General features: G+C 44.0%; 1 protein-coding gene across 2 annotated transcripts; it reads left to right on the top strand.

Annotated features, from left to right (window-relative positions):
- The first annotated feature begins 27,069 nt into the window (after nucleotides 1-27,069).
- Nucleotides 27,070-143,541, top strand: ADCY9 (adenylate cyclase 9). Of its 2 annotated transcripts, none has more exons than XM_057748486.1 (11): nucleotides 27,070-27,723; nucleotides 28,016-29,748; nucleotides 103,603-103,793; nucleotides 116,351-116,455; nucleotides 117,373-117,590; nucleotides 121,642-121,744; nucleotides 124,547-124,755; nucleotides 127,918-128,077; nucleotides 128,996-129,144; nucleotides 133,587-133,628; nucleotides 138,134-143,541. In XM_057748486.1, the coding sequence occupies exons 2-11, from the start codon at nucleotides 28,059-28,061 to the stop codon at nucleotides 139,323-139,325; spliced, it is 4,059 nt and encodes a 1,352-aa protein (XP_057604469.1). In that variant the 5' UTR covers nucleotides 27,070-27,723; nucleotides 28,016-28,058; the 3' UTR covers nucleotides 139,326-143,541. The 2 variants fall into 2 exon arrangements, with proteins under 2 accessions (XP_057604469.1, XP_057604470.1); XM_057748487.1 differs by lacking the exon at nucleotides 27,070-27,723 and adding an exon at nucleotides 27,847-27,885.
- Nucleotides 143,542-144,179: the final 638 nt, after the last annotated feature.

Genomic DNA, 144,179 nt, shown 5'->3' with positions numbered 1-144,179 from the left:
CCTGCTCACCACCTGTCTCTTGAGAGAAACTGGGATGCCCCCAGCTCCTGATGAGCCTCCTCTGTTCTTTCCTGAGCAATAGTGGCCAGTGATCTCTGCAGGGGCCTGGAGAGCTGTGCCCTAGTGAACTGAAAAATGAGGCAGGATCAGCCACACACTTGGTAGAGGACAAGAAAAAAAAAGAGATGGGTGAGAGGAAGCAGAATGTGAGAGGGGAGCTGAATGACTAGTGCAGAGCCCTGGAATAAGGCTCAGAATGCCTACTGCCTGGGGGTCTACCAGGTGGTCTGCTTTCCCAAGCTGCCTTGGATTTCCAATGGCCTTCCAGTTCCAGTGCCTGGCTGGCCTTGCTCTCCTGGAGATTCCTGCTCTTCCCACAAGGCTCAGGTGTTTGAATTTTCCAAGAGTCTGTGGCTGAGGTTTCTCTGTTCCTTATTCTTACAAGTATCCTAATAGTACTGCATGAACTGACTTGAGGGAGTTGCTGCTTCTTGCATCCAAGAGTGACTAATACATAAGATGCTTCCCTTAGGTCTATTGGGTTACCTCCATTTGGAGCCTTTTGCTTTTCCCCTGATTGTGTAAGTGTGTGTATGTGTGTGTGTGTGTTTGTGTGTGTATACGATTAACTGGGATTCTACACTTTGTCTCTGAAGTTCTGTCACACACAGGCGGAGGTCTTATTGCTAATTTGGAGTGGGCCCATTGGAGGCATCCTGGACAGGGGGTACCCTGAAAGTTACACCACAGGAATTGCTGGGAGAACTAGGGTTCTCAGGAGAGGTACGTGGGGGCTTGCAAGACTGCCTTGCAGAAGCACATTTGTTCCCAGTGCTATATGGGGAGGGGAACAAGCTATAGGAAAATATTTTGGCTTAATGTAAAGAACTTTATGTGAACTGTACAACCATGATTATAATTTCCGTATCCCTGGAATATACAAGCAGATGCTATCAGAAATTCCTGCACTGGGCAGGATCATGTGACCTTCAAGATCCATTTGATTCTGTGTCTGCCACTTCACTGGGAGTTGAAGCATGTTCTCCTCCCAAGAAGACTCCTCCTAGGGAAAGGAACCTAAAGAAAGGCATTTTTGAAGGTGAGATCTCAGCAGCAATGACATCAGTGTGGAGAGGTGGACTTGCCATTGCCCCTCAGATTATACCATAGCAGATGTACAAGACCAGCTGTGCTCCATTCTGCCACGAGGAAGGGCCTCCCGTCAGCATCCTTGCCAATCATTTCTTTGGCCAGGGTGAGCTCTCCTGAAGCATTTGGGCTAGGCCTTCTGCTTCTTTGCAGCCTCTGTCTACGAGAAGGTGCCAGAAGGTGTAGCATCAGGGCTGGAGGAGAAAGTGGGGGACGCAGCTGCAGGAGACTCCTACTCAGGCACTTCGCAGAGGGCAACCTTCTCTCAGCATCAGCTTGGAGCCAACTTTTCTTTCTTATGACTCAACCATCATTAATTAGAAAAGTTGCCTGAGCTTCCTTCACTTCAGCCAGCAGCCCTGCACATGCTTAAGCCATCGGTGCTGTAGGCATTTGCTTCTCTCTCATTTAAGGTCTCGTAGGAGATTTGTCCTTTCCAGAGGTCCTCTTTTGGAAGGACCCCCAGCCCCTTTCATGGTCTCTGTTGGGGGAAGGATAACACTCTTTCCTTGGGTCCCACCATTAAAGTGTCTTCCCGTGATGCATGTCTGGAGTCTTAAGTGGGGGAGGGTGTGGGGCGAGAGGTGAGGGACACATTACTCCCCATCATGGGATGAGAGGCATCGTGGGCTAAAGAAGAGAGCTTTGAGTTTGGACAAGCCTGAATTTGCTTGCCCATTCCAATAGCTGTGTGACCTTGGGTAGTTTATCCACTCATCTGAGCCTCAGTTTCTGCATCTATAAACATGAAGTGATGGCATCTCATGTTCTTGGCTGTTGGTGTTGTTCAGTGGGATGCTATGTGTGCTTGCACCTAGTGTGGCACTTGCTTTAAGTAGAAGCTCAGTGAATGCTGCCTCCCTCTCTCTGCTTCCCGCCACTGCCTAGGACTCTGATCTTTACTCCACCCAAGGCCTTCTTACAGCCTCCCAGCAGGCATACTGGTGGTCATGGGTGCTGAAGGAATGGTCTTACTGGATGGGAAGCCTTGGTGCCCTTCAGAACTTGCAGAAAGATCCACAGAATAAGTGGCCACTCTGTGCTGTTCCAGAGCACGACCTGAGGAGTGGGTACCAGGCTCTATCTGTTACTTGTTACTCACCTCCCAGATGTGGCCTGAAATTGCTCCCATTAGTCATTTCCATTTTTAAATTGTCTTCTGGAATCAATAGATTCGCCTGGAGAGATGGTCCATAGTCTATAGGCTGGAGTATAGAAAGCCATTTTCAAGGGTGGAGAGGAAGGCTGGGTATGTTGGCTGTCTCTCCTCCAGTAGCATATAGGACCCTTTAACCATGAGTTTCATTGGCTGACATCTTAGAGCAGAGACTCTGTCATTTACCTTTTTTGATCTGGAGCGTTGAGAATGGGCCCTGACTGCAACAAGAGGTCATTAACATTTTTTTTGATGATCCAGTGAGTGTCTTTTAAAAATTATGTTATTCTGACATGTACTACAACATGGATGAAGCTTGAGGTGATGATGCTAAGTGAAATAAGCCAGATGCAGAAAAACAAATATTGTATGATTCTACTTATATGAGCTACCTAGAATAGTCAGATTCATAGAGACAGAAAGTAGAATGGTGATTGCCAGGGTCTGGGGAGAGAGGATATAGGGAGTTGTTTAATGAATACAGTTTCAGTTTGGGAAAATGAACACGTTCTGGAGATGGATGGTGATGATGGTTGCACAAAAGTGTGAATGTACTTAACACCACTGAGCTGTACACTTAAAAATGATGAAAATAGAGACTTCCCTGGTGGCGCAGTAAAGACTCCATGCTCCCAATGCAGGAGGCCAGGGTTCAGTCCCTGGTCAGGGAACTAGATCCCACAAGCATGCCACAACTAAGAGTTTGCATGCCACATCTGAGGAGCCCGTGTGCCACAACTGAGACCAAGTGCAACCAAATAAATAAATACTTAAAAAAATGATTAAAATGGTATATTTTATTATGTTTATTTTAGCACAGTAAAAAAATATATGTGTGTGCATAATCTAATCAGTGTTGTGAATTTTAAAAATTGTGGTATAATCATAATACTGTGAATTAACATTTGGGAGATGAAAATATTGCTGAATTTGCTCACTTATTCAACTGTTACTCCTTCAGCTGCTGGCTCTACCTGAGCCCTCTAATCTAAGCTTGAGGATTCAAAGATTCAGTCCCAGGCTTGCTCTTCCAGACCCAGATTCTGAGGGTGAAGGTGAATACCTGGCCCACGAACCCCTTATTCCATGAGCGAAACCTGTGCTCTGGCAGAGGAGACTGAGGAAGAACAGACCAGTTCCCCCTGGCACTTGAGGCAGTGGTCTGGCTGGAGCCTGATGTGTAAGGAGGAACTCAGGAGGGCAGGGGTGCTGTGCTGGTGGGGGTCAGCTCTGGACTCAGATGCAGGGTCCTGACATTGTCTGGTGAGTCTGGGATACAGTGGGAAGCCCTGTGAGGCTCAGGTGGGGCTGTCAGTGCCCAGTGAGTCCTCAAATCTGGGCCTCACCTCAGTCTCCTGTCAGCTGGTGACCTCAGCTAAGTTGAAAAAGCCTCTGTAAAGCTCAGTTTCTCACCAATAAAATACTTCTGCCCAGGTCGACAGGATTAAACGAGAAAGTATGTGTTGAGTGTTTACCTGAGCTCTCCCTATGTCGTCTGGGTCTTTACCATCTACAGGTCTCTGTCATCTCTTTCTACACAAATATATGCAATGGATGGGTCAGGGTGGGAGAGCTTGGAGGCCTGGAAACAAACCCTGATTATTTAAAAGTTTCACTTCTGTTTTTCAGACAGGGCGTTTTGGCTCTGGGGAGTGGTGAGCACATCCTGGGTGTGTCTGGAACCCCAGGTTTCCTCAGCCCAGCCTTTGTCAGAGTACAGCTGGGAGTGTGGGACCCAGGGTGGAGGATCTAGGTGGAGCCTGGGGTGTCGGTGAGGGTAGGTGCTGAGGCTGCGAGAGCCTAAGGCTGACTCTTTTGTTGCTTCCTGTGTTGGAGTCCAGGTCAGAAGTCCAGTCCCTTGGAATGAGCCAGTTTGCTTTGTTGCCATGGAGACTGCACTGTTTTAGCCCAGACCCATCTCTCCTACTTCCTGGAGAGAGACAGTTTGAGGGGCAATGGGTCATTTTTGTCAGTGAAAGATGATGTATTGCACACCCACATGGGTAGCAAGTATGGATGACTTCGATGTGATAGAGCCTGAGAACAGATGGTAGATGGAAGGGAAGGGAAGGGACATGAGGGGGCTGCATCAGCCATTGGTAACTCAGCTTGAGTCCGTTTCTCAGATCTTGCGTAGTCGCCTGTTGGAACTGTGGGAAGGCTGAGTAGGGGTAGCCAAATATTGGGACCTTGGAAGGAGGGAGAGGAAGTCTGCATAGAAGGAGTAATGGAGAGCTTTTGAATTCTATCCATATTCACTGGCAGTCCACTAATAATTGTAATAGCTAACCTTTATTGAGCACTTACTGTATGCCAGAAACTGCACAAAGTATTTTATATCCATCTTTATGGGCTTTGTTTTAGATGGGAAAAAATTACATATCTATTTTTATTAGTTCCTAATGGATATGTAGTATTTCCTTCAATTATGAGCATCGACAGCAGACCACAGTATTATCATCAGGGCTGTGCCTTTGTCACAGATGTTGACACAAATCATAGCTATTGAATCAAAGAGGACTGACGCTACAAATCGATGAAAGGGTCTAGGTTGTTTTCTCTACTTTGGTATCGCAAGCTGTGTGAATACAATTGGCATTTTTTTTTTATTGCCTTATGAGCCATGTCAACGTAAGCACTGAGGGAAGATGCCTGGGATACTGCTAAAGAGGAGGCGATATGACAAAATTCTCAAATTATTGTTGGTGGAAATTTCCAGGGAAGTGTCTTTGGGCCAAGAGGTCAATTTATTGGACTTATACGTAAGTTTGATAAAGACTTTGATTAATTAGTCCATTTACTTTTTGGTTTATTTATTTTTTCTCTTCATTCACCCTTTTTGATTGAGATATAATTCACATTCTGTGAAATTTACCCTTGTAAAGTGTATAACTTATTGGTTTTTGGCATATTCACAAAGTTGTAAAACCTATCTCCACTATATAATTCCAGAACATTTTCATCACACCAAAGAGAAACTCCAAATACACCTTAGCATTAACTTGGCTTAGCAACCACTAATCTACTTTCTTTAAAAAAATTTTTGTTTTAAATTGAAGTATAGTTGATTTACAATATTATGTTAGTTTTAGGTGTACAACAATGATTCAGTTTTACATATAATACGTGTGTGTGTGGGTGTGTGTATTTTTTTTCAGATTCTTTGCCACTAATCTACTTTCTGGTTTATAATATTTTGTAATTTCCATGTTACAAGCTTTGTACTTCTTTTGTTATATTCATTTACTTTCAAGGGAAGCATTTGCCAAAGCATCTTTTCCAGTGACAATTTGATAACCTTCATTGTTTTATAACAATAACACTATAATTTTCCTCACCTATGAATGTATGAAGATTCTCAAATTACTCGTAGTTCCCATGATTCACATTTTCATCTAAGTCTCAAACTTTAATTTCACTTCAGCAATTTTGTCCAACACAGTAAAGCCACATGCCCACCATATCTCATAGCTGTGTTCTCTAGGAAACAGAGTTAAGATAGTTTATTACTTTGGAATGCATATAGATGCAAGCAGCAGAAAACCCTACTTTAGATTCTGATGCCAATGAAGAATCGTTTTTTCCTATGTAGCAAAAAGTTCATGGCGAGACAATCCAGGGCTTGTATCAATGATCATCAGGAACCCGGACTCTTTCCATTTTTCTGTTCCTCTATCCCCAGTATAGACCTTCAATTTTAAGCCTCTTGTCTCATGGTTGCAAGATGGCTGCTGCATGTCCGGGCCTCACACATATGTTCCACACAGGAAGAAGAAGAGAGGAAGAGTGCAAGGCTGAAGAGCTTTCCCTTAGCAAGTTCTTACATTCTTATTTTAGAGGAGAGACCCTCCCCGGGGCTTGGGAAAGCCAACCAACAGTGTCTGCTTTAATTATCTTATTTAATTCCTATTTTAGTTATCTGAGGTAGCTCATCTTTTCTCTGGCTAAAAGATGAGGAGACTTACACTTAAAGAACTTATGTAACTTGCCCAAGGTGACACTGTCTGGGGCAGAGCTGAGACTAACAAGAATAACATACTGCATTTTCCCAGACTGTTATCATCATTGTATACAAAGCATTTTCTCATTCATTTTTTCCTTTTGGGTCTCACAAAACTCTGTGAGATGGGCAAGGTGGGGGTTATCCTCATTTTACAGAAGAGGAATTTGAAGTTCAGAAAGGTCGATAAAATGACTTGCCCAAGGGCACATTCGGAAGCTTTCAGAGCTGGGGTTTCATCTCAGGTCTGGTGGAGCCCACTGGCTGGGTGTGGTCAAGGCTGAGGGAAACAGACACACAGAAAGAAGAGGTACAGACAGACTTCATGTGCTTCAGTTTTGCATAGGCCAGCTTTGGGGGGCTATCCTGCCATCTCCCTTGCAAGGGTAGGAGGGTGTGTCTGGGACTCCGAGGCAGTAGTCAACAGCTTGTCTTGGAATAAACTGCACACATGGAGGTGGGCTGCCTGGCTTTTCTCTACCAACTAGTTCTACTCCTTTTGTGTGTGTGTCTTCTAGCCTTCATTCCAGACAGGTACCAGCTGCCTAAACAGGAGTTTTCTAGACCAAAAGGTCAGATTTCTTCTCCTTGAATATAGGTAACAGAGGGGTGGATGCTTTTTGACAACCCAGACTGATTACCTGGTAAAAAGGGAAAGAACTCAGGTCCCAGTGACTTTTGTATTGGCATTGAGAAAATTAAATATATTTTAAACAAAGAAACGAAACCCCCTAGCTCATTTATTTTCTAACAGTTTGTGTGTATCATGAGTGTGGCTCTGAGCTGCAACTTCAGTGCCTGGATCATGAGTCTTTGAGAAAAATCCCTAAGTGATGTATAGCACAGCAGACGTGAAGGCGCCAACCACAGCGAGTAGATGAGCACAATGGACAGCAGTGTTTGGATATAAATATAATCATTTAAATATGGAAGTATGATATTTTGATGTTGTGTTAAATAAGAAAATGTTGATAATCACACAGTGAGCGGATTGGTATCATGATGAATTCTCCATCACCTGCCTTAACTCAGTTCAAAATATCGAGGCACATAGTAGGTGCTCAATAAAACCTTCCCTGACTAACGCTGGGAGTCAAGCTGACTTGATGAATTGCTCACTGGACTTTTGACACCACATTCAGGCAAGGAATTTAAAAGTATTCTGGGTATTCCATGGGTATTCCATGACTGAAAATGGTCTTTCAAAATAAACCACTGTCAATGTAGTGTTGCAAATGGGGGGCGGAAAGCCTGAATTTACATCTGCTTTCACCAAGGAAACCTCATGTGGTAATCACTTCTTTCCCATGTCAGTGGTCTGACATGTGAATGACATTTGCTGCTGAGATAAGTGAACAGGATGCCTTCTGGATGCCAGTCAGCTTCTGATCAATGCAAATCAAGGGGCTGCCTGGGAAGTTCATTACACAGCCGTGATGCAGTGTGGCTGGCAGGTCGCCGCTGGGTGTGAATTGAGATGGAGAGTTTTTCAGTGTTTGTGGCCACTCACTTTTATGGAACAGTGGGAGCAACCAGGGTTGAGCCCCCTTTTCAGGAATGTCTTCTCCATCCTCCCATCACTTCCTCAGGCTGATAAACTTGGAATCATCTTGACTCCTCTTTCTTGCACATTCCATGTCAGATCCATGAGCATGTCCTGTTGGCTCTACTTTAAGAATATATGTAGAATCTCACCACTTTTAATCCATCCATTGGTACTATGCTAGGCTGAGCTAACGTCATTTGACACCTGGGCCATTGAAATAGGCTCCTAGCCTGGCTTCCTGTCTCTGCCTGTACTTTCTTATAATCTATGCCCAGCACAGTGAGTAGAGGGATTCTCATTTAAAAATGTAAGATGAATCACATAACTCCTCTGAATTCTTTTCAAGATTCTCCAGATCCCCATCGGAGTACAGCCTCAAGTCCTTGTGGTGGTTTATAATCCCATGACCCTCTGAGTTCACTTCCTGTGACTCTCCCCCTGGCTTACTCCACTGGGGCCACACAGGCCTCCTTTCTGTTCCTAGAACCCACCAGGTGGGCTCCCATCTCTTAAGCTGTTCCTACCGCCCCGATTCTCCCCTCTGCCTGGGACATTGCTCCCCAGAGAGCCACGTGATTCGCTCCCTCACATCTTTCAAATCTTTGCCCAAATGTTCCTTTCTGTGTGAGACCTACCCTGATCACCCTGTTTAAAAAATGCAGCAATCCCATGATCTCTTGACCAGCACTCCTTCTGTGTAATCTCAGGGTTGCCTTTCCCACAGATTAGGAGGTGAGTGGTGTTCCCTGAGCTTGTCTAACTCATGGCCCTGCTAGCCCACTTCTGGTTTTATTTTTCTCCATAGCACACTTACACAATTTTGTTTATTTATCTTGTTCATTGTCTGACTTTTCCCCACCTGCGATTTGAATATGTGTTCGGTAAGGGTAGGAACTTTGTCTCTTTTTTCCACAACTATGTTGCCAGAGTCTACAACAGTGCCTGGCGCGTAGTAGGTGCTGAATACAGATTTGTGAATGAGTGACTGACAAGCTTATTTCCTCCTTTTCATACCTTTTGTTTTTTCTAATTGTGTTATTTCATCGATGGAACACCCTGAATAACATTGAATAGAAGCAGAGAAAGATGTTATTTTTGTTCTTCCTGATTTTCAAGGGACTACTTTTAACATTTTACCATTATGTTAGGTTTGCTATAGGTTTTTTTGCGTTTTGTTTGTTTGTTTGTTTGTAGGTACTTTTTATTGGGTTAATAAGGAAGTTTCTATTCCTAGTTCGCTGAAAGTTTAAAAAATATATTGAAACTTAAAAGCTTTTTCGCAGCAAAGGAAGCCATAAACAAAACAAAAGACAACCTATGGAATGGGAGAAAATATTTGCAAACAACAACCCAATCAAAAATTGGGCAGAAGACCTAAATCGACATTTCTCCAAAAAAGGCATACAGATGGCCAGTAGGCACATGAAAAGATGTTGAATATCACTAATTATTAGAGAAATGCAAATCAAAACTACAGTGAGGTATCACCTCATACCAGTCAGAATGGCCATTATTAAAAAGTCTACAGGTAATAAATGCTAGAGAGGGTGTGGAGAAAAGGGGCCCTCCGTGCTGTTGGTGGGAATGTAAATTGGTATAGTCACTATGGAGAACAGTGTGGAGGTTCCTTAAGAAACTAAAAACAGAGTTACCATATGATCCTGCAATCCCACTCCTGGGCATATATCAGGAGAAAACTCTAATTTGAAAAGATACATGTATCCCAGTGTTCATAGCAGCACTATTTACAGTAGCCAAGACATGAAAGCAACCTAAGTGTCCATCAACAGATGAATGGATAAAAATGCTGTGGTGTTTATGTATACGTGTGTATATACACACACAAACACACACACATGTATATACACAATGGAATATATACACATGTGTATATACATAATGGAATATTACTCAGCCATAAAAAAGAATGAAATAATGCCATTTGCAGCAACATGGATGCACCTAGAGATTATCATATTATGTGAAGTGAGTCAGACAGAGAAAGACAAATATCATATGATATCACTTATATATGGAATCTAAAAAAATACAAATGAACTTATTTATAAAACAGAAATAGACTCACAGACATAGAAGACAAACTTATGGTTACCAAGGGGGATAGTGGGGGCGGGGTATGGGGAGGAGGTAAATTAGGGGTTTGGACTTAACATATACACACTACTATATCTAAAAGAGATAAAAAACAAGGACCTACTGTGTAGCACAGGGAGCTATACTCAATACCGTTTAATAACCTATAGTGGAAAAGAATCTGAAAAAAAAAATATATCTGAATCACTTTGCTGTACACTTGAAACTAACACAATATTGTAAACTAGCTATACTTCAATTAAAAAACTGGTTGTAAAATTTTTTTTAATTAAAAAAGATATAAAGGCATAATTGTTATGCATTAACAATATATGTGTATATAAGCATTTGAATAAAAAATGTTGATAGTTGTTGAATTTTATTAGATGATTTTTCTTCATCTGTCTGCTGAGATTAGCATCCATCTTCTCCTTTAATATGTTAATGTGGTTAATTACATTAATATATTTTCTAATATTAAACCAACCTTGCATTTCTGGAATACCTAAGCTGGCCATTTGGGGAAATGCAAGCAGAGCATGACAATCTCGCTGAGTTGAGGAGACAAACATTGGCTGAAGCAATTGGAATTTGCAGAGCAGAGTCCCAGAGAGGAAGGTCCTGTGCAGAGAGAGTTCCAAAAATCTGCAGACTGTTACCGAGTACTAAGCTACATATACATAGGGTGAAACTCCATGAGGCTGGTCAAAGGACAACAGGAGAACTGTACATGCAACAATTCCTGGAGTTCACACAGGCCTGGAAAATATTCAAGTTTCAAGCAGCTAGAGTGGAGAATCCTCACTGAATACACAGGACATTCATAGAGATTCTGGAAGGGTCTAATTGGGCTAAACTATTTCTAGAGTAAAGGATATTAAAGACTTGTCCAAACAAAGCTGAAAAACATACCTTGAGAGAACTAACTTAATCTGCAAATAAGCCAACTACCTGTTATAACAAAGTCTAATACTCTTGAAAAGAAGACAGCAAAACCCAGCACTCAATGATGTAGAATTTACAATGTCCAGCATCTGATGAAAAATTACTGGACATGAGAACAGAAGTTAAAAATGTTATCCATAATCTAAAGCAAAATCAGTCAATAGAAATAGACTTAGAAATGACAGAGATGATATGCTTAAAAGACAAGAACTTTAAAACACCTATTGTAGATATGCCAAAAGACTTAAAGGAAATCATGAGAGAAGTGTAAGATATAACAAAATAATCAAATAGATCTTATAGAGCTGGAAAATTCAATATGTGAAACGTAAATTTCACCAGATTGGATTAATAGCAGATTAGACTCTACAGAAGAGCAGATCAGTGAACTTGTTAACATAGTGATGGATACAATCCACAGTAAAGCACAGAAAGAAAAAGGAAAACAACTCCACCAGATCATCTGTGACTTGTGGGACAATATCAAGCAGTATGTGTATGTGTGCTTGTGTGTAATCAGAGTCCCAGAAACAGGAAGGTCAGGAAAGAAATGTATTTGAAGAGATGGTGGCTCAAGTTGTTTTTCACATGTGATGAAAACTATAAATCCACAGATCTAAGACACTCAAAGAATCCCATGAAGAATAAAAATAAAACCAAACCAAAACACATCATAATCAAATTGCTGAAAAACAGTGACGATGAGAAAAATGTTTTAAAACTTCTGAGAAAAAAAGATACATCAAAAATAGAAGAACAAAGGGAATTCTCTGGCGATCCAGTGGTTAGAATTTCATGGGGACCTAAGATCCCACAAGCTACGAGGCATGGCCAAAAAAAAAAAAAAATAAAGAACAAAGGTTAGAATTTTACTATATAGATTTCTTGTCGGAAACGATGCAAGCCAGAAGACACTGGAACAACATCTTTAAAGCACTAAAAGAAAAAACCCTATCAATCTAGAATTCTATATCTAGTGAAAATAGCCTTTGAGAAAAAATTTTCAAATACACAGACGCTGAGAGAATCTGTTCCCTGCAGATGTGTGCTATAAGAAATATTAAGAGAATGTTCTTCGGGCAGAAGGAAATGAAACCAGATGGAAACTTAGATGTACACATAGGAACACAGACCACTGGAGGGGGGGAATAGAAGAGTTTTTCTCATTTAAAAATTTTCTTTGAAAAGTAATTGACTGTTGGGCTTCCTAGGTGGCGCAGTGGTTGAGAATCCGCCTGCCAATGCAGGGGACACGGGTTCGAGCCCTGCTCCAGGAAGATCCCACATGCCATGGAGCAACTAAGCCTGTGCGCCACAACCACTGAGCCTGCGCTTTAGAGCCCGTGAGCCACAACTATTGAGCCCATGTGCTGCAACTACTGAAGTCCACGCACCTAGAGCCCGTGCTCCGCAACAAGAGAAGTCACGGCAATGAGGAGCCCGCGCACCACAACAAAGAATAGCCCCCACTCACCACAACTAAAAAGAAAGCCCGCGCACAGCAAAAAAGACCCAACACAGCCAATAAAATAAGTAAATAAATTTATAAAAAAGAAAAGTAATTGACTGTTGAAAGCAAAATATGGAGAAGAGAAAGCAACAAAATGTTTCCTTGACTCTTTTGCAAGTTGATTGGCCATATCACTGTGTTCAGGCTGATGAAATATGAGCAGAAGTGGTGTGTGCAGTTCTCAGGAGATGCAAGAAAGAAGGTGTGCCTTTCTTCTCTCCTTTCTCCTTCTTCCTGACTGGAGCTCCAGAAACTGTCTTGGACAAAAGGGTGACCTTTGACTATTGGGCAGACTTTTCCTTCCTTGGACAGTGAAAGAGAAACGGACTGGGGGAGCCTGGTTCTCTGACACTGTGGACGGCCAGACCAGCCCTGGACATTTCACAGTGAGAACATGTTAAGTCACTGCTGTTTGGAGGTTTTCTCTAACCTGGAGTAGAACCCAGTTCTAACTAATATGATCAGCTATTTGGAAGAGTAATGCAGTTGGTAAATCTCTGACAAGATGATCCAGAAAAAAAAAAAAGTCTCAATTACATAATATTTAGAAAGGGGACATAACCATAAGCGCAACAGAGATTACAAAGATATTAAGATAAATAATAATGAAAAACTTCATATCCATAATTTTCACACTCAGAAAAAAAATTTCTAGAAAAAAAATCACTAAAACTAAGTCAAGAAAAAGCAGAGACCTGAAATAGATACATGTACATTGGCATTCATAGCAGTATTATTCTTAGTAGTGAAAAGGTGAAAACAGTCCAAATGTACATTGAATTAATGTGGTACATGCATACAATGGAATGTTATTCATCTCTAAAAAGGAATGAAATTCTGACACACACTACAACATGGATGTACCTCGAAGACATAAGTGAAACAAGTCAGACACAAAAGGAAAAATATTGTATGATTCTTCTTAGATGAGGTACCTAGAATAGTCATATTCATGGAGACAGGAAGTAGAATAGAGGTTACCAATAGAGGTTACTCTCCCTGGGGGCAGGGAGGAAATTGGGACTTAGTGATTAATGGGGACAGAGTTTCAGTCTGGGAAGATGAGCAAGTTCTGGAGGTGGATGGTGGTGATGGTTGCACAATAATATGAATGTGCTTAATGTCACCAAACTGTCACTGTCACTGTTACTCTGCTCTGGGAAGATTTCACATGCCCCGGAGCAACTAAGCCATTGTGCCACAACTATTGAGCCCGTGAGCCACAACTACTGAAGCCCATGTGCCTGGAGCCTGTGCTCCTCAACAAGAGAAGCCACTGCAGTGAGGAGCCCGTGCACCACAATGAAGAGTAGCCCCCACTCGCAGCAACTAGAGAAAGCGCGTGTGCAGCAATGAAGACCCAACACAGCCAATAAATAAATTAAATAAATAAATAAATTTACAAAAAACAGAAAAAAAAGTGGTTAAAATGGTAAATTTTATGTCTTTTACTGGAATTAAAAAATTAAAAAAAATTTAAAATTTAAAAAATTTAAAAAATTAAAAAGATATATTTCTTTTTAGGTGTTTTGGTGCAAGAGGATTTTTTGCAGTATAGCTAGGCCTCCATGTAGAAATGGAACACTGGCCCCGATGTTCTTAACCATCGAGCTTGGTGACTTCTGCTCTGCCCTTGTCCTATCTTGGCATTTATACAGTTGGAAGAAAGAATAGGTGCAAATATATGATATAATAGCAATTATTAGAAAGGGCAAGAATAACGTCCGTTCCCAACAGGAAGACTGTTAATAAAGAAGAGAGAAGCCTCTGGAACTGAGTGACTCCACCTTGCCCCTGGGTGTTTTCTCTCGTGAACTGGCATTGAGGTCTGTTCAGCTGCCCTGTGTAACCAAGGTTGGCTTTCAGCGCATTCTGGTGGGGATGACGTCTCTGGTCCTAGGCTGTGAGCAGGGCTCCGAGTAAAACCAGCTACTGCTGCCTGCCTTTTTGAGTCTGTCCCAGGAGGCTGTTCTCTCATGCCAGCCCCTACCTTCAGAATCCCCTGAGCCTCAAAAATGCACAGGAAGTCCCTTCACAGTGGGCACACTCCAGATCCCTGTGTAGGGCGGCCGCACCCAGATTCCAGAGAGAGCCTCGAAGATCGGCCTCCCAAGAGTTTCTGCCTTGTCTCCTCCCCACTTTGAGCCGTGGTGCCCTCAGGCAGGGATGTGTCTGCATCTGTGCATGACATCATCAGTCCCAGATGAGAGGTAGGTTCATTTTTCTTCCCAAGCACGTTTCTGCAGCTACCCTGGTTCCACCTGTGAAAGCTGATAGAAGTGGCAGTGGGGTCTGCCAGTGTGCAGGAACCCCTCTGCCAGGGCAGCTCTGGCACCCACACGCCTCCTCTTGACATGGCCCCACCCTGCCTATCCTGCTTAATTGCCTCACATCCTCTCTGCCCTGTGCCCAGCTGGCCTGCTCAACCTCCCTAGCACAGCCTACCTGCTCTGGCCTCTCTGGGACATCTGTCCTTGTGGCTCCTGGAGACAGGTCCTTCTGCCCCCTCTGTTAAGAGATCCCCAGAGAAACAGAACCAACAGGTGTGTACATAGTATATGGACGAATAGATAGATAATATAAATGGGTGGTTCTAGATCCATCTATAGATATCTACATATTCAGATCTATCCATCTATCAATCCATCTATTTATCCATCCACCCATCCACCCATCCACTCATCCACAGAGAGATTTATTTTAAGGAATTGGCCCACACATTTGTGAGGGCTGACAAATCTGAAGTCAGCAGGGCAGGTGGCAGGCTAGAGACCCAGGGGAGTTTGACATTGAGCCCAGACAGGGCATCTTTAAAACAAATGCAGTCAACCCTTTAAGCAGTGCTGGGCTCACCCTTCCCGTCTGCCTGGCTTGGGTTTCTGTGGTTTCTCTGACCCTCTCTCTGTTCCCCATGCCTCCCACAGCCCTCCACCCCTTGCCTGATGTACTAATTTCTCCTCCCCCATGGGTGCCATTCACTTGATTGATGGGAAAAGCTCTGGGTTTGTGAGTCTGACAGATCCAGGTTCAAGCCCAGCAGCTCTGTTCCGAGTTGGTGACGTTGAACAAGTCCCTTCAGCCCTGAGCCTCGGGTTCCACTGTGAGGTGGAACGTCCACCTCTCGTCCCTGTGAAGCTGCTGGTGGAGCGGGTGCCTCTTTGGCTTGGACTCCTTTTCTCTCCCGTGACTGAGTGCTGCCTCCTCCTTCATGGGGAGCCCCAGCCGTGAACACGGGTTGGAAGACTCAGTGTTGGTGTGTCAGTCAGTGTTTCCTGAGAAACAGCCAATGGGATGTGTGTTTACAGAGGGAGGTTGTGGGGACCAGAAAGTTGGAAATCCACGGGGGAGGCATCAGCTGGAAAGTCAAGTGAGTGGACATAGCAGTCTGAAGGCAGAACTCCTTCCCTCTTAGGGGACCTCAGTCTTTCTCTTAAGGCCTTCAACTGATTGGGTGAGGCCCACCCACATTAGGGAGGGTGATCTGCTTGACTCAGAGGCTGCGGATTTAAATGTTAAGCATGTCTGGAAAACACCCACACAGCTATATCTGCATTGATGTTTGATCACCAACTAGGTGCCATGACCTAGTCAGGTTGCCACATAAAGTTAACCTTCACACCCTCCTGCAAGGCTCACCTCCAGTGCTGCTGGTGTGAACTGGCTGACATACCAGGTATTCTGTGAAGTCTTTCTTTGGCTTGTTTGATTTAATCCTCATAATAACTGTATGAAGTAAGTTCTATTTTGAGTCTCAGTTTATAAAGCAGAGCTCTTAGGTTGAGAGAGATTGAGTTACTAGCCCAAGGTTGCACAGTGAGCTGTGGAGCTGGGGTTTGAAGTCGGGCAGTCCCACTGCAGAGCCCACCACTTTGGCCTCACACAGTCCTGCTGCCTCTTCCAAAATCCCCAAGAGACTCCATCCCCTTCCCTGAGCCCTGCTGGGACTTGCGGGTCCCTTGAGGCATTTCCCTTCCACTGTGCCTGCCTTCTGCCCCTTGCCTGCTTGTTGGGAGCAGGTAGCAGGTTTGTTGAATGTAACCGAAGTCCAGAATTGCCTGTGGCCAGGCATCTGTAACTCTGCCTCGAGCCAGGGAGGACAGAGACCTGCCAGCTCTCTGCTGTGTCCTTGTCCTGGCGGCCAGGGCACTCCTGCATGGCCACCATCCCTGGCTGGGCACTGGTGGGGCCAGAGTCATGCAAATGGCACTGTGACCGCAGGCTCAGCTGATAAGGCTTCAGGTGGAAGACCAGCTCTGGGCCACTGAATCAAGCAGGGTCGGCCCCCTCACCCCTACGGGGCCCCGTGGCCTGGCCAGAGCACAGGGATAACATGACTTCCGCCTTCTCGGGATACTTGAGCAGTCCAGGAATGAGGTTTTACGCTGTCCTGGCTAACACTGCCCTGGGCCTTTGGAGTTAGCATTCTGTCCCCAACCTCCCTGAATCTCAGGAACCACTGATCTCTGTCCTGCCCAGCCCTGCACTGCCCCAGGCACCAGCACACTGGCTCTGTTCCCCGATTCTTGGGTGATGGGTCACCCGGACTCGGTCCTGTTGCCTGCCTGCCAGAGGCCTGGCCCGTCCTAGTGTTATGGCCGGAGCAGCTACCACTGCAAGAACAAGATGACACTGCAGGCCGACCTGCCTCCTTCCTGTAGTGGATTGAATAGCGTCCCCCAGCTCCTGACCCCTGGTTCCTGTGAATGCGACCCTATTTGGAAAAGGGGTCTTTGTAGATAAAATTAACTTGAGATCGTGAGATCCTCTTGGTTTGCTTGGGTGGGCCCTAAATTCAATGACAGATGTACTCTTATAAGGATAAGAGTGAGACAGAGGGAGATTGGAGATCCTGAGACAGAGGGGCCATGTGAGGACGGAGGCAGAGACTGGAACCATGCAACCCCAACCCCAAAGAATGCCGGGAGCCCCCAGAAGCTAGGAGAGACAAGGAAGGGTCCTCCTCCAGAGCTTCCGGAGGGAGCACACCCCTGCTGACACCTTAATCTTGGACTTCATGCCTCTGTAAGGGAATTAAATTTCTATTGCTTTAAGCCACCAAATTTGTGGAAATTTGTTACAGCAGCTCCAGGACACCAGAACCTCCCCCAGTCATGGTGTGGGGCCAGGGAAGCAAGACCAGCCCTGGCCTGGCCTGGGAGCTTGACCCCTGCCAGCCTGCCACCCCGCTGCACAGTATCTGATACGTTCCAGGGACCCAACACAGATGAACAGATCGGGACAGGATGGAACTGGAGTAAACTGAATGCTGCTGATTTAGAAGGTGGCATTTGGGGACTCACGTGAGTTCAGATCCTTCCTGGAGTGTTGGTTGGCTAAAGGTTTTTTTCCCCCAAAAGGGTGGTTGAGGATTGAATGAGGTAATAAATGGAAAATGCCAAGCACAGAGCAAGTGATAGTACTTATTACTATCAGGGTGGAGCAGAGAAAAAGGTGGGCCAGGGATTCTAGATCCCCTTCTACACTGGTATGGCTCTGGGACCTTCAGGACTTGCCCCCATCTCGGTGCCTGTCTCTGTGCCAGGGGCCAGTGTGTCCTGTCCCCCTGCCGCCCAGCACTACCATGAGAATTGAAGGAGTATGGGCACAAGACTCTTGCAAACCACACAGCACTTCATAAACCCAAGATGCATGTATTATGATTTACATGGTGTTTATCTGTGTCCCGATGCATCTATACCCCATATCTTTGAATGTGCCTTCATGTAACTCAAAGAGGGAGGAAAAGGTGGTTTCCAAGCTTTTAATATTTCCAGGATTTAAAATGTGCTTAAAGAAACGACTTTCAAACAGGCAGAATCAAACTGCAGACGCATGGTCCCTGTTCAGCGGCGCTGGGTTTTGCAACCTGGTTCTTTCTCCCCTTCATCCTTTCATGAGCACCGACTGGCTTCCAGCAGCAGGTGCAGGAGAGGGGGATAGTCTGGACAGAAGCCCCCAGGCTCAGCAGCCCAGCTGCCCCAGTACCAGCCCTGCTGCACCAATCTTTGCTTTCCAGATGTTGAGAGCCTTCGAAGAATGAGCCATACACCTAATTTTAAATTGCATTGTGGTAAAGAATAGAAGCAGCCCCAATTGCTAGGGGAACACAGGATCCACCTCTTAGTCCTGGGGAAGCAGATGAAAGTTCCCAGCTTTCCTTGGGGCCATTCCCGTGATGAATCCTATCTCAGGATCTCCACATTCCTGTCCCTCAATATTCTTGGCTGGAGAGATGCAAAAGGGACAGTTGTGCACGGTGGGGGGAAAGAGCCAGAAAAACAACCAGGCAGAGGAAGTGGAAAGTTTTAAATAGGTTTGGTGTTTTTTTCCACTTGAATATTTATAAGCTTATGATATAATTGTTATTATTATTGTAAAATACACATAAACATTTGCTATCTGTATTAGTTTGCTAGGGCTGCCATAACGAAGTACCTCAGACTGGGCAGCTTAAACAACAAAAATTTATTTTCTCAAAGTTCTGGGAGCTAGAAATCTGGGATCAAGATATTGGCGGGATTGGTTTCTTCTGAGGTTGCTCTCCTTGTCTTGTAGATGGCTGTCTTCTTGTGTTTCTTCACATCATCTTCCTCTGTACGTGTAAGTGTCCAAATTTCCTCTTCTTAGAAAGACAAATACCATATGATATCACTTATATGTGGAATCTAAAATATGACACAAATGAACCTATCTATGACACAGAAACAGAATCATGGACATAGAGAACAGGCTGGTGATTGTCAAGGGGGAGGGAGGTGGGGGAAGTATGGAGCGGGAGGTTGGGGTTAGCAGATGTAAACTATTTATAGAATGGATAAATGACAAGGTCCTACTGTATAGCACGGGGAACTATTTTCAATATCCTGTGATAAACCATAATGGAAAATAATTTTTAAAAAATGTACAAATTTCTTCTTCTTATAAGGACACCAGTCACATTGGATCAGGGCCCACCCTAATAACCCCATTTTAATGTAATCACCTCTTTAAAGAACTTATCTCCAAATGCACTCACATTCTAAGGTACTGGGGATTAGGATCTCAACATATGAATCTTTTTGAAAAAGATTTATTATTTATTCATTCATTTATTTATTTTTGGCTGTGTTGGGTCTTCGTTGGGTGCGTGGGCTTCTTATTGCAGTGGTTTCTCTTATTGTGGAGCATGGGACTAGGCGCACGGACTTCCATAGTTGCAGCACATGGGCTCAGTAGTTGTGGCACACAGGCTTAGTTGCTCCAAGGCATGTGGGATCTTCCCAGACCAGGGATTGAACCTGTGTTCCCTGCATTGACAGGTAGATTCATAACCACTGTGCCACCAGGGAAGTCCCTCATCATATGAGTCTTGAGGGGACAGAATTCAGCCTGTAACACTACTGCTGCTAAGAAGATCCATAACTAACCATGACTAAAAGTGGGAGGGTCTGGACAGAAAACAGGGCATCTAGACCCACTGGCTCTGTCTATGGGGCTCATCCTGCCCCATGGTTGTGTCTAGGAGGGAGTGTGGACATGGCTTCAAATGATGACACTATTCCCAACTGTGAGTGTGTAAAGAGTTGGCGGTTAGTCGAGCACACTTTGCAAATATCTCGGAGTCTCACATAGGGCTCTGCTACTCCCTGCACATGAGAGAGCTTGAGTCACTCAGTTCCACTGCATCGCTGGCGTGGTGAGTTCTCATCACAGCTTGTACAAGGACCTTGTCCCGGAGCACTGGAACATGATGAGTAAATGGGAGCAGCAGAGTGGTCTGGAAAACTCTGCTGGTCGTGGGCAGCTTAGAGCTTCTCAGTGTGGATGGTGCTGGAGACTTTCCCCTGGAGGTTTTCTATGTTTGAAAAAAATTATTTACTGGCCATGCAATCATGTTTATCTGGCTCACAAACTTTCTTTCTGAGTAGTGTTAATGATAGTTTGAGACCCTCATGTGCCTAAATATACACGCATCGTCATAACAGGTTTACAGGGTTCTACCACGGTGGGTACGGATGGAAGCAAATTCATCACACAAGTGACTGTCACAGGAGGGCTCCAGGGTGAAAGTCAGTGGCGCGCCAACAGGGTGGAGACCACTATCCTTAGTGGTGTGCTAAGTGAAGATTCGATGCTGAAGGTTGAGATTCCAGCCTTTTCCCTTCTTAGCTGAGGGGCAGCCAGGCTGGGAGAGCCTTCTCTAGAAAACCTGATTCATCTAAGGAAAAACACTTGGAAATACCTGGGAGTGAGTCCCCTACAAAACAACCTGGCCAGAACCTTCTGCAGCAATACATGATCATAAGATTCCCCTGGGGACGTCTGAAATGCCCTCTTGTACCCCTCTCCATTCCCAAACGGTTACATCAGAATTTCTGAGGATGGAGTCAGGTCATTAGTGTCCACAAGCTTCCCAAGGGATTACAGTGTGTGGCCGGGACCGAAAACCATTGTATAAAGGGGAGCCTGTGGTTGACAAGTCCCAGCTTTTTAGCGACCCTTCTGAACTGTGAATGGACAGCCAGGGCTGACCAGACCAGGTAAGAAGAGCCTCTAACTTGAAGAAGGCCAAAACAACCAGAAAAAAACGGAGACGATGCAAAAAGATGTTAAAAAAAAAAATCGATCTTCAGCATTTTCAGAGAGGTGAGAAGTTATTACATTGGTGACATGAGAAAAGGAGGAGATTTAAAAATTCAGAAGATAGAAAAGTCCTTGTATTAAAACATGACAGCAGAATTATTAGTGTTGTGCAAGGTTTTTGAAGAGAAAAACAGGATAGAAAGTAAAATCTCAATAAAAGATGGAAACATAAAGTTGAGGAAGTCTCTCAGAATGCTGAGCAAAAAATGTTAAAGAGAAAAAAGAAGGTCACAGAGATAAAAAATAGAGACTAGAAAATGAGAGGAACCATTCAAGCGTTCCAGCATCCAAGTAATAGATGTTTCAGAAGAGCAGAGGGAAAACAGAAGAGAGAACTCATCAAAGAAACAATTCCAGAAAATTTCCCAGAAATGACAAACGTGAGTCTTTAGATGGAGAGGGATCTGCAAACGCCCAACACAATGGATGAACACAATGGACCACCTCCAAGATCCAGTCCAGGGAAGTTTTGCAGCTACAGAGAGACCTTCCAGGGAGAAAACAAGTTTCATACTGAGGGCCAAGAGTCAGAATGGCATCAACACTGGAAACCGTAAGATGCTTGGCGACTCAACAGCTTGCTGGCAAAGTGCTTTATTTCTCTCGGCTCAAGCTCCTTGTCTGTAAAATGGGCACAATGCTGTGTAACCCAAGCTCCCCCAGGCCTCTCTAGAGCATTTTAAAAACAAAAGTGACCCGATTCCTCCCCTCTCTCAACCGCACTGGTTAGCATTGGTCTGCATCCTCCTTTGGTGTCTCTGGGGGTCTCCAGCAGCTCTTAGCTCTCACTAAAGCTTTGCCTAGGTCCGCTGGGAAGCAGGTGAGAGCCCCTTCTGCCCTTTGCCTTTTGCGTCTACACTGTTGAAGCGTGGTGCTAATTGTGCCCTGACTTGCAGAGTTTGTGATGGAACTGTTTATATGGGTTTTCTGGGGGCTGCCATAACAAATGGCCACAAAATTGGTGGCTTCAACCAACAGAAATGTGTTCTTCTCCCAGAAGTCAGAAATCAAGGTGTGGGCAGAGCCGGGTGCTCTCTGGAGGCTCCAAGGAAGGGTCCTTCCTAACTTGTCCAGCTTCTGGTGGCTCCCGGCCATGCTTGGCCTTCCTTAGCTTGGTGAGGCATCTCTCCAATCTGTCTTTGTTTCCCCACAGCCACCTTCTCCCTGTGTGTCTGTGTCCTCACCTCTTCTTATAAGGACACTGGTCATAGAAATTAGGGCCCACCCTAATCCAGTATGACCTCATCTTAACTGATTACCTCTGCTAACACCCTATTTCCAAATAAGGTCACATTCTGAGGTTCTAGGTAGACATGGATTTTGGGGGTATATTCTTTAGTCCACTACGCAGCTCTTATGCAGTTTTTCTCACACTTGCTCCAAAGCTCCTCACCATTATCCACCATTGTGGGATGGGAGTCACAGTCCAGCAGGAGGTGGGCCAGGTGACAGTTCTGGTGACAGACACCATGCTTTATCCCCCATCCCCTCTCTCAGCCAATCTCTTGCTGGGTCAATCAAAATGTGATTGCACCCAGGACTGGTCCTCCCTGGCCCCATAGGGTCATAAATATGCTCATAACATATTTTAGCTGTGGGTTCAGGCCAGAGCCTCTATTATAAATTTATTGGGTTGGCCAAAAAGTTCGTTTGGGTTTTTCATAACAGCTTACAGAGAAAACCAAATGAACTTTTTGGCCAACTCAATAGATAGAAATAGCTATAAACTCGTAAGCATTCCATTAAAGCGTTACTTATTCTGCTTATTAAAAATAATAGAGAGTTCAACTATTTCACATACATTTAAAAAAATGTTTGGCTGCACCAGATCTTAGTTGCCGCCTGTGGGATCTTTTCATTAGTTGTGGCATACGGGATCTTTGGTTGCAGCATGTGAACTCAGTTGCAGCATGTAGGATCTAGTTCCCTGACCAAGGATCAAACTCGGGCCCCCTGCATTGTGAGCTCAGAGTCTTAGCCACTGGACTGCCAGGGAAGTGCCTCACATACATCTCATCTCTTTTAATTCCCATATGCATTCGTCCAATAGGGTGTTATTGGGCTATGTACCAGGCAAAGCAGGATTTAGAGTCTATATAAACGACGAGATTGATGATTTCTGGATTATAGAGGAGACTGCAAGGGATTTTTCTGGTCTTCTCTAATTGATCTTCTTTTGTTTTGCCCGGACATCTGATCCTCTGCCTGTGTGAAGACAGCTGCCTGAGACTTTTGACCAGCCAACAGGGTGGAGGAAGTCAATGGAGAAAAAAAAACGTGGGTAGATTCCTACAAACTCACTCTCATCAGTTGAAAGAAGAAAGGATTCAAAGCCTGTAATCAAAACTTGGGACATGTGAGCAGATAAGAGAGGGGAATCCTTTCTACCAGTGAGTGATTCTCCAAGAGGGTTGCCCACCTGACAACCAAAAATAATGTGGAGCTCCATCCATCTGGAGCCTGTCATAGTTGTCACCTCGGTGACTTCTAATAGTTCAGAGCCGATGTCCTCACTGATCAGGTGATCAGATGTGTGAGGCTGGTGAGGATGACAGGATGAGGATGGCAAGACATTCTGAAAGCTTTTGTAGAGTTCGTATAGATGCATTCTGATTCACACTGTGTCCGGGTGGAAGTTCTACATACATCACAGGTGGAGAGAAAACCCTGGCAGACCTAGCAGCAACCTGGGTTGGATGGTTGGAGAAAGCATCTTTGCCTGTACCTGCAGGGTATCAGGGCTGGAGAAGAAGGGACCCAGGACCCTCTTGTGACTCCCCTCCAGGTCTGGGGGAGAATGAGAATGTAGCTACCTCCTTTGTAGAACTCTCCCTCACGTGCAATTTGTCACCAAGCCTCATTACTTTCATTGTCTTTTTCTTTCTTTCTTCTTCTTCCCCTCCTCCTCCTTTTTTTTTTTTTACCATTATAACAAAATTTTATTAGTAATCATCTAATACAGTGTTCAGATTGCCCTGGTTCTCTTATAAAATCTTATACAGTTGATTGATTTGAATCAGGATCTTGTTATCTGGGACTTCCTTGGTGGTGCAGTGGTTAAGAATCTGCCTGCCAATGCAGGGGACAGGGGTTTGATCCCTGGTCTGGGAAGATCCCACATGCCGAGGAGCAACTAAGCCTGTGTGCCACAACTACTGAGCCCGTGTACCACAGCTACTGAAGCCCGTGAGCCTAGATCCTGTGCTCCACAAGAGAAGCCACCTCAATGAGAAGCCCACGCACTGCAACAAGAGTAGCCCCACCTTGCCGCAACTAGAGAGAAAGTCCGCCTGCAGCAACGAAGACCCAATGCAGCCAAAAAAAAAAAAAAAAAGAGATCTTGTTATGTCAATAAAAAATAAATCTTAAAAAAAAAAAAAGGAGACATAAGATGTACCTCAACCAATCATAATACATAGGCCTCATTTGGACCTTGATTCCATTTTCTTAACCCATCCCCTTCCCTGGGCATTTTCCCAGATATTATAAGCCTCTTAAAGGCAGAGACGATGTATCACTGTACACCCAGGACCTAACCCACAGTTCCAGGCACATCGTCCTCAATCACAAGGGTTTTTGGAGTGACTCATATCCTCACCTGGAGATTAAGGACACTCTCTGGTAGTTTATAGGTTTCAACACCAGGCAATGCTGCCCAACTACTCTCAGAAGACATATAAAAGAGGAGGGAGGTGGGTATGATCATTCCGTGTGTCTGATAATCTGACATGACTAACTGATTTACAATGTCAAAGTCACCAGCAAAGGTGGGTGGACTGAAATGATTTGTGGAGGGGAGGAAAAGCACAGACAGGCAATCTTTCAGATTATTGAAGGAAATCAGGAATGGGGAGCTCGGGGTAGCATTAAATGGGGGTTAGGTGCATAGTGAGCACTGTCTCCAAGGGCTGCCTGTCCAGCTGGGTTGGTCGACGGAGGAGGCAGCAAGGTGGTAAAAGGGCCACCTGGAAGCTCACAGAGGGTGGTACCTGCAGCTCAGAGCTTTGTGGCTGCAGGAGTCTGATCTGGTTTTGAATCTGAATTTCTTCCCTAGCCCATTGTCTGACTTTGGACATGTCACTATCCAACCCCCCAGTTTCATATCTCTAAAATAGGCACAATAATATCTACCTCAGAGGGTTGTGGTAAGGCCCAAAAAGGTCACAAGTGAAAGCGTCCAGTGGTTTCAGGCACTTACGACACATTTGCTCAGTGTAAGTTTCCTATTCTTATCTCGCTGACTGGCTTGTGCTGTGTACTTTGCTCTTCTGAACCTCAATGCTTCCATCTGCAAAAATGGAATATGTGAGAGTGCCTGGCACATTGTTGAAGCTCAGTAAAGGTTTATTTTTATTTTTAACTTCTTATAACTTTTATTTTGAAATAATTTTAAAGTTGCAAAAAGTACTAGAGTTCCCCTATACCCTACACCCAAGCTTCCCCTAATGTTAACATCCTCCGTAATCATAGTACAATGATCCAAACCAGGAAATTAACACCTCACAACTCAATGCCACTAACTAAACTCCAGACCTTATTCAAGTTTCCCCCAGGCAGCCTTTTCTGTTCCAGGGTCCAAATCAGGATCCTGTTGTATCCTTTAGTTTTCTGTGATTTGTGACAGTTTCTCAGTCTTTTTTTGGTCTCTCATGACCTTGACACTTTGGATGGGTACTGGTCAATAACTTGGAACAAACACTTCTCAATTTCGGTTTGTCTGATGTTTTCCCATGATTAGATGGAGGTTATGCACTTTTTGCAGAAACACCACGGCAAAGATACGGTGTTACTTCTTGTTTTCCTTTTTCCTTTATTGTGGTAAAATACACATAACAAAATTTACCATTTGAAACATTTACAAGTGTACAATTCAGAGCTGTTCAGTACTTTCACAGTGATGTGTGACCACCACCTCCATCTAGTTGGGGAACATTTCTATCACCCTCAAAAGAAGCCCCTCACCCACTAGCACTCCCTCCTTATTCCTATCACCCCCACTCCCTGGCGATCATTAATGTGCTTTTTGTGTCTATGGCTTTGCCTGTTCTGAACATTTCATGTACATGGAATCATACAATATGCAGTCTTTCCTGTCCCCTTTTTTCACTTAGCATGATGTGTTCAAGGTTCTCCCGGGTTGCAGCATGAATCAGCATGTCACTCCTTTTTATGGCTGAATAGTATTCCAAGATGTAGACAAACCACATTTTATTGATACTTTATTTTCTAATTCAACAGTGAAACCTGGCGAGGCAAGGAGGGCACAGACCCGTGTGACTGGCAGGAGGTACTGTGAAGTGTATGGAGGAGAAGGGTCAAGACTGGTGCTGGGGAGCAGAGCACTGTACTTCACGTTGCAGACAATGCTCACGAGGCCACTGTCGCATTGCTGTGGGGGTAGCAGACTCCTTTGAAAACTTCGTTTGTGGAAAAGGAAAAACAGTTGTTCAGGAGGAGGGGGAGACGGCCCAAAAGGGATACTCTCCCCGGGGCTGGAGGAGCCGGTTCTTAGTGGCACCAGCTTTGTAGGGCCAACCATGGGCCCCTGGAGCCTGCGGCTCGGACTGCACTGCGGGGGTCGCCCCCCGAACACGCTCAGGGAGGGGTTAGGGCGGCGGATGACACTTCCTCATTGCTTATGAAGAAAGGCGAGCCTCCCTTTAGGCACATGCAATAGTTGCAAACTTTCATTTATAAACAAGGTGTGCTGAGCGGGAGGGCAAACATTTTCAAGTCCGAACCGTCGCACTCCAGTTGCTCCTTAACTAGCAGATGCCCTTAGGTTTCCCCGAGCGGGTCTGGGGGTCGAGCCGCAGGGAATGGTGGTCTCTCAGCGGTGTCCGCAGCCCCTCAGCCCCGCACCCCCGCAGCCCCCGCGGAGTGTTTGCCGCCCGCTGCTTGGGCGCGGCACAGCCCCGGGCGGCGGACGGATGGCGGAGGGCGGGGCCTCAGCGCGCGGCCCGCCCCCGTCCTGCAGCCCAGCTGTCCGGGCGCGCGCACCGTGCGCGTGCCCGGGGCCCGGCGGCGGCGTGCGCGGGTGGCGCGTGCGCGCTGCAGCGGGGCGAGGGGCAGCGCGGGCGCGAGTCTGTCAGTGACAGCGGGAGGGGGAGGGGGCCGGAGATGGTGGTGGCGGCGGCGGCGGCTCTTCCGACATGAGGCAGCGGCAGCGCGGGGTTCGGCGGCGGCCGCGGCCGCGGCGGCATCTCTAGCTCAGGAGGCCGCCCCAGGCGTGGGCGGGCGGGCAGGCGTCCCGGGTCGGCGTCGCGGGAGCGGGCTCTGCGGCAGCGCCGCGCACGGGCCGCCGGCTGAGGGACCCGCGCCCGCCGCGCCCTGCGCTCGGCGCCCGGCGGCTCCGGGGCGCGGGGCATCCCCGCCCGCTGGGTCGGCCCCGGAGGCCGAGGGGGCGGGCGGTGCAGCCGGGTCAGGCCCCGCCAGACGGGCCGCGCCGACGGGGGTGGCCGCAGCGCCGCGGGCTCCGCAGACTCGCGCTGGGCGCCGGGCCTCGCCGCCCGCCCGCCGCCCGAGGGGGTGCCGAGCGCGAGGGCGCCCGGTGCGGAGCGGGGGCGGGGGTCCGGCCGAGGCGACGCTCTGTGCGCAGCATGAGGGGCCCGCGGCCGCCGCCGGGAGAGCTGTGTTTGCGAGAGCGGCCCGCGCCGTGAGGGGCTCGGCTGGACTTCCCTCCGGAGCCGGCGGCGAAGCAGGCGAGTGCGCGCGGAGGAAACGCACAGCGGGCTCGCGCGGCGCTGGGCAGGCGCGGGGGAGGCCGCCGCCCGGACCCCCGGGTGTTCCAAGTCCGGCCCCGGTGGCTGCGGTCGGCCTCGAGCGGGGACGATGGGGCGGCACTCAGACGTTACCCGCTTGTTGTGAGCAGACGGTCCCTTTCCCAGTAGACCGCCGGGGCCCCCACTTAGGAAGCGGGTAGAGCTCGTGGCCTTCAGGTGTGCGTACCTGAAGGAGCAGGTCCCAGTGTAACTCTGGTTGTCTCGCTGACAGGTCCCGGTGACCCCGGCCGGGAGGGTTCTGAACGCTCGGCAACATGGCTTCCCCGCCCCACCAGCAGCTGCTGCAGCACCACAGCACCGAGGTGAGTTGTGACTCCAGCGGGGACAGCAACAGCGTGAGGGTCAAAATCAACCCCAAGCAGCTGTCCTCCAACAGCCACCCGAAACACTGCAAGTACAGCATCTCCAGCTGTAGCAGCTCCGGCGACTCAGGGGGGGTCCCCCGGAGAATGGGGACCGGAGGCCGCCTGCGCAGGAAGAAGAAGCTGCCTCAGCTGTTCGAGAGGGCCTCCAGTCGGTGGTGGGACCCCAAGTTCGACTCTGTGAACCTGGAGGAGGCTTGCATGGAGCGCTGCTTCCCGCAGACCCAGCGCCGCTTCCGGTATGCGCTCTTTTACATCGGCTTCGCCTGCCTTCTCTGGAGCATCTATTTTGGGGTCCACATGGGATCCAAACTGATTGTCATGGTAGCCCCCGCTCTGTGCTTCCTCGTGGTGTGTGTGGGCTTTTTTCTGTTTACCTTCACCAAGCTGTACGCCCGGCACTACGTGTGGACCTCGCTGGTTCTCACCCTCCTGGTGTTTGCCCTGACCCTTGCTGCCCAGTTTCAGGTTTTGACGCCCCTCTCAGGACGAGTTGACAGCTTCAATCATACTCGGGCAGCCAGGCCCACAGGCACTTGCTTATCTCAAGTGGGGAGCTTTTCCATGTGCATTGAAGTGCTCTTTTTGCTCTACACTGTCATGCACTTACCTTTGTACTTGAGCTTGATTTTGGGAGTGGCCTATTCTGTTCTTTTTGAGACCTTTGGCTATCATTTCCAAGACGAAGCCTGCTTCCCCTCACCTGGAGCAGAGACCCTGCACTGGGAGCTGCTGAGCCGAGCCCTGCTCCATGTCTGCATTCACGCCATCGGGATCCACCTGTTCATCATGTCCCAGGTGCGATCCAGGAGCACCTTCCTCAAGGTGGGCCAGTCGATTATGCACGGAAAGGATCTGGAAGTGGAAAAAGCCCTAAAAGAGAGGATGATTCATTCTGTTATGCCAAGAATCATAGCTGATGACTTGATGAAGCAGGGGGACGAGGAGAGCGAGAATTCTGTCAAAAGGCATGCCACTTCCAGCCCCAAGAACAGGAAGAAAAAGTCTTCCATACAGAAAGCCCCTATCGCGTTCCGCCCATTTAAGATGCAGCAGATCGAAGAAGTCAGTATTTTATTTGCAGATATTGTGGGCTTCACCAAGATGAGTGCCAACAAGTCCGCCCATGCCCTGGTGGGCCTCCTCAATGATCTGTTCGGCCGCTTCGACCAGTTGTGTGAGGAGACCAAGTGTGAGAAAATCAGCACCCTGGGAGACTGCTACTATTGTGTGGCTGGGTGTCCTGAGCCTCGGGCCGACCATGCCTATTGCTGCATCGAAATGGGCTTGGGCATGATAAGAGCCATCGAGCAGTTCTGCCAAGAGAAGAAAGAAATGGTGAACATGCGCGTCGGGGTTCACACAGGGACTGTCTTGTGCGGCATCTTGGGCATGAGGAGGTTTAAATTCGACGTGTGGTCCAATGACGTGAACTTGGCCAATCTCATGGAGCAGCTGGGAGTGGCTGGCAAGGTTCACATTTCTGAGGCCACCGCAAAATACCTAGATGACCGGTACGAAATGGAAGATGGGAAGGTTACTGAACGCCTTGGCCAGAGTGTCGTTGCTGACCAGTTGAAAGGTATGTGCATTTCTTTGCCTCCTTATCTCCCTGCTCAATCCCGTTTGTGTTGGAAAAACAAAACAAAACTATCTCTTTCCAGTGTCAGCATCTGGAGGTAGATCCATTGTCTCAGACACCTTACCATGGGGGCAACCCAGGGCCAGTGGGGCTTTTCACCCAATGAGTCAGATATCACAGATCTGTTCACACCATGACAGTGCTGACCTAAATGACACCGTTAGGAGGAAGGGGAACTTTGAAAACGTGTATCCTGCCAGTCGGCTGTTAATGTTTCTGAGATTCTGGGGCAGGTTTGCTGAGTGTAAGGGGATCAGAGCCCTTCAGCTGTCAGAACTTTGAAGCACATGAAGTTGCCTTTGCGATCCATCTGGTCGCCCTTAGGCCCCATCAAAACATTTTTTTATGCCTTTTCCCAAAAACGTGAAGAATAAAACTTTTCTTCTCTCTAGGCCTCACTTTGCTGGGATAAGGAAGTCGGCTCAGCCCTGTAGGACCCTTGAGAATTAGATGAAATTATGTACCCCTAAGTGCACACTGCCTTTTGCCTAGATCTTTTTTTTTTTAAAATCTTTGCATTTTCAGCTTTCATTTATTTAACGATGCTTTCTTATCATGGTTATTGTCTTACCTTACAGACCACAGCATTTTAGAATGTTGAACTCCTCAAACCACCAGGTGATTTGAAAGTGAGACATGTACCCAGAGCAGTGTTTAGACCCCCTCCCCCAGCCCCTCAGATTTGTCTCTGTCTTAAGCTCCTTCCTGCTATTCTTGGTGTTTTCACTGAGTTTCTCCTATTTTATTTTTCTTATTTTCACTTAGGACAAAAATCTTTGAGGTCTGGAAAGTGATATATAAGTAAGTGGGATCAAAAGAAAGAATTCTAAATAACATCCTCTCCCCTCTTTTGTTAAAACAGTCCTTATATTTTACTAAAGTCTTCTGGATTGAGGGGAACATCTGTTTTGGAAGTATGTAGAGAAAATAACATTGATTTTTAAAAAGCCAACATTTGTAAAGCTGTATTTTGTTTTGTGGTGCCCCCACGTTGCATAATTACACAGTGAAAAGCCCCAGGAAAGGGAATCCTCAGAAGGAGAAGTAACAGCTTAAATCAGAGACAGGAGAAATAATAGTGTAAATCAGCGCCTGTAGGTGGTTGAGTTTGAGGACCTGGTTAGGTCGTCAGCCTTGACACAGTCCTGAGCTCAGTTGTTATTTTCTTTCTCTTGTGATTGGAGTTCCATGTCGTTTACTTATCTGTTATCTGATGAGGGTGCTGTATTCTTATCCTAATTTTTCTTTATTCTGTTAATTTTGCTAGCAGTTGAAGAATTTGTGGGTAAAGTAGAAAAATATTTTCACCTGATAATTCTGTGTGCCTAGAGAGCTTGCAGGGCTACATTGATGAGGTCAGAAACTACACTTTGCAGTTTGCTTAAGAGATTCTGCTGTGACAAGTGTCTTCCTCTGCAGGAGGGTGGCTCCTGCTCTGGAGTCTGGAGCTGCCAGTGGAGTGGGGTGCAGATGTAATCCCTGCTCAACATTTAGGCAACTTTAGGATCTGAGTGTCGCAGGCTCTGTCCTCAGGGATTGTGGGACAGATTCCAGAGAATGGAGCAGCACTGTACTACATTAGATGAAGTATGACAGTGATAACAGTTTTGTAAGTGGTGCTTTGAACAGTGTCTTACTTGAATTTCAAAAATAAAAGCAGATGTAATCATTAAGTATGTCCAGAAATTGCCACGTCTTTGACTCTTTGGCAACACCTGTTTTTGTTAATTTATGTGTAATTTTATTTTCAACTTACAGATCAAAGGTCTCAAAGACACTGACCAAAAAAGAAAAAAAAAATGCTAGAATGAGTTTGTTGATTTAAAAAAAAACTCACATAGTGTAAATTTGGTAAATTTACTTTTTCTTTAAATTTGTGTACACTGTGTATTTATAAGGAAAAGTTTTAGCACTGGATGGGAGGTGGGGAAGGTTAGAAGGCTTAGCTTAAAGGGTGATTTTTTTTTTATATGATATTCTCTCCTTTAACAATTTCCCTGAGACCATGATTTTTGCTTTATTCGGCTCATTTTGAAAAACCTCTGGACGGGACCCCAGTAATAGAGGATGTCTACACAACTTCCTGGCCTTTTTTGAAACGGCACAGTTCAATTTTCCTGACGTACAAATCTGCTCACTTGAGATGATAGCATAATTTGTAGAAGACCCTTTTCATACAGGGGGTTAGGGTTATATACATGAGATTCCTTTTAGCCCATGTTTGGGTTTGTGGTAGCTATTTTTCTCTATGCAATTTTGGGCGTTAGCTTATCCTCTTGTCCCCTTTTCTGATTTTGGGATTAAAAAATACTCAGTAGAGGATTCAGAAGAAATGAACATCCGTTGAGTAAACTGGGAATTCCAGTAGCCTGGCAGCGTGAAAGGAAGCTGCTGCTCTGTAAGTTGATTGAACAGGCTTTGCAGAAAGTGGACTTTCATTATTTTTGCACATTCACTCACCCTGCGAGCATCTTTGCTGTGCTCTCACAGTGCCTGGTGGAGCCAGGTCCACCCATAGACACGCAGGTGGAGTTGTGACAGTTCGTGACCTGGGCGAGCTTGAGGGTATAAACATCATGGAGTCCACAGAGTCAGGAATGTAGTAGAGAGGTGCACGCACCCAAGGTGGGTCTTGAGGTCAAGCAGTGGCTCTACAGGTGGATTTAAAAAAGGACATTCGGTGCAGTGGAGGAAGCATGGGCAAAGGCTTGGGGTTGTGTTTCTTGGTGGACTGGGCAGTTTAAGTAGTTCATCAGGACAGGGAAGGCTCTTATCACCTGGGAAGGAGTTTGGATACCATCTGTAGGTAATGGGGAGCCACCAATAGGCTTTGAGCAGGAAGCTTACGTGATCTGATTTGCAGTTTGAGAAAGTTTACTCTTTCATTTCTAAGGAACTGGGTTGGAGATTCATTAAATCCCAGGCAGAGGCAGTGGTGGCCTGGACCAAGGTAACAACAGTGGTGGTGGAGATGAGGGGACAGATGTGAGCAGTAGTAAGATCAGCTGGATTGGATTTAGAGCCAGATTTAAGAGGATGGCAGGGGCAGGCGAGGGGCTTGATTCTTTGAACCAGAGATGGTTTTTCAAGTTTCTGGAATTGACGTGGGGACAGTTTGGCATCAGGAATGGGTGAGAGCTTGAAGTTTCAGTGGTGTGAATGGAAAATGGAGGGTCAAGTTGTAGAATATGAAACCAGGAACCCCTGCTTGTCCATTCATTCATTCATTCAACAAATTATTTTGTTTTAGGCATGTTTCTAGGTGCTGGGGATTCAGCAATGAACAAAACAGACAAAACTTTCTGCCCTCGTGGTGCTTTTGTAAACAGAAGTAAGACAGTAAACAAGTAAAAGATAAAGTTTGTTTTCTGTTAAGTTCTAAGGAGAAGACATAAAACAGGGAGGAGGATATGGAGTGTGTGTGTGTGTGTGTGTGTGAGAGAGAGAGAGTATGTGTGAGTGTCTGTGTGTGAGAGTGTGTTTGAAAGTGTGTGTATGAGAAAGTGTGTGTATGAGAGTGTGTGAGTGTGTGACTGTGTGTGCGAGAGAGCGCGCGTGTGTGAGAGCGCATGTGTGAGAGTGTGTGAGTGTGAAAGAGTGTGTGTGAAATTTTAGAGAAGGTGGCCAGTCAGAGAGAAGGTTGAAAGAATTTTCAACATAGGACTAGGATTTTGGAAATGATCCAAAAAGTGATGGGCAGTTATTATTAAAGATTAGGGAGAAGTAGTCTGATTTGAGTGATGGTCCTTCTACACCATTTGGGACATACCACCGGGCCCAAGAGGGTACTGACTGTTCTGTTCTGTCTTGAGCCACAAGCAAAAAAGGTGAGGAGTATCATCTAGAATGGTTAGTTTTTCCTTTCATAGGTAGAGAGTCACAAGGAGGTGAAACTGTCAGAAAATAGTCATCTTTTCTCATCTTAAATACTAGGAAGATAAAGATGCATAGTCACTCCAAATCCACACCAACCCTCATGTATTTGTAGGAGGGAATGTCGGGGCTGTCGCATTGTAAGATGCAGAAACAAAACAAGATTTTCCCCCCAAACCAAGCTTTTAGCTCAGGGAAAGATCTGTTGATGTGCATTGGGAGAGATGGTTACCCACTGGGCACCTTGGTGACTGAGCTGTGCACCATGTGCTGATGGGTGGCACTTGGAAGAGTCGCTGTCTAGCCCCTGTTGGGGCCACTCCTCAAACTGACAGTGGACGGAGGCACTTGGCGCTTCTGCTTTTGCCAGCAGCTGTCCCAAACTGGAAGTCTGGGCTCCCCAGTCCCATGCCAACTACAGCTGGGAGCCCTGGCTACATACTAGTTTGGGGTGCATTTTGCTTGCTTGAATGCACCCCTGGCTTCACCTGGTAGTTTAGCTAGCTTGTCCCCAGTGGAGCTTGTAACCCTTGCCACGGCCGTGCTTGCCCACAGCAGACCGCTTGGTGTCCCCTCTTAAGTCATGTTGAAGAGAAACTCCCTGCTTACCTGCATCCTTGAGTGGACTCTCTTGTGCATGTTGAAACAGTCTCTTGAGTAGCAAGGGGCAGAAATAGGATGAAGCAGAAAATTTGGCTTGATATCTGGGATCAGAGACGACAAGCAGCTGTGGAGTTGGTGCTCAGGCAGCCCCTGATGACAATTTATTCAGGCTCCTTCAGATCAAATTGTATGGCTTCCAGAAGGAGCACACAGCCGTTAACTCTGAGGACCAGGTTTTGAGTAGAGTTAGCCTTTGGCAAAGAAAATTAAGGTTATGGTTCGCTGAAGCAGGTGGAATGAAGGGAGAAGGGTCATCTTTTCAGATAGAATAACTAAGAAAGGGAAAAAATTAAAACGAAGCAAAGAGAATAAGTAAAGAAATATCAGAGTTCTCTTCTGTTAGCCAGCCTTCAAATAATAATTGTGTTTCTACCTTCTGGTCAGTGTTGCCTGTGTACTTTGCTGTGGAATAATAATCTTGAAAAGAGGAACACGGTGAATTTTTTATCGTGTGTGTGCAGGTGCCTAAATTTTCCTCTTTCTGTTGATTGGTGACTTCAGTGTTGGTATTTCTGTTTGGATTTCGATATTGTGAGAGTATGGTCATTACACATAATGAGTATTTACCATGTTAGCCATTTTTAAGCCTGTCAACTGGATTTTCTTAATTGCTTTGGCATTCAGTCTGTTGCATTATGTGGAAGAATGTGTGGAAAATCTGGCTCTACAGAGATATATAATTGGAAAGTGGAGGAACATTTTAATAGCCATTTTAGACAATTGTGGATGTTTTTCTTTGATACTGTACAACATCCAAGAAGTGGTATTTTCTTAAGGGTTAGTTGCAATATGGAATCTGAAATCCTACTAATCATTTTTTTTGTTTGCTATCAAAACCCCGCTAGATTTTTTAACAAACCTTTACCAAGGTGTGATTTTGTAACATCATGCATCGGTCGTTTGGAAAACTATAGTTTCTTGAGTTATGCAGATCTTCCAAATGATGACATAAGCAAAGTCTTTAAATATTGGGAAGATGCCAGCTTCACAGTGGCAGATAAAAGCTTTCCAAAATTCTGGTTTTCACTTGAAAGTTTGAGTTTCATCCTTGGCAACAAATACTCTCAGTTGTTTTCCTTGAAGCGACAGACTCATTTCATTCATTTTTCAGGAACAGTCTGCCAGATACTCAAGTCTGAGTGACCATAGTCTGTGGGTCAAATGTAAACGATGTTCTATCCAAAAGACAGCTAGTTCAGCTTGCAGATGCTTTTGGTGACAGCTGATCACGTCAGTGCTCTGGGCGGTGCTGTTCCCATGTCATCCCATAGAACATTAAAGAGACGCATTCAAGATTTAACACAGTTATTCGATTTTAGTGCTTTATCACAGGACATTCTTAAGTGCAGATGACTGATTTTTCCTTCTACAAGTGTGTGGTGGGACAGAGCTCATTGGTGACCGGCACAGTTTGGTGCCACCGCCCTAATTCGTAGTCAGGCACCAGCAGTCTTAACCATGTTTGCTTTTGTACCATCAAGGCCAATGTCAACAGTGAGAAAGGCAAGTAATGTCTTAGTGTTAGTAGGAAAATAGTTTTGATTTCATAGATGCCCTACAGAAGTCTTAGGGACCTGTGGGGGTCTGCACACCGTACTTTGAGAACTACTTCCCGAAGTGGTAAGATAGGAAGAGTGAGGATTTTGTACCTACTCCCCAAACACACGTTCTCACGTAGATGGGACAGCTCACACTGGAATTGGGATAGAGGTGTGACATTTATTATGGAAGTAGCAAGTGACTTCAGTTCATACACATCCTTTCTCTCAAAAAAATCCTTTCTAATTCTGCCAGATCTCTGATGCTGGTGTTGAGGGGTCAGGATGAAGACTGTCAACTTTGTTTTTTGATTTATTTTTGCAGGGCTCCCTCTTTGGCAGAATAGTTAAAGCGGTCCCGTGCATGGGCTTTGGTTTCCCATACATTTGGATTCAGTTCTCACTTCTGAACTGTGGAACCTTGGGCAAGCTAGGAATGACAGCCTCTGTCAGAGGCCTATTGGGAGACTCAAACGAGATGATATTCAAGTAAAGCACTTATTAGCATAGTGACTCAATTGCAACAGGTGGTCCATAAATAATAACCAACTCTTCTGCCTTGGGGAGTCATGTTTTGTACTACCCTCAAGGGTGTTTTTTTTTTTCCTGCACTCTATTTGGTGCACATCTTGCATAATTGGGTACTGAAACCCAGAACACACCAGGGACTGTGATTGTGTCAGTTTCTCAAATGAAAAAGGGCAAGTGTCCAAAATACAGAACACAGATAACTTGCCCTAGTTAAACTGTAGCTGCCAAGTTTGGCAGCTTCTTTACTTAAAACTCTAGGGAGTTTAGGCAGTGTTGTTCTTGGGCTGCTTCTGGTCTCCAGAGCTTAGAGGTACTTAAGATGATGTGACCCTTGATAGTTGAGAAATTATGGGAAAATCTTTAGCTTTGGGACTCTGGAGATATTGGATGAAGTTTGCACCAGAGCAGTTAGTTATGCCGCTCTACTGTATTCTGCTATAAACTCATTTATTTATTCAATAAATATCAAGTGAGTTTGTACTGTATGTGAGGCCTGGACTAGGTTCTGGAGATAGAATGCTGTGCCCTCTTAGACCCTACAACCTGGAAGGGAAAGTAGACATTAATCAAATAATGACCTAAACAAATATGCTCTAGACTTGCTGATCTTATTACAAAAAGGGCTGGAGATAGGGAGATCTATCATCTCCATTTTACAGGTGAGGGAACTGAAGCACTGAGGGGTTAAGTAACTTGTGATGGTCACACAGATAGAAGAAGCTCCTAAGTGGTGGAGCCAGTATTTAATCCAAGAGGACTGTATTAGAAGACATTGGTCACCACTTCATAGAATTGTTGTAAGGATTAAAGGAGAAAATAACGTTAAGCACTTAGAAAAGTACTTGGCACATGATAACTCTTAATAGAGATTAGATTCACTAACTAGTGTTACTGAAAGTGGGGGCAGTTTTCTTAGCAGCAGCAACAACAGAAAAACAACTATACCTTTCTTCATTCAGCTCTTTCCTGTTCACACAGTGTTTTCAGGCATGGTGTTATCTCAACCACTGTGGAATCTTAGGATCTTGGGAACTGCGTATGTTTAGAAGTTTGTGTTGTATTTGATTCTTTCCCGTTATCCACCAGTTTTCAGGCTGAGTTTCTTAACATCCTGTGAAGGTGACCAGTGACTTTTTTCAAGAATCAATGTAAACTCTTGGATTTTAGCTTCTTTGGTGTATTTCACTCCATTATAGATATCTTTTTTTTTTAAGCTCAAATTGTCCTATCTTGGGCCTGTGGGAGCCCTTTCGAGTTGGCCCCTGAGTCCTTTTCATACAGACTGGCAGGATTTGTGCTCATCTAGTAACATTTTTATGAAGTAGAGAAATTATAGGCATTAAAATCTCATTAATTCTGTTTGGTATGTTTGTTTAGTGAGACAGAGCTAAGGTTTACCCTCTCCTTTTTTGAAAAGAAAATTTATAGTATACGCATGTTTATATGAAGAAAGAGCACTGCTGAGCAAATGGTTCGTGCTTTTCCAAGCTCATCGGCAGCTTTAATTGACATTCTCACAACTGACAATTATAGAGCAATGCAGCATATCTGTCTCCGGTATCTTCCCACTAACGCTTGTTGAGGGACAGGTGCCTGTGAATATTGGTAAATAAGGATAAACAACAATAAAATGAAAGAAAACCCTAGACCAAAATGCAGGTTGCCTGTTTGCAGGCTGAAGTGTGCCACTAGCCCTCGAGCCCTGACCCCAGGACAGCTGTGGAAGGTCCCAGGAGGCCCCACCCTAAGAATCCCCTTCACAGGAACCTTGTTCTGAATAGTGATTCCTGGAATGACTACCCTGCCACTCTCCTTTCTGTCTTGAATAACTTATTTATTTTGCTTCTGATCTGTCTCCACCCTACCAGAATGTGTCTTGAGAGCAGGAATGTTTGCATGTTTTATTTACCGCTGTATTCCTAGTGCCAGAAGCATAGCTGGCATATAGCAGATGCTCAGTGTTTGTGACATGAATGAGTGAAGATTGTAACTACTCAAATTCTGTTCTGCATGTGTGTGAAACCACACCCCAGACATTTACACAGAACAAACCAGAAAGGAGAGGGAAGGCAACAACTGGTTTTCCAGGAGTAGTTGAATGGTTGGTTAAGTAGAGGCTATGGGTAAGGTCTTTAAAGAACCTAGGGAAGGAGAGGGGAGAGTGCCTGGGTGTGTGAAATGGGCCCACGGGTGTGGGAGAGTGGGCAGTCCCTGGCTCCCAGGTCTTGCGGGGAAGGCCGCCAGGCAGGAACCCAAGTGTTTATTTAGGGCCCAGGAAATGTGGGGTCAAATGGCTTAGTTTAGGCAATCGTTTTTAAGCTTTTTAAAATGGAGATTTCAGGCAGTATATTTATCTCCAGTAATACTGTAGTTCCTTACAATTCTTATTTGATTATCTTTTTTGCACATGAAAAGCCAGCATACCCTTTTTTTGGCAAAGCTCCAGCATAATCTTTGTGCATAATTTCCAGGATTTTTATGTAATGCTATTAAATTCTGTTCATTTTTTTTCCTCCCAAAGAAAAATGTGCTACTGAAAGCAGCTTTTGGATCGTTTATATTTGTGTTTGAATTGTGTGGGAAATATTAACTTTGGTTTTTTAACATGTAGTTTGTAGAGAGGAAGAAAACCCACATGCAGGTGATTTATTTTCTTGTTTATGGATATCAACATACAATATTCCACTAAGGCTGTGACATTTCAAGTAAAAGAGAGTATTGCACATTGATTTAGTTAGTTTTGCCCTATTAGGTGTTAACATCCTGAGTGTGGATTACACTGCATTCTGTAACTTCATAAATGAGTTCTTTTCCCCATGAGAAATGCTTCTTATGGGCATTAATGTTAATTTTTGTTTTGTGAATGAAATGTCTGAAACCAGGGGAGGGGGATGTTCTGAAAGAAAAGTACTTTTATAGGATTATCTTAATATTTGAAAAAGTAAATTTGTTTAGTAGATTAGCTTTTCATCTTAAGATGTTTTCTTCACTAGTTAAGCACTTTCGGGAAAATAATTCAATCTCTCTGGTTCTCGGTTTCTTCCTGTTTGTAAAATGTGAAGTTTAAACTAGGTGTGCTTTAAATACCTCCCCCTCCCCCCACCTTTTCTAAGAATAGCTGAGCTTCTGTGATTGGAGCATAGTATGCATTCTTCCTATGAAGAACTGGTTTCTTCTTCATCCATTTGTTTGAAGTATGAACCCTTATTTAGATAAATTTAGCATATGGAAACTCAGATTTACCTAACTGCTAAATTGCAGGGCGTGGTAAGATTCTTAATATTCTAAAGGATTCTTTACTACCTTTGAATATAAGTGAATAAAATTGAGTTACAAAAGTATAATTTACACTTTTTTTTTATCACATTTATTTATAAAGCAGGGTATCACTAGAGGAACCCCGTTTGATTTTGAAAATTTGAGAAATACTTTTGAAATGGAGAAAATGTGAAGTGATTGAATTTTAAAAATGTGCTTCAGTTCCTGTTTGAACATTATTTTGGAGAGAGATTGGAAGGTTAGTTGCCAGTAAGATGAATTTCACTTGGGTTGGCAAGTTTGCCACTAGTAGAACACAGCAAATAGTGGATTAATAACGTTCTTACCGATTATTCCATTAATAAAAGACTCACTTGCTCCTGATGGTGGGTTCCTAAGACCCGCTGACTGTACAGCTGTGTAGTTAGTGTACCAGGGTCCTATATATTTACTGTGTAGTTAGTGTGGCTTTAGTAGCCCCCAAATTAGTACACCTGGAAAGTGTCTTTCTTAGGCCTCTTAATTAGAAATTAGAGGTCACCAAATGATAAAAAGAAATGCTTGGATTTAATTATAAAGGATTATGAAAGATTTGAATGGTTTTCTTATCCTTTCTTATAAATAGCAAAGCATAGCAAAGCAGCTCATGGAAAGTAATACAACATTTTCTGATTTGCATGGCTGGTGAAACAAAACAAAAAGGAAAAACACTCTACTTTGTCCTGAAAGACAGTGTTGACACTGGGTACATGTGTCATCCGACCTTAGAATTTCACCTCAACAAAGGCCCAGCTTGTGAAATTGTAGCTTCCCTTAGAGAAACTGTTATTCACAGCCTGTTGGAGTCATATGTTTTCTACCAACTAAGGCAACTGACTCAGTGTGTCAGTAATTGCAGGAGGCTAAAAACTTTTGGAACAACCATGCAAACAAAACATTTCCAAGGACTTTTCTGGTCTCTAACACACATTTCATAGTGACCTTCTCAGCTGGAATAACTTAATTAACTCTGTGTTCTTTCTGGCTCCTGAAAGAAATTGTGATTTATGAACACTTTCAGAGCTGATGATTCTAAGATAACAACTTTGTCCCTCTGCCATTTGAAGTTCAGATGGAAATGTTTGCTTTCATAGCGCTAGTCATGATGTTACTTTATTTAGTAGCTATTAAATTTCCAATTCCATATACTCTGCTGGAGGTGTTCCAGTTTGCACTAAGGTTTCTGTTTCTTTCAGCAACATTGCTTATGGTGTGTGGAACTTTCCTGAACAGGGAATATGAACAAGGTTCTTAGAGTGGATGGTTTAAGCTCTTCTTTTCTTTTCTAAATAACAGCTCTTTTTGACATATAATTTACATACTGTATCATACAATTCACTCATTTAAAGTATGCAATTCAGTGATTTTTAGTGTATTCACAGCTATGTGCAGCCATCACCATAATCAATCTTAGAACATTTTTCTCACTCCCAAATGAACCTCTGTACCCATTAGCAGTCACTCCCGATTCCCCCCTAAACTTCCCAGCCCCTGGCAACCACTAATCTACTTTCTGTCTCTGTGGATTTGCCTGTTCTGGACATTTCATACACGTGAAATCATGCAATATGTAGCCTTTTGTGTCTGACTTCTTTCACTGAGCATATTGTTTTCAGGGTTCACCTGTGTTGTAGCCTGTGTTATTACTTCATCCCTTTATTTGGTTGCATTATATTCCATTGTATGGGTAGACCACATTTTGTTTATCTATTCATCAGTTGATGGAAAAATTATTCTTTTTTTTTTGAAATCAACAAACTGATTGCTTGAAAATAAATTTAAGTGATAAAAAACCTTTTATTATTTAATAATATAACGACTAAAATATAGTAATTTCATTTTCACTAATGTGTAGAAGTTTTCCTGAAAGACATGAATAAATGAGATTTAATAACGAATTGTAGTTTAATGTAAATGTTTCACATAATCAGTTTAGTTTTTTTTTTTTTAAACAGCTATCCTCTTATCTAAGCTGGATCCAGGTTGATTAAATAGTAAATTCTCTGATCCTCTTCCTTTCTCCAAGCCAGTACCTGAATAGACAGCTTTGGAAGTAGCATGTGGTTGACTTTGAAACTAGCCTCATTTGATATGGTTGTTAGATATAAATATCAAATATAGTATTAATAAGTCTTTCCCTTTAGTCAGTCAGACACTTTCCTGTTCTAATGAGTTTCAACATTTGGTTTTATGTTTCTGAAATGTATAAAACACTTTTTTACCTTCATAAACATGAAATATGCCAAATAAAATTTAATTTTCTTGTTGACTCAGTTATTTTTATTGCTTATTTGCCTTTTGTCGATATAGCAATTTGACTATGAAAATAGGAATTTTTGCTTTACTTTAAATAAACCAAGGTTATTCTGCTTTTCCAGTTCTTATGTTTTGAAATACTTTTTCTGCTTGCTCTCTTGCTATCAGCTTATGTAGCTATCCTGTAACAGGTATGCTTTCCTGTAACAGGTTTGCTCCTGGTTTTCACTTTACTCCATAAAAAACCCTCAAATAACCAAGCTTATTAACCCTGCAGATATAGTTTGATTAAAAAGACTGAGTGTTCCATCTCTGTGCAAGTTTTTGGTTGTCAGCTATATTCTGAATAAGTTGCTAGGTACTGAGTTGAGGATGAGTAAGATGTTATGACAGTTATTTTTAGTATATTTTTAGAGGGGAGGAGAAAGGGAAATTTGAATCAAATCTGTGTCTTAGTAAATGGAGCATGTTTTCTACAAGACTGAAGTAGGTTTCTTTTCTGTGTGTAGAGATAGAAAATGGGAGTTATAGATTAGATTCTGTAACTAATAATGAATTAATTAGAATTTATTAACAATTCATTCTATAACTGGTTGTATTATAAAACTAAAACGTGAATGTTAAATTTGGGAAGTATATTGATTGTTGTTGAAATTTACCAGAATTTTGGGAAAGTCCTCTGCAGACTTTTCCAAGAAGCATCTGGTAAGAATAGCTGCTTGTATAGAAAGTGTGTGTGTTGGGCATCCTCTAATACACTGCCAGGGAAGGATAAGCCTTGTTTTAAGCTGAAAGCGTGAATGGCTTTGCATCCCCCAAATTTAGTTGTCCAGCCTTTAGTATGATGCTGGTCGATGGTTGTTGTTTGTTTTAGGAAAGTCTGTTCTTCCAGGTGCCAGGAGCCCAACACAGGCCCAGGCGACTCCAAAGTTACCTGATCTGTGCTCGCTTCTCACGCCGCAGGTTACATTCCTGTGTCTGCCAAGCCTAGGGAGGCTTCGGCCCTCTGGTTTAGTAAGGCTGTTCTCTAAGGTTAAAAATTAAGGTTAGACTCAATTCTTAAGAGGATGGGTTGTCAACGTCCTAACTGTCCAGGTAGTCAACATGTTAATAAATGCCATCTGAGAGTCGAGTTTCTCTTTAGGGAAGTGTGTTGCCTGACCTGAGGGGTTCTGGTTTGGATCAAATCGGATGGTGCATGTAAGGGCGCCTGGTGCGTGGTAGGTGTTTAGCAGATGTTGGTTTTCATCCTGCTCCCCTCCCCCAACCTGTTTCATAAGTGTTGAAACCCATGCAGTCGACAGTACCCCGCAGCCCATGCCCAGCAGCTGTGAGGAAGCGGGGCAGGGTGGGGGGAGCACAGCAGGAGTGGGAGCTCTAATGTCAGGACCCACCCCCAGATTCAAGGAGGGAGGCAGATGCAGGCTTCCTTCCTATCCAGACAACTCACCTTTCATCTTTGGTGCTCACCTGCCCTTTGCATGTGCTTCTCCTCCGCCGTGAGATCCAGGCACAGCGGGATCGGGATGGGGATCGCTCTAAGGGAGATTGTAAAACCAGACACACGAGAAGCTGGACACAGTGTTTCACAGCAATGGGGCTGCGCAGAGAAATAGAGCAGGGTGAGGAAATAGTCACTGTTGTTTGTGATTTTGTGTCTGGTGGGCAGAAGGTACATTCATCTCTCTGAAGAGATGTTAATGGATATTATGGCTGATTTAAGACCGTGGACACAGCACTTGAATTCCCACATCCTCCCTTTTACAGGTAGAGAAAAATGTATTTTTACATGTCAAGTGCTCAGTTCATGCTTCTCCACAGGGCATCCTGAGCTGCTTGCCCAGAGTCTGGGGTCAGGGTCGACATTTCTTATGATAGTCTTTGTAAGACTATCATGAAAAATCATTGGGTAGGGACTTAGGATTTATCTGAACCTGACTGGCTCCCAGTCTAAACTACAAGCCTGGTGGTACTGCCCTGATTGCTTTTATAAACTGATGCTGGGCTTTTCATACCAGATGGAGAACTTTGTAAGGGCTCTGTTCTGCCACCCTCCTCCTTGCCGTAGGTAATCTTACAGTTTCCTGATGTTCTGTTCACTTTTTAAAAAATTGACGTGAAATTCACATTACATAAAAATAACTTTTAAAGTTAACAGTTCATTGGCATTTAGTACATTCACAGCGTTATACAACCTCTAATTTGAGCACATTTTCATTGCCCCAAATGAAAACCCTGTATTTGTTAGCAGTCACTTCCCATTCCTCCCTCTTCCAGCACCTGACAATCACTAATCTACTTCCCATCTCCATGCTTTGCCTGCGCTGGATATTTCATGTGGATGGGTCATATGTGACCTTTTGTGTCTGGCTTCTTTCACTTAGCATAATATCTTCAAGGTTCATCCATGTTGTAGCATGTACTGGAACTTCATTCCTTTATATGGCTGAATAATACTCCATTGTATGGGTGGACCACATTTTATTTATCCATTCGTCTGCTTATGGGCATTTGGGCTATGTCCACCTTTTGACTATTGCAAATAGTGCTGCTGTGAACTTTTTTTTTTTTTTTGAGTACAGGTTTTCAGTTCTTTTGGGTATATGCCTAGGAGTGGAATTGCTGGGTCATAGAGTAACTATGTTTAACTTCTGGACAGACCTCTGCCACTTTTTAAAATGAGAAACTTGTAAGAAGGACCCTATTAAAAGTCACATCTGGCAATCAGATGTTTCAGCAAACATCCTCTCAGTTGAGAGCCAAGCTGGTAATAGGTAGCTATGAATGGTGTATCCTGATTGAAATAATGACTTTGTTCCCTGTAAGTCAGAGTGGTATTGTGATTAGGAAAAGAACTATAATGTTAGAGACCTTCTCTTTTTGATAAACGTATGGGCTTTGGCTGTCCCCTTTGGGCTGGCATTGGATTTGGCAATTTTGGAATTGTGTGTTAGATAAACAGTTGGTATCTAGGGCAAGCTTTAAAAAAGTGCTATTTAAATATTGACCCCCCCCCCCCAAAAAAAAGCCCCAAACAGCTCTAGGAACTTTCTTGTTCAAATGAATCCAAACTGGCTAAGTACAGAGTGGTAAAATTAGGCTTCCCCTCTGGTTTCCGTGGGGTTGAGTGAGCCCTGGTCCTCCTGTGCTGTCTGGACACTCTCAACTGTCCTTCGAGCGCGGGGATGTGGAATACTGTCCACAGCCAGCAGTGTTCCCACAGCAGGGCCTTAATATAGAATGTTTTTCTAAAAAAACATTGGCTACCAGAAGTGCTCAGCTCCCAAACATGGTCATTGGTCCATAGTTCGTTTTTATTTGTTTGTATGTAGTTAAAACAAGAAAGAGTATGTGAACTTGTCAGTGTTACCAAGTGTCAGTACTGTTCAGGGTAGAAGAGGAGAAAAGTGAGTTTCTAATCAGAAAACTCCTCTTCCTTTTTCAGGGCAAAGGAAGATGCAGAGTCCCTCTGTGGTGATGAGGGTGAGGGCAGAGGCCGTTTGCTGAGAAGGTGGGGGTGGGTGGGATGCTCCAGTGCCATCTCAGCCCCCACTCTGGGGAGTGGTGCCGCCCCCCCCCCCCCCAAAGTGTATTTATTGGTCCCCCTGAGAAGTTGCCCTTGTGCACAGCTTGGAAACTCCATAGGGCAGGTGGATTACCATGCACACGAGTGGATGAGCCCCCACTTTGAGGCAGCCCTTGGGCCCACAGGGTCACAGCAGATGTCATTCACCTTCTGTTAGGATGTTCTTCAAGCCTGTAGGTGGGAAGGTAGAACTGCAGGTAAGAGGGGGCAGCTCCTCCAGGGCACAGAGGGAACAGGTAGCCTATGTCAGCATCCTGCCAGGAAGGAACCGTTGAAAGTGCCCTGTTATCCTGCTGTCGGGCTGCATTTTGCTTTCTCTTTTTAAAGCCACGTTTGCTCACACCCATTCATTAAACAAGGTTTTTGAGGATCTACTAGGGATCGAGGATATAAGTGGTCCTTGTCTCAAAACTACCCCAGACCATGCCCATCGTGCTGGCGGGGTGCGAGGTGGAGCCTCTGCCAGGGAGGGTGGCTCCTCAGAAGGTCAAGCACATCAACCAGTTTGCAAGGCAGAAAAAGAGACACAGATGTAGAGAACAAACATATGGACGCCAAGTGGGGAAAGCTGGGGGTGGGGGGGGCTGTTGGGGGGGGCAGTGAATTAAGAGATTGGGATTGCCATATATACATTACTAATAAAAAAATACCAAATCGTACACATTAAATATGTGCAGTTTATTGTATGTCAATTGTATCTCAAAGTTCTTAAAGGAAAAAAAAAGATCAAGCACAGCGTTACCACGTGACCCAGCAGTCCACCCCAGTTGTGCACCCAGAAAACCGGAAAATGGTATTCATAACAGCCCCAAGGTGGAAACAATCCAGATATCCATCTGGTGCTGAACACATAAACAAAATGCAGTCTGTCCATTCGATGGACTACTGTTCAGCTATAAAAAGGAATGAAGCACTGACACACGCTACCATGAGGATGAAGCTTGCAAACATCCTGCTCAGTGAAAAGCCAGACACAAAAGGTCACATATTAAATGGTTTCAAGTGTCCAGAACAGGCAAATCTGTAGAAATGGAAAATAAGTCAGTGGTTGCCTCAGGCTGGGGGAATTGAAGGGAAATGGAGGGTGACTGCTTATGGGCATGGGTTTGTTTTCGAGGCAATGAAAATGTTCTGAAATTGATTGTGGCGATGGTTGTACAGTGCTGTGAGTATACTAAAAATCACTGAATTGTATGCTATAAATGGAAGAATTGTATGGTATGTGAATTGTATCTCAAAAAAGCTGTTATGGAAAACACAGAAACCTCACAGGCTAACCTTAACTAACACTGACAATTAATTGAAATATATTGTAGTACAAGGCAGCGCGATTGGAGACTGAGATTTTGTAGTTCATCTCTGCAGAGCAGAGTGGGATGCAGTGGCTGGTGCTGCTGCAGCTTCTTGGGAGAAAAAGAACTCCTGAGGGGAATCAGTAGACTCCAGGGATCTGGTTCACAATTTCAGACCTGGAACAACTATTCTTTCTGCCTTGGGTCTGCACCCTTACCAGCTGAGTTTTTTCAGAGCAGGGCCTCTTTGCAGTCCTCTCCTCTCCTCAGCCCCCAGAGAGGAAGGACTCCCTCCCCCACCCCGCTCTGCTGGCCCCTTCCAGCAGCTCTTACCTGCTTGCCCCTGCAGGTACAACCACCCCCTCCCCCACTGGACGGGGGCTCACCTCAGGTGCTCTGGGGCTGACCTCGTGGGTGTGAATGAATGAAAGGAAGACATTTAGACTTGATGTGGTGAGAGGTAAAGCACTCTTGAAGGTTTTGAGCGGTGTTGTGTCAAGATGAACTTGGGTTTAATGGGTAAGAGATTTATTCCTTAGTAGTTACCTGCTAAGTGTCTTAGGTTTTACCTCTGTGTCTTTTAAAAAAAACTTTATAACAAACATATTTCTTAAACTTCCCTTGGGAGCTCTGGAAAGTATTGGTTGTCCTGTAGGGCTGATGAGGTGCCTAGAGCAAAGCCAGCTCTCCTGGAGTCAGGGAGCACTCCTAGGGTCCAGGAGCACTCCCGGTCCCAAGGATGGCAGTAGGAGGAGGCGAAGATAGTTTCATCGTGTGCTGTGAGCTGTTTGCAACATTTTCTTTAATGTTAAGTGAATAGCGTTCTCAAATCCTTTATAATTATTGGTTCTAACGCATATTCCATGAGAAAAAAATATGTTAAGTGCCAGTGGCTCCTGGAATATAAACATGCAGCGAAAGTATTTTCTCTTCCTGAGCCTCCTGTCCCTGCCCCGGGCTGTTCCGTCGACATACATTAGCACGCCTGTCTTCCTTTTCCATAAAGCACAGGCCTATAAATATTTCTTAGTTTAAAAATAATGTTTTCCCTACCGTGAGTCAAGGTTCAGTTCTCCTCTACCTAATTTTAGTTCCTTGTTTTTATGAACTTGCAAATGTTTTCCTTAACCAGAAAATAGAAAAAAAAGCACACACAGAGATGAAGGAAACTTCTTGCTACGTTTCCCTGTAGCATAGGCACTTCTGTGTGAGACTTGCTTTTTTGTTGGACAGGTTATAGAAAAGCAAAATTGTGAACTAAGGAGTTTAGAGAAGATGAGGGAAGAGTGCTGTCTGTTGGCTGTTTGTTTCTATATGGAGTGTTTTTAGAGAGTAATGTTAGAGACCCATAGAATGCTAATGTGGTTCTGGAAAGTTTTTTTTTTTTTTTTGCCTCTATTAAACTAATTTTATATGAAAAAGGAATGAAAAGATAAAAACAAAGAATTATATAAAAGCTGTTACCTTAAGTGACCTCTTTATAAGACTATATAACTCCTTCACATCAGGTACAAGCAGTAATTTCTTCTTGGTTGAAATTTGATGTCACCCAATTTTTGTTTTCGGCTTCTGTTGCTATTTTGGATAGATTTCCTGTGCATCTCTTTAATTCACACATTCTTATTTGTAAGGAGGATGTAATGTTCCTTGGAAGGAATGACCATGGTTTGTTTAACCATGTCCTGCCTGAGCTTTTAGATTGTTTCACATTTTTTCTTTCTTCTGTAAATATTGCATCTTTAAGGAATTGTGTAACTTTTGAAGCCTTACGTTAGACAGATGACCAGGTGTGTGGATACCTTATTTTTATGTATTTTTTTTAATAATAAAAGTGGAACGTTTGTGGTCTAACTTTCAGAGAAGACAGATGAGCAAACAAAAGATAAAACATGCTTACCACCTACAGATAGCCACTATGAAAATCTGGATATAAGGCTTTTAGACATTTTCAATGCAGATATATATACCAATAATTATCTTTTAACAAAGTGGTGTCATAGTAAACATGTTGTTTTACAACCTCCTTGTTCACATAGTAGATCATGAATGTCTTTTCACCGTTATTCTGTATATACATCTATATCATCATTTTAAATTACTGTAAACCTTTGCCATAGGGATATACTACAACTTATTCAGGACATCTCTGTCCAGTTTTGTGTTACTATATATCATGGTACCAAGATGTGCATTTTCCAGCCGCCCCTCAAATCAGGATGCATCACAGAATTTCACATGTCATAGTTTAATTGACACTCCTGTCTTTCATTTCACAATAGAACAAAATGTAATGATGCATCTTAAAATCAGCATCTTAGATTTGATGAAATACAGTATCGCAAACTATAATAATGTGACAAACACCTTTATTGGCCATTGTCTTTGTGCATGTGAATTACTAGTGAAGCCAAACCCTTTTTTCATATATGAATTGCTCTCTTGTATTTCCTCTTTTATGAGTTGCCTGTGAATTGAGGTATGTGTCTTTTCCTTATTAATTTGAAAAAAATCTCTTTATATAAGTATCTTAAATTTTTGTCTTCCATATATGTTGTTTATAACTTGCCTTTCAATCATGGTGTTTTTCGACATGTGCAAATTTACGTTTTTATCTAGGCATGCCTGTCATTCTTTTCTTTTATGGTTTCTGCCTTTGGTGACGTAATTAGAAAAGCCTTCCCCACTCCAGGATTGGATCCTAATGCTTTTGTATTTTTTCTTTTTTTATACTGATATCTTTAAACCGTCTAACATTTATTTGAGTGTGGGGCATGGGTGGTCCCAGTGGCTAGGCAGTTATTTTGTACCATTTATTGATGTGTCTGGTTTATGAATTATATAACATATATCGATATGTGCCACTTATGACTGTGTAGAATTCTGATTCATATGTGAGTCTGTTCTTGCAGGTCTTTTTGGCTTTCTGTTTTTGTGCATTTGTTCTTCCAGATCAAAGTTAGGTTTGTTGTTTTCTCACAAACTCCCTTTGGCATTTTGATGAATTCTTTCAGGTTACAGATTAATTTGACATCTTCTCACTGTTGGGTCATCTCATCCAGCCAGCTGGCATCTCTCTCCACAGGGCATCTCTTCATTTATACGAGTCCCTTTTATGTTGCTCAGTATAGTTTTGTAGTTTTTCATGAGCTTTCACATGGTTCTGAAATTTATTCTTAAGTTTTACTATTTTTCATTGCTACTATGGCTGGGGTCTTTTTCCATTATGTTTTCTAGCTAGTTATTGTTGGTGTACAGGGAAGTTGCCCATTTTTATAATGTGCAGAACAATAAAACCTCACCCCTTTTAAGAGTTCAGTTCAAAGAGTTTTCACAAACATTTGCCGTGTGTGGTGCCGTGTGCACCACTAACCCACTTCATGTGGTGCATTTCTATCACCCCTCCAAAGGTCCCTCATGACCGCCCTGCAGTCAGTCCCTCTCCTGTTCCCAGCTCAGGGGGACCACTGATCTATTTTCTCTCACTGTAGTTTTACCTTTTGCAAAATGTTATAGAAATGGAATCACACAGTATGTAGCACTTGGTGACTAGTTTCTTTCACTTAGAATAATGCTTTTAAGATTCATCAGTGTTGTTGCATGAATCAGTAAACTTGTTCCTGTTTATTGCTAAGTAGTATTCCTTGTATGGATGGATCTACCACAATCAAAAACCTCCACTCATCAGCTGATGGATGTTTGGGTTGTTTCCAGTTCTCAACTAGGATGAGTAAAGGTGCTATGAACGTTCACACGTCTTTTGTGGACACATAATTGCATTTCTCTTGGTTAAATACATAGGAGTTGAATTGCTGGGTTGTATGGTGAGTGTGTGTTTAACTTCATATAAAACTATAAAGCTGACAAAGTTATTTTTCTGTGTAACTGGCCACTTAATTGAATGCTTATTCGTTCTGGTGTTTAAAAATCAGATAGTCTTAGATTTTCTTGGTGGAAAGTCATAGAAATTTAAAATCCCTTCCTTTCCAGTCTTTGTATCTCTCGTTTCTTTTTACTGAACTGACATGTACAGGCACCACGTATACATTTTCTCTGCTTAGAGTTACAGTAACATAGGACTCTGGCGGGGGTGGTGTGTGTGTGTGTGTATTCTCTCCCTAAGAAAAGAAAGGGTGATGTAAAGTGCAGGAAATAACCATAATAAAGGAAATGCTGACCTATTTCTTAAGTGCTCATTGCCGCCAAACTGGCCATTTAATTTCTAAAGGACTTTGGGGAAAGGTGCTTGCTCGGCCACAGCCGAAAAGAACTCCTGAGCAGACCAGAAACAAAAACTGCCCTCGTGAGAGCTCTCTCCCCTGTACTCGGGTGGCGCTAGGAATTGTCCTCAGCGCTCTTTTTCTAGAACGGAATGAGGCCACGCTACTCCATCCAGCCATGATAAGGCCATTTGGCCTGTGAGTGAGTTTTTAACAAAACTGTAACTCCTGTGAATAAATCCCTGAATGTGGGCCCCATTTTATACCTCATAATCCAATCAGTCAAAATAGCTTGTCCGTGTGCTAGCCATGGAGAGCACCTACAGAAAGGAGACTGATTCTCATTTACCCTGTCCTTCAGATCTCTTTGGGGCGTTACTAATAGACATCTCCTTAGTTTGTCAGTGCCTCTTATATCAAATGGATGGAGGCCCCTTGGTGACTGTAGCTCCTGGTTGGATGCACTTCTCACTTTCTTGTAACCATTTCAGGTATTTTCTTAAGTCCCCTGTGTGCCTCATCTCTTGCCGGTTATCACAAGAGCCTCTTAGACCACGGAGGTGAAACCTTGCATGTTTCTCATCTGCAGGGGACATCACTCATCCCTCTGTGTGACTTGACAGGTTATGTAAAGCGACGGAACGGGAGGTAGAAAAGCAAAGCTCTTGTCACTTGGACAGAAAAGGCACAAAATCTGAATCTCTTGTTCTGTTGAATTTCTCGATGGAACAGTTTATAGGTTTACCACCATAAATCCTGGGTTTGATTTTGAAATTTCTCCTTTTAGTGCATTAGCTTTTCTATCAGGGACATCATAGATGAACAACCAAGCATAAACCTGAGGGATGGGGCTCTAATGCTTTTCTGCTTTTGATTTGTCATTACTTAGTACTTTTGTGCTTTCCTTTTCTCCTCATTAACTGGGTATCTGTCACTTAAAGAAATAACACTGATACCTTTCAGGATGATAGGCCTGCATCCAATTTTTCCAGGCTTAGAACTGGTCACTTTCTCCAAAAACTCTCTCTGCCTTTCTCCCGAGTAGGCCGGGCTCTCTCATTAGCCAAGTATCTGTGCCTGGCGAGCCAGTGCTCACCTTCTAAGAACCAGCTCTGATGTCTTCTCTGTTGTGAAGAAGGCTTTTCTAAGCCCCAGGCAGAGTGCAGCATTCCTGTCTCTGCCTTCACGGCGGATGAATTCTAAACCTGTATTAAGTTCCTGTTGCTTTGACCAGTTATTAGAGTTGTCCTTTCCCTTCACAGGACTGTGGACTGTTGGGGACACATATTACAATGTTTTTGTATTTCCGGTGTATGGTACATAGCGGGTACTTACATGCTCATGGAGTGCATGCTTTCAGCGAAGCAGATTTCTTGTTAATACATCCAGTTTTCCTTTGTCATTTCTACAATAAGTTAAGAATCCTCTGGGGTTTAAAATATTAATGTAGAGATAAAACAAGCAGTTAAAATCAAGTATTAATAGTATTCAAAATATCATCATTCTTTGTTTTCTTTAAACTGCATAAATAATAATAAAAATAAGTTACTCTGTTGCACGCTTTTCAATGTTGGCAGTGCAGTCTCATGGCTCACTTTGTTGATATTCTGCATAAAGTGGTTTCTTAAAGTTTAATGGTTTTACTTGTGTTTTTGTTAGTTTCAAAATAACCTTTTGGACTTTCCATACAAAGAAATATTTGACTTCTCTTTTCTTCTATCATTTTTAAACTTTCTTCTCTGTGGACAATCTGCTGGTACATTTCCTTCTCACATCCTTGGATAAGAGGGAGGATGCAAGAGGCTGGGACCAGCACCCACTCCTGGTGGGGAGGGTACCTCCCTCTGTGCCTGGGAGACAGTTGTCCAGCAACCAGTGAACATGTGACAGCAGTCACCCACGGGCACCTGCGTTGACTGGTCTGCTCCCAATCTCGTGTCTTATTTGTTCAGCTGACAGCTGGGAACCCCATTAGGTTGACCAGTGCACCAGAAGCGTTGTGTTTGCAAAGTGCAGACACCCCCAATACCAATACTGGGGAAAAGAATCCTATAAGACCTCTGCCCTGTTTTAGCAAGAGCCGGTTTTCTTAAATGCATTTGTGACTCAATTCATAAACTCTTCAAATTCAGAATCCTGTTGGATTTAGTTAAAGGATGGACTTTAGGGTTAGGCGAATCAACTTAAACTGACTCCTAGTTTTACTGTTTATAAGCTGTGTGATGACCAGCAAGGAATACCTGTATTTGCACAGTTCTTGGGAATTTTGCAGTCAGTGAGGCAGCCCAGAACTTTTCAAATATAAAATGATTCTATACAGTTACTGAAATAATAGTCTTATACCTCTGTTGTGGGGCCAAAATTAACTAATTTTTCAAGACAAAGACTCCTTGGTTATTTTTTTTCCTTTCATTAAAAATAAAATTCAGGTTTAGTGAGGCATAATTTACACACACTAAAATTCAGCCTTGTTAGGTGTATAATCAGGCTGTTGGTAACAGGTATTATGCCTGGTCCTGTGTATTCTTTTTTCCTTTTTCCTCTTCTTTCTTTTTGGATGGAGTATTTTTTTCTGTTTCCATTTTTGTCTCCTCTGTTAACTCGTTAGTTGTATCTCTTTTTCTAACCTATTTTAGTGATCGCCTAAAGTTTGCAGTATACATCTTTACTTTATCACAGTCTACCTTCAAATGTTATACTGCTTGATCCATTGCATAAGAATCTTGTAAGAACACAATACTATTATTGTCATAATACTATATTTTATATACCTTGTAAACCCCATAATAGTCTTATTTTTGCTTTTGACAGTAAATTACCTTTTAGAGCAGTGTTTTCCAACTGAACTTTCTGCAATAACAGAAATATTTACATTTGTAATATACAGTATGGTAGCCACCAGCCACATGTGACTCCTGAATACTTGAGAAGTGGTTAGTTGTGATTGATGAACTGGATTCTAAATTTTATTTTAATTTATTTTGTTATGATTTACTTCTTTTTAAACCAGTTCAGGAACTCTTGGTTTCTTGTGTAGATCTAGTTTTCTTTCTCTTCTTTTCTTCATCTTCTGACTGAAGAACTTCCTTTAACATTTCTTATGGTTCAGGTCTTCTGGAAATGAATACTCTCAGCTTTTGTTTGTCTGAAAGTGTTCATTTCACTTTAATTTTTTAAAAATTTTATTGAAGTATAGTTGATTTACAATGTTGTGTTTGATTTCTGCTGTACAGCAGAGTGAGTTACACATATGTATGTTCTCTTTCATATTCTCTTCCATTATGGTTAATCACAGGCCATTGAATATAGTTCCCTGTGCTATACAGTAGGACCTTGTTGTTTATCTATTCTATATATAATAGTTTACATCTGCTAATCCCCAAATCTCTCCCTGTCACATTAATTTTTAAAATATATTTTTTCAGGGTATAGGATTTTGTGTTGAGTCTTTTTCTTTCAGTACTTCAAAGTACTTGTCTTCTAGCTTGCATTGTTTTCATTTTTTGTTTTAATTTAATTTTTATTTTATATTGGAATATAGTTGATTTACAATGTTGTGTTAGTTTCAGGTATACAGCAAAGTGATTCAATTATACATATACATATATATTCATTCTTTTTCAGATTCTTTTCCCATATAGGTTACTATAGAATATTGAGTAGAGTTCCCTGTGCTATACAGTAGGTCCTTGTTGGTTATCTATTTTCTATATAGTAGTGTGTATATGTTAATCCCAGTCTCCTAATTTATCCCTCTCCCACACCTTTCTCCTTTGGTAACCGTTAAGTTTGTTTTCGAAGTCTATGAGTCTGTTAGTTTGCATTGTTTTTGAAGAGAAGTCTGCTGTATTTCTTCTCCTTTGTTCCTTTGAATGTAGTGAGTCTCCCCACTCCCTACCCCAGCCTTGGCAGCTTTTAAGATTTTCTCCTTATTTTTAGTTGTCAGCAATTTGGATGTGATGTGATTTTGGTATTTATCTTGCTTGGAGTCCTCTATGCTTCTGGGATCTGTGGTTTGATGCCTTTTATTGTGTTTGACAAATTTTTGGCTATTATTTCTTCAGATATTTCCTTCCATTCTTTCTTTCCTCTGGGATTCTGTTGACCTGTTCTCAGCTTCACTGATTCTTACCTCAGCTGTGGTGAGTCTGTCTCTGGTACTATCTCTGATGCTGTTCTTTTTATTTCTGTCATTTCCACTTGATTCTTCCTCATCCTTTCCACCTCTCTGCTTTAATTTTCATGCTGGTCGTGCATATTGTCCATCTGTCCCACTAGATCCCATGTGTATGTCAGGCATGCCTTTCTCTTGGGCTCTGCCACTATTGGAACAATCCACCTGGCCTTCCTCTCCATGTGTGAGAGGGATCTAGGACTTTATTTGGTTGCCTTGTGGCCTTACCTCTTTGCTGGATTCAAGAAAAGTTGTGATTTTGTAACTTATCTTGGTGTTAATTTTTATTACTGTGGGATGACACTCTTTCCAGCTTTCAAAAAAAATGCTTCTTGGTAATTTTTAGAAATTAAGTTCAGCTCAGAAATTATGTAAGATAATGTTATTTAAAATTTTAATTTGTCTTTTTTACTGGTAGAGAAAAGTCACATATAGGAAATATGAATGTGTGTGTGGTTATAAATTGATGATATGCAATTTTCCAGTTACTACTTTTAAAAGAAGGATTTTTTGGGTCATAATTTGGAGAAACATATATACATGAAAGTTATAACTAATAAAAGCTTATTTTCCAAATTATGAGTAATGAACAGTATGAAAAATGTGTATCCTTATTAGCAATTTAAAGAGTACAGATAAGAATGCTTTGAAACACCATTATTTACTTCTTAAATCAGAAAAAAAAATCATAAAACCTGATGGGTGGCATATTGTTGCTAGTTCACTTTTTCTAAAGAATAGAAGCAAGAACTATAATACTCTTTAAATCTTGTGAGAATAGCCTTAAAAAATGATTCTAAGAAAACAAAAGAGCAGTTTATTCAAAGATAGTAGTGCTGTGTTTGTGAGTGAACAGCACTCAAATTCCCAGCACTGGTGACCGTTGGGATAACTGGTGAGTCTACCTGATAGACTATGATATTTATTCATTGTTCAACAATGTCGTTTAATTCCTACTGTGTGTAAGGCTCCGTGCTAAGTGTTCTAGATGCCTTTGCTCATTAAATCTTCACAGTTCCCCGAGAAGATAGACATTAGTCTTATTCTCATTTTACAAAGAGGGAAACAAAGGCATGGAGAGTTTGATTACCTGCCAAAGTCACATAGCTGCTAACGTGGAAGATTAAATGCACAACCTCCCTGATAATCAAAAGAGCATATTGAAATGAGCATGATAAAAAACATTTAATCTCTTTCATTTGCAAGGATTTTAAAGATTGGTTAAGTTGGTGGTGAGGGGGCAGGGAGACCAGGTGCTCTGAAACACTATTGGTGTTTGGGAGTACAAAGTGAGAAAAACTATTTGGAGGGCATGAGGGCATGTGGCAATATCTTCCAAATTTTACCATTTGATCATGCCACTCTACTTTTAGGATTTTACCATATGGAAATACTAGTGTGCAAAGATGAATTTAAGAGGATCTAGGTTACTATCTTACTTGTAATAACAGAAAAATAGAAATCACTTTAGTTGTTTTTTTTTTTTTTTTGGCCATGCCATGTGGCATTTTAGTTCCCTGACCAGGGATCAAACCTGCACCCCCTGCAGTGGAAGTGCGGGGTCCTAACTAACAACTGGACCACCAGGGAATTCCCTGGAAATCACTTGAGTTTCTATGAAGTGTAAATTACAGTCAGTTTATCCATATAGTGGAATACTTGTCAATATCTGTGTGAAACTGGTAGATTTCTGTGTGCCAACATGGGCAAAATAGCCGTCATCAATTGTGCATAGAAAAAAAAGCAAATGAGTGTACCGTGTGTGAAACATGATTTCATTTTCCATAAAATGATGTATTTGAGAGTATGTGTACACAGAGATGATATGCATTAAAGGATGTATCTAAATCTATAAATAGTGGTTGTCATTAGGGCAGGATTAGAGGAACTTCTGATTTTATATTTTACACTTTTCATTCTTTTCCTACAATGGACATGTATTACTTTTGTTAGCAAAAAAAAAAGCTATTAAAATTTTTAAAGATTATATGAGTTATCCTAACTGGCAGAAATGCACGCTGAAGGCGTAGGTGAGGAAAAGTGAATTCAGAATAAACCCTGGCTCGACACTGGGTGTGGATCAAATGTGTCCTGGTGTGAAAGTATCACATTCTCTATACATTCTTTATTTCTTAAGCTTCTTGAATTATAAATCATAATATCCAAAGACTTTGTTTTCCCCACAAATAGAAAAATTTTTATTTAAACACCTTCAATTTCAAAAGTGAAAGAGGAAAAACTTCCTGCTACCTTTTTTCCTTCTAGCCTATCAATGAAAGAAGGAATCAGTTTTTCACCAAAGGTGTAACTGTAGAGTTAGTTAAGTCACCGAGAACAGATTCAGAGATTTGATTCTGCTCACTTAGTGAAGATGTACAAACTCACAAAGTAAATATTTGCATACGTTAGCTCACAAGGGAGAGTGTGTCTAGGGAGGAGACATCTCACTGCTGGTGGTGGAGAGTCCGTCCTCTGGGTCAGCTTGGGCCCTGACTTAACCGGCTACGAGGATCACCTGGAGGCTGTGTTGGTTTTGGAACCCCTCTGGGGGTCTGATTATGTTAGAACAGACTCTAAGTACAGCCCTCTGGGATGCGCAGTTACCCCGAGAGCAGGCGTTTAGCCTTGAAATTGACTCAGCTGCCTGTGCAGGATGACTCAGTTGAGCCAGAACTATCTTAATTTGATAACTTTCCTAAGTTGAACCGTAAGTCTTGGGTTTGACCCAGAAGCATCTTGGTCTGCAGTGGAATTGTGGTGTGTATAATGCTGTCAGATTATGTTCATTGTTAGAAGCCTGTGGAGAGGAAGTGACTTGCTTGGCCAACACAAAAATAGCCATGGTACAAGAAGAAGGATTTAAGAAATTAGCATTTTACTCTGCTTGTGAAGTAGTGGTGGTTATAAATATTGTTTTAATCTGTTTCATAAATCCAGTTTAAAAAAACCCTGCACTTAAGAGCAAGAGTTCACATTTATAACTTTGGGTGCATTTTTTCTCATCCCCTCCCCTCTCACCCATTATTCTAATTAAAAAAAAAAGTTGTCAGTTCTTTATTTTTATTTTTTATTTTATTCTTAGCTGCGTCTGATCTTAGTTGCAGCATGCGGGATCTTTCTTTGCAGCATGCGGGCTCTCTAGGTGCAACTCTTGTGCTTAGTAGTTGCAGTGTGTGAGCTTAGTTGCCCTGCGGCATATGGGATCTAGTTCCCTGATCCGGGATTGAACCCGAGTCCCCTGCATTTATAACTACCGGACCACCAGAGTGGTCCTAAGTTGTCAGTGCTTAAAACTCTTTTTCGTAAGAGCTAGGCATCAGCAGCAGTTTTCTCTAATTCTGTCTCAGGTGATGATTTTCAGTTTAATTGTATAACATAAGGAAATCGAATAGTAAAGTTACATTTGCTTTGATGTAATAAAGACTTTCCTGTGTCTAGAGAAAGTGGAAATTTATGGAAAAGCAAATTCTTTCTTTGAATTGTATATGAATGAGAAAGTTGGGATGGACAAGATTATGTTTACCTGGGCATTTTTGAAATTGCTCCTATTTGAAGCTAAGTTTTTTGATATGAATTATTTGTTATTCTAAAGAGTGATATTCACCCTCTCCATGGGTTTCATGGAAGTGTTATCAGACATATGATCTCTGTCATTAAAAAGTAAAACTATTGCTGTAGCCTAAGGAGAGGAAATTAAAATATAGTCAGGGAGTAGAGAGAAGTTTGTAGTAGTAGATCAAGAGGAGAAAACCAAGTGTGTTTTTTCCAAACAAAAGATTTATGGGGCATTATGTATTAGAACTATTTAATACTTTTTAAAACTTGAGAATTGTATATTTTTATAAATTTGGGGGGGGGGGGAATTCCATGATGAGATGTAGATGGAACTTCCCAATTGCCCGTCACAGATACTCAGGCAAATTCTTACCCATCCCTAGGAAAGGCCCCCTTATCTGTTACTAGGAAGTGCCCCCATGCCTTGGGAGGCAGCAGCAGGAAGTGGAAAATACGTCTCACTTGTTGAAGTTGTGGGCCTGGACGGGAGGCTGGGTGCTGCTATGTGACATTGGACTTCACCATTATTTCAGATTTAATACCCTCCCTATCTGTGTTGTGGTCGTGTTGTAAGGATCTTAAGAGGAGGTGAATAATGCGTAACAAATGTAAAGTATTATTCCATTAGGGAAGAAAGAAAGAAAATTGGAAAGCACCAAATATTTGGAAGGAAACTAAAACACAGCTTACTTTCCCTTTTGGCCAGGGCTTTATAATGTGCACTTGGGAATAGAAAGTGAAAGGAATGTGCAGGTGTTCCAGACAGGATGGGGTGGGGCGGGGCAGTGAAGATGACAATGTTAAAGCCCTGGATGCTTTGATCTTAGAGCACCACTAATTTGTACTTAGCTCAGATCCAAGTAAATTACTGTGCAATTGACATAACAATAGAGGGGTATTTTGTAGCAGACTCTGGTAGCTTCCAGTCTGGCATGTGGGTCATTACAGATTGACACGTGGGGTTGTGGAGTGGCTGTAAGCTGCCAAGCCTGGTGACGGACTGGACTACAGGAACAGCTGCAGCTAATGCTTCTGATCTTTCACTTATTCTTCCTTTATCACTCTGTGTATTTGTCTTCTTTGTTTTCCCCACCCACCCATCCACTAGCCATGTATACTAAGTGTGGACTCGGAACAAGGATCAACCTGTAGGTGAGTGATGTAAGCAGAGGGTGAAGAGTAAGGAGTATTAAGGCAGCCCCTGAATTAGTTGTTAATTTTTTTTTTTAATTTTAAAAATCTCATTGGTTTTGTTCAGTGATTGATGAATTGGGCAGCATCCCATCTAGCAAGAATAAAGGAGCTCTGTTAATTTTTTTTTAACAAAAGCAAAAAACACTGTATTATGGATAATTTCAAGCATACAAAGGTGAAGACAATAGTACAATGAACTCAGGTACCCATAACTCAGCTTCAAACAGTTATCTACTTGTGGCCATTCTTGTCAATTTCCATGGAAAACTTGCTGGATTGTGTTGATTCTGTAGCTCTACATGGGGAGAAATGCTGTTTTAACAGTATTGAGTCCTCCAATCTAAGAACACAGTATCTGTCTCCGACTTATGCAGATGTTATTTAATATCTCAACAGTAATGTATATTTTTCAGTGTACAACAATTTTGTACTTTAATTAAATTTATCCGTAAATACTTATTAATTTTAATGCTGTTTTAATGTAAGTGGAATTGTTTCTAAATTTCATTTTTGGATTCTTCATTGCTGGTATATAGAACTATAGTTGATTTTCAGATATTGATCTTACATCTTGTGAACTTGCTAAAACACATATTCTAGTAGGTTTATTTTGTAGATGTCTTAGGATTTTCTGTATACAGGATCATGGATCATGTCATATGTGAATAAGGACAGTTTAACTTCTTCCTTTCCAATCTGTATATTTAAAATTCTCTTTTCTTGCCATATTGTGCAGCCTGGACCCTCCAGTACAATGTTGACTAGAAGTGGTGAGAATGGACACCCTTGCCTTGTTCCTGATCATAGAATGAACTTCTCCTTTCTTTTTTGTCTTTTTTTTTTTTTTTTTTGGCCCTGTTGCTGTGGTATGTGGGATCTTAGTTCCCTGACCAGGGATTGAACCTGTGCCCTCTGCAATGGAAGCATAGAGTCTTAACCACTGGCCCACCAGGGAATTCCCTCTATTTTTTTTTTTTCCAATTCATTGATTTCTACTCTAATATTTACTTATGCCTTCCTCTGCTTCTTTTGGGTTTAATTGTTCTTCTTTTTCTGGTTTCTTAGGGTGGCAGCTCAGGTTATTGACTTGAAACTTTCTTTTTCCCTACAGGCTTTTTGTAAAAGTTATGAATTTCCCTCTCAGTATTTTCCATAGCCGTATCCCATAATTCTGATCTGCTGTGTTTTTATTTTCAATCAGTTTGGAGTGATTTCTTCTTTGACTCTTGAATTATTAAGATATTTTCTAATTTCCAAATATGAGGCTCCCCCAGATTTCTTTCTGTTCTTAATTTCCAGTTTAATTACACTGTGGTAGACAATATACTTTACATGATTTTAATCCTTTAAAATGTATTGACACTTGTTTTTTGGCCTGGCCTGTTGTCTGCCCTGGAGAATGTTACATGTGCACTTGAAAAGAATGTGTATTCCACTGTTGTTACTTGAAGTGTTCTATAGATGTCAGGTCAAGTTTGTTGTTCAAGCCTTGTATGTCTTTGCTGATTTTCTGTTTAGTTGTTATATTGATTAAAATATCATTTTGAGTTGTCTGTTTCTCCCTTCAGTTCTGTCGGTTTTGCCCCACATATTTTGGGGTTCTTAGTGTTTATGTGTATGTGTGTTACATTTTCCTAGTGAGTTGATCCTTTTATCATTATAAAATTTTTCTCTTTTTGTCTAACAACACTTTTTGCCCTAAAGTCAATTTGTCTAATATTAGTATAGCTACTGCAGTCTTCTTAAGATTTTGTTTGCATACTGTTTTTTCCCATCCTTTTATTTTGACCTATTTATGTCTCTTGTGGCCAATGTATGTTTGGATTTTGTTTTTATTTTTGCTTTTTTAAATTTGAAAAAATTTTATTTTTTATTGAAGTATTTTCAGTTTACAATGTTGTATTAGTTTCAGGTATACAGCATAGCAATTAATTTTTTTCCCCCACAGATTCTATTCCACCATAGATTATTACAAGATATTGGATATAATTCTCTGTGCTATACAGTAAATCCTTCTTGCTTTTTAAAAAAATTTTATCCAGTCTGACAGTCTTTGCCTCTTACTGGAGTGTTTAACCCATTAAAATTTAGTGTATTTATTGACAGTTGGATTACGTCTACCATTTGCTGTTTTTCTCTGTCTCATGTCTTTTTTTGTTCCTCCGTTGCTCCTTACTTTCTTCTGTTGTGTTAAATAGATATTCTCTAGGGTTCTATTTTAATTCATTTGTTGAGTTTTAAAAAAATATTTATTTATTTATTTTTGGTTGCTTTGGGTCTTTCTTCATTGTGGCACACAGGATCTTTGTTGTGGCATGTAGGATCTTTCATTGCTGTGTGCGGGTTCTTGGTTGGCAGCACATGGGGTCCAGAGTGCACGGGCTCTGTAGTTGCAGCATACAGGCTTTCTAGTTGTAGCTCGTGTGCTCAGTAGTTGTCACACATGGGCTTAGTTGCCCCGCAGCATGTGGAATCTTATTTCCCCCAACCAGGGATTGATCCACATCCCCTGCATTAGAAGGCGGATTCTTAACCACTGGACCACCAGGGAAGTCCCATTTGTTGAGTTTTCAGTAAAACTTTTTTCTTGAGTTATATATTTAGTGGTTAGAGATTATAATATGTATCTCATCATGGTCTACTTTAAGTTAATACTAATTTCCAATGAGATATAGAAGCTTTGCTTCATTAAATCTCTGTGTCCTCCTCCCTCCTTTGTGTCCCTCCTTTGTGGTGGTGTTGTCATATATATATTACATCTTTATGTCACTGGGTTATGAGCCCTGTAGTAAACGTCTATAGTTACTGTTTTATGTACATGTCTTTTAAATCAGTTACCTGTAAAAAAGACAAGAAAATATTTATAACTCTCTTTTATATTTACCTATGTAATTACCATTGCTAGTGCTTTATATTTCTTTGTGTAGATTCCAGTTACCATCTGGTGTTGACTTTTGGGTTGAAGGGCTTCCTTTAGTATTTCTAGTAAGGCAGGTCTGCTAGCAGCAAATTCTCTCAGTGTCTGTTTATCTAGGGATGTCTTTATTTCAGCTTAATTTTCGATGTATAGTTTTGTTGGATATGGAATTCTTGGTTAACAGTTTTTTTTTTTCTTTTAGTATTTTGAATGTCATGTCACTGCTTTCTGGTTTCTATCATTTCTAATGTGAAGTCAGCTATTAATCTTTTTGTGGGTCCACCTTATAAGATGACTTTTTTCTCTTGATGCACTCGAGATTTTTCTCTTTGTGTTTGGCTTTTGACAATTTGACTATACTGAGTCCAGTGGATCTCTTTGTGTTTACCTTTCTTGGAGTTTATTGAACTTATTTTGAGTTTGTTGAATGTGAAGATCAATTTTTTTTTTTTTTGAAGATCAATTTTTAAAAAATCAAATGTGGAGAGATTTGGCCTTTAGTTTTTCAGATATTTTTTCTGTGCTTTTCTGTATTCTCCTTTCGAAACTTCCTTTACATGTACTGTGATATTCTGGATGATATCCATCATGTCTCTGAGGCTCTGTGCATTTTCTTCATTCTTTCTTATTCCTTCATCAGATTGGATAATTTCAGCTTTGCTGCTCTTTTTCTTCTGCCATCTCAAGTCTGCCATTGAGCCTCTCTAGTGAATTTTCCACTACATTTATTGTACTTTTGAGCTCCAAAATTTCCATTTGGTTTATTTTTATAATTTCCACCTCTTTTTTGATCTTCTCTATTTGATAAGTCATTGTGTTCATACTTTCCTTTTTTCTTTGAACACAGATCCTTCATTTCTTTGACCATATTTATTATAGCTTCTTTGAATTTTGCTAATTAAGTTCAACATCTGGGCCCCTTTAGAGTTTCTATTGATGGCTCTTTTTCCTAGGGATAGTTTCTTGAGTATAGTTCATGATACTTTTATGTTCTTTGCCAGTCTCATATTTTATTTTTTAAACTGGATATTTTAGGTCACATAATATAGCAACTCTAGATTCTGATCACTTTTGACAGTATTCAGTTTTGTTGTTGTTGCTTTTTGTTTTTGACTTGCCTGGATTAATTTTGTAGAGTCTTTCTTCTTAGAAGTATGCAGCAGCTGCTAATCCTGTTCAGTTTTTTTATTTTCTTGCTTTTATATTTAAGCCCAGCTTCCTAAGGGTTACCCCTGGGTCAGCACAGGTCAGTGGTCAGCCAGTGATTGTTCAGAGTTGGGTTTAAACACCTTAAGTTGGCAAAGCTTCATCATTTTGCAGTGGATCTGTATGTGCATTGAGGAGTACACTCAAATTTCAGGCCATTTACAGGTCTGCCTTGGTTTACTTTCTGCCAGCCTTCCTCTGCCTCCTCTGTGCATGTGCAGCGCCTCCCTTCAGGCAGGGATGAGTAGATAACTCAGGCCCTCTCTGGTCTCTCCTGTGTGTATGGACCCTTTGAGGACATCAGAGACATGTGGGAGCTTATCCTTGCCCACCATGGCTCTCTTGTTTTTTGCATCTAGCCAATGTATTTTTGGCTAGTCTGCTGGTCCGTTGCTTACCCTGATTAGTATTGCGACGTGAGGCTCGCTGAGATGTTGGCCTTGTATAATTTTCCATGATCACTGTTGTTTATGATAGTGCCCTTGGGCATGTGCTCTACTCCAATCAGTCATCCCCTCCAGCAGCAGAGCCACCACTTTTCACAGCTTGTCCTGTCCTGGTGGATCCAACACAGTGATGGAGCTGGGGTGAGGGGTGGGAGCACCTCAGGCTAAAATGCCACAGATCCCACTCTCTAATGCAAGGTTCTGTAGTTATTTTTGAGTGAATATGTCTCAATTTGTTGTGTGTCTTCGGTTGATTTCCATTCCTGAAATGGTTGCTTTTGACTAATTTGTCCAGTTTTTTCATTGCTTTTGGAAAAGTTTTGCCAAGCTTCTCACTCATTATTTCAGAAGTTTTGTCCCTTCCCCGCAAGCTGCCTTTTTATATCTACCCCCTCTAACTCCCTAAGAGGTATAAGTTTGTTATAAAAACATGGCATATGAAATGTATAAAATGGAAATGAAAAGCTTTCACTGTTCCCATCCCTTAAAGATAGGTATTGCTGATAGGTTAGTGAACTGCTTTCCAGACCAAAGCCTTACTTTAGTCGTATTTTTGGTTGTATCCCCTTACCACACAAGTCCCTTACCCTTTGCCACAGCGGTTTTTAGTTCAGGGCCTTCTTTTAGCTTCTTGATTCAAGAGATAAACTTAATTAGCAATAATTAGCTTGACTAAAAGGAGACTAGGGGCCCTCTCCTGGCAAGGAGAAGTGCAATTTATGTATTTTAAGTAATGCTAGGTCTGCCTGCACTTCTCACAGCGCTTGCCTGTCTAGTCCCCTCTCTTTAGTACACCTCCCCCGCCCCCCGGCCCTGCCCTTTATCCCAGTGAGAGTGCATCTCTTCCTAGGCTCTCCAGGGAAGTGCCCATCAGTCATTTCCCCTGTGATGTCACTCTGGCATGACTGCATTTTAGAGAGTTCTCTGAAGGAAGAGGCAGCATGGTGCAAGGTTACGAGCCTGAACTGACATTACGCTGCTCAGAGTTCAAATTTCAGCTTTCCGTCTTCTAAGCTTTTGTGACCTTGGTTTTCCTGGGCCTCAGTTTTCCTGTCTCTGCAGTCAGGCTGGTAGTGGTCCATGCTGTACTGGGCTGTGAGAAGGATGTAGTGGGATTCTCTGTGTAACATGCTTTGGAACAATGCCTGGTACTTTGGAGCACACACAGCAGACGCTTCCCTGTCCCTCCTCCCGTTGTCCTTGTTGTCATCATCTTTTTTAAATTTTTTATTGTCTTAATTATTAACAAGGAATCACCCCTTAACAGTGACATTTCAGACAGGAGAAGATATCATAAGCGGGGCCTCTTACGTGCTCGCAGCAGCTTTGGAATTAGATAACCCTCTGAGTGGAGTCGAGACTTCCCTACAGGGCAGGGCATGGAAGTGCTATTGCTGGGGGACAGGGGGTTGAGGAGTGGGGCTGGTGCTAGGAAAGTGGAAGAGGCCAGTGGCCTGGCAGATACTGAGGAGCATGTGCTGCTGGAGGGCGCAGGGTGTGTCCTTAGTACGACAGAAACCTTCTCCATGGACCATTCCCGTGGTCACACAACTCTGTGAATACACTGAAAATCACTGACTTCTATACTTTAAACAGGTACATTGTATGGTATGTGAATTTTATCTCAGTGAAGCTATTATTTTAAAATGGTGGAAGGGAAGTAAGGAAGTTAAGAGTGATTGATCTCTCCGGTCGGAGTTGCTGATCATCTTTATTTTTTCATTACCCTATACTTTTTGCATTTTTAGGTATTTCCAGTGGGAGGTAGGGGGATGGGGAATTATTGCCTTTAAAATGAGAAAACAAACATCAGTTTAAAAAATATTTTATCTGCCCAAACCTATGATAGACATAAAGTAGTAGCAGAAAAAGATTGGGGTGGGTTTCATCTGTGCACGTGACCTGGAAGAACTGAGGTCTTAAGCAGAGCTCTGCTGGAACCAGCCCCGTGTTGTCATCAGCCAGGACTCTCGAAGCAGGGCTTCCTCAGCTGGTGTTCATCTCATCCCAGGCCTGAAGCAGGCGGGCGTCACTGTGGTGAGGCAGCTTCAGAAATCGCAGGGGTAGGGACTGGGCAAGGGCGTTGTGGACTGCTTGTCAGCTTGTGGGAGCTGATAATAAAAATAAACATGCAAAGCTCTGCATGTCTGACCTTCGTCATGCTCAAATGTAACAATGAAGCATGTTTCTTGGGGACCACTACGTGCAGGAGTGGCATTGAATGCCGTGGATGCACAGATGAATTGGGCCGTCTGTTGGTCTGGTCCTTGTGGATCATATACTGCCTCCCAGTGTTCCCAGGAGACCAGTTTTGAGGTCAGAATTCTGCTTTTTTTACAGCAAGGGCTTGTTCTGACTCCTGGGAGGACTAACCCTCCTTTTAAATTTGCTTTGGAGCCACAGAATTTTTGTGCAGGTGGGAAAACAGCTGTGCATGAGGCAGGTGTTCTATAGATGTTTTGAGCTCTGATGTTGAGGAAATTATTCAAGAATCCAGGATGTCACAGAGTTTTTTGAAGATGACCTCTGGGGGGAAAAGAAGAGTCTGTGGGGGAACTTGACCTGCTGTCTCTTAGTTGTCGACTTTCATATTCCCAAGCCCTGAATGAGAGCTCTCTGCCTGTGTGTTTCAAACACTGCTCACCAGTGAGGGTTAAGAACTGGCTTCAAAGCCATTTTGTCGGAGGTCCTCAGTAAACCAGTCATCTTGCCCTCGTACCTGCAGGGGCTTTATCACTCCTCAGGCATCTTTGATTAAGTTACTCACATTTAGGAAGTCACACCTTTATTCTGCTAGTGAATTTTTCTCCAAAAAAGCATTTCTAAGCATTTCTAAAGGCTTCCTCATCTGTGAATTTGCTGAGTGGAACCAGCTTTCTGATTCTGGCCGCGCCTGTACAGCATGGAAGGAAGGCTCGGCAGAATCCCCCAGGTTGCTCCCACCATGTCCCCACTTGCTTTCCTCCTCCCTCTGCCCTGTGCCCCTGCCCTTCCACTGGAGCCGTGATCTCTGCCTCTTCCTGAAGTTTCTGAGTGGTGAGTTGAGTTTTATTTATCTAAAAATCATTAGGTTTTCATGATATACTGAGGTAAAACCCTGAAAAAGACTCAGATCTCAAGAATCGTTTGTTGTACACAGTACAGTGTCCTTTTGCATAACTTGATGCTTTTAATACTTGTTGAATTAGGGCCACACTTTTTATTAGCACTGGTGCTTCCCGAGTCTAACACCTCCAGCAAGAAGCTTTGCCAGATGGACAAGCAGTGATCTTGAGAGTTTCAGAGGTACAATTTGAATGTACATGACTTCAGAATCAAGCCCTGTGAGGTCTTTGCATCCTGCCACAGTTTGAGGAAATCAAGTATTTTATGAAGTCCATTTCTGTTTTTGCATGCTGTGAATATATGAACAAAACCCAAATCTTTGTGGTGGGGAGAGAATTCTGTACTCAAACACTGGTCCTCAAGATTCCCACTTGCTTCATGAAACCACTGTCTCTGCTACTTAAATTAAGTGACTCTACGCGTATGCACTTGGTAAATATTATGCGCCAGGCCCAAGTCTTTTTTCCTGTAGATCCATCATTGAAAACAGACATGCTGCCCTGTCCCTGCTTTTGTGGACCATGTGTGTAGAATGGGGGAGTGGACATACATGGACACGCATCTTAGAGAAATACGTGGTATGTCAGTGGTAAGCACTTGGAGAAAATGCGGCCGGGACGGCCGGGGTTTGGGGGAGCTGTGGGGTGAGGAAGAGGCCTGGAGGGGGTGGTCACTACGGGAAATGAGGCCGCCAGGGAAATCCTCGTCCCCTTGGGTCTTCCCTGTTGGGGAGACCCTCTGCAGATGTGTCAGATGCACTTGCATTACCAGGAAGGGGTAGTCTGTGAGCGCTCCCAGGCAAATAACTTTCGAAGTTGGCGTTGGCGGGATGTTGTGCAGTCGGGCTCACTGGCTGTGTCCCAGGCCGCTGATCTGAAGGGCCCACGACTGTGCACTCGTTCCCGTGCCATCCAAAAATATTTCGTGACCTTGCTGGTTGGCAGTTTTTAAAATGTTATTTTAAATCTCCAAAAAAGGGAAACATCAAAGTGCAGGCTGTCCACGGCTGCCCTTCTTGATACACACAAACAGCTGCACAATACAATCGCCTATTGTGGTGCCCTGTGCCAGCCGTTATAAATAGACCCGTGGCTCCACGTGAAATGCTCCGGGGGAAGGGTAAGTGCTCTCTTGATGAATGTGGGCTGCTGTTCCCATCGAAAGCCCTTCTCAGACATCAATGTTATTTTATGTCTCACTGACTAAACTGAAAAAAACAGCAACTGTGTTTTCTGCAGAAGCTCTGCGTGGTTTAACTATTTCCAGTCCTCTAATCCAAATGTGTGTCCTGTCTCTATCCTGAATCACAGAGAGATCTTGCGCTTATTTAATAATGATGGCCTGATGGCCCACTTCACTATATTTTAAGTTTTCACATGGCCCCATTCTATATGATAGGTTTACATATCACTGTGCTGTGTGTGTGGTTGATTCATGGCTGGAAGTGCACTCCTATTAAAATATTGCATTCATTCCCACATTTTAACCCCTATACAAGGAATTTTTTATTGTGGTTTATTTGTAACGTGTCAAAACTTCTAAAACGGTGCCATTCATATAGTAGGCTGCTAGTAATTTAGAAATCAATTTGTCTCTTAAGGAGAAAAAATACAGCGTGGACCTCTCACAGCCTCCATTCTTCCTAGGGCAGGTTAAGAGCCACTCGGTCTCATAAAGAAATGATGCTTATGTGGTGTGTGGTGTAAGATGGTACGCCAAATTCACTTAGCTGAGATACAAATACGTTAAAGTGATTTACCTTAATTAACATGTTAAGTGAGATTTTAGTATTGTTGACAAAGCCATTTTAACATATTCTTTGAGTAATATATTCATTTCCCAGGGCTGCTGTAATAAAGTACCACACACTGGGTGGCTTCAAACAACAGGAATTTATTCTCTCATAGTTCTGGAGGCCAGAAGTCCAAAATCAAGGTGTGGGCAGTGTTGGTTCCTTCTGGAGGCTCGGGAGAGGTGTGGGCAGTGTTGGTTCCTTCTGGAGGCTCAGGAGAACCCGTCCCAGGCCTCTTTCCCAGCTCCTGGGGCCGCTGGCCATCTGGGTGTTCCCTGGTTGCAGATTCAGCGTTCTGATCTTGCCTCCATGTTCACATGGCTTTCTCTGTGCCTCCGCGTGTCCTCTTCTGTCGCTTGTAAGGACATTCATTGGAGTTAGGGCCCACCCTAATCCAGTGTGATTTCATCATGAATCTTGACTAATCACACCTGAAAACACCGTATTTCCAAATAAGACCACATTCTGAGGCTCTGGTCACATGAATCTGGGGAGACACCATTCAGCCCACAGAAGGAGCTTGCATTCAGCACATACTGGTTGAGCACCCACTATTTGAGCATTTACAAGACCCAAATGTGCCATGGGGGTGGGGTTCAGAGATAAACGACAGAGCCTTCCCCTTAGGAGTTTGTGGTGTCCTAGTCTCCGCTCTTGGTGTTGATGATCAAGTATCACTTAACATTTGAGGTCAGAGAGGCACCACTGACATGCCTTTCTGTCCAGTCATCCAGTCCAAGTGGATTGTCTTAAGATCTGCCCCCGGTGGGTGTGACCAGAACTGTGTGGTTGGGGTGTCTGGGGTCCCTAGCAATCCTGTGCCAACCCTTCACCAGATTCCCTAAATAGTGTTCTATGACATTTCTCTTTCTCTACACGCCACACACACACAGTCTTTTTTTTCTGACCTATTTGGGAACAGATTACAAAGTGTCCCTAAATACTTCCCTGTGTATTTCTTAAAAATAAGGACACATTCCTGTGTAGTCACCGTACACCCACCCAAGTCATAAAATGAACGTTGTCACCATACACCTCCCAATCCACAGACCCCCTTCACATTTTGCCACATGTCCCAGTAAAGTCCTTTGTAGGCCCAGGAGCCAACCCAAGCTCGCCCATTGCCTTGCTTGTCATGACTCGTCAGTCGCCTTCAATCTGGAACAGTTCCTTGTCCTTGTGTTCCATGACCTTGACATTTTTGGAGAGAACAGGCCAGTTACTTTTGTAGAATGTCCCTCAGTTTGGGTTTGTCTGATGTTCCCTTGCGGTTAGATTTAGGTTATGCATTTTTGGCAGGACTGCACAAGTGGGGCTGCATCCTTCCAGGTATATGGTAATAGGAGGGCACACGATTTTGATTTGTTCCACTTCCAGAGATGTTAGTTAGCAGTTGCCATTGGTTGAGAAAGTGTCTGCCAGGTTTCTTCACTGCAAAATTAATTAGCATTTTGTAATTATTAGGTAACTATTTTGTGGGAAATATTTTGAGGCTATGTAAGGCTATGAGGCTATTTTCCATTAAACTTTTACCCCCTAGCTTCAGCATTGTTTGATGAGTTTTACCTGAATCAATTAGTATGATGGTTGCCAAAGGGCAGTTTTCTAATCACATCATTTATTTTGCATCTATTGGTTGGTGTCCCACTGCAAGGTAGAGCTTTCTTTCTTCTTTGCTCCCTCCCCCCCCACCCCCAGTAGCAGACTCATAGATCTTGCTTTATTCATTGGGTTATAATCCACTACTGTCATTGTCTACTCTGATGCCGAGATTGTCCCAGATTTGGCCAATGGAAGCCATTGTATACTTTTGACATGTCTACATCATCCTTACTTTTTTGGAACACGTGTTCAGGCTTATCCTTTTTTAAAAAAATGTAACTATATTTTTATTTTTTGGCTGCGCCACACAGCATGTGGGATCTTAATTCCCTGACCAGGAATCAAACTCACACTCCCTGCAGTGGAAGCACGGAGTCCTAACCACTGGACCACCAGGGGAAGTCCCCATTCAGGCATATCTTGATCTTTTTCTTTCTTAGCCCTGAAATCCATCATTTCTCCAGTGAGCTCTGGTTCCTTAGAAACCAAGTTCTGAGCGCTATGTGTGTCCATTGCTACTGGGACATTATGGCAACTAAGCCTTTTCAATGGATATAGTTAGGAAACTCATATATGTGTATACTCTCCTCCACACATGTGTATGAGTATGTACATATACACATGTGTGCACACATACATATAGTTCTCTATCTACCGAGCTAGCTATAAAAGCTATGATGTATCCAATTACAGTTCAGATCACATGGTTCATTTTTGATTTCCCCCTTTCCCTGGTCCTACCTCTCTCATCGCATTATCTGTGATACATTTATTTGATCAGTCCTCTCGCATGTACTGGTCTTCTCACAGACAGGTCATCTAGGCCTTGGCACTTACTCCCCAGCCTAGGAGTGTCCCTTGCCCCTACCTGCGCCTCCAGTGCTGGGCAGACTCCCTCAGCCTGCCCCAGCGAGCAATACATGTACTTTTTTTTTTTTTTTTAATTTTCTTTCTTTATTATTTTTGGGGGGGTACACCAAGTTCAATCATCTGTTTTTATACACATATCCCCGTATTCCCTCCCTCCCTTGACTCCCCCCCGCCTCGAGTCCCCCCCACCCTCCCCGTCCCAGTCCTCTAAGGCATCTTCCATCCTCGAGTTAAACTCCCTTTGTTATACAACAACTTCCCACTGGCTATCTGTTTTACAGTTGGTAGTATATATATATGTCTGTGCTACTGTCTCACTTCGTCTCAGCTTCCCCTTCACCCCCCGCCCCCTCCCAAACCTCGAGTTCTCCAGTCCATTCTCTGCACCTGCGTCCTTGTTCTTGTCACTGAGTTCATCAGTACCATTAATACATGTACTTTTAAGTCTAACTCTTGCCTCAAAAAGGCATTCCGTTAGTCTAGGGGTGCTCTTTATAGCGGTGGCCTGAACAGGAGAATGTATCCAAAATAAGCTCAGAAAAAGGTCGTCTTTGTTGGTTTTTAAGTCGAACCCAAAGATATTGACACTTGGAAGAATCAGCTGGTGCTGTTGGTGAGGGGGCCCCGTGGAGATGACAGCACCCTGGCAGAGCTGGATTGACGCGTGGGCTGGGTTTACTGGCATGTCAGAAGAAAATTCTTAAGTACTCAGTTTAAGCTCAGAAGTCGCTTAGAGGGTTACTGCAGAGATTCCAGTGACTGCTTTTGAGGACAATCTGGCAGAAAGTGTTCAGTGTTTTGTTAGCTGATATCCTTGAGCTTTGCTTGGGTCTAATGGGGTCAAGAATGCCTGAGGGTGGTGTTCAGCATCAGCGGGGCGCCTGGGCCTGGCTGGGTGGCCAGCTAGGTGCTTGCCCTTCCAGATTGTGCCCTCATGGCAGGGAAAGCCTAGCGCTGTACTTCCCTGGTCCTCTGCTGTAGCCCCAGGTTAGGTTCTGCTTAGCTGTGGGAGGCGGGGGAGAAGTTGCTGGGCTGTCCGTGGTGTTCGAAGCAGACACATGGCAGGTGGCACACCGGGAGTGGCTTTCCTGGGAGCTCCCGTTGTAACACCTCGTGGTGAGTGCTGTGATCTCCCGACCTTTGCTCCCCCAGAGCTTCTGTGTATTTAAAATCTTTCTGATCTGGGATAACTGTTTCCTTATTGGAGTCATAACCGATATAGGGCCGTTGGTCATTTCAAGTCCTCATGGCCCTAGGAAGTTTCTGGTCACTTGCTTGGGCTTTGAGTCATGATCTGGAGACCAGGGGTTTCAGTCGATGGGGACATTGTTGGGTCTTATCTAGTGAGTGACCAGCGGCCCTGCCCAGGTGGCTCCTTGAGAGCCCCAGCGTTATGAGTGATCTGGGGGCTGGAGTGGCCCTGCTGGAGGACGGTCAGTGGAAACACCTGGTAATGGTGGGAAACCAGCATCACCAAACACTTGCTCCGTGCTGGACACTGAGTCACACTCTGAAGAAGAGAGAGTGGTGAATAATGACACATGTTCCTAACTTCAGGGAATCTCTACTTTATCTCTAAAGGGTAGAAATGGGTCCTAGGAAGGCAGGGAGTGGGCAGTGGCCATGGCCATGCTCCCCGCCACTCCCATTTTGGTCTTTCTCTGGAGGATTGGGGTGAGGTGTCAGCCTGAGCCATTTTTGAAGGTGCTGATGTTTCTTTCACCTCCTTTTCAAATCACAGAATTGTAGTGTTATGTTATTCTTAGGTAGGTTTTAGTGGATCCATTTTCATAACAAATTCCATCTTGGCATTGTACTGCCATTTGTTGAACAAAGAGAAGTTATATAAACTACAGAAGGGCGAGAATGTGACAGAGGGATGAACCGCCGTTTCTCAGTAAGTGTGTGTAACTAATTGAGGATGGTTTTTCAGTGTCAAACAAAGAAGTAATTGAAATTTGAACAATATGTAGTCACTTTCCTTTAACAGAGACTTCATTCTCACGCTATTAATGTCATCTTCTTTTAAAATGGCAGTGAAAATACAACTTTAAAGGAATATTTATGATTAATTAAATCTCTTTTACGTCTTCCTGACAATTTCTGATTGTTGGGTGTTTCCTTTTCCCTGAAAAATGACAGGGAACAGAAACCAATGAAAAGATCTCTGCTTGCTGCCCTTCCAAGCTCAGACCTGTTTCTGTCCAGGAGAACTGGGTCCTCCCGTGGGGCTGTGGGGGGGATGGCATTACAAGTCCAAGTGGGTCAGGGTGGGGCTGGGGAGAACAGAAGTGCAGCTTGAGAGCCGCTGCCACCAAGAGGCTTCCTGCTGCCTGGTGAGAGGTCCAGGGGCAAGTTAGGGGAGATCTGCAGTTTAAACAACGGCAAACACTCCAGGGGATGTGAGTTCATCCCAAAACAAAGGTCCATTTCTCTTGTGTCCTCGGAACACACTCTGTGGTTTTCAGACACTGTCAGCAAAGTCTGTGGGTAGCCTTGGACCCGTCTCGCACCCTGCTGTTCAGGAAAACGGGCTGCCTGCCTGTCCTGGGACCTGCGTGTGTGCAGTGTTGGAAGCAAAGAATGAAAGATGTCCAAAATGCTATTTATGCTTAAAGAGGTGTGTGTTGGAGGGAGTAGGACTGTGGTCACCTGGCTGCTCTTGCAGGAAAATGCTTCAACCCAGAGCAGCTTCTCAGTTTCCCACAAGCAAAGCTTTAAAGACTGCCATTGTAGACACCCATGTCATGTCACTTTCCATCCTGAATGAACACCAGTATGTGTCTCGGGGTCCACACAGAAGTGAGTTGCTTGCAAAGGAAGCCTTTTTGTCAATCCAGTTGCCCCACCCACCCCTGTCAAAAAAAAAAAAAAGAATTTAAGATTTTTTTACATAGTGACTTTGTAACAGTTATAGAAATCCCCTTGTCCTTAACTGGAGAGAAATATTACCTTGATAAGGGAGATTAGTAAAGAATCTTGGTCTAAGATTATCTACATTGATGACTTGCCTAGAATTTTTAGAGGCTCTTATTTTCTTTAGAGCTCTATTAGAGAGGCACACCTCCTAGATTTAAATGAAAGGTAACTAGAACAGTTAACCTCAACCCTTTTCTGTGAAGTATACACATTAACCGTGGCCTTGGAAATAACCACTAGCCTATTCATTTAGAATTGATTCCTTCTGGATGAGTAGAAACATTGTTGGTTTCTTCATTTGTATCTTTAGTGCTTAAAATACACATGCACTGTGCACACACAAGCAGCAAAGTTGCCTGGCTGATAACAATTTTGTCCTTATTTACAAAGCTAATATGAAAAATGTAGCTGTGCTCACATATGAATCTGTGCAAAGTATATTGATTAACATAAATGTGGGAAATACAGGAAAATGCATGTGCTATGGTTCAGGCTGAGCCCTGCCACTTACTACTTAGGTGACCTTGGACGGTTACTTAAAGCTTAGCTTCAGTTTCCTCATTCACAGGAATTGCAAATTCATAAGGATTTTCAAAGCTAGTTACTATCTGAGGTCTGTTTTCCTCTCTTACACGAATCAAGAACATTGGGAAGCAAAATTGTTTGGCTCCTCCTTAATTAAAGCAGAGCTCAAACTTCTTATTCTTACCTAGGCTTTGATTTTTTTCTCAGTAACCATTCTATTTTGGTCTTATTTTTGTCCTCAGCTTCCCCTTAAATATAGCCAAAGGATCTAAAAAAAAACAGAACTGGTCTCTTCAATTCAGGGCTTTGTCTGGAGTTACTTATAATGATTTTGTAATCTGTATTTATGCCCATAAATTAAGATTATATTAACTTATACAAGTTTATTTTAACAAATGTTTATTGTGTGCTTGCTTCACGAACAATGCAGAGCCAGCACAGTCTCAGAGAATTTATCGTCGGTTAGGGGACCCAGGAACCAATCACTGTAATGCTGGGGAGAGGAATGGATTGTGCTGGGGGTGACAGAAGCAGGACGGAGAGTCCATCCGCCTGACCACAGGGCTGGAGTGGCCTCTGAGCGAGCTCTTGGAGAATTGGTGGGACTTCGGGGCAGGCTCCCCATCTAGAGACAGTATTTAAAAGTATTAAGGTTTGGAAGTGATACTCTCGTGCTGTGTTTCTCTTCAAACAGATCAGCCTTCCAAACTGGAATTTGTGAATATCCAGAAACAAAGCTGATTTCCATGAAAAACAGCTGCATGCGTCTGTTTATAGGATTAAATGCAATAAGTTTGTTGATGTTGAGCTGTGCTGTCACTGGTGGCTAGATTGTCAACAGTTTGATTCCATAGGTTTATGATAGAGAAGTCCAAGTCTCTAAAATAGGTCTTACTATTCAGAAGCTCTTTTTTAGATTTCCTTTGCCAGGTGTTGCTAAACGTCTTGGACAAAAATGGCTCCATCAAATCGTAGAATTTTATTAATTTTATGAATCCTTTTTTAAAAGAATGAATAAAAGGCATTTTGTAGTTTAGATGATTCTAGTTAACCTATCTTATTTTTTTAAAAGGGAGAACCTGAGTTCCATGGAAATTCTGTGCGCTGCCCAAAGTCAAAAGGTTTTTAGCACACTGTTAATGTGCTCCTTCTCGCGATGAACAGAAGCTCGAGGTGAAGAATCAAAGATTCCAAATTATTAGAAAATAAGGGAATCAGATTTCTATTTTCTTCTGTTGGTGTGTTCCTTTGCTTATAATGATGCTTGTATCTGTATATAAGATTATAAAATAATCAAATAATAATGGGGTCATATATTTTTTCCTTTTTTTTTAACATGAATTCAGATAAATAAAAACAAAAAGAAACTTTAAACTCATGAATCATCAGCTTTTTCTTTACATATTTTCTTTTTTTTGGTACTAGCACAGCAGTAAAATGATAGAATATGAAGATGGATTTTGCTGATACTTTATTTGTGATTTCAGAGTTATATGCTATTGCAGTCAAGTGTTCCTTGAGTTTGGCAATAAATCTAAAAATTTAGAAAAGAGTCTAGCTTTAGAAGGAAAAAATAAGGATAGAAACACAGAGAATTATGAGTGGGGGCAGCTCCCTTCTTACTGAAAGTGACTCCTATCCAACCTTGTTCTAGAACCCAGTGTTCCTCGGGAAGTGTTATGACACTTTTGGTCTTTAATATTCCGTATGTGATTTTTCTCTCGGAGCTTTTATTTTCTGCCTTTTCTTTTTTTTTCTTTTTTTTTTTTTTCTCTGCTCTTATCCCAATTCTTTTCTGCCTTTTCTTATGTGGTCTTTTCCATCTTGACGTTTCCAACTTAAACCTGACCCCTGCGTTTAAGTACTGCCCCCACCACTTCAACCGTACCCCTCTCTGTTGGAGGCAGGATTATTTCACCTATCGCGTTGGAAAATCAAATGAGGTAATGGAAATGAAAAGTACTACACAAGTACAGTTATTAAAGACAATTCAATCAGCAGGTAAGAGGCTTGTTTTAATACTTTATTTAACCTGCAATCAATATCTTGCACTCAGTAGATACTCCTTAAATGTTTGCTTAATTGAATGTCCTTTTAATGAGTAATGCCTTTTTAAGGAAGGAAGAAACCAGGAATATGATAGCACCTAGCAGCTCCACCAAGTGTTTGTCTTCAAAGCAGAGTGAAAAAGAGCTCCGGAGAGTATTACTTTGTAACTTCCCTGCTGCTACATAGACTTTCTTGGTTAAGAAAGAATGAACAAAGAGAAAATCTCAACAACAAGACAACAAACCGCCATAGTTTGAGCTACTTGCATTGCTTAATGTCCTAAACCTAGATTCTCTTTTGTAGAGAGGGTGAGCATGGTTTTGGCTGTAAGAGGGATGGTTGCATTACATCAGGTGGAAGCCTGATTTTACCACTGACTTCATTTGGAAGTTAATTATGGTTAAAAAAAAGTGTATGTGTATATGTGGGTGCCAAGTTGACTGGGGTAGACTCTAGTGGATTCACATGTCAACCTGGCCAACTTGGATCTCTGTATGCAGCTCGGGTCACAAGAGACAATTTGCACAAGATCTGGAAGGAAGAAGTGAAGTAGCAGCCACATTCTTCTCACATTCAGAAAGTCAGTGCAGGGTCGTCGAGCTACAGGTCCTGACCTGTGGGCTTCCCTTGTTGGCAGGGGCAGCAGCTCTGATACCCACACATCTTCGGTTGGTCCTCCCATCCGCATTCGTGATAAACAGCTTTTCTGTATCTTCATCCAGGCTATCTACCACATGATAATATATCTTTCAGACAGGTCAGAATCGGGTAGACAGCACCACATACTGTCTGGGGTGGCAGACTGCAGTTATCCTGGTATAAGAGTAGAGGAAGCAAACATTTCCTGAGTGTATACTACATGCCAGGCATTTTCCATACATTATTTAATTCTCACAACAATTCTATAAGCTTGGAACTTTTATTGCTCCAGTTTTACAAACGAGTAAACTGGGGCACACGAGAGCGTTAAGTAACAGATAGTTTTAAGGTGGTAAAGCCACCTTAAAGGTACGTAAAGCCAGACAGCCTGATGCTAACCCTGATGCTAACTCTCAGATTTCAGAGTAGTGTGTACGCCTCCAGAGCCCGTTCCCTCACGTTGTCTGTGATCCTGTAGGCCACATTCTCTGGGTATGGTTGTTCAGCCACTTCCTTCCTTTATGTGACTCTCAACTTTGAACAGACCCTTCTAAAATGCCTGTATGTGCCAGGCGTGATTCTAAGCACAAAGTATTTATTTGCTTGTGTAATCCTCAGGACAACCCTGTCAAATAGGTGGTGTTATCGTGTCCTTTCAGATTAAGACACTGAGGCACAAAGAGGTTAAGTCATTGGCTTAAGACTCCAGAGGCTGCACATAGAGGATTTGGGATCTGAACCCAAGCAGCTTGGCGCTGGAGTCTGTGAGATGAAATGGAACTCAGATGCCATTGTTGCTTTTCAAGAATGACTTCGATGAGAAGCTGTTGAGGCTTCCTCCATCTTGTGAGTGGAGAGGATTTGTCCTCAACATGGAATCTTGCAGATTTAGCTCTGCAGTAAATGACTCTATTGACCAATTCATTGGGATTTAAATTCTAAGCAGCTGTAAACAATAAATATTTTGTTTCCAGCTATCTTTGTGGCAATATCAGAAGAGAATTAAACCAAAACCTATGGGAGTTTTAAGTATTTTTTGCTAAGCTTCTATTTGTGATTATGGGAAAAGGTCTTCCTGGGAAACAATTTTGTTTCATTAAAAAAAAACAAAACACCATCTTGCAACACCTTTAATAAGTCAGTCTTCAATGTAAGTTAGGTGTGTTTTCATAGCTGCCAAATGTTTCATGAGAACGTTTGGCAGCTAAGAGGCAGTAATGCTGTTATGATCATGTTGCCATGCCAGAAGCTGCCACGCAGAAGCAGCTACATGGTGGGGACTGCAAAGTGCCAGAACCCATGGCAGCTGGAGCTGAGTGGCTGAGCTGCTCTCTCTTCCTTCAGCTCAATTATAACTGCTTCTCTCATGCTGCACACATAGGTCTACTCTGTTCAGTCTCTTTGTTCTTTTGTAAAAGCACAGTTTTGTAAAAATCATGAAACGACATAGCTACAGAAGACTGTATAAAATAAGCATACAGCCTGATTAAAGTGTATACCCTTGTATCTATTGATCAGGTTAAAAAAGAGAACATTGCCACTGCCCAGACACCCCTGTCCTGTCCCCTCCAGGCCAAAGGTGACCATGGTCTTGCCTACTGGGGGCCACTTCTTCTCTTCTCTTTTTTTTTTTTTTAACTTTTTATTTTTTATTTTTTACAATAAACTGCATATATTTAGAGTGTACAATTTGGTATCCCAGTCTCCCAATTTATTCCCCCCCCACAACCCTCCCCGCTTTCCCCACTTGGTGTCCATATGTTTGTTCTCTACATCTGGGTCTCTATTTCTGCCTTGCAAACGGGTTCATTTGTACCATTTTTCTATAGTCCACATATATGTGTTAATATACAATATCTGTTTTTCTCTTTCTGACTCACTTCACTCTGTATGACAGTCTCTAGGTCCATCCGTGCCTCTAAAAACGTCCCACTTTCATTGCTTTTTACAGCTGAGTAATATTCCATTTTATATATGTACCACATCTTCTTTATCTATTCATCTGTTGATGGACATTTAGGTTGCTTCCATGTCCTGGCTATTGTAAATAGTGCTGCAATGAACATTGGAGAGCATGTGTCTTTTTGAATTATGCTGTTCTCTGGGTATATGCCCAGGAGTGGGATTGCTGGGTCATATGGTAGTTCTATTTTTAGTTTTGCAAGGAACCTCCATACTGTTCTCCATACTGGCTGTATCAATTTACATTCCCACCAGCAATGCAAAAGCGTTCCTTTTTCTCCACATCCTCTCCAGCATTTACTGTTTGTCGATTTTCTGATGATGCCCATTCTAACCGGTGTGAGGTGATACCTCATTGTAGTTTTGATTTGCATTTCTCTAAGAATTAGTGATGTTGAGCAGCTTTTCATGTGCCTCTTGGCCATCCGTATGTCTTCTGTGGAGAAATGCCTATTTAGGTCTTCTGCCCATTTTTGGATTGGGTTGTTTATTTTTTTGTTATTGAGCTGCATGAACTGTTTATATATCTTGGAGATTAATCCTTTGTCTGTTGATTCATTTGCAAATATTTTCTCCCATTCCGAGGGTTGTCTTTTCGTCTTGCTCATAGTTTCCTTTGCTGTGCAGAAGCTTTGAAGTTTCATTAGGTCCCACTTCTTTATTTTTGTTTTTATTTCCATTACTCTAGGGGGTGGATCAAAGAAGATCTTGCTGTGATTTACATCGAAGAGTGTTCTTCCTATGTTTTCCTCTAGGAGTTTTATAGTGTCTGGCCTTACATTTAGGTCTTTTATCCATTTTGAGTTTATTTTTGTGTATGGTGTTAGGGAGTGTTCTAATTTCATTCTTTTCCATGTAGCTGTCCAGTTTTCCCAGCACCACTTATTGAAGAGGCTGCCTTTTCTCCATTGTATATCCTTGCCTCCTTTGTCATAGATGAGTTGACCGTAGTTTATCTCTGGGCTTTCTGTCCTGTTCCATTGATCTATATTTCTGTTTTTGTGCCAGTACCATACTGTCTTGATCACTGTAGCCTTGTAGTATAGCTTGAAGTCAGGAAGCCTGATTCCACCAACTCCATCTTTCCTTCTCAAGATTGCTTTGGCTATTTGGGGTCTTTTGTGTTTCCATACAAGTCATAAAATTTCTTGTTCTAGTTCTGTGAAAAGTGCCATTGGTAATTTGATGGGGATTGCATTGAATCTGTAAATTGCTTTCGGTAGTATAGTCATTTTCACAATGTTGGTTCTTCCAATCCAAGAACATGGTATGTCCCTCCATCTTTTTGTGTCGTCTTTGATTTCTTTCATGAGTGTCTTATAGTTTTCTGAGTACAGGTCTTTTACCTCCTTGGTTAGGTTTATTCCTAGGTATTTTATTCTTTTTGTTGCAGTGGTGAATGGGATTGTTTCCTTAATTTTTCTTTCTGATCTTTCATTATTGGTGTATAAAAATGCAAGAGATTTCTGTGTGTTAATTTTGTATCCTGCAGCTTTACTAAATTCATTGATGAGCTTGAGTAGTTTTCTGGTGGCATCTTTAGGATTTTCTATGTATAGTATCATGTCATCTTTAAACAGTGACAGTTTTACTCCTTTTCCAATATGGATTCCTTTTATTTCTTTTTCTTCTCTGATTGTTGTGGCAAGGACTTCCAAAACTATGTTGAATAGTAGTGGCGAGAGTGGACATCCTTGTCTTCTTGCTGATCTTAGAGGGAATGCTTTCAATTTTTCACCATTGAGAATGATGTTTGCTGTGGGTTTGTCATATATGGCCTTTACTATGTTGAGGTAGGATCCCTCTGTGCTCACCTTTTGGAGAGTTTTTATCATAAATGGGTGTTGAATTTTGTCAAAAGCTTTTTCTGCATCTATTGAGATGATCATGTGGTTTTTATCCTTCAGTTTGTTAATGTGGTGTATCACATTGATTTGCGTATATTGAAGAATCCTTGCATTCCAGGGATAAACCCCACTTGATCATGGTATATGATCCTTTTAATGTGTTGTTGGATTCTGTTGGCTAGTATTTTGTTGAGGATTTTTGCATCTAAATTCATCAGTGATATTGGTCTGTAGTTTTCTTTTTTTGTAGTATCTTTGTTTGCTTTTGGTATCAGGGTGATGGTGGCCTCATAAAATGAGTTTGGGATTGTTCCTTCCTCTGCAATTTTTCGGAAGAGCTTGAGAAGGATGGGTGTTAGCTCTTCTGTAAATGTTTGATAAAATTCACCTGTGAATCCATCTGGTCCTGGACTTTTGTTTGTTGGGAGATTTTTAATCACAGTTTCAATTTCATTACTTATGATTGGTCTGTTCATATTTTCTATGTCTTCCTGATTCAGTCTTGGTAGGTTATACTTTTCTAAGAATCTGTCCATTTCATCCAGGTTGTCCATTTTATTGGCATATAGTTGCTTGTAGTAGTCTCTTATGGTGCTTTTTACTTCAGTGGTGTCCGTTGTAACTTCTCCTGTTTCCTTTCCAATTTTATTGATTTGAGTCCTCTCCCTCTTTTTCTTGATGAGTCTTGCTAGAGGTTTATCAATTTTATTTATCTTCTCAAAGAACCAGCTTTTAGTTTTATTGATTTGTGCTATTGTTTTCTTTGTTTCTATTTCATTAATTTCTGCTCTGACCTTTATGATTTCTCTCCATTTACTTACTTTGGGTTTTGTTTGCTCTTCTTTCTCTAGTTTCTTTAGGTGTAAGGTTAGATTGTTTATTTGGGGTTTTTCTTGTTTCTTGAGGTAGGATTGTATCGCTATAAACTTCCCTCTTAGAACTGCCTTTGCTGCATCGCATAGGTTTTGGATCATTGTGTTTTCATTGTCATTTGTCTCTAGGTATTTTTTGATTTCCTCTTTGATTTCTTCAGTGATCTCTTGGTTATTTAGTAGCATATTGTTTAGCCTCCATGTGTTTGTGTTTTCTACAGTTTTTTTCCTGTAATTGGTTTCTAATCTCATCGCATTGTGGTCAGAAAAGATGCTTGATACAATTTCAATTTTCTTGAATTTACCAAGGCTTGATTTATGACGCAAAATGTGATCTATCCTGGAGAATGTCCCATGTGCACTTGAGAAGAATGTGTAATCTGCTGTTTTTGGATGTAATGTCCTATAGATATCTATTAAATCCAGCTGATTTATTGTGTCAGGTAAAGCTTGTGTTTCCTTATGAATTTTCTGTGTGGATGATCTGTCCATTGGTGTAAGTGGGGTGTTAAAGTCCCCCACTATGACTGTGTTCCTGTCGATTTCCTCTTTCATAGTTGTTAGCATTTGCCTTATGTATTGAGGTGCTCCTATATTACGTGCATATGTATTTATAATTGTTATCTCTTCTTCTTGGATTGATCCCTCAATCTTTATGTAGTGTCCTTTCTTGTCTCTTGTAACATTTTTTATTTTAAAGTCTATTTTACCTGATATGAGTATTGCTACTCCAGCTTTCTTTTGATTTCCATTTGCATGGAATATCTTTTTCCATCCCCTCACTTTCCGTCTGTATGTGTCCCTAGGTCTCAAGTGGGTCTCTTGTAGACAGCATATATGTGGGTCTTGTTTTTGTATCCATTCAGTCAGTCTGTGTCTTTTGGGTGGTGCATTTAGTCCATTTACATTCAAGGTAATTATTAATGTGTATGTTCCTATTACCATTTTCTTAATTGTTTTGTTTTTGTTTTTGTAGATCCTTCTCTTCTCTTATGTTTCCCACTTAGAGAAGTTCCTTTAGCATTTGTTGTAAGGCTGGTTTGGTGGTGCTGAATGCTCTTAGCTGTTGCTTGTCTGTAAAGCTTTTCATTTCTCCGTCGAATCTGCATGAGATCCTTGCTGGGTAGTGTATTCTTGGTTGTAGGTTCTTCTCGGTCATCACTTTAAATATATTGTGCCACTCCCTTCTGGCTTGTAGAGTTTCTGCTGAGAAATCAGCTGTTAACCTGATGGGAGTTCCCTTGTATGTTATTTGTCATTTTTCCCTTGTTGCTTTTGATAACTTTTCTCTGTCTTTAATTTTTGTCAATTTGACTACTCCATGTCTTGGCGTGTTTCTTCTTAGGTTTATCCTACCTGGGACTCTCTGCGCTTCCTGGACTTGGGTAGCTGTTTCCTTTCCCATGTTAGGGAAGTTTTCAACTATAATCTCTTCCAGTGTTTTCTCAGGTCCTTTCTCTCTCTCTCTTCTCCTTCTGGGACCCCTATAATGTGAGTGTTGGTGCGTTTAACATTGTCCCAGAGGTCTCTTAGGCTGTCTTCAGTTCTTTTCATTCTTTTTTCTTTATTCTTTTCTGCATCAGTGATTATCACCATTCTGTCTTCCAGCTCACTTATTCGTCCTTCTGCCTCAGTTAATCTGCTATTGGTTCCTTCTAGTGTATTTTTCATTTCAGTTATTGTGTTGCATATCTCTGTTTGTTTGTTCTTTAATTCTTCTAGGTCTTTGGTAAACTTATCTTGCAACTTTTTGATCTTTGCATCCAGTCTTTTTTCAAAGTCCTGGATCATCTTCACCATCATTATTCTGAATTCTTTTTCTGGAAGAGTGCCTATCTCCTCTTCATTTAGTTGTCTTTCTGGGGTTTTATCTTGTCCCTTCATCTGGTACAAAGTGTTTTGCCTTTTCATTTTCTCTGTCTTTCTGTGGCTGTGGTTTTCAGTTCCACAAGATGAAATACTGCTGATACTGCTTGATAGTGCTGTCTGCCCTCTTGTGGAGGAAGCTGTCTAGGAGGCTTGTGGGTGCTTCCTGATGGGAGGGACTGATGGTAGGTTGGGCTGGGTGGGTGGAGCTCAGTAAAACTTTAATCCAATTTGGTGGGTGGAGCTCAGTGACACTTTAATCTGCTTGTCTGCTAATGAGTGGGGCTGTATTCCCACCCTGGTGGTCATTTGGCCTGAGGCGACCCAGCACTGGAGCTTACAGGCCTTTGGTGGAGCTAATGGTGGACTCTGGAAAGGCTCACGCCAATGAGCACTTCTCAGAACCCCTGCTGCCAGTGCCCCTGTCTCCTCGGTGAGCCACAGCTGCCCCCCACCTCTGCAGGCAACCCTCCAACCCCAGCAGGTAGGTCTGGTTCAGTCTCCTTATGGGGTCACTGCTCCTTCCCCCTGGGTCCTGGTGAGCACACTTTTTTGTGTGCCCTCCAAGAGTGGAGTCTCCATTTCCCCCAGTCCTGTGGAGGTCCCGCAATCAAATCCCACTGGCTTTCAAAGTCTGATTCTCTGGGGATTCCTCCTCCTGTTGCTGGGCCACCAGGTTAGGAAGCCTGACGTGGGGCTCAGAACCCTCAGGACTTCTGCGATATAACTGTTCTCCAGCTTGTGAGTCACCCACCCAGCATTTATGGGATTTGATTTTAATGTGATTGCGCCCCTCCTGCCATCTCATTGCAGCTTATCCATTGTCTCTGGATGTGGGGTGGTTTTTTTTGGTGAGTTCCAGTGTCTTTCTGTCGGTGGTTGTTGAGCAGTTAGTTGTAATTCCGGTGCTCTTGCAAGAAGGAGTGAGCGCATGTCCTCCTACTCCACCATCTTGATTGCACTTCTCTTCTTTGTGGTTTTCTTACCCAAGTGTGCCTCCTTAAACACTTGGCTTAGGTTGTTTGGTTTTGCCAGATTTGGGGGTCGCTTTTGCTTTTTTCCCAATTTTTTATTTTGAAAAGTTTCAGACCTACAGAAGAGTTGAAAGAATAGTGTAATGAACACTAACATTCCCTTCCCCTGGATTCACCAACTGTTAACATTTTACCGAATCTGTTTTCTTTTTCTCTCTATAAATGTATATATATATGTTTATACACACATATACGTATATGTGTATGCCTTTATATATGTGTGTATACATATACATGCTCTTTATATGTATATATGTGTGCATGTTTACATATATGTGTATATCTCCTCTTTTTATTTTCCTGGGCCACTGAACCATTTGAAAGTAAGTTGCGAGCATTATGGCCCTGCCCCCTTAAATTCCTTAGCATGTATCTCCTAAGGACGAGGACATTCTCCTGCATAGACAGAATTATTGCATCAAGAAATGTGACATTAACACAATACTCTTAGCAGATGTGTTGTTCATCGTCAGATGTCCCCAGTTGTCCTGTGGTATCTTTTAGAGCTTTTCTTACTTTCATCCAGGGTCCAGTCAGGGATCGGATTGTTTGTTGCATTAGTTACCACATCTGTGTGGTCTCCTTTAATCTAGAACTAACTGTTCCGCAGCTTTTTTTGTCTCTAATGATATTGGCATTTTTGAAGACTTTGAATGCTTCTTTTTTAAAACAAACTTCTGTGTTGGCATATAATATGCATAAACAAAAATGTACAAATCGTAAGTGTACATTTGAAGGATTATCACAAAATGGACACATCTACAAAACCAGCACCCAGGCGAAATGGAACACTGCTAGCATCCCAGAACCCTCTCGTGCACCCCTCAGTGCCACTCACTCCCTTCTCCTGTGGGAACCACATGCTGACTTCTGGCCCCATCATTTGGTTTTGCCTGTGTTTGGATGTCATATAAATGGAATCTGCAATATGTACTCTTTTGGGGGCTGCTCCCATCACTCAGTATTATGCTGTGGGATTCATCCCTGTTGCTTATGGTTGTAGCTTGTTCATTTTCACTGCTGTAAGGTGCTGTGTCTGTACCGCTGTCTCTGTTGATGGACGTGTGGCAGGTTCCCTTCTTGGCTCCTACGGAATGACTGTGAACACATCTGTGCCGTATCCTGGTGACGCTTGCATGCACTTCTGTTGGGTAAACAACCCTCCAGGAGTGGGAGTCTTGGGTCATAGAGTATGAGTATCTTCAACTTTCATAGACAGATAATACCAAACAGTTTGCAAATTTACCGACTTCTCCTCCCACCAGCAGCTCCTTGTTGCCCCGCATCCTCACGGGTACTGTCAGCCTGTCTGATTTTAGCCACTCTGGTTGGTGTGTGGGGTTTCTGTTGGTAGCTTTAATTTGTGATTGCCTGATTTGGTTTGCATTTCCCTGGTCAAGTGCCTTTCCTTACGTCAGCGGGCCATCTGGTTTTGTTCTTTTGTCAAGTGTCTGTTTGAGTTTCTTGCCCATTTTCCATGGACTGGTCTGGTTTTGTTTGGTTTGGTTTTCTTATTGATTTTTAGGAGCTCTTTATATTCAGGCTACCGGCCCTTTGTCAAGCAAGTGCCTTCTCCCAGTGTGGTCTTGCCTTTTTACTATGAAATTGCCATCTTTAGAAATCAGAATAATCACATATTGGCAATTTCATGTCGTTCAACCTAGTATGAATTTTATCAGTCTTTTCCTTTGTTAGGTTAATGCTTTTTGTGTCCTGTTTAGGAACCCTTCCTCTACCTCTGAGGTCATGAAATTATTCTTCTCTGTTGTTTCCTAAATACTTTAATGTTTAGCTTTTCAAATTTATGTCTATAATCCACATGGAATTAATTTTTTGTGTGTATTCTGTGAGTTAGGGGCCAAGTTTTCATGAAAAAACATGGAAATCTAATTGAGCACAATTTTATTAAGGCATAATTTACACACCATAAAAAGTCACCTCTCAAAGCATACATCTGACTTATTTTTAGAAAATTTGCAGCATTGTCTAAGCATCACCAAAAGCTGATCTTAGAGCATTTATATCACCCCTCAGGCCCGTCATGCTCATTTGCAGGCAGACCTGCTCCCAAACCCAGCACCTGGGAATTCACTTTCTGTCTTTGGAGATTTGCCTTTCTAGACATTTCATGTAGTTTGAGTCATACAATATGTGTTTTTTTGCACCAGCTTCTTTCACTAAGTGTCCTGTTTTTGAGGTTCACTCATGTTGTAGTGTGGATCAGTATTCTATTCCTTTTTATTGCTGGGTCAAGTTCTGTTGGAGAGACCACAGTTTGTCCACTCACCTGCTGATGCACATGTGAGTTATTTCCACAGCTCAGCTGTAACAGATAAAACTGCTCTCAGCACCTGGGTTCAGGTCTGAGTGTGGATACATGTTTTTATTTCTCGTGAGTAGAGATTTGAATTGGGATTACAATGTTGTGTGGCAATTCCTTGTTGTATAATATTATTTTTAAAATCATTTGTAAATTGATATTTTAATTTTGGGGTACAGTTCTATGAATTTTAAACACATGTATAGATTTTGTAGCCACCAGTACAACCATAATATAGAACAGATTCACCTCCACCCCCCTCAGACCTTTTCCTTGTGTTGACCCTTTATAGACCCACCTCCTGCCCCCACCCTGCCCCTGGAAGCAGCTAATCTCTTATCTATCCCTGTAGTTTGCCTTTGGGGGCATGTCATTAAAATGGAACCATACAGTATATACGCTTTGAAAACTGATTTCTTTCACTTAGTATAAGTTGTTGCACCTGAGTTGTTGCATGCATCTGTGGTTCATTGCTTGTGATGCCAAACGGTATTCCTTCCTGTGGATGCACCACTGTGTATTTATCCATTCACCCACTGAGGGACATTTAGGTTGTTTCCAGGTTTTGGCAATTACAAATAGAGTGTCTGTAAACAGCAACTCTGTGAACATAGGTTTAATTTCTCTGGGGTAAATATCCAGGATTGGAATTGCTGGGGCACATGGTCAGTGTATGTTTAGCTTTATAAGTAACTGCTGCAGGTTTTCCCAGAGAGATTGTACCATTTTGTGTTGCCACCAGCAATGTATGAGCATTCCCATTGCTCCTCATCCTCATCAGCACTTGATGCTGTTAGTGTTTTCCATTTCAGTTATATTAATAGGCATATAGTGATATCTCATGGTTTTAATGTGCGTTTCTTAAGTGGTTGATATCTTTTACCAGCCCAGGACGTTGGGGGTGGCTGTAAAGGAAGCAACAGATATCCACTCTGAGCTGAGCACTCTTCTTGAAAAGGCCATCCTTTTCCCGTGCTCTGTAGGGTCACTTTTGTCATAAATTGTGTCCGTATATGTGAGCGTCTATTTCTGAACACTTGCCCTTTTCATCTATTTGTCTGCCCTTGTGTGGTTACTCCACTGTCTTAACCGCTGTAGCTTTATAAGACCTGTTGGATTCCTGTAAAACAAGCCTTTCCCCTTGTTTTCCTGTAGGACATGTCATAGAAAATGGAATCATACAATGCGTGATCTTTTGTGACTTGTCTTCTTTCATTTAGCATGAGATTAAAGATTGATCCATGGTAGAGCATGGATCAAAACTCCATTCCTTTTTATGGCTGAATAATATTTTGTTGTATGGGCCTTTGGGTTGTCTCCACTTTGGGGGTGTTATAAATAATGCTGCTATGATATTAGTATACAAGTTTTTTTTGTGGATGTATGTTTTCATTTCTCTTGGGCGTATACCTAGGGGTAGAATCACTGGGAACTCATATGGTAATTGTATGTTTAGCATTTTGAAGAGTTTCTGGAGTGTTTTCCACAGCAGCTGCCTCATTTTACTTTCCCACCAGCAGTGTATAAAGATTACAATTGCTTTTCATCCCTGTCAACACTTGTTATTGTAATTATAGCCATCCTAATGGGTGTGATGTGATATCTCATTGTGGTTTTGATTTGTGTTTCCCTGACGGCTAATGATGTTGAGCATCTTTTCATGTGCTTTATTGGTCATTTGTATCTTTGGAGAAATGTCTATTCAGACCTTTTGCCTTTTAAAAAAAATTGGGTTATTTGTTGTTTCATTGTTCACTGTGAGAGCTCTTTGCACACTTTATCTCCAAGCATCCACAGCACATCACACTATTCCTCTCTCCTGTCTTCTCTCACTCTCCCTTCAAAATGAGCTTCAATTTGTGAGTTGATTAATTAGCACATCAACTTGTCTATTCATTTATTCATTTTAAAAACATTTATTTATTTGTTTATTTATTTATTTATTGGCTGCATTGAGTCTTCGTTGCTGCATGTAGGCTTTCTCTAGTTGTGGAGAGCTGGAGCTACTCTGCATGTGGTGCTCGGGCTTCTCAGTGCAGTGGCTTCTCTTGTTGCAGAACACGGGCTCTTGGTGCACAAGCTTCAGTAGTTGCAGCATGTAGTTGTGACGCCTGGGCTCAGTTGTTGTGGCGCGTGGGCTTAGTTGCTCCATGGCATGTGGGATCTTCCCAGACCAAAGCTTGAACCCGTGTCCCCTGCATTGGTAGGTGGATTCTTAACCACTGAGACACCAAGGAAGTCCCCATTCATTCATTTATATATTTATTCATCAGATACTTAAGTGCCTCACTTGTGCCTTTGCTTTCTTTGCCTTCGAATGCTGTTCTGAAAGAGCCACCTCCCATTACCGTTTGTCTGGCTGGTAGCACTGTCACCTTGATGACTCTGATACTGTCCCTCGAGAGCATCTATCCCAGCCCCAACCTCACATCCTGACATAACATCCTCTCAGCCACAACCAAACCTCGAATCCTGCCCCGACTCCCACCAAACCAAATACACCCCCTTCCCAAAAAGCCTGCACATGGTAATATCTATTTTTTTCTTCTTTCTTTTACAGAAGAAATTTGCCTCCTTCTGATAATGCCCAGTCCCTTCACTTGAGTTATGGATTCTATCTTCTCTCCGTTTTTCAGCAACGTTATTCCTTTAGCTGCCTTCCTTTTCCTGTACCTTTAATCTCTCTGGACCACTCCCTCAGCCCACAAGATTCTCTAGCATCTCAACTCTGCACAAATCCCCCCAGGATGCCACATCACCCCATTTCTCAGCCACACTTCATGAGCAGTCTTTGAAGGATTAACACTTGCTTTCTCACTCCCCATTGAACCCGCCGAGTCTGGCCACTTAGGTGCATCCCCACGTGGCATGGCACTTGTCAGACCCAGCATCACTCCTCAGCAGCGCTCAACACAGTGGCCCACTCCTTCTTCAGATACTCTCCTCCCTTGGCGTCCTCAGAATCCTGTTCGTCTGACTGTCTTCCTTGGACTTCTTTGCTGGGTCTCCCTCCCCCACCATTTTGTGATATTGGGGGTCCTCGGGCTTACTTCCTGGCCCCCACCGCCGTCACCCTCTCCATGGGTGTAGTAGCAACATCCCTTCTCTCCTTCTCTAGTCTGGATCTCCCCTCTGATTGGGATAGTGTGGCTGCCCCCTGGACGTCTTCACGAGGGGATTTCACAGGCATTTTATAACTAAAGGGTCCAAAACTGAGCTTCTACTCTTGCCCCCCAAACCTTTACCAGCCCCAGTCCTTCTCAGCCAGTGAGTAAGGCAGAACCTGGGGAATCGGCCTTCTTCCCCTTTCTCACCCCCACATGCAGCCTGTTGGCACATCCTGTCAGTTCTGCATGGACATTGTATCGGGAATCTGCCTGCTTCTACCCCGCAGTCACTCTAGGCCGGGCCGCTCTTACCCTCTGCCTGGGTCACAGCAACAACCTCAGGACGAGTCCTGCTGCTGCTCTCGACACCTCCCAGCCACCCACCACCCCCAGTCAGCCAGGATCTGAGTAGGATCTTGGAATAGAAATCAGAGCAAAAATTGGTGACATTTGAATCAAGTCTGTCGTCTGGTTAACAGTATTGTATCAGCATTAATTTCCTTTTCTTGATTGTTGTCCTGTGTTTGACATAGCACAGAGGACAGTAACATCAGGATAGGTGGTAGAGGAATAGAAGGGAACTCCTTTGTACTTTATTTGTAACTTTTCTGTATGTCTAAAATTACTTCAAATTTAAAAGTTTTTTAAAAATTAAAATGCAAAAAAAGAGAGAAAATTGGATTGTGTTCACCCATGCTTAAAACTCTGTTGAGGCCTTCCACGGGCCCAGCTCTAAGTCAGGCTGCTCCTGACGGGCCCAGCTCTAAGTCAGGCTGCTCCTGACGGGCCCAGCCTTGCCCGCTGCTCCAGCCTCACCTGTGCCACACTCCTCCCCAACTTTGCTTCAGTGAGGTGCAGTTTATTGTTTATTTTCCTACTTCTAGTTTCACAGGGACAATTGTCTGTCACACTCACAGTTTTGTTGTTAATGTTCGCCTGACATATAGTGGGTGCTCAGATAGAATCAGTAGACAAGTAACTTTTTGTTCCTGTTGTGTAAGGAACATTTACTGTATAGTTCGAGAAGGTACAGTACTTTCAGTACTTTGTTCTGCCCTCGCTTGATTTTCATGCTATACAGATAGACCACTGCTGTAGGAGTGTGGTCAGTTCTTGACACGTCTGAATGTCCTGTGTGCTAGCCTTCAGCTGGGTGCTGTCAGTACTCAGGTGAGTAAGACAGAGGGAATGTATGGTATTAAGAACATTTATAATGGGCCTAGCCTCATTCCTGGCAGATTTCAGGAGCTCATTATTTGCTGAAAGAATGAATAGGATATGTTCAGAAATCTTTTCCTTTTAAAACTGCTGCAGGTACACACACACTCATATATTATGTCTACAATTTCGTAATAGATGCACATACAGCATTGTGGAATTTTCAGTCTTTTATCCTTCCAGCTGTTTCTCTCTCGGCAGGGAAAGGTGTGGGAAGAGAACTATGGAACTTCTGACTTGGCTTGTAGGGGAAGAGGACCTGCCACAGCCCAGCACCCACTTTCCCAAGCTCCCCTCATTGTGTCCCATGGCAGCTTGATGCAAGGCCACGCAGCAGCAGGAGACTGGTAGAAGTGTTTTTGATGGTCTCGGTGACAAAGGGTTACCTATGGTCCATGAATTTAATTTTATTCAGGAAGGTAAAGAGGACATTGCAAATGAAGTATGTAATAAAAATGGGGTGACACGGGGCCATTGGCTTTGATCTGGTTGAGAACCTGTGGTTCACCATCTGGTCTCCAGAAGATGTCATCATGGGTCCTCGAGAAATTTAAAGTATTTCAGAGAATCCAGTAGGAATGCCATGCTTCCTGATGGTCCCAGATGAGGCACAGCTTTGCTCTGGGACCAAATTCCTGTCAGGAAGGCACAATATGCAGGTCAGTCAGCTGCAGCAGGGAGTTCCTTGACCACCGCTGGTGGCTCGTGGGCAGGGGGCAGGGGTTAGTCCCTGGGGCTCCCTCCTCTCTCTCATCCTGGTTGATATCACAGCGCCCAAAGGCTCTCGATCACATGGATGCTGGTGGACATTCAGACAGCAGGTGGCATGGAGGGGGGTACCTGGGAGGAGCAGAAAGAGAGGGGAGGTTGGCTGAGGCGACCAGAGCCAGTTTACCTGCTTCACAGCTCTGCCTGGGACTGGGTCTCAGCAGAAGGGCTGGTACAGTGCTACCGCTCGTGAGATGCCTTCTCTGGCCTGGCCCCAGCGGTTTGTGCCAAATCCATTAGCATCATGGCTGCGTGCCTAGTTCAACATTCAGGTTAGTGGAGTTAGAGAACCCCCACGAAATGGTAATTTGTTCAGTGGTGTGTTTTACTACATGCGTTGCTTTTAATGGGTGTGAAAGATCAGAGAGCTCAGTGTTCATTTTACAAACTGCTTTTAGGAATCGTGCAGTAAAATTTAAAGTGTATATAAAGTGGAACATACAGCATATCTTATAAATATTCATATTAAAACATTTTTAGGAATAATATATGTCAAGCAAGGTTGAACTACATACAGATGGGCTCTGAATTAGATTTTTGAATCAAATTTCCAAACCATTTTAAGGTTTTTTTGGAAAATGTTCAGTCTTTCCTAGCTCTCTTGTTTTCTAATTCTTAGAGATTGTCTGCCATTTTGTTTGGTAGAGTACCTATTTCTATCCTATTTTCCAATTGGTATTCCTGCTCTTAGTGTACAGGGTTATTTGCTCCTTGTCTTCACTACTAAATGTCATCTATAATAAATAAAAAGTTCATGCTTATTGGTTTCACATTTAGTTTTCCTCTTTGCCCCACCCATTCTTTTTTTTAATAGTTCTTATACTTCTTCTCTAGTTAATAAAGAAGGAGCTTTCTGTTGCCAATTCACTCCTGTTCTTCAATAAGGAAGAATCTAGATCTGCACTCTTCAGCGTGGTAGCAGTGAGCCACGTGTAGCTATTTAAAATTTAAGTTATGATGAGAAAACATTAGGAATTTAGTTTTTCACTCATACGAGCCACATTTCGAGTGCTAGGTGGCCAGTGGCTGCTGAACTGACAGCTGTAGGACATTTCTGTCATCAAAGACAGTTTTCTTGGAACTGTCCCAGTAGTCTCTTGGAAGTGCCCTGGTAGTCCACTACCTGTATTAGCTCATCAACCACCCCACCCCCCATCCCGCCCCTGTCAAAGCCTCTTCAGTTTTCTGGAACCTTCTCCTCCAGTTCCTCCCAGCCCCACTGTGTATGGCTGCAAAGTCAGGCCCTTGACCTGATTGGGTCGAGTCAGCCTGGTGTGAATTTCTTTCCTGGGACCCTCTGTCCATTTCTTCATTTGGGAAGGTGGCAGGCATGTGACCTAACTCTGCGGCAGACCTGAGGGTTCTCTTAACCAGGGTAATGGAGTTGTGCCCTCTCAACCTCCTTAATTCACAATTTGAGGAGCTCTGTGTTCCTCTCCTCTCCCTATTTTGTTTTTTCCATTTCAGTGTGAACTTTGTGTTGCCTGCTTCGCTGAGTTTGATTTCTTTGACTTTTTTTCGGCAACTTTTCTTCCATACATGAGCTCCTCTCCTAATTTTTTTGTTTTTTTACTAGTCTTCACGAGTTCCGTTTCATTCCTAAATGTATATTTATGATGTATTCTTTAAATCAGTGGTGTTTTTGCGTGTAGCATGTCTTTATTGATATTTCTTATTTGTAACAGAACAGAGTTTATCGTTGGTGTTAATTAATATAATACTTGGAGGCTTTCTTTTTGAATCATGGTGTATTTATGCAGTGGGACACCTCATAGTGTCAAAAATAAATGAATGTGGGTCATGTGTCAGTATGGATGAGTCTCATACATATTGTTGGACCAAAAAAACAACTTTCAAAAGAATACTTACAATATTTATGTAAAGGTTAAAAAACATATTAATGCTGCGTATTGTTTAGCATTACATATGTATATAGTGAAAACTTAAACTTGGGGACGAGCCCGTGGCCAAGAGCCTGTGGCCATGGCCTTGGGGATAGTTCCGCTCTTTGCAGGGGAGGAGAGGTGTAGTGGGGAAGGCCTACAGGGGACCTGGATGGTCAGGGATCTTGTGTTCCTTGGACTGGAGGGACTCCGAGTCTTCAGCCTACTTTTCATTATTTGTTTCTATGTCTAAAATATTTTGTAATAAATTCAAAACTTCATCCTTATTTTAAACATAAAGTAAATAAGAAAAAAATCAGTATAGAAAGTGAATTTTCATAATCCTGTTGTTCTGTTAATATTTTGGTGTATTTCTATGTTTTTTTTTCCCTGAAATTTTTTCAGTTTTCTTGAGGTTATAATTGACAAATAAAAGTGTAAGAGATTTAAAGTGTAGATTGTGATTTGATATATGTATACATTGTGAAAGGATTCCCACGTCTAGTTAATTAACACATCCATCATGTCGCGTATTTATCATTTTCTTTTCTTGGTGAGAACATTTGAGTTCTATTCACTTAGTAGATTTCAATTATATAATACAGTGTTATCAAGTATTGTCATCGCATTTTACATTAGCTCCTCAAACTGTATTTCTGTGTTTTTAAGGTGGTCTGGTGTTATTCGGAATAATGCTTCGCTTCTTTCCCGTGATACTAACTGCTCTTCATGCCTCCTCCTCTCCAAGTACTCAGCTGTGTGATTTGGGGCCAGCACCTCTGCGGGGCAGGGACCTGCTTGCTGGAGTGTCTGCCCCTCCTTCCCAGGGAGTCTGAACCCCTGGCTTTCTGCCCGAGTCTGCCTCTCCTTTAGAATCTGCCCCACTCTCTGCCCTTAGACAAGGGGACTCCTCGAGACTCAACCACCCCCTTCTCGTGAATGAGGGGCTGTTGACTGCAGCTCCAGGTCATGTTTTTATATAAGTCACGTCTCTGCATGTCGATGTGCCCCCGGACCGTCCCTCGACCTCTTCTCAGATGTGGGCACTCTACTCACTGCCTTGGTTTCACTTTCAGTTTTGCTCCTGCAAGAGTCTACAACATAGCTGTGATTTTCTTGAGGCAGGAATTAGTGTGAGGCTAGCTTGGGAGAGAGAACTCCCCGGCCAGTGGTGACCCCTGAGCGGAGGGATGGGCTGTCGACTTCTCGTCTGATGCCCAGCAACACTTTCTGGGTTATTAAGAACGTACCAGACAAACACAGCTCTGATTCTACTGAAAAAGGTCTAAAAAAGAAAGACCACCTCTAGTGCTGAAATGACATTAGAGAAACTGGAGGTGTCTAAGAAGATATTGCTTCTTGATCAGAAAGTAGAGGTTTGGGTTTCCCGGTTCTATGGCTCAAGCAAGCCTGCCTCTGGTGAGAAAATGCTGTTTAGGAAACTTTCTGGCGTTGTTCCAGCCAGTATGCAAAACTCCCATCAAAAGAGAGAAAACTTTGATGTGACCTGAAAACTGGTTGACTTGGGAAGTGAGGAAATTTGCGGCAAGCATGTGACTGTGCTGGAAATGTGATTTGGGAGCCAGCCAGAGCTTGAATAAACATTCCCTTGAAGGAACAGGTGGTGAAGGCCCTGGCGCGTTACTCCCAGGAAAGGCTAGTCAGGAATGGTAAGAATTGTGGTTTTTGTTTTTGGTTTTGTTTTTTTTGCATAATATGAAGTTTCCAGGTGAGGCAGGGTGAGGTTGTCAAGGTTGCCTTTCTTCCCAGCTAAGGATGCTTCCATGAAGTATCTCGGGTGGTGGTGCCCCTGCCCTTTGCAGATGAAAGTCCTGGTGGGTGAGAAGGGAGCAGCAGTGCTGGGGCACCTGGGAGAGCCCCGCCATCCTCTGTGTTGTGGGGAGGCTGCAGCCCCGGTGCTCTGGCAGCCTTGCCGTGTAGCACAGTGAGCGCTCCTCATCTTCTGGGGAGGGAGGGGGAGGAATCAGGTTGGTGATCTAGGAAGACAGCCTGGGTGTCAGCGCAATTCTTCTGGACTAGACTGCAGCAGTGAGTGTTGCAAATTTGATGATTCTTGGAGATATCTCGTGAAGGTCAAACTTTTGTTTTGTTTTGTTTAATCTCTCCCAGACTTCTGAACTCTTGCCATGTTGAATTTTTAGTTCTTCAAGGTTATTTAGCTTTATTTCTTATTTATATGTTTTTACATCCTAGCTCTACTACGTTATCTATTTCCAAGACTTTACTTGTAACATTTTTCTTTTACCTGCCAATGCCCACTCCTTTACCTTGAATTCCCAAGGATAATGTATTTCTTACTGGCTTTTTTTTCACTTTTCCTCTGAATCTCAGGACTGTTGGCATCTTGACGTTTGCATAGTTTTGTTTTGTTTTTTAAAAACAGCTTTATTGAGGTATAATTAACATACTGTACAGCTCACGCTTCCAAAGTATACAAGTCAGTGGATTTTAGAGTATTCACAGCTGTGCAACCATCATCACAATCTAATTTTAGAATATTTTCATCACCCCCAAAAGGAACCCTGTACCATTAACAGTTGCTCCCCATCCCTCAACCCCCAAACCTCTGGCAACCACTGGGCTACTTTCTGTGTCTATGAATTTGCCTATTCTGGACATTTCATATCAATGGAATTATGTAGTATGTGGCCTTTTGTGACTGGCTTCTTTCACTTAGCATGCTATAGCTTTATTTCTATTTTCAATGTATTCCCTTTTTTTGGTTTTACTTTTCAGTTATTTAGCTGCCACCTATTCCCAGATTTTAAATTGTCTTTCATTTATCTTCTTTCTAGAATCTGTTTCCCATTGTCTATGTCCTATACGTAAATCTGCAACTCTTAAAATTAGTTATTAATTCTAAACTGTTAGTTTAAAATTAGTTTAAAATTAGTCTGTGGCTCCTCCTGTAACTGCTCCAGGTGTGACCTGACGTGCTGTCTTGTGTCTGTTGGCCACTGTGGGTTACCGTTAGGTGAATAATAGTTCATTAGTTGTTAGTCTGTCTCAGTTCCTGACACCCTCCCTTCTAGCTGTCTTGGTTCGAAGTCGCTTCTGATTATTTCACCTCTGTTGTATGCAGTGTTCTGAGATAGTTATTGTAGACCTTTATGTTCCTTTTGTTTCCTAAAACTCACTGTAAAAACTCCTTTTGTCACTTGCGAACACCCTGCCAGCACACAGACTTCACTTCATGTGATTCTCTCTTCTTGTCGATGTGTGCATCACTCACTCATTGTTCACACCTTCACTACCAGCCTTCCATCCTCCCATTTAATTCTTTATGAGCTTTACCTCAGGCCCTTCCTCAGTCTACTCCAGGTTACTCCCGAGTGTTCCTGAAGACGCTCTAAGGAAAAGCATTAACTCATTTAATCCTTGCAGCAGCCCTGTGGAGTGGGGTCTTCATTAGGTAACCACACTTTCCACTTTAGGCCATGGTTTTCACCTGCACTGTTGCTGACACTGGAGCAGTCCTTTTTCCTACCCATTTCTGCCAACGCTCAGCTCAGGTCCTCACGCTCAGTAGACACTCACTGAATGTTGGCAAGTGAGTGTGTGAATGAGCCAATGAATGAATGATTGGTTAGTACCCAGCCGACTGTTTGCATAAACAGCCAAATGCTACCTTTCAAAGAACTCATTTTGTAGCTTTTGAAGGCCTAACTCTGGAGATTTTTAGAGGTGGGAGGAGTGGGTCTTTGAAGGTGATTACATTGGACTTTCCCAGTGTTAGTTCTCAGCATTGAGCACGGTAGCACTTATTCATGCCAAGTAGGAAAGTTCAGAAGAAGACAGCTCACAGGAACGTGGTCACCAAGTAGCTGCCCCGTCAGTTACCTTTGGCTGTGACATGTACCCATTCCTGCAAAGAGATGGAGGCTGGTGCAGAGGGTGCCCACCACAGGAGCACGTGTGGGTGTGTGCATGCACCTGTGTATTCTTGTGTTTGTTAGGCTTCAGGTGTAGTCAAGATCAAGGTACACAGGCATGGTGCCCACCTTTTGTTTCTTTCACCTGCTTGGGTAAATCTGTCTCGTATTTTACTATTTGCGACTTCACTTTTTTAAGAAGAAGTTAAGTTTCACCCAGAGCCACTTGCTGTCGGAACTTGTGATTTATTGTCAAGTGTTGGGACAGCCAGGACCAGGATCACCTCCTTGTGATTAATTGTTTCCCATAGGAGTAGAGAGGACTTAGGCCCATCCAGAGTGTTTTGATGTTTACAAGGTGAAAAACTTTTGGTCTTCTTAAGCAGAAGCAATAGATAATTACGAAATATCTATAGATTTGTAGGCACTGATATTTGGTAGATTAAGATTGAGCATTTTTAATCTTTATTTTCCATATTAACTGACTACAGTTTAGTTTAAATAATCCTCATTCTACTCAGCCATTACAGACCTCATTAGGAGGAAAAATTCATTGCAAAGTGAAGTAAGTTTTTAGGCCGTTTGGTTTGTGATCGAGCCCAAACTGGTTGCCTCCCTTATGTTGATTGTTTCAAATCATCACTGATGCAAGCTCCCAGGCGTTTGCTGTGTCAGGCTACTAACTCCCAAGGTCACGCCTCCACACATTCTTTCCTTCCTGACTATTCTCTTCTTTCTGTTGGGTTGACACTCGGGCCCTGGGTTCTTGGATTGAGGATATCGCCCTCCAAAGCGAGAGTCCTGCAGAAAAAGACCGTGATAAAGCAGCCAGAATAATCTTTCTTTTCCAAAATGGACTTTGCATTCACTCAAATTACACTCAGCTCATGAAAACTAAACACGAGTTGTGTGCAAGGCTCAGTTTTTCTCCTTAAAGAAGTGATGCTATAGTTAAGATTGTCAGCCATGTCGACGGCTCCTGGGCACACGCAGCCGCAGACAACACCTCTGCCAGACAGGAGCTCATGGAAACCATCTCCCCCATTTCTCCAGCTGCTGTGAAGTTAAGCGGATGAAAGGCATCCGTGCTGGTGAGGTTTAAAAGTTATCAGGAAAGAATATAAGAAACCTTATTAATTGTTCTCCTGTTTACACTAAACAAAATAAATAATCAGGCTGCCTTATTTTGACCTTCTGCTCTAAAAGAGCCATTCTAACGAACTTGGACCCCAGGGTCCATGTGTGTGGTTACTCATTAAATCCTTATGTCTTTTGACCTCGCCTGACTGCAGCCCAGTCACCCGGCCCTGGTACATTCCCTGGAACCTTTCACATCTGGCCTGACTTTATCATACTGATATCACTCTAGTTTTGGCAGAACGTTTCACTTTAAATCTAACTTTCCATATTGAGGCATAAATTAAAAGTTGCTTAATTTGTTCACCATTTTTGCTTGGCATGGACACATCAATGCGTTTCCCCTTTAAAACACTAACATTGCTGTGTTACTGATACAGGTTGGTCATTAGGGGCTCCCCAAAGAAAAATTCAAGTTAGGAACAAATTTGGAGCAGTTATTGATTTAACAATCCTGCAGATGCTTTTGTACATAGAAGGAACATAAAAAAGACTCCCAGTGATAAGCAGGTCAAACACCCATATTGATAATAATAGCTAAGGTTACTGAGTTTTTACTGTGTGCCAGGCACTGTTGTGAAGGCTTCATGTGTGTTAATCATTTAATCCTTGAGTCAGCCCTGTGGGGTGAGTGCTCTTCTTAGTGAGATGTGGAGCAATGAAGTATCTCACTCTAACACACATTTAGGAGGGGCGGAGTGTGAATCCCAGGGCTTCTCCCCGGAAGCCGCATGCCCTTACCCGGCATACTCATGCCTGCCATGAAAGCATCACCTGTCGCCCCTGCACTTCGGTGGGAGTAGGTTTCTGTCCCCACAATTGTTTCCCACCTCCCTTGTCCCTTGACTCCCTCACCACCCACTTGTGGCTGCTTTTCCAGGGCTCCCTGGCCTTTCCTCAGCCTTGTGCCTGCTCGTTACTCCTCCCCACCCCTGTTGCCCCCAACATATTCTCTTTTCCAGCCATATGCCACTCACCTCCACCCCTCCATTCTGCCTGCTAAAGGCTCCCTTTCTGGAGGCCAGTTCCCTGAATGTTCTGGTGACACGCATGGCTGGACCATGGCTGCCCCAGCCCCTGGTCTTGGAGGCTTTCACTGGGCTGTCCTCTCTTCATCTTGTAGCCCTCAGCATGGAGGGGACTTCACCCAGGAGGCCTTCCCGAACCCCTGAGTCTTTGCGAGACACACCCTCCTGTGCTTTCTGGTCCTGGACTGGGTAGGCGCACCCACCTGCTGCCGAGATCCCCCTGCAGGAGCTGCCCCTACAGGGAGGGTCACGGCTACCGTGTTCATGCTCGTCCCCTCGGTACCCAGCATAGTGCATGGTAAACAGAGACACTTAATAAAGGTTTGAGCAATGAGTGGCAACTCGGTAGCCCCAATTCAAAACAGCAATGACAAACCTCAGGGGTGTGAACCCCAGGGCAGGCCCTGTGCACTGTGTCCCCGGGTGGAGGCTGCGCTACCGCTTGGAGGACTGGCTGCAGCACCACTGAGTACTGGTGGCTCAGCCCTTTCTCTGCTGTAGTTGTCACGCCTCCAGGAAAGGCTTCCTTCACCTACTCTTGCCCGAGGGGCCACACCGGGAGGGGACAAGCGGTTCCCTGACCGAGGACCTCTCCTAGGTATGAGAAAGTTGACTGGGAGCAGAGCCTTGGGCAGGGGATCCCTGAGCTGCTGGCCTCGTGTGGGGAACGAGGTTCTGGGGTTGGGGCCAGCCACAGACATGACAGAAAAACTTCCCCTTCAGTATAGCTCCTCCTGCCCCCAAGGCAGACCCTGCAGCGGTTGCAGGTGCTCACTGGGCCGCTCTCCCCACCTGCTGCCGCTGGTGGGTGACTTATCCGCCACACCCGGCAGTCAGAAAGAGACTGTTACAGCAGCTCCAGGGACCAGGCCTCTCCATGCCCTGGTTGGGTGAAGCCGGGAATGAGATGCCACAGCAGGTCAGAAATAGGGCTTCTCTCTTCTCAGCCCACAGAGCTTGTGTTTTATGACCCTCCCAAGGCAAAATGACAAAATCGGTTTGGTGTCATCTCTAACAGAGTCTGAGAAATTCATGCAAAGGTGCTGTTATCCTTCTGTTGTATTCTAGTTCATATTTCCCTTTCAAGTTTATACACGTAGTTAGTCAGAACTATGATTGATCCTATATATCATTTGGGATGTAATTCTTGTTGGAAAAAAATGCATGGAAGTTCAGGACCATAGTTAAGTGTGAGCATTTAACAATCTCCTTTGGAGTCAGTTAACATCTACAATGATTGATCTCAGTCTTTGGATCCCACCTGTGATTCGGCCGCACTCCTGAATGTCTCTAGGTGTCCCAGGACTCTCGCCAAGTTCTCAGAATGGTTGCCCTAAAAATGTACACTACTGTATTTTATAAATAGGGAGGGAGAGGAAGAAAGATAAAGTGATGAAATAGTGGTTTAATTATAAAATGATTAAGGATTATTGATTAAGTAGTCCCAGATTTAATGGATTAATTAATTCTAGAGTATTTATTAAAATGTACTGAGTGCGAGGAACCGAATGAGTTCAGCAGTGTAGACACATATCACCTCTTGATTGAGTGGTCTCCATGATGGCTTTTCTTTACCACTCTCTGCTGCAGCTTAAACTCTTTAAGACAGGAATCCTTCTTTGTTCTGATTTTATTCCCTGTGTACAGCATATACCAGGCCTAAAATAAATGGTTATTGAATAAATCACGTTGTCACTCCCTTTCATAAATTCACAGTCTGGTTAAATTCCAGGAAGGAGTAACAATGGATTTCTTTAAATAAGGCTTGCTTCTTTTTCAGAAAGCCCTTGAGTTCCATCTGGAAAAGCTGCTCTTTGTTACTTTCCCAGCAGATGTACACCCAGAGCAGGGCCCAGCCCGCCTGTTACAACGCCTTAACACTGTAGCATATATTGCTGCTTCCGCCTTTGATGGGGATTGTAAAGTTGTAGCTTAATGGTACATTTAACCACCTTGTTTTACAATGGGGATTTTGTGAGAGAATAAAATTCTGTCATGCAACTTGACAAAAGCTGATGTTCCAGCTGTGAATGTTTGGATCCCACAGAAAGTAGATACTTGATAAGTCTGAATCGAGGGAGGGCTTAGTTTCCTGTTGGTGCACATTCTGCTCTCCATTTTCGTGGTGGTTGCCAGTCCCTGACGTAGGTGATATGGTCTGTAATCACCCTCACGTCTAGACTGACTGTTAAGAATGTCGGCCACTGGTATTTACAGGTAGAAACACATCCAAGAAGTGTATAGAGTCCACCATCAGTGGGCTCTACTGCTGTCAGGAAGAGGCCACATGACCCTTCCAAGAAGGGACTTTTTAACCCTCGTTTCAGCCCCAGAAGATGAAGCATGCAGTCATTCAGAGAAAACATTCAGAGAAAACATTGAGCCATTGAGAGAAAACATAGCGTGAATACATGGTGTGTCTTGGAGGCAGACATTCTCCCTGAGGCTGCGTGTCTCTGGAAAGGTCATAGGAGTAGCAGTAAAATATGACCTATTCTCATTTTCACTTTACTCTCAACTTTCCAGGAGCATGTCCTGCGTAGAGAGCAAGACGGAGCTGCATTTCAACCAACACTGGTGTCCACCTGTGCTGACTGTAATTTTTATCCGTAGGTTTGAAGACATACCTGATAGCGGGTCAGAGAGCGAAGGAGTCTCATTGCAGCTGTTCAGAGGCCTTGCTTTCTGGCTTTGAGGTCATTGACGGCTCACGGGTGTCCTCAGGCCCTAGGGGACAGGGGACAGCATCGCCAGGGAGTGTCAGTGACTTGGCGCAGACTGTCAAAACCTTTGATAACCTTAAGGTTAGTTTTTTTTTTTTTTCTACTTCTAAAACTTGATACTAATTCTGCAGTAGAACATGTGAAATAATAAACAGGCTTTGGATCTGTGGCAGACGACTTGGAATGCCCTTCCATTTGGTTTTTACGATTTTTAAATTTAGTGTAAAGTTAGCATCATTTTGCATTTTTAATACCTTTGCTTTTTTGACATATTATGCACCTCCATTTTCTTTCTACACTGCATAGAGTTGCTTCTCACTTGAGTTATTATTTTCTTTTTCTGCAATCTATGAGGTCTTTTGGGATTTCTGAAAGCTAATGATAAATGATAATAGTAAAGGTGATTCTCCCAGCATCTTGCTTGGAGGGCTAGTCTGTCTCATTTCAGAGACTACTTTCTCAAGTGCTCCTACATCTCTTGAAATTCAGTGTTTTATGATTACTTTAAATTTTGTTGTTGTGGGTGAATCTTGTGCTGTAGCTCATTGGAAGAGTGCAGGCTTGCCACTAACATCATATTTCATCGTTGGGACAGAGATCTCCTGGGGGCTGCATAGCTGCACCCATTTCTGTCCCAATAAACTACCAGGGAATTAACACAACGGACCCTGGGCTTATGAGATCACTCTAGTATATGAGTCGTTCCTCAGTTTTCACATTTGATTTAGTTCTCCCACTGGTACCTCTTGTTAATTTTCACAGTTTAAATATTTGCTGTTTCCTTTTTTTTTCTTTTTTTAAAGAGACAGACAGTTAAAATAGTTCCACGTCACTGTTTTGTGCTCTCGAATAACACAGTGATGTTTGGTCAGGATGGTGGCCTGTTGGTATGGGTGTAATCCCATACGTTCCTGCCTGTCCACACCATTAGCAGAATTGAAAGCTTGTGATCTTGGTCCTCAGCTGAAGCATCATAATGTAGCACTCAGCTGCAGCGTCCAGATTATTTCAGTGTCGGACTCCGCGGTGCCTCTCATGCAGGTGCTGTGTGCATTTCCTGCATTCAGGTTTGTGGACAGCACACACGTATCGTTTTCATCGTGTGCTTTGTCTACTTAGTGCAGGGTTTCTCAGCCCCAACACCATCAACATGTTGGGCTGGAGAACTCTCTGGGGGTGGCGGGGGGGAATCCTGTGCACAGTGGGATGTTGAGCAGCATCCCTGGCCTCCACCCACTAGATGCCAGTAGCAGCCCCTCCTCCCAGTGTGACAACCAAGGTCTCCAGACACAGCCCGATGTCCCCTAGCCGGGGAGGGTAAAGCCACACCTCTGGAGGATAGGCTATGAGACCCTGTCCTTGCCCGTGCTCTCTGGCACATGTGTGACAGCAGATGTAGCTGAGGTTTCCTTAATGCCTGCACACTTTGAAGCCAGCCTCTTTGCCCAGGCTGCTGTCTTGCAGGAGTCAGAAAGAGGAGCCACCGAACAGGGGCTGGGAAGAGCTGGGTGGGGAGGGGAACGAAAACGTGCCTACCAAATACAGCCTTATTGTTTGGGGAGGAATTGTTTCCTCAGGCTTCCAAATGAGCTGTAGTCAAGCAGAGAAATAGAGCTCAAAGCCAGAAAAAAATGCTTTGCTGCGTTTGTCTGCCACCTTAGATGGTGTGTGCGCGCGCGTGTGTTTCTATCCATGAGGGTGTGTGCCCTTGCAGACCTCACTGTATCACACACCTGCAGTGTTAGTGACAGCTGCTCTGCACTAAATCACCTTAAAAAGATTTTCTCTCACCCCAGCAGAACATTTCTTGCTCTAGTTATAAATCTATTTATGTATTTATATGTTTTTGATCTGGTTGGGCGAAAACTATTTAGCATACTCTATTGCCATGTATAAATTTTCCAAATAATCTTGTGATCTATGAAGTTCACTGTGTTTACCAAAAGCAATTTGAGAAAAAACAAAACAAAAAGAAGGATCTTTGTGCCCCTTCCAGGAGGGAAAGATGAGTGGATATGAAGTATAATTTGGGGGGTGTTTTGATGGTGTTTGGGGGTAATAGAATATCTAAGACGAGAGATGCCCCTGAAGGGCAGGGTTCCTAGGATTCACGGTTGGAGTGGAAGGAGCTTGAGGAGATAGGAGGCCCCGTCTCCATCCCAGACTTTGCCACTTGGGGTCCCTCCTCACAACCCTGCTCTGGGCCCTGGTTCCCGGGTGTGGGTCGGGCCAGGGCAGGCAGCTGAGAGGCATAAACACTGGGGAACTGAGTGAATCGCCGCTATGAACTGTCATCCTAGACTTGAAAGGCAGAAAACTGAGGTCTGCTTTAAAGATTATATAGATTATAATCTGACATACAAGGTCTTCCCTCAAGTAAGTTTTTAAACAATACGAAAGTGAAATTGCAGTCGCTCGCTCCAGGTCCTTTGGGTGAATTTATCCCACGAGCGTGTCGGTACCTCACGTGTGCTATGGGTTTGTCACTGCATGTTGTCTGCACCATGGTGAGCTGTTCTGATCCACTGGACACGAATTCCTTCTCGTCCTTTCCCAGGGATCTGTTGACTCCTTCTGTCAACAGACTTCTTTCCTTTTGTTGTTGTTGCCGCCCCAGCCAGCAAAAGTTGACTCCCATGGGGATTTCTGGCTCCCCATGTCCCCCTCCTCCCCCTGCCCATTACGGGAAGCCCTGCCCATTGAGCTTTAAGGAGGATTTCCCCAAGTAGGTTCCCTTGAACAGTAGTTTCTCAGGATGGAAGTGGGCGTCAAGTCCGGAAAAATTGTTTGATGGTCAAATCTATATGGGTTAAACGACACCGAAAGCATTTCTTCACTGCAGGCCTTCTCAGAGCCTTTGGCACGCTAACATACATGGATAGGTCTCCAGAGAGGGAAGTGGTATGAAGCATTCTCTGGCCTCTTGACCACAGATTTCTTCTTTCAAGCTGCACCTTTTGGGGATGCGCTTGTCTCGTGGAAGGAGTTTTGTAACCAAGCAAAAGAGCTCTGGTGCCCACAGTGTGGAAAGCCGAACTCTGACAGCAGGTGTCTGCAGCAGAGTCAGGGTTTTTGCAGGGCACAAGCCTCAGATCCACTCCAACTTGGTCTTTGAGTTAAAGGGGGAAGAACAATGAAGCTGGGGTTCATCATCGTGTGGTGACATTTCTGTGACATTTCTTAATCGTAGTTCTGGGAGGCAGGGTGTCTCTGGTTTACAATTCTCAGGCCAGGTGGTCCATGGATGGGGGTCCGTGAGCTCATCTTGCCCTGGAGAAACATCCTGAGTTTGTACCTTAACAGTGATATTGACAACAGCAGTTTGGTGCGTTAGCAATGTTATTGACAACAGCTGTCCTAGTCATCTGACTCTGGCCGAGGCGTGTTCAGTTAGCCCAGGATTGGGGTTAGAGGGGACAAGAAAGGGAATAAAGTTTGGGACAGAGAGATTAATCATAAACTCGGCAGGGGAACTTGGTTTAGAGGGCCGCAGTTTCAGTTTCATGAAAGAACCAAGGAATTAGAGGAAAGGTGTTGTGTAAATTCTCACTGAGTGAATCCACGGAGGTTTGGTCCTGTTGCTCTTGCCTGCAGTGCGATCACTTCCCTTCCCCATAAATCCCCTCTTCCTCTCACTGTGCAGCTTCTTTAGTTTCCTGGGACACCTCTAGCTAGTGATACTACCTCCCCATCTCTGAAGCCTTAGTTCAGTTAGTCTGTACCACTTGGTCATAATATACACAACCTGAAATACTTATGTTTCTTACGCCCCTTCCTGTGAGCGCTTTGATTGCAGGGCCCATTTGTTACATAACTTAAGTTTTTCCCAAGTGTCCAGCACTGTGCCTGGCATGTAGTAGATAATTACAACTTCCTTATGGCTTATGTTTTTAGTTTTTTAATGACACACAGAGACACATAGCTGTGCAGAGCTAGACTGAGGGCTGAACTGGAAGCCTGGGCAGAACTAAACAGAACCAAAGTGATGCCCGTGAAGCACTCGTTCTCTGCTCCTGACACACATACCCGTGTGTCTGTAAGTTATCTCCCAGTTCACAGCTGGACAGTCGCCACCAGGTATTTCATAAATAGTCTGAGTACTTTGATGACCTGCTAAGAAACAGTAGTGATGGCAGAGGTCAAGGGCTTTGGCCTTGAGGTCATAGGTCAGAGGGAACCCTTCACACCCAAGCGTTGGCTTCTTGAGTAGCTGGCTGTGAGAGCTGCTCCTCAGGAAGGCCCTGGAGTCACACACTTGGGGGAGAGGGGGTCCCACCAGAATGGTGGCAGTCAGCTGTCTGAGCTGAACTGCAGAGGTACCCGAGGGTTTGGGATGAGGAGGCAAGAAGGGGGCCAGGGAAGGAGACAAGGACTCACCACGTTAGTGTCACGGAAGGTGGCTTTGGTGCCTCAGAAAGGGCCAGAACCTGAAGTCAGGGATCCATCTCAAAGCCTTGGCTTTGGGATTGAACAGGTCACCTTGTGTCTCTAAGCCGCAAGGAAATGGCGATCTCTCAGGGCTGTTGTGAAGATTAACTGAAGTCACACCCACTGGGGTTGGAGAAGCTCAGCTGACCCTGGAGTGCATGTTCACTCAGTCCACACGAAGTAGTGGATGTTGACTACAGAAGGAGCAGGGGGCAGAGGCACTGTTTGATTTGCCCACAAGGAGTCACTGAGTCTCACGGGAAGGTCGCTGTTTGCTTTGAGCTGAAGGGGGTCCTTCAGTTGCAGCTGATTGTTGCTGTGGGGGGATGTAGCCAAGGCACGTGTGCGACCTGTTTTGTGTGGCCCTGTCCCTGCCCTGGTGTCTGCTGCTTGTTTATCATGAACCGTGTGAGTGATGGCCGGAGGGAGACTGCACAGGCCAGTAAAAATAGCCAGGCTGACATCATTGCGAAGAACAAAGAAGTGCAAACCAAAGATGTGGATAGTGTTTTATCACACCCGTCCTAATCAGTGAGCCATGTGAGCTGTGAGAGCATCTTATGTCAGCCCTGAAAGACCTCCCCAGGATGCACCTGCTTGGCTGGTCTTCGTGAGTTTGCCTTAATCCCTTACTCAGAACCTAGGGCATGTGCTTGCTGGGCATTTCTCCCTGTTTACAGTTGGTAATGAGGCTGATGATGTGGATTCGCCCACATGGGGGGATTCAGAGAGGGCCTGTCCTATCTCACAAGAGTCATCTTTCCCTTTGAGGTCACTAGCCCTGGGAACACCCTTCTGTGACAGTCACTATGGCTTTTTAAATGAGTGTAAGAAAATGATCCCTTCTCTTATCTCCTTGTTATTTGTGTGTAAAAGCAGTATGAATAGGCTTGGTCAGTTCATTTTAAGTAAGGAGAGTTTACATCATTATAGATGGAAAAAGTAATAGACATCTCTTTCTCTCTCTTCCTGTGTGTGTGTGTGTGTGTGTGTGTGTGTGTATAGTTTAGTCTTAAGTATTTATTGTAAATAGTGGCCTGAGTTGATAGTGGTGATGGTTGCACAATTCTGTGACTATACTAAAAACTATTGAATTTTACACTTAAAATGGTGAATTGCATGGTATGTGACTTATATCTCCATAAAGCTGCTATACAAGTAATTAAATAGTAATCTGAATGCTGGCTCCGAAATGTGGATGTAAAGTACGTTTTCTTAAGAAGAACTTCTCAAGTTGTGTCTGTATTTTTAGTCATGTGTATGTTTCCTTCAATTAGGAGGAAGCCTATCACATATAAATTGACAACTCTTCTTATAGAAGAATTCCAGCTAAAATAGATTGTAGAAGGAGTGAGGGCAGGAAAATCACCATTAGAACATCACAGTAATAATTGCTATAGGTAAGGTCCATCAGTGAATTCTGAAATCAGTGGGTAAAGGTTTAAGGAGAAACAGGACATTTGCATAGCCTCCAAGCATCTCCCCCTCAGACAGTTACTCATTTTAAAGGGAAGAATATTTAGGGAGTTCCCTGGTGGTTAGGATTCCAGGCCTACACTGCCATGGCCCGGATTCATTTCCTAGTCGGGGAACTGAGATCCCGCCAGCCACGCGGTGCAGTCAAAAAATAAATAAAGGGGAGAATAGTAACTCGACAGGGGAAAACCTAGCAGGGCCCACCGGCATCAAATGATGGTGGTTAGCATCCCACTAAGAGAACCAGCAGTATTGTGTACCGCCCCCCTGCCCCATGCTGTGTGCGGAGAAGGGCACATCACCTCTGTGGGATTCTTCCCTCAAATCCTAAACCTTAGTCAATTCATGAGAAAACATTAGACAAATCCAAATTCAAGGACAGTTTACAAAATACCTGACCAGGACACTTCGAAAGTGTTCCAGACTGGAGGAGACTAAATGTGCGTGGGATCCCGAACAGGACAAGGACATCTAAGTAGAATCAGCAGCGTGGTTAATAGTACCCTTGCCAGTGTTAATCTCTTTAGTTTTGGTCACTGGACCATGGTTCCTGTAAGATGCTAAGCAATGTTAGGGGAAGCTGGGGTGGCTATATGGGGACTCTCTAAACTGTCTTTCCCACTCTGTTTAAGTCTGAAATTGTTTCACAATAAAATATAATAATACACATGTATAAAATATTGTGTTTATATGATTTTTATGTAATATAAATATGCTTGTTATTGTTATATATAACATGTGAATTGAAATGTAAAACTTAGTCCAGCTCATTTAATCGGCATCATCAGGTAGTAAAGTATTACACATGAGAGAAATTTCCCCAAATACCAGATATTTTCTTCCTTTGACTTTCTGATGGAACTTTACTGAAGCACAGTGACACTCTTCTTGCCTTATCAGCCTCGGTTATTAATCTCGGTGGTCGTTTAGGGCTCAGGAATCTGAGCAGATTTCTGTGGCTCCACACTCTGTGGATTGGAGATTTTGTGCCTGGTTTTTACAGGTGTGTGTTTCATTTGTTGTTTTGCCTCCAGTATTTGCAGGCTGTCTGCTTTCTGTTCTTATCGCTTCTGGATGCCTTTCTCTTTCTATGATAATTACTGCTTCTGTTTTCTCTAATATTTGGCTTCTGCTTTCCTCTAGGATTTTGTTAGCACAAGCCGTCTATTTGGGAGTGTGCATGCCTGTGCCATCCACTAGCTCGGGGAGGGTGCCTGGTCTGCCGTGACAGGTTGCTGCCTCTGCCCGCACGGCAGGTGGTCCCTGTTCACCCGGAGATATCACGTGGTGTGGTTGGGGTCTGGATCACTGTCCCTCCGCCATTTTCTAACTGTGACTCTAGGCCGGTCCCTTCTCTCTCTGCTTGAGTTCCCTCGTATGTAAAATGGGCTAATCACAGTGTCTGTTTTCTGGGTGCTTGTGAGGACTAAACAAACTAATACAGGAGAGCTTAGAACTCAGAACGGGCCTCAGTAGGTTGTGTGTGCTTTTGCTACATGCTCTTATCTACCACGTTCAACCTGGGTTTCAAGTTTGGGAAGCAAGGGATGCTTCTCCTGGTCCAAGGACAGCTTGCGAAGTAGTCACGTTCAGCACACTGAACAGGCAAAGCTGCTCTTTTCTGATGTTGTTTCCTCTCATTTCTCAGAAAAGAGGTTTCCCTGCTCCCTCCCTTGACAGTTATGAAAAAGGACAGCTGTTGGCTGAGAAACGATTTATCTTGTGAAAAGAAATAGCCTTGACGAAAAAACTATTTTATAGCTCAGTGCCATATATTCTGAAGAGAGTGTAGGGTGTGTGTGTTGAAATGTGTTAAAAACAAATGCAAAGGCACCCAAGTGTGTTAGAGAAAGAGCTACAGTCTTCCTCCAGAGCCCACGTCTGTGATGGGGACAGGCGTGGGTAATCTGGGAATATGAAAGCTTTGCTCCTGGCTGTTCTCCAGGGGATCTCGGGTTTCCCAGGCAACAGCCAGCACACCCCTTGGTGCAGAGAGTCCTCTGTCCTGGGGACCTTAGCTGGTCTTGGTGAAGCTTCCCTTGGTGCCGGTGTCCAGTGGTGCCACTTAAAGAAACCAGGAGGTGGTCATAACTGCTTGGGTCACTTCAGGGGAACAAGGCAGAGGAGATCACAGCGCCAGGATTATTCCTGGGTCCTCTTTGTGCCGGGAAAGGAAGCCAGAGAGAGGCTGTGTGGTGGTCAGGGGCCAGGAGCCCTGTGGTCTGCCCCACCGTGTTGTCAGTCACTTTTGCCTTGCTGCGTTGATATGAGGATTAACAGAGATCAGGCACATGAGACCACGGGTGTCACCTGAATGAGGACCTGACAGTGTTCCTTGTCACGTCCTAGGCACTGAGGTGTTTCCACATTGTGGCCGCCACTATCATTAGGACAGTGGCTTTGACCCACTGTGCCTGCAGAGGGGCTGCCCTGCAAGTCAGTTGCTCAGTTCGAGCTTGCCCCCCAGAGCCCCCAGAATCTGAACCCTTCTTCCAACTGAGGGCTTCTCGGGGTCTGCAGGGGGAGAGATGGGCCTTTCATGGGTTGGCAAACAATTCACAGAGGTATCTGTGTACTTGGCAAAAACTGATATGTGAGATGTTTTAACTCAGTTAAAACAAAGCTGGAAAATAGTTAAAGGAAAGTTGTGGGGGGTGGGGAGGGTGGCGAGAAACCCACCCATCATCTCACCATTGCTTGGCGGGACCCCTGTGGAACACAGGAGGCTCCCCCTACAAATCGAGGGAATGGCAAGATATGAGAACGTTTCCATCAGGGCAGACGGATTTCTCTAAGATTTCTGTTTCATTTGTTTTTAAGTTAGAATCATTGCAGTTTCCCCCAGAAAAGGAAATTAGCTGAGGAAGAAACAGAATGACAAAGAGCCACATCTTCACAATACGGTGAAATGATCTGCTGTGGGGTCTCTGTGCTGCAGGATGCCCCACCACAGGAGGGCCTGAGTCCACAGCTGGTATCCCCCCAACCCACAGGGTCCCCACTCCCTGGACGAGGCTGCTGAGAGTGTGTGGAGTGAGCACCGTTCAGACCGTCATGAGTCCCGATCATGGTCCTGCTCTACACTTGACGTGTGACCCCGACTCCCTGAGCTCAGTCTCCTAGATCGTTGTGAGCATCTGGGCTCCAACAACGTACGTCTGTGCCTTTGCTCCCTGAGGTTCCTTTGTGGGCAGCTCTGCGAGATCTGAATTAGAACATTTTCTCCCCACAGGGTACAGGCCCTGCAGCCTGTTTGCCAAAAGGGTGTAGCCTTGAGCTGCCCATCTGTGAAGAGCCCTGGCCCCATCCCCCTGAGATCAGCCTCCACGGACAGTCACAGTCCCCACTGGCCGTTCCACCCCTTCCTTCACAGCTGAGATCTTGAGAGAGGAGGTGCAGTGTCTGACTGGGGTGGCCTTGACTCCTGTCCAGGAACTCATTTGCAGGGGGTGTGTTTGTGTGCCCTCTGGTGTCCGATAGGTTTGAGAATCACTTTTGCATTATTTGTGGCTCTAAATGCATGAAACATTGTCCATATGCAAAGCCAGCGCTCCGTGAGGAATTCCTGGGAAGCAGATGGCCTGTTCTTCAAGTGTATCATGTGTGCTTGAGAAGAGGAGAATACTTAGGAGCAAGCTGATGCCAAGAGGTACCTGAAAACACATGGCTGGGCAAGAGCGGACGCCTGTGGCCGTCCAGTCTGTGATCAAGGACTTTAAATGACTGGATATACTGTCTTCAGAACCAGAGAGAACAGTGACCAGATGTTTCAGTGTTAAGGACTAGTGTTTACTGAGCACTTGCCAACACTGCAGGCGTGTATGGAGCCAAGTGTGGTCACTGCACACACACTCACACACACCAGCCCTCACCCATAGTGGACATCACCAGTCCCCATGGGTTCCCCTCCCCAGGCCAGGATGTGGCCTCATCATCTTTCTCAGTTTAGCATTCTAGGAGGTCAGTGCCATGGGATTAGAGCTGATCTAAAATACTTCTCACTGGCCTTCATGTGTCTCCTCGTTCTGCCCTTATAATACAACCCCGTTTAACAAAGGAGGAGACTGAGGCTCAGAGAGATTCCCGTACTATTAAGTGGTAGAACCAGGATTCTGTCTGTGACAGTCTGATTTCAAAGCCAGTGCCTTTCATCACTGTGTTATACTTTTTCTCTAGACTTAATGTTTGAAAAGTGGTCAGAGAATCTGTTTGCTATTACATCCTGTCTTTACGAGATTGGTGACAGTCCCTGGAGCCTAAGGGTTTGGCTCAGAGGGTCTCAACCACCCCCCTCCCCCCACCCCTCTGCTCCAGGCTGTATCCATCTCACCCCTGGGCCACCAGTTGGCCCCTGAAAAGGCTGTGTTCCCCTAGAGAAGCAAGCTTGCCATCACTGTCCCCACCAAAGCCATTTACACACGCACACCTGCTAGGAAGGACCCTAGAACTTTTGCTGGTCTGTCATATGAACGCACGCACTTTTCTCTGCGGGTGGGTGGGAGGGTCACTTCATGTCCTTGATATTGGATTTTTTTTCCATTTGAGAAGATCATTGGCCCCATGTTTTGAGTTTAACTCAGTTAATACCAAGAGGTGCTTTAAAATAATTTTGCTGTGTGTTATTGACAATTAGAGCATCTTGCCTCTGTTAATAATGCCAGTTTTTTTCTGAGCTACAAGCAGGTTTTACCTAGGTACTGCTGTTTGCTCAGACACGATACTCCCTGATTTAGCCAGCTCTTTTGGCATGTATGTTTTTACTCTTTGAATGAATATTAACATTCAGATTTAACTTATGCATTGCATCAGATTACCAAATCACACAGCTCTTGAGAATCTTTCTTTCTTGTATTTAATACAGTTCAGCCTGGAATCTAACTTAGGACGTGATCTGTGTTATATCCTTGCCCTAAGGCACTAAGTGACACTTATTTAACATTTCTGAAATAATATTTAGCCTCCTGCCATGTATTCCAATGCTTAACGATTCTATTTTTTTCTTTTTTAGAATGGAAACTCTTTTTTTAATAACTTTTTAAGGTTTATTTATTTATTTCTTTTTGGCTGCATTGGGTCTTCGCTGCTGCATGCGGGCTTTCTCCTGTTGCCACGAGTGGGAGCTACTCTTAGTTGCGGTGCACGGGCCTCTCATTGCGGTGGCTTCTCTTTGTTGTGGAGCACGGGCTCTAGGTGCGTAGGCTTCAGTAGTTGTGGCAGATGGGCTCCCTGGTTGTGGCTCGTGGGCTCTAGAGCACAGGCTCAGTAGTTGTGGTGCATGGGGCTTAGCTGCTCCGTGGCACGTGGAATCTTCCTAGACCAGGGCTTGAACCATGTCCCCTGCACTGGCAGGCAGATTCTTAATTATTGCGCCACCAGGGAAGTCCTGCTTAATGATTCTTACGCTAGGAAATTGTTCTTGAGGCCTAATAAGTAAGTCTTCTCCCCTGGATTCTATCCATTGCTGTCTCAGTGGTGGTTCCTAGATTACCAGACCATATTAATAGTAAGAGTACATTTTTTAAGGATACACTGAGCGCCAGGAGAGATGCTAGGCTTTCTGCATGAGTATTCGTAAATCCTTACAATGTGTCTTCAGGAAAAGTGTTTTCACCCTCATTTCACACAGGAGGGAACTGAGGTGAGGGATTTGAACAGGGGTCTCCAAACCAGTAAGGAATCGAGGTGGGACTTGAATCCTGGTTTGTGAGAAACAAAAGCCTTGCCCTTTCTACTATCCCTGGTGGTACTTTTTTTTTTTTTTAATTGAAGTATAGTTACTGTACACTATTATATAAGTTACAGGCATACAGTACAGTGATGGACAGTTTTTAAAGGTTATACTCCATTTGTAGTTCTTGTAAACTACTGTCTATATTCCCTGTGTTGTACTATACCTGGCAGTGTTGCGTCTTGCCTTGTCTTTTCTGGGTCAGCTAATTCCTGCAAACGTGTGAGAAGGGCTAGGTCTGTAAGCTCGTCCCTCCGATTGTCCTGCTTTGTAAGAACAGCTCCCCTTCACAGAGAGCTGGAGAACCTCTGCTGAGTGTTCGAGTGTGGGTTACCGGCTAGTTTAACAACAGCTGTATTGAGATATAATTCACCCTTTTAGAGTGTATAATTCGCTGGGTTTTAGTATGTTTACAACGTTGTACAACCATGACCGTGGTCAATTTTAGAACATTTTCATCACCCCAAAAAGAAACCCCACACACCTGTTAGAGTCACTCCCCACCCCCTTGTGTCCCTCACCCTGGGCAACCACTAATCTCTTTTCCATCTCTGTGGATTTGCTTTTTCTGGACACTGTATGCAGATGGAATCCTACCATATGTGGCCTTTGGTGTCTGGCTTCTTTCACTGAGCAAGTTTTCAAGGCTCATCCGTGTTGTCGTGTATGTCAGTGCTGCATCCCTTTGGATAGCTGAGTAATGTTTTGTTCCATGGATATACCCCAATTTGTTGATCCATTCACCCGCTGATGGACATTTGAGTTGTTTCTACTAAACAGGAGAAGCTGTTAGAGCACATTCACATACAGGTCTTCGTGTGAATGTGTTTCAGTTTTCACACTGCCGGTTCGGTATTTTTAACTCATCCTGAGTGGTTCAGTAAGCCTTCCATTTGGTTGCACCATTCTGTGTGGGAGCAAATTGCAACAGCAGTGGACTTGTTTGAATCATGTTGTGATGTCGTGTTGCCTGAGTGAGTTCCTACAGTTTGTGTTTTTCTCATAGACTTGCCCATCATGCGGAATCACATTTGCTCCCAAATCGGAAGCTGGCGCCGAAGGCGGAGCGGTCCAGAATGGCTGTCAAGAGGAGCCCAAGAACAGCACCAAGGTAACCAGCTCTGGGCTGTGGTCCCTGTCAGTGCCTCTTCTGGTGCACCCACCTGAGGGGACACCTTCTCAGTTCTGAGGGTGACTCCTCTTGGGTGATGACATTGCATACCTTCGAGTCCTCTGGGTTTTGAACAGGCAGATAAAGAGCAGGATGGGTGCTGACCTGGATAGGAGTCCCTGATGGGCAGTGAGACCTGAGGATGTGTGGCTGAGAGGAGTTAGGGAAGGTTTGCAAGGCTGGAAGCTGGACTTAATGGCTGGTAGAATGTGGATGTGGAAGGAGAAGGGGGGATCCCTCAGGGTGAGAGGTGGGGCATGAGGAGGGCTTCAGTTAGGCCGGCAGCAAGTGCAATGCAGAAAAGTCTCACCTGGAGACCAGACCCAGGAGCCTCTGAGCAAGCTTCTGAATCAGGTGACTCTCCAGGGAGGCCCCAAGTCTGTCACCCTCACCCTCAAATCTGCCCTTGGACCTGCACGATGCTGGGTCATTCCGTGTCACTCACGGCCAGTTACCCCTTCTCAAGCTGCAGCCCTTCCGGCTCTGGGTTTCCTTTCCCCGGATCCACCCCTGCGCTTCCCTGGAGCCCTTCAGGCCTCTGGAACGCTGGTTCTGTGGTCAGGAAACTCCGGGAGCCTCACAGCGCCTGCCTCAGCCTGCCCCCCACCTCCTTACTGGCTTTCCCACGACACCACCGTCCTGGTCGCCAGGACACCTGGAGGTGCGTGTGGAGGAATCGAGGGAGAAGCACACGGGCAAAGAGTCCGAGCGCTCGGATCAGAGCAGGGATCTGAAGGTACAGGTTGAGGTGTGCAGGGCGCAGTCCGGTGGGGCGCCAGCGTGGCCGTGTTGGTGCGGACAGCGCTGCTGCAGCCCATGCCTCAGCCCCTGTGTCTGCCCCACCTGTCCTAACGCAGGCTTCTGGAGGACCCAGTTCCAAAACGCAAAACGGACTGCTGAGTCCTCCCCCGGAGGAGAAGCTCACCAACAGTCAGACCTCCCTGTGCGAGATCTTACAGGAGAAGGGGAGGTGGGCAGGCGTGAGCTTGGACCAGTCAGCCCTCCTTCCACTGAGGTTCAAAAACATCCGGGAGAAAACGGACGCCCATTTTGTGGATGTTATCAAGGAAGACAGGTAAGATGCAGCCATGTGCATCGAAGCAAAAGTTTGCAGGTAGCAGCACCCTCTTTTCTGAGTCACCTCATCCCCACACGTTTGCCCTCCATTTTCAGTGTATTTTGAAGTAATTTGAAACTTACAGAAATGTTGCATGAATAATACAAAGGATTCATTTTACCCAGTTTACCAGCTTTTAACATTTTACTCTGCTTGTTTTATCCTCCTCTCTCTCCCTGAGAAATTTATTTTTTTTCTGAACCATTTGACCGTAAGTTGGCTACATCGTGCTCTCTACCACTTAAACTGTATTGCCTGAAAGCAAGGGTGTTCTTGTATATGATCATAGTTACCCAATTCGGGAGATTTAACACTCATGAGGTGTTTCACGCAGTCCTATTTCAAGAACTGTTTCAAGCAGTTCCTATTCTGCTTTTGTCGGGTGGCCCGATATGCCCCTGATAGCACGTCCTGTCCCTGTGGCCAAGGACCTGGTCCAGGATCATGTGCTGCACTATGCGGTTGTCAGGCCTCTTCAGTCTTTAAATCTGGGGCAGTTCCTCAGCCGTTCTTGATCTTCTACAACACTGACATTTTTTGAAATATGCAGGCCTGGCTCTTTTATAGAATATTCCTGAAGTTGGATTTGTGTGACGTCTGCTCATGATTCCGTCCAGGCTGCGTGTGTGTCCAGATCCCACGGAGGTGACTTGTTTTCTCAGGCACCAGATCCAGAGGCTCGTGGTGCCCCTTTGACCTCCATCGGCGTAGTGATGTTGATCAGCTGGGCGAGTGTTGCTGACTTCTCCAGCCTGTACTCGCTGATTTCTCCCTGTGGGAAGTTGCTTTCAGATCATGTAAAGAGCCCACTCCTCATCACACTTCCCTAGACTTAATCTCTGTTGATTGTTCTTGCTTGAAACAGTCTTTACTATGTTTGTCAAAATGGCGATTTTCCTGCTTCAGCACTGACTGTGCATTTATAATTTGAGGCTTGGCATTCTGCAGTAAAGAGGAGCTCCTCCCCACTTACTACTTAATCTATCCATCTATGGATTTATAAATCCATATAAACCCTCATGGAGTCCTGTTTTACTTAATAGGGTATCATCTGTCGCTGTCGTAGTTAAAGTTTGATGCTCTAGTTGTCCTGAATATGGCCATTGGGAGCCCCCCCTTCCAGCTGGTTCCTGTGTTTTGTTTTGTTTTTTTAATTTTATTTATTTATTTAGTATTTTTTTGGGGGTACACCAAGTTCAATCATCTGTTTTTATACACATATCCCCGTATTCCCTCCCTCCCTCGACTCCCCCCTCACCCTCCCTCGAGTCTCCCCCACCCTCCCCGTCCTTTTGACACAGCTCCTTCATTTGGCTTGAGCGATTTCTTACTTTCCAGCACAACAGGCTCGTTTTATATCTTCCCTCCCCCAGCTCAAGAATCAGCCGTTTCTCTAAAGAGCCCTGGCTCCTTTTAGTGAAAAACTGTGTTCAATTTAATGTCATTGTAGTCAAAGGCATCACTGTGTGACTTCATTCCTTTTACATTTATTGAAACTTGTGCTATGGTCTCACATGTGGTCTGTTTCGGTAAACATACCATGTGCACTTGAAAAGAATGCATATTCTGCATTCTCAGGATGTTGTGATCCATAAACCTCAATTAGGTCCAGGTGGTTGGCAGTAATGTTCAGATCAGCTGTCTCTTTACTGACTTTTTTTGTCTATTGTTCCATCAGATTTGAGATAGAGATGTTAAAATCTCCAGCTGTGGTTGTGGAATTGTCTTTGTCTCTCTGACAATTTTTGTTTCAGGTATTTTGTAGTTAGGTATATACACATTTATGAGTGTTATATATTCCTGGTAATTAATCATTTTATCTTTTTGAAGTGTCCCTCTTTGTGCCTAGTAATACTCTGTCTTGAAGACTGCTTTATCTGATATTAAGTGTCACTCTAGCCTTCTTATTCTTACTGTTTGCCTGCTACATCATTTTCCATTTTAAAAAATTCTAACCTGGGTCTTTATATTTGAAATACATCTCTTGTGGGTCTTGCTTTTTAGGTAATTCTGATAGTCTCTGCTTTTTTTTTTTATTATATTTTAATTTATTTATTTACTTTTTAGCCATACCTCTTTGTATTATTTTTCTTTTAGTGGTTGCTCTAGGAACTCTAATATTTCTATAGTCTTCTTATAGTTAATATTGTATCATTTCACTTTAAATGTAGAAATCTTATAACTGTCTAGATACATTACTCTCTTCTAATTCCTTATGTTATAGTTTTCACATGTGTTATATCTACATACATTATAACCCCCAACCTCCAATTCCAACCTCTTGGTAATCTCAGGTTGGTCTCTGTTGGTTGGTTTTTTGTTGAGGATGGATCATGTTTTCCTGTTTCCTTGTTTGTCTAGTGTTTTTGGATTGTGTTGTGCACATTGTGTACAGTGTTTAGAAATGCTGGATTCTGTTACATTCCTTTGAAGAGTATCAACTTTTTGTTTGTTTAGCAGACAGTTAACTCATCTGAACTCAAATACCAAACTGTGTTTCCCCTGAGGTGGGCAGCAGCTGTTCTTCAGTTTTAATTATGCTGCTTGGAGTCTGCCATGCACATGTGTATTTCAAGGGTCAGCCAGAGATCCGAGCAGAGCCTATATGCAGAATTGAGGCTCCCCCTTCTCTCTCTCTGGGATATTCAACTTCATTTTCCATCTGTGGGTATGCCAAACTCTATCTTCTAGCTTTTCTATCTGAGTTTTAGCCATCCTACATATGGTGCTAATGACTCTCTTCAGGCAAAAACAAAACAAACAAACAAAAAACCAACCCAAAACAAGAAATTCAGTTTCTTCCAAGTGTAGGGCTCTCCTCCATTTTCTTACTGCTTTGGCCAGTCGCCAGTGCCTTCCAGGAGTTGTTTTTATATTTTGTTCAGGGTTTTTAGTTGTTAACTGAGAGAGGATCTAATAGGAGCTAATCTACATTCCCAGAAGTGGAACCTCCTAATATTAATCTCAGTAGATCTTACAGTGTGGATCCTGCCACTTGACTGCAAAAATGAAGCCATTACAGCTGCCTGGCTATTTTCCCCTCTGTCCACACTTGCCATGTGGAGGGGAGCATAGGGGCTCAACATGAGGGGGTAGAATTTCCTCTCTTTTGAGTCTGAATACCCAATAAGGTATTGCACACTTACCGCTAAAAGAGAGTCCACTCTGCTTCAGGAAAATGAGTAAGTACAGTGAACCTACTGTGTGTCAGGCACATGATAGGCACTTTACATATTTCATCTGATTTAATTCTAGTAGTTATTGTGTGAGGGAGAGAGACACTCCACAGCTGTATTTGCCTTCTGAAATTATGTTAACATTCCCTTAAATTTATAGTAATTTTCTGCAGGATAAAAAGGATACGACTATTTGCTAGCAGTCCGTAGAAGAATGAGAGTCACATAAAACAGGCTTGATTTCTCTGCTATTAAAATCATTGAGCATTATCATTTTTCAGGTTTCACGTGCAATCTGCATATGTGACAATAGCACCAAAATTACGCTAACTATAAACACAATTTTGCGATAACAACCTGTTGGCAGTGACAGTGGTAATTACTGTCAGTACTCTGAGTGACGGGACAGCCGGTTCTGAATTATGTTTGCAAGGAATCCTCCAAATCATCATAAGTACGCTCAGTACAGGGATCTGCTGGTCCTCCAGAAGGGAGTGTGTTATAAAAAGCTGCCACCTCTTTCTAATTCTGGTTGTTAGGAAGATGTTTTCAAAAGCACGATTCTAATGATGTGTGTTATATTAATGGTGAACGGGCATTCTTTCCTGGAGGTGAAACCTGAAATGGGATCATGTTTAGAAGCATGAAGGACCCTTCCAGAGACTTGTTCTAAAAGGGGCGGTTGAGCAGTGTCTATTGTATGGTAACTTTTAGGTACAGCTTTTGTGACATGCTTCACAAATGGCGTTTTGGTAGCTGACCTTGATCTTCTGATAAAGTAAATCTAACAGCTGTGCTGCACGCTGACTGATTACATCTGTCCTCTCTTCCAGCCTCATGAAAGATTATTTTTTTAAGCCACCCATTAATCAGTTCAGCTTGAACTTCTTGGATCAGGAGCTAGAGCGAGCCTACAGGACCAGCTATCAGGAAGAGGTACGTGGCTCCTTATGATTTTACTAAAGACATGCGTCGTTTTCACTGGATGGTTCACAATTAGTCTTGTGCTTTGGCAGCCCTTTTTGTGTCCCTGAGTGACAGGAAATTGACGGCTTGTATTGATTTCCCATAATCGGAAGCCCTAAATTTCATCTGTATGTGAATTTATCTCCACAAGGGAGAAAACCCCAAATCTCGCTACAACACCCCAGGCTTGTCATCTGCTGGTCACCTTCATCTGCAGCTGGTGCATCCCCAGGCTCTCCCTAGCTGTGCTCCAGCCCCTAGAGGCCTAGTACGGGGGTGTAGAGGGCTGGTGTGGGAAGCTCGAGCCCCACCTGTTCTCTCTTCTGGAGCAGGACCTCTTCCCCAGTTCCCTGTCTGCTTTCTTCCCACTGAAATGACACAAGAGCTGAGAGGCCTTTCACCTTGCTCAGCTTTCCCACCTGCTTTGGGGCTGAGTCCTCCCACATTGACCCTCCTCCACCTTAACTCCTGCTGTCCTGCAACTCTCAGCCCAAACATCACTTCCTCCAAGAAACTTTCCCTGACCCCAGACTGGATTCCCCCCACCCACCCCCTGTTATACTGTTCCTCCGCAGCTTGCATCCTGGTTTGTAATCTCTTCTTGCGGGACTGTGGAATCATATGCCTCCCTCCCTGGACTCTCCGTTCTGGCAGGCAGGACCCCGTCTCTTATTCTCCACTCTACACAGCATCCAGTCCCCACACCCGCAAGTGCTCAGTAGGGCTTGGTGGAAACGATGAATAAGTATGAGAACCTAGAGCCTGGTTTGAATTCCAAGCAGCCAGCACCCTGCATTCTTCCCAAATCTAACCCAGCATAGTGTTCCAAGCTCAAAAACCTTAACCCTCTCAACCCCAGAACCAAAAGGATTTCTCATTCAACTCCATTTGTTCATCCAGCAGATCATCCCTCAGTGTCCGTTACGTCCAGGCCCTGACCAGGCCCAAGAGTCCTGGTGAACCCACAGGGCAGTTCATGCCTGTGGGGTTGAACCCCCTGGGCAGTGAACACCTGTTAACACCCCAGGTGAGCCTCCTCTGTGGACTTGCGAGTTGGTTGGTTGGTTGGTGCCTTTAAGGCAAAACATCATCTCGCTTAGTCCTCGCAACAACGCTTCAAGGAAGTTTATGATTATCCCCATTTTACCAAAAGAAAGCTGAGGCCAGAAAAGGCCAAGTGGCCGAGATCCCATCGCTAGGGTTGGGCACCCACCTGATTCAGGGCCAGGTGTTCCCACCCACTCCTGTTGTTGAGCGCAGAGCCTCCCCAGTGGTGGGCACGGTCACCAGATGCTCACTGAGTGTCTGCACTGCCGGGTCCTGCTTCTGGGGTTGGGGTATGGAGACGACAGATCCCTGGGGAAGCAGTAACCTGGCAGAAACGAGAATCCAGACCTGGGGCCTGTAAGGCTGGCAGAGCACACCCATTCCAGGGCAAGGGCCCAGAGGGGGCCAGTGGTGGTGTGAGGACTAGCAGTTAACCAAATGAAGGAACATTCCAGAGAGGGGCCAGCACCAGCAAACCTAACCTTGGAGATCAGACAAAGCCTGGTGTATCCAGGGAGCTGCAGGTGCTTCTGTCTGTAGATGGGGTGGAAGTGGCAGGTGGGCAGGGGCCTGATGACAGCTTCCCACACTGTGGACATTGTGCCACAGCCCGGGGATCTGTGGAAGGGTCTGCAACAGGATGTGGTAGCATCAGACTGTGTTGTAGAAATGTCAAGTGGCTGAGTCGTAGGTAACAGGAATGGATAAGCACAGAGGCCTGGAGTGCAGGTGGGACGCAGTCCCTGAACCACAGGGCGGAGTGGCGAGGGACGCAGGAATGGTGGGAGGCTCTAAGCCGCCCTGACGTTAGGCCCCCACCGCACTCAGTGGTTTCCCATCTAAGCATCACCACTGCCCATATAAGGTGTGGGTACTGATTTTATCCCTATTTCCAGATAAGGAAACAGAGGCACAGGGAAGGTAGGCGATATGATCAAGAAGCCACAGCCGTGGTGGAGCTTCTCCTTGGCTGTGTGACCTCGCCTCAGCCTTCCAACCTGTGCCCTGAGATCAGGAGCATTTCTTCCTCGAGGGCTGTGTGAGCGTTGACTGAGGTCGTGCCCCCAGAGGGAACCAGTCTCTCTCGGACTCTTTGGTGTTGTCATCATTTTCTCCCTCCTCCTCGCAGTTCCCTGACATCACATGCATGTTGCTTTGTTACACTGACCACACCACGCATCTCAGACGCCTGTCTGTCCACCATTAGGTCATGAGCCTCCAAGGGCGTCGTTTCATGCCTGCCCCAAGCCCTGTGTGGTGCCAGGCCCAGAGTAGGCTCTTGCTGTAACTGTTATGATTGTCCTCCTACTTCTGTATGAAACCAGCTTTCACACACCCTGAGCCAGGGACCCTGAGCCTGGAAGCTTCTATCTAGCACATGGTTTTCCTGCTACTGCCTCTATAGTCACAGAATCTCTGACTTTGCCTGTCAGTAACTCATCTTTCAGGCTCAGGGTGTCACGTGCCTGTGAGAGCTTACTGGTTTGTAATCAGTTGCTGTGTGACCTTGGACAAGTTTCTTCACTTCTCTGTGCCTCAGTTTCTTCACTGTTAGGTGGGATAATGGGGGACGGCCTGTCTGAAGCACTTGCCCTTTTCCTTGCTGAGCAGGAGGCGAGTGCTCAGCAAGCATCCGCTGTTTTTTCTGCCTGGATTATACTCCTCTGGGAGGATTCATCCAGCAGCATCTGTTCACGCCCCCGCACCCCCTTCCCTCCCAAACAGGTTATAAAGAATTCTCCCGTGAAGACTTTTGCCAGTGCCACCTTCAGCTCCCTCCTGGATGTGTTTCTGTCAACAACAGTGTTTCTGATTCTCTCCATCACTTGCTTCCTGAAGTATGGGGCCACCTCCACGCCGCCCCCACCGGCCACCCTAGGGGTCTTTGGTGCAGCCCTGCTGCTGGAGGTCCTGTCCCTCGGGGTCTCCATCAGGTAAAGGCCCACCTGCAGGGTGGTTCCCCAGCTGTTAGCCTTTAGCTCCCCCTGCTGGCAGAACAGCCAGCTGGCTCCATAAGCACATTTCAGGATGGTCCTCTTTTCTTCCCTCCCCCAGCCCTGCTTCACAGGCTCCTCCCTCGCGGACCCAGGCCCTCAGCACAGGTGGGCACTCTCCCTAGCAGCGGGTTAGTGTCCTCTGCAGCCCCTAGCCACTAGCTAGTCCCTGGATCTCCCAAATCAGACACTTAGAAAGTGGGAAGATGGGGAATAAGAAAGCAGGGCAGAGAAAGAAAAGAGGTAGGTGTACAGGATGCAGCTGGTAGGGGGCTGCTGGCTCATGAGCAGGCACCTCTCCTGGATGTAAGAGTGAAACCATAAATCCCTAGAGGAAAGCACAGGCCCAAGTCTTCATGAGCTCGGATCAGGCAGCGGTTTCTTAGATGTGACACAGAAAGCACAAGCAACCAAAGAAAAAATATTTAAGTTGGACTTCATCAAAGTTCAGAACTTTCATGTTTCAAAGAATGCCATCGTCACTTTTCACCCAAAACTGAAAGAACCTACAAGATGGAAGAGAGTATTTGCAAATAGTATCCATGACAAGGGTCTAATGTCTAGAATGTTAGCTCACTAATAAAAAAACAATGTATTTAAAAATGGGCAGAGTGTCTGAAGAGACAGCAGGGTCCCTCAGAGAGGCTGGGTCCTCAGGGCCAGCTCAGCCTGCCTTCAGGTTCAGCCCAGCCCCCAGGAAGCTCACAGTGTTTCTACTTGACATGAACAGGACTCACTCATGCTGGGTCCTTGTACCAGCTCTCAGCAGGACCCGCTCTCAGCAGGAAAACCCCACACTGGGATCAGAGAGGGGTGAGGAGAAGGGCCTGACCTTGAGTTTCTGCTCCTCCCCAACGTCCCAGGACAGGAAACCATAGCTTTGGGTCTGGCTCTGAAGCTTCCAAATGCAAAAACCCTTCCTTTGAGGTGAACGAGTTAGACACCTGCCCCCTCTCTTCCGTGCTCACTCCCCCCACCAGCGTCCTCCTGAGGCCCCTTCAACCCTTTGCCAAGGACTTTCTCTGGCTGTCCGAGGCTCCGCCCTCCCCTCTCCCTCCTTCGGGTGGAGAGAACTCTAAGGTGCGTCCTCACCATCTCCCCAGACTCCCCAGCAGCGTGCAGCTGCATTGCCCACAGCAGGTGACTCATCCCCAGCACAGCCCTCCCCTGGGCCTCCCTCTGCATCTCAGCTCCGTGCCCCTCACCAAGCTGCATGGAACCCCCTCCCAAACCAACTGCGCCTTCTGTGGGCCTGCCCTGGGCCTGAGGGCACCTGAAGGGACCCAAACAAGGCATACTCAGGCCCCTAGCCTGTTTTTCTTCTTAAAACAAGCTTTATTGTGATATAACTCACATGCAGTAAATTCACTCATAAGTGTACAGTTTACAGATTTTTTTTTAGTAAACTTACAGAATTGTGCAAACATCACCTCCATGTGATTTTAGAACATTTCTGTCACCCCAAAGAAAAGCCAGTACTTACTTGCAGTCACTCCCCTCCCTGTCCTGGGTTTCTGTCTGACGTGGGGCCCACAAGTGCAGAAGGCCCTTGACCCTCTGAGGCAAGCGTTGTCTCCATACCTTTTCCAATGAACCCTTTACATGATGGTTCCCTGTCCTTCGGACCCAATTTGAAAGAATCTGGGCTAAGCCAGGTTAGGGACTTTGGATGACTGTGGGCCATGAGGACGCCAGTCCTGGCTGTGCCCAGAGCACCTGCGTCTCTGCAGGGCCACTGTGCTCCTGCTTGAGCCTCTGGTGTGATGCCAGCGCTTGGGAGAGGGTGGGGCCTGGGGGATTTCCTCTGGGCCCGCTAATTTGGGACCATAGGTCGATAAGGACCTACACTGTGGAACTGAAAGCGTGGATGCCTGGGTGGATGCAAGAGGCCCTTGACAGGCTTTGTGCCTTTGAAGGCGAGGACAGCGGGCCTGTCCCAGCTGTATCCTCACCGAGGTGGCTTCAGAGAAGGACTGTGTGTGTGGGTCTCCCTCCTGAGGTGGACCCCCAGTGCCCTTTCCTCCACCTCCCGCTGCTGGTGACCCAGGGATTCTTCCTACAGAGCAGTGGTTCTTGTCCCCACGCCCTCAGTTCCCCATTCTCCATGAAAAACATTTTATGCTGCCACGTCCCTACCTGTATGCACAACTTCAGAAGCAGTCAGTGAAGTGCCATCAGTCCAAAGTGAAGGAGAAATGACAAGAAAGCCATTTAAAATAGTATACCTGTAGTGCTTCACCTCGAATATACCAGGGCGTCACCACCTGGGCAGCCATGCTGAAGTCGTCAGCTGTTTGCCCTCGTGCACTGAGAATGTGACAGCTCCCAGTGCAGGCTGTTATGGGTGTGTGGGTTTGGTGGCACGAGCCCCAGGAGGCTGTGACGTGTTTTCTGAGATGCTGATGACTCTTGGTGATGTCCCAAACAGAACCATGGGTAATCTTGTTTGGTTTACTCAGGAGTTGCACTCCTGGAAAAATTGGTGTCCGTGTTACTGCCACACAAAAACGATTTTCTGTTTGTAAACAAAATGCATTTAGGCTCTAGGCTGAGGTCATCGTCTGCAGGTTTTCTCTGCCCAGGGGGTGTGCAGCAGTCATGTGAGGCTCAGAGCAGAGCCTCAGTGTACATCACAGGGCCTCGCCCATCCCCAGCTCCTGCCTACTAGGTGCCAGGAGCACTTGCAGCCATCGAGGCAACAAAAAAGGCCCCACACAGTTCCAAACACCTCCTGAACCTCCCACTTGAGACCTCCCACCCTAGCACAGGCAGTAGCGGGTGACAGGTGACCTTTCTTGGGGTCTGTTTGTATTTGCCTGCCTGGTTCTTATGTGCTGCATTTAGACTCACAGAGGCCTATGCTTGTCTTTTACAAGCACATCTTATCCGAATGCAGCAAGTGACCTCTTTTAAGGTCATTGAGTCCATTTTACTTGCCGTTGACCAAAAATGAGGGAGGTGGGGGCTCTGCCTGCTGTCCATGCCAGCGGCCACAGCATAGGCCAGGGTTGGGAGCAGCACTGGCTGGAGGTCCCCCACCCACATCCCTGGTGGGCCGACTAACCCACAGACACCGTTTCTCCTTTCTCCCTCCTCGACCAGGATGGTGTTCTTCCTGGAGGATGTGATGGCTTGTACCAAGCGCCTGCTAGAGTGGATAGCTGGGTGGCTCCCGCGCCATTTCATCGGGGCCATCCTGGTGTCCCTTCCCGCCCTCGCGGTCTATTCACATGTCACCTCTGAATTTGAGACAAACATACACGTAAGTAAAGTGTTGGTGGTTTTGTGTCCATGCTCTTCTAGACTCCCTGATCACTTTTTTTTTTTTAAATAAGCTTGATGGCTTGGGACAGCAATCTAAATATAGGCCCTTAAAGAGGCACAAACTGTTTGTCAGTCCTTTGAGCTTGTCTTTTTTAAAAGACTTATCTGCAACAGAAAAGCGGGCCGGGAGGTTGGCCCTAGGCCTGCCCTGGTGAGAGTCCCCGGTGGACCTGTGTCCTCTCCAACCCCTCTTGGTGTCGCCAAGTCCCAAATCAGTTATTTTCTCACACGTTTTACAATGAAGCGTCTGTCCTACGTTTCTAGATGACATAAGGTAATATGCCATAGTACCTTAACTGTACTTCAATTTAAAAGAAAAAAAAGAAAGATAATGTTAGTCTGCAGAACTGGCACAAACAATTGACTGGCACCTGGATCAGCTGCTGTTGATGAGGGAAGGAGCTTTCAAATTAAACCCCATAAAGGGTGAATTTATGCTGACGTGGAAGATTATATTTTTGGTGCCAGAGAGTGTAGCATGAAGTATTGGGTGGGCTGGCTGCATTTGATACTTAAACACCAAATTACATTTCCGCTGACACACAGGAGGGTGCCTGGAGGACAGGCTTTGGGAGGTAACTGATTACACAGTGGTAGCTCTCAACTGCGGCAGCCTACCTTTCCTCTCCCTCAAGGTGACGTGTGCGATTTCCACACATCGGGAGAGGAATTTTAGTGCCAGTGAGACTTGTAACTGAAAGCTCTGGGTACTTAATGATTTATGATCTGTTCCTGAAACTGCCAGATATTTTGTTAAACAGAAGGACAGGTAAGTGAGCATGTCGTTTGCTCTCGGGGTGCCTGGGTGGAGGGGAGGGGGACTGGGGTCCTCACCGAGCCTGCCCCCCCGTTGCAGTCCACCGTGCTCACGGGCTCGGCCGTGCTGGTCTCCGCGGTACACTACTGTAACTTCTGCCAGCTCAGCTCCTGGATGAGGTCCTCCTTGGCCACCGTCGTCGGGGCCGGGCCCCTGCTGCTGCTCTACGTCTCCCTGTGCCCAGACAGGTACGTGCACCATGCCCTCCATGGCAGGACTGCCTTTCTTCTTCTCCTTCACACTTTTTATTTTAATTGAGATATAATTGACGTAGAACATATTAGTTTTAGGTGCACTATGTAATGATTTAGTATTTGTGTATATTGTGATATGATCACCACAGTAAGTCTAGTTAACATCTATCACAAATTTTTTTTCTCGTGATTAGAACTTTTAAGAGTTAGCCTCGGGAATTCCCTGCCAGTCCAGTGGTTAGAACTCTGAGATTTCAACGCCAAGGGCCTGAGTTCAGTCCCTGGCTGGGGAACTAAGATCATACAAGCCATGTGGTGCGGCAAAAAAAAAAAAAAAAAAAGAGTTACTCTCTCAGCAACTTTCAAATATACAGTACAGTATTACTAACTGTAGGCACCATGCTATACTTTACTTCTCCAGGACTTATTTAAATATTTTATAACTAAATTTGTACCTTTTGACCACCTTCCCCCATTTCACCCACCTCCCACCCCTGCCTCTGGCAACCACCAGTCTGTTCTCTGTATCTATGAGTTCATGGGGTTTTTTGTTTTTAAGATTCTACATAGAAATGAGCTCATACGGTATTTGTCAGACTTCCTTAACATAATGCCTTCAGGGTCTGTTCATGTTGTCACAAATGGCAGGATTTATATTTATGAATAATATTCCATTGTGTATATACAGCATCTTCTTTATCCATTCATCCATTGATGGACACTTAAGTCGCTTCCCGTCTTGGCTATTGTGAATAGTGCTATAATGAACATTGGGGTGCAGATGTCTTTTCAAGTTACTGTTTTGTTTCCTTGAGATGTAGTCCCAAAAGTAGAATTGCTAGGTCATATGATAGTTCTCTTTTTATTTTTGGGGGGAGACTTCATAATGTTTTCCATAGTGGCTGCACCAATTTACATTCCCACCAACAGTACACGAGGGTTCTGTTTTCTCCACATCTTCAACACTTGTTATTTCTTGTTCTTTTTTATAATACCTGTTCTAACAGGTGTGAGGTGATGTTTTATTGGCGGGTTTTTTTTTTTTTTTTCGGATCTTTATTGGAGTATAATAGCTTTACACTGTTGTGCCCGTTTCCGCTGTACAACAAAGTGAATCAGCTGTGTTTATACATATATCCCCATATCCCCTTATTGTGGTTTTGATTTGCGTTTCCCTGACGATTAGGGATGTTGAGCAGCTTTTCATGTACCCGTTGGCCATCTCTATGTCTGCTTTGGAAAAATGTCTATTTAGATCCTCAGCCCATTTTTTAATTGGATTGCTGGGTTTTGCTGTTGAGTTGTGTCTGTCACTTGCACTTTCTCATCAGCACTAATGCCCTCTACCCTAACAGACACTTACTGTCACAACATGAAATAGCTTTCAGCACACAAAAAGTCAACAATTTGATGAAATGCCCAAAGACTAATATGCAAAGGAAAGAAAAAGAAAATAATTTTTAATAACATAATATGTATTTACCTGTAGACATCCTGGGATGACCACCCCCAGCAGACATCATGCAGTAGTAACGTGCTTCAACTCACGGTTGTCCCTCAGTATCTGCAGGGGACTGGTTCCCGGACACCCCCTCAGATACCAAAATTCAAGGATGCTCAAGGTCCTCCTGTAAATGGCGAGGTATTTGCATATAACCTACGCATGCCTTCCTGTATACTTTAAATCATCTCTAGATTGCTTATAATACCTAATACAACATAAGTGCTATGTAGATAGCACGTGGCAAATTTAAGTTTTGCTTTTTTGGAACTTTCTGGAAATTTTTTTTGTAATATTTTTGATCTGAGATTGGTTGAATCCACAGATGCAGAACCTGTTAATACAGAGGGCCAATCGTACTTATGATGAAGAAGTTTGAATTTAAGAAAGTAGGACCAGAGGCTGTTTCATACAAGACTATCAAGAAAATGAAGTAATAGAGATATAGGTGACACAAAAATGAAAAGAGGAAGCTGGTTCTGACCTTTTGTAGTATGGCCAATGTGCCAAGACAGGTTGCAGATTGTTGAAGTGGAGGAAATGAAGAAGTATGATGATCTTGCGAGTGACCTGGCCTTGTTCATAAATATGATGTCGTAATTCTCCACTTTATGACATGAAACGTTAGGATAGTGACAAATCACTGGAAATATAATCTTGAAATCCTTCCACATATTGAAGAATACATTCCATCCTTGGTACTCAAATGGCCTTCAAAGCCCTGTCATGGATGATGGGAGGAAAAGAAACAGGAGCTTTGTGAAGACCCCTGGGGACAGGATCTGTTCTTACTTCTGTGCTACAAAAAATTTTAAAATTAAAATATATAGGATGGCAATGGTAGGTGCTATGTTTAAAACATCCTTTGTTAATGAAATCCAGTAAGACCCCGCCTTTCATGTGTTCTACTAATTAAATCATGTTTGGTTCTTAGTTGTTGAAATGAGTCTGAAATTATCTGTTGCACATTTGCAACTGGTTTTGTGACTTTTAACCTTTTTAAAGGAAATACGATGATACCTTGGATAGCAGAGTGCACACAGTGAGTAATTTATTCAGGAATTTCGGGGGAATGTCTCAAAGCCATTAGCTTGTTTCTCTAACAGACTTCTCCTAAATGTTGGACTTTTATGTAACTGCTTATAAAAAATATTTTATGTTAACACATTAAAGAACCATTTATTTAAAATTACAGTGGGTTTAGGTTAGCAGGATATTTCGAAGTTACATGGGACATTTCTCCATTGTGCTTTGCAGGACATCTTAATGTTCCTGGCTCCCCAAATTATTATGACAACCAGAGGGACCCCCATTGTTTCCAAAATGCCCCCTAGGAATGGTATTATTATTGCCGGGAACCATTGCTTTAGTAGGAAATGGTCCAGTTTGTCTCAATATCAGATAAATTGCCATAGTGCATTTTTGGTATTACCAAAGCAGTGGTCAGTAATGGAGAGAGTGAGTGTCCTTCCTCAATTTACTTAATAAAATAATAACCACATGAAAGATATTCAGGTTCTCTGCAAATTAAGATCAAAAAGGAAATAGAAATGTCATTCAGCATTTGAAAGGAAACTTAAATGAATAGTTAAATTACTTTAAGCAAAACAAAGTGTCCTTTTTCCTTTCTGAAAGTGCGGCCTTCTGGAATTATGGTCGTTATAAAGCTCTTTCCCAAGAGCATAAAATTCAGCAATCCGCCTTTTAACCTTTTAGATCCAACACAAATACCCTATGAGCCCCTTTCACAGTGTCATTCAGTCACTGACGTGGGCCTTTTCCACTTGGGTCTAGAGAGCTGTAGCGATGCGGAGCCCATCCATCGCCTTTTTGCCCAGAAACCAAATAGCGGATCTTGAGGCAGGACTGGTGGTTGAATCTCTGCTGAACCCAGCACACCCCCATTCACACAGAATCCTTTCAACCCGTCCACCCCATCACCACCGAGCCAAACCAGGGTAGGGAACATGCGAGGAGGACAAAACATAAACTCAACTCCTATGAAGTGCGGGTGGGAGGTACTCTTCCAGCTTTGGGGGGACACAGACACAGACGTGGTTTACGGCAGTCACAGTCACCTCTGGACAGGGTGAGAAGAGGACATAAAGTCTTAGGATTTGCATTTTGTGTGTAGCTCTTGCTTTTCTTTCCTTTTCTGTGAAGTCATCTAATACCTCCTCTAATCATAAAAGCTGCTCTGAGCCCTCACTGGCCTTTGCTGCCCAGGACAGCTGCTCACAGGCACTCTCTAACGTCCCCTTTGTAGGGAGCAAGGCTGGGGGGCCTGGAGGATGAAGCATCATGGCACCTGCCCCGAGTGGAGAGGTTTGGGTGATGTGTGGGCCTGAGTGGACGCTGGGTAGTGTGACTCCAGAGGAAGCCATGCAACGTGTGGAGAGGATGGGGCTGCGTGTCTTGGGAACCTTCCCCAGCAGCAAGAGAGAGGTCTTTAGTCACATGTGGTTTTGGTGCCTTAAAATTGGGGTTTGATTGCTTTGGGCACCACCAATAGCAAAGTCTGGCTTCTCCAGTAAGTAATCTGCCACAGCCTCCAGCAGGGCCTTTTGAAATTGATCCTTTGTCAGAAGACTTGGCTATTTGAACATGATTGAAGTTTCTAGCCTGTAGGACACTACGGATAAGTCCTTAACAGCAAAATGAAGGCCTTAGAGACTCTTCCTTGATTTTGCTCTCTGGTGGTTGTGCCTACTTTCCACAGCTGGGATACAGGCTTTAATATCATTGTCTTTTCATTTTGTTATTCTTCATTAACACACAGCATCAAATTATAATTAAAATTTACTATCCTTAACCATCCACCATGGTCTCCACCTTAAAAATAGGAATGGTGTTTTTATTTAAACTCTTCTCAGGTTGCTTTGTATAATGCCTTCTTTGCTTTTTATAATAATAGTTTTCTGCATTTTAATTTCAGTTCCATAGTAATTTCGCATGTGGATGCAGTACAGAATTTCAGGTAAGCTTTTAACATTGTGCCTATATCTGAATAAATAAAAGTAACCATATTATTGCTGGTTATTTCTAAGCTTCCTGAAAACAGTTGTGTCTTGAATTAAAAAGAACAACATATGCATTCTTAAAAGAGTAAGTGGAAAATACGCATTTGTTAAAGTATCAGATAATACTTATAAATATCTTATTGGGAAAATGAGTGATTGTTAAGACGTAGGCAGGTTTCTCCTGCTCTCTGAAAGTAGGGCGTTCCTGTGAAACCTTTCCTAAGCCAAAAAGCGAAGAAGCAGTTACGTTGGGACACAGCTTGCTAACAGAGGCACAGAGTAAGTCAAGGTAAAGCGCAGATGCTCATGGACACAGTTCACAGTGGCGGCTGATGCTGCTGTGCTAAGTATAGTTCCCCAGAAGGAGCTCAGGAGGGAAAAAACCCTGGCCTCCCTCACTACCAGGCCGTGCTTTTTCTGCCATGCCTTATTGCTTTTCAGAATGGTATGATAGTTTTGGAAAATAATTTGACAGTCTACAAAAAATAGTCATAAGAATGTTCATCACCTTTAACCTAAGAATTCTGGTTTTGCTTATCTGCTGAGGAAATAATTCAACATTTGGTAAAGGCTGCATCCCCCAAAACATTGATCATAGTGATTGATAATATTGAAAGTTCATCCACAACTTTGGTTGTCAGTAGAAAAGAAATTAATTAAATTATGATATATATACAAATATTATAACTGTTAAAAATGCAGCAATATGGAAAGCATTTGTGGTTTTCATCTTTCATTTATTATGTGAAATTGCATATGTTTTATAGCTACGGCCAGGTATTTCATCATGTATGAAAAAAAGTAAGATATGTAATACTTATGACCTGATGATGAGTGATGATTTTTTTCTGTGTTTCTACAATTAAAAAATTAAATGTCTGTGGACATTTAGAAGTTGGGAAGGAGAGTTAAAGTGACAATGGAACAGAAGCAGACTACAGATGTTTCTATGTATGATTGACGATAATAAGACCTAGCAGCAAAACACTTAACATCTTTTTTTAAATTAACTTTTTATTGACGTATAACACATGCACAGAAAAGCCCCCAGATCATGAGAACAGCTCAGTGAATTTTCACAAGTGAACACACCCATTTATCTGCCACCCAGACCAAGAAACAGAACGTTACCAGCAGCACAGGAGCCCCTCATGCCTCCTTCTGGTGCACCCCACTCCCAGCCTAGGCATAGATTTTAAATGGCATTGAAATACACCAAAATGTTAAGGCATCTCATGTTTATTTGGCCAGGGCATCGAGTGGTCTTTGTTTTCTGTTTTTCTCTATTTTGTAGTCTCTCTTCTCCGTGGTAATGAACTGTACTGTATTTTACTCTGACTTCTATTTGTCCACCTATTAAGTCATGTCTTGCATTTAGTCACATAAGATTCCTCCTTTTGGGACTGACCTTTACTGTTTGAATTTGGGAGTAGAACCATAGCATTCCTTATTCCTTCTGCTGTAGAATAAGAAATATGGGTTGTAGAGTGGCAGTAATTCTCTCATCCACTGGTTACAGATCTTCTGTTGCAAGGCAGCCCCTTGGGCGTGACATGTCAGCCTCTGCACATTAGGACTGTTCATTTTAAGCAAAGGTAAAAGCAAGCAGTGCAGCTGTTTCCCTTTCTCTCTCATACCTGCTCTCGTTTCATATTCCCCTGCTCTGTCCAGAGGGCACTGGCCTGTGCCCGTCCCAGGCTCAGGCCACACTGCCAGCTTTGGCCACAGCACAGCTGAGGAAACCGAGACACACCCCCACTTCTACTGCTGGGTTTGCAATGCCTGGTTCTAGGATGACCTTAAGCCTTGGTGACATCTCCTCATAAAGAGGCTGTTCCTCAGTGTTACCACCTTGGAGAAACCAGAAGAAAGGGCAACTCCTAAGCCAAGGAGATGAGTTCACACAGAGAAGACTCACTCCCTCCAGATTCTCTCCCTACTCTGAGCCAACCAGAGGGCTTGAGGGGCTGGACATAATCTGTTTTAGTATCTAAAATAGTTATTTTGTTTAATACTTGAGATTCATAGTATGTACTGCCATGTGTTTAAATGACAGTTGGCCAAATTAATGAGTGAAGTGTGGTGTATCTTGCCACAGAGGCCTTTTTTGGTTCTTGGTTCTTAGGCATTGTCATAGAATCTCTCTCAGGGTCCCCAAGACCACTCTCAGGTCCAGTCATTCACTTGGAGGACTCAGGACTCAGCACATGGTCGTACCCATAGCTGTGGTTTATTACAGCAAAAGGACGCAAAGCAGAATCAGCAGGGAACAAAGGTGCATGAAACTGAGTCCAAAGGAAACCAGGCACCAGCGTTCAGGAGTCCTCTCCCAGTGGAGTCGTACAGGATGCGCTTCATTCCTGCAGCCGTGAGCTGTGACAGTGCATGAGAAACACCCACTGGGGAGCCCCTCAGAGACTCCAGGGTTTTTCTTGGCAGCTGGTCACATAGGTACCCTCTGCCTCGCGTGTACCAAAATTCCAGATTTTCAGAAGGAGGGCAGGTGCTCAGCGTAAGCTGTGTTGTTTATACAAACAGTCTAGGCATGGTAAGCCCCTCTCGTTAAGGACTGATGGGAACCCTCCCCAAATCCAAGCTCCCTGATGCCAGCCTAGGGCACTCCGCTGGTTCTACGGACATAGCCTCAGGCCCTTTCTGCACAGACCCTTGGGCCAGTAGAGACTTAGTGATACTCCAGCCCATCTTCAGTTTACATGTGAGGAAACAGAGAGACCTGAAAGATGGCATGACCTGCCCAAGGGTCCCAGATTTCTGTGGGGGGCCAGCTCAGTCACAGCCCAGGCATCATTACACCAAGGGCAGGGCTTTTGTAACTGTTACATGGAAGGTGTTATGGGAGGTTGGTTGATTTCATTATTTTTAATATCTTTAAGTTATAGGTAACAATAAAATTCATTAAAAAACACTGATTATAGAATTGAGCTTTCTGTGCCATGGTACTATCTGAACTCAGGGTCCATCTGTTTTATATATAATTATATTCATATAAGTTACCCAGACCATTATGACGTAAAATCTAGCAGCCCTCTCTGTGCATTTTAGAGTACATCAGGGTACAGTTTACTTGAGCAGAGCAATCACAGCCTTGTAAACAGATAGAAGGATAAGAAGGAAATTCCACAAACATTAACAGTAATCACCTCTGGATGGTGTGATGACAGGTGAATCTTTTTTTCTTTCTACTTTTACCCTAAATTTTATATGATATAAGTATGTAGTATTTTTAAGTGGAAAAAAATTATATTTAAAGAATAAATTTTAGAAGAGATGGCTGCCCACGCTAATCTTTAGTACTGGGGTCCCAGCTGTGGCCCTTTGGCACCGTGGAACCGCAGAGCAGACCAAGCAGACTTGGCCATCAGAGGGAATAGAAAGGGCTCAGCCCTTAGAAGGGCAGTTTAGAAATTTCTAATAGAATTCTAAGTGACAATTCTAAATGACTCAGCAGCTTCACTGCCAGGAGTTTATCCCACAGACAGGCTCATTCATATGCACAGCGACACACAGGAATATCCGCTGTAGCCTCCTTCGTGGTCCTCAAAAATGGACACAACCTGAACACCCTCAGCAGGGGTCTGGTTGTTACAGCACAGCTGTGTGTTAGAAGAGTGCAACAGCGTTTACCTCATAGGAAAGACACTTATTTCCCATTGTTTATATTGTTTCTTGCAGTGTGTTACTATTAAAAGTATACATTTTATATTCTTTTTAAAAACCTTAACAGTTATCTTAAATGACTTTGGCAACAGAACTAACCCTGGCAGGTGGGAGGGAGAGGGCAGGGGATTATATCAGAGTGTATCAGAGGGGATTATATCAGAGTGTATCAGAGGATGTGAAATTTCTTGAGTGTGATAGTGGCGGTGTGATTCCGTAGGGAGATGTCATTCTTAGGAGATACTTAATGAGCTGTTCAAGACTGAAGTGGCCTGATGTCTGCAGCTTACTTTCAGAATGTTCAGCCTAGTGTGCCTGTGTGAGTGTGTGTACACGGTGCATGCGTGTGTACGGTGTGAGTTGACAGAGGGGAAAAAACAAAGCAGCACAATGGTGACAGTTGTTGCATCCAGGAGAAGGGTGCACAAATGTTTGTTTTGCTAGTCTCTTAACCTTTTTATAAGGTTGAGACTTTTCAAAATAAAAAGTTGGGGAAAAAGAAAAGATTTTAAAAATCAAGGAGCTAAAGACTTCTGAAAAACAAAGCAAGTACAAAGCACTTTAAAAGGAATCTTGCAAGAGTGACTCTTAATCCCACCACATCTTTCTAAACAGAAACAGGTCACTCTGCAGCTGCAGGTGGTCGAAGGTTCCAGCTGCACAAAACTCTGTGCAGGATGCTGGTTAGCTGGGCTGGTTCAGAACCTGGAAGCACTGGGAAGTAGCCTTTTCCTTAAAGATGCATTTCAGAAGGCACGTCCTTTCTCCTCTCTTTCCTCTCCAGCTCCGCGAGGAATCTGTGCAACGTCTCGCTGCAGCACGACAACAGGAGCCCAGCCAGTCTGATCGGCCAGGAGGTGATTCTTGTCTTCTTCCTCCTGCTCTTGCTGGTCTGGTTCCTGAATCGAGAATTCGAAGTCAGCTACCGCCTGCACTACCATGGGGACGTGGAGGCGGACCTGCACCGCACCAAGATCCAGAGCATGAGGGACCAGGCCGACTGGCTGCTAAGAAACATCATCCCCTACCATGTGGCCGAGCAGCTGAAGGTCTCCCAGACCTACTCCAAGAACCACGACAACGGAGGGGTCATCTTCGCCAGCATCGTCAACTTCAGCGAGTTCTATGAGGAGAATTACGAGGGCGGCAAGGAATGCTACCGGGTCCTCAACGAGCTGATCGGGGACTTTGATGAGCTCCTGAGCAAGCCGGACTACAGCAGCATCGAGAAGATCAAGACCATCGGGGCCACATACATGGCCGCGTCGGGGCTGAACACCACGCAGTGCCGCGACGGCAGCCACCCACAGGAGCACCTGCAGATCCTCTTTGAGTTCGCCAAGGAGATGATGCGTGTGGTGGACGACTTCAACAACAACATGCTCTGGTTCAACTTCAAGCTCAGGGTGGGCTTCAACCATGGGCCCCTGACGGCAGGTGTCATCGGCACCACCAAGTTGCTGTATGACATCTGGGGAGACACGGTCAACATCGCCAGCAGGATGGACACCACGGGGGTGGAGTGCCGCATCCAGGTCAGCGAGGAGAGCTACCGCGTCCTGAGCAAGATGGGATATGACTTCGACTACAGAGGGACTGTGAACGTCAAGGGCAAAGGCCAGATGAAGACCTACCTGTACCCCAAGTGCACAGACAACGGGATGGTGCCGCAGCACCAGCTGTCCATCTCCCCTGACATCCGAGTCCAGGTGGATGGCAGCATCGGACGCTCCCCCACGGATGAGATCGCCAACCTGGTGCCTTCCGTACAGAACCCGGACCAGGCGTCCCTGGGTTCCGAGAACAACATACAGGCCAGGGACACTCACCCGTCTTCTAAGAGACCCTGGAAGGAGCCCATCAAAGCCGAAGAGAGGTGTCGGTTAGGCAAAGCCATAGAGAAAAGTGACTGTGAAGAAGCGGGGGTGGAGGAAGCCAACGAACTCACCAAGCTTAATGTCTCAAAGAGGGCGTGACGCGGCTCAGCGCCACCCGCGGTGCTCTGTCCTTCCAGGCACCACAGTTGCCGTCCCCAGACGTGGTGTCGTGTGGTCATTGCAGCCCTAACTTCTGTGTGGATCACAGTTATTCAGGGTTCATTTTCATCTGTTTCTTTCCTCTTCCCTCTTGGTGTGACCATTCGGCAGCGTGGAGAACAAGTGCCTTCAGGGGCTGGCACGGCCTGGAGTCCAGGGAAGGCGCGGCCAGGGTGTGGCGCTGGGTGGTGGTGAACGTTAAAACAGAAGCTGTGGTTAAAATATTATTTTTATTGCTTTTTCTCACGAGACACTTTTTTTTTTTTTTTGCTAATACAATGTTTTCGAGGTTTTTTTCTGTATACATACTAGTGTTTTTCCAGTGACCTGACCTTTCTATGTAAACACATACATGCACACACACTTGCATTCATGAATCTGATATCAAGTGCCAGTAACTCACTGGGCAGGGATGCTGGGGGGCGCAGGCTGAGGACCGCAGGGGGCCGTCAGCCAGGACACTGGTGTCCGCCCCAACCTGCGCCTTCCAGGCCAGCCGGGCCCTCGGGGGCTATGGCTGTACCCACCGCCTCTCCACACCCAGCGGCTTTAGGGCTTCCTTCTCGTGCAGGCCGAGATTCCAAACGCTGAGCGGCCTCACAGCTCGTGAAACCAGGCCTCAGGTATCTAAAAGCCCTTTTTCATTCTGCCCCTGCCCCAAGGGGTCTTCCAGCTGGAGCAAAGGGGCTCGTCTTGGAGGCCGACTCGTCCGAGAGGGAAACGCAAAATAAACATCCGAGGGTTGCACTTATTTATTTATTTATTTATCAGGAAACGTGTGTGTCTTGGGGATGGTTGCTGGGTCATTCTTTCTCATGAAGGGAACTAGCCTGGGGGTGGGGGATTGGTGACAGAGGGCACAGCAGAAGGAGGAGAAGGTAGCTGTTAGTGCTTCAGCCACTCTGGGCCGCCTCCGCTGCGAGGGGCTGAGCAGGACCTCAGTGGGCGCAGCCTGTGTGCGCTGGGTCGGGGAAGTCCTTGGCCACCACTTTTAAAACCAAAAGCCCTGCTCTGTCCCCCGCCCAGGGGGTCTGCCCACGGCAGGGGTGGGATTAGAACCACTCTCTGTGAAGCCGGTCTAGGCAGAGCACCAGGGCCGTGGGCAGTGCTTGGCTTCCACATTCAGGAAGCTTCTCCATCCTTTCCCGTTCTTAGCCTGCGCAGGGCCCATATGTGGCAGGATTGAGCCTGGTGAGTGTGTCCCAGCCCTCTTCAGATGGAGCTCTTACACTGTACATAGGGACAGAATTGTCCAGATACAGATGAGGTGTGGAACCAGCGGAAGTACAGAAAACCTAAGGAAATCGCTTCTGTGCCCTCTGTTGCTAGTCCCACTCATAATTACGATTTGCCACATTGAGTCTGAAGTGTATCTGGAATTGAACTCAGGCCAGAGTTGCCACATCATAGTCATGACAGCTCATTCTTAAAGTGGCTGCAGCTCATGGGATGTTTGAGGACTAGCTCCTCCTCTGTGTAAGGTCTTCACTGACGTGCCGTGTGTATTTTCTTTTCACTGGTAAATCTCTATGTAGCTTTCACATCTGCATTAAGTCCCGTTATCACTCCTCCTCGCCAAATACGTACAGAACCTGCCCTTCCCGGCATCATGAAGTATTGATTCTGATCAGCCAGCCCCCCAGGGGCGTGCTTGGCATGGCCCCCGGAGGTGCGGTCGTACGTAGCCAGGATCTCCACATGCAGGGAGATTTGCCTTCAGGTTTTACTGTCAGATTGTTGGTCTTCCAATGCTGTGACAATACCTCTTGCTTCTAAAGAATGTATTCTTATAAAATACCGCAGAAATTTTATTTTTATTTTTTCTTAAAAACACTACCTGATGCTCTGCTTGTCCATCGGGATTGTGGGCGTGTCAGGGGTTCCCTCCGTCAGTATTAAGGCATGTGTCGAGTGTGGCCCTCGCCCTCCGCAGTCTGATTCCAGACTCTGCAGCTCCGGCAGCGGCTGGGGGCCGGGCAGTTGCTGATGTTCCCCGTGTCTCTGCTGTTCCGTTCAAAATGTGCTCCACAAAGTTCATCTCTGCACACGCTTCCTCCCTGTCAAACTTTTTTCTTCCCTTCCCCTCCTGAGATTCCCAGGGAGCCAAGGGGCTGCAGACGCAGGGAGAGAGTGGTGACGTCCGCCAGTCCGGTTCAGCATTGTGCAAATGGGAGCCTTTGACGGATGTTTAGATTGTCTTTAAAAAACACCCTGAGCCTTCCTAAGCAACCAGTACAGATGTTCTCTCTGGGCCGCCAGTGACCCGGGTCCTTCCCAGCCCCTGCTCAGAAGCATACCTCAACGAAGAACCACAGAGTATCTGCAGCGGCCGCGCCGGGCCTCCAACTCAGTGGGCATCAAGCAGACGGTTGCTGAAGACAAGACGGGCTTCTGAGCAGCGGGTTCAAGCGCTACCAATTCAGAGGAGACGTTCTTCAGAGCGGCAATACCTCCTGTGAACTTAGGGCAGGAAGCAATACTTCAGAATTGAATGTGTGTAAATAGTTGCTTTGAGTTGCAATTGCTATTTTCTTCTTGGCCTCAGGTCAGATCAAATGATATATGTATAAATATATATAAACAAGCACACATCATTGTATCCAATGCAAACAAATGCAGAGCATCAGTTGTGAAACCCTCACCGAGCTTGGAGGCTGCTCACAGCTCCGTTACCCTGACTGCGCTGTGGAGACACCTGCACATTTGCACTTGACATTGAGAGCCAAAGGGCCGCGTGCTTTCCCGTTACGTGGGCTGTAGTGATTTGTAGTTTCCAAAGATCTGTCCGCGTTTGCATTTCTAGATTTTCGAGGTAAGCACTTTTTGGTTGTTTCAAAAAATCACGTCATGCCTACAGTCTGAAATTCACGAGAACCAAGTGTTTGCGTTCTCCATCTTTCCTTTGCTCTACCCTTCTTAAATTGTTAATCCTGATAATTTAAAAATGCACCCACTGAAGAAATAGACATTAAAATACTCCAAAATCTCAATATTTGATGCCTGGTATTTCCTCATTGATAGGATTGATACCACTTCCGAGATTAGGGCACTCGTTCCCTGCAATTTGTGGCTAAAATAGGAAGCTTTGCAGGTCTTTCACATTGTGACTTTGAAAACAAGGCAACTAAAAATGCTTATTGTGTGTGTGTGTGTGTGTGTGTGTGTTTTAAATGGACTTATTTGCTACAGTTAACTTTGGTTGAGAAGTATTTACTTTTACTTGGAACTTTTAACAAAAGGAGGTTGCAGGACAAATTTTGCTTGCAACCATATCCTGATTTTATTAGGCCTTCAAAGTAGTTTTTCCCTGCAATATCTTAAGCTGAGAAAATGAATTGAGTTTTCTGAAAAGAGATGCCCATATACCTCTCCCTTACAGAGTACTGGGGTGCCCGTATCATGGGGAAGTCACAAACCCATTTCAGAATCTGTTTAAAGTCACAGAATGTCTTCACTGAAAAACACACATGCCATTTTACATGCCATAGGGGCTCACCTCCAAATCTGTAGCCATATGCTGACTCTGCCATGGGTTAGAGCATCTTCCTTCAGGGTTTTTCCTGACTAGTTCAGTATTTATGTGCAATTTCAGAGCACAGGACCCTCTTGTCGACTCAGCAAAGGCCTTGCTCATCAGCTCCAAGGGATCCAGCTTCTAGGTGATCCTCCACTGGAGCTTGGTATCCATGAGGACACTGCTCATTGATGAAGGTGCTCTTTCCTCTGAGTCCACGCTGCAGGCATTCCTAGGACCCTTCTGCAGGTGAGGGAATAGTGGTCTTTGTTGCGTTTCTCTACTAGAAAGGACACCCCAGGGACTTCGGGGGGTTTCTCAAACAGTCAAGAAAGGCAGCCTCTAATGTTTGCAATAAGCCTCAGGACTTAGCATTTCTGGTTTCTCTTTCATCTATTCTATTTTTTTTCTTTTAATCTTTTCACTCTCATTTTAGGGAGAATTATAAAATAAGTGTAGTAAAGAATTGACCTTACCCAAATTGAGGGCTGGCCTTTTCTCTGGTTTCTTGGGAAGTGATCTCTGAGCTCTTGGAATGACATGCTTGCTAAATGTCTCTCTCTAACTGGAGGCTTTGGGCCCCATCAGGTAGTCCAACAGTGTGGTTGAGTGGAGTGGTCACATGGTATTCACTTAACCTCTGCCGGGGCTGGGGAGGAGTTATCTCCTTCATCTAATATCTCTTTCACATGTGGTTGCTTTTCTCTGCTGTGGGAATCTGTCGCTGTGGCCACCTGGGATGCATCCCGAGTGCCAGGAAGAAGCAGCTAACTGGGCAGGAGAAAAGTGAGAGGAAGTGATTAAGAAAGAGTACACACGTGTGCACCATGTAGGCATAAACTCAGATCTTCCCAAGTGTCTATTTTTATACTGTTCCTTTGTAAAAATTGGTTTTTAAGTAACATGACTCCAAAGAGTTGTCACTGTATGTTAGAGTAACTTAAGTGTGGGGATTTCTCATATCCCTGCTGGGCCTGAAAGTCAGAAGGAGAAAGGAATTATGCAAATTAGGTGTTGAGCAATCTGAGTGCCTCCAGAAACCTCAGTCATCATCAGCAGCGATTCCTAACCTTTTTTGGCTCACAAAACCTTTGATAATTTGATGAAAGTTGTGGCTCCTTTCTCCAGAAAAAAAAAAAGCACATGAAAACAAACCCACTTCATGTTCTTGGGTCCAAATCAAATACCCATGATCTGCGATAGCAGAAGGAATTGTGATTTTTTTAAATTTATTTTATTTATTTATTGGCTGCGTTGGGTCTTCGTTGCTGCACATGGGC

The sequence above is a fragment of the Hippopotamus amphibius genome, chromosome 9 (assembly GCF_030028045.1).
Source record: "Hippopotamus amphibius kiboko isolate mHipAmp2 chromosome 9, mHipAmp2.hap2, whole genome shotgun sequence".
NCBI classification, from domain to species: domain Eukaryota; kingdom Metazoa; phylum Chordata; class Mammalia; order Artiodactyla; family Hippopotamidae; genus Hippopotamus; species Hippopotamus amphibius.
The sequence above is the reverse complement of the archived record's forward strand: the minus strand, read 5'-3'. Positions and strand labels throughout refer to the sequence as shown.

Coding starts and splice junctions, on each gene's coding strand:
- ADCY9 (XM_057748486.1), top strand. CDS start 28,059: ATGGCTTCCCCGCCCCACCAGCAGCTGCTGCAGCACCACAGCACCGAG. Junction 29,749..103,602: donor CGTTGCTGACCAGTTGAAAG/GTATGTGCATTT, acceptor TTTTATCCGTAG/GTTTGAAGACATACCTGATA. Junction 133,629..138,133: donor GATGCAGTACAGAATTTCAG/GTAAGCTTTTAA, acceptor TTTCCTCTCCAG/CTCCGCGAGGAATCTGTGCA.